Source organism: Arachis ipaensis, chromosome B10 (genome assembly GCF_059453495.1).
Source record: "Arachis ipaensis isolate K30076 ecotype BB chromosome B10, ASM5945349v1, whole genome shotgun sequence".
NCBI classification, from domain to species: Eukaryota; Viridiplantae; Streptophyta; class Magnoliopsida; order Fabales; family Fabaceae; genus Arachis; species Arachis ipaensis.
In genome coordinates this window covers 146776290-146898269 of record NC_142435.1, presented here as the reverse complement: position 1 = coordinate 146898269, position 121980 = coordinate 146776290, and the positions used below count along the sequence as shown (strand labels likewise).

The 121980-nt window shown below is 33.0% G+C and overlaps 16 protein-coding genes, 1 long non-coding RNA gene and 2 pseudogenes across 26 annotated transcripts; 10 read left to right on the top strand and 9 right to left on the bottom strand.

Moving 5' to 3' along the window:
• The first annotated feature begins 4740 nt into the window (after positions 1 to 4740).
• Positions 4741 to 6820, top strand: LOC107621915 (uncharacterized; annotated as a pseudogene). The gene is made up of 2 exons (XR_015899736.1): positions 4741 to 6312; positions 6410 to 6820. The product of XR_015899736.1 is annotated as an uncharacterized LOC107621915 (transcript).
• Positions 6821 to 15766: 8946 nt separating this feature from the next.
• LOC107621884 (uncharacterized) lies at positions 15767 to 17157 on the top strand. Its single transcript, XM_016323865.3, has one exon. It carries the CDS (start codon positions 15844 to 15846, stop codon positions 17050 to 17052), a length of 1209 nt encoding a protein of 402 aa, XP_016179351.1. The 5' UTR covers positions 15767 to 15843; the 3' UTR covers positions 17053 to 17157.
• A 5587-nt stretch (positions 17158 to 22744) lies between these two features.
• On the bottom strand, positions 22745 to 28268 carry LOC107623418 (Aldolase-type TIM barrel family protein). The gene is made up of 9 exons (XM_016325666.3): positions 28118 to 28268; positions 27917 to 28022; positions 27069 to 27207; positions 26505 to 26613; positions 26286 to 26422; positions 25694 to 25830; positions 24780 to 24886; positions 24412 to 24539; positions 22745 to 23254 (listed from the first exon to the last, which is right to left on the bottom strand). The coding sequence occupies exons 1-9, from the start codon at positions 28160 to 28162 to the stop codon at positions 23182 to 23184; spliced, it is 981 nt and encodes a 326-aa protein (XP_016181152.1). The 5' UTR covers positions 28163 to 28268; the 3' UTR covers positions 22745 to 23181.
• A 1582-nt stretch (positions 28269 to 29850) lies between these two features.
• Positions 29851 to 35503, bottom strand: GEX3 (gamete-expressed 3). Of its 2 annotated transcripts, none has more exons than XM_016323296.3 (9): positions 35113 to 35503; positions 33432 to 33761; positions 32872 to 33118; positions 32217 to 32501; positions 32041 to 32127; positions 31640 to 31672; positions 30969 to 31028; positions 30750 to 30892; positions 29851 to 30561 (listed from the first exon to the last, which is right to left on the bottom strand). In XM_016323296.3, exons 1-9 carry the CDS (start codon positions 35350 to 35352, stop codon positions 30115 to 30117), a joined length of 1872 nt encoding a protein of 623 aa, XP_016178782.1. In that variant the 5' UTR covers positions 35353 to 35503; the 3' UTR covers positions 29851 to 30114. The 2 variants fall into 2 exon arrangements, with proteins under 2 accessions (XP_016178782.1, XP_088342103.1); XM_088485977.1 differs by having other exon boundaries at positions 29977 to 30561; positions 33657 to 33761.
• A 2273-nt stretch (positions 35504 to 37776) lies between these two features.
• Positions 37777 to 41668, bottom strand: LOC107624200 (L-2-hydroxyglutarate dehydrogenase, mitochondrial). Its single transcript, XM_016326684.3, has 5 exons — positions 41232 to 41668; positions 40692 to 40973; positions 40140 to 40579; positions 39010 to 39169; positions 37777 to 38097 (listed from the first exon to the last, which is right to left on the bottom strand). Exons 1-5 carry the CDS (start codon positions 41595 to 41597, stop codon positions 37984 to 37986), a joined length of 1362 nt encoding a protein of 453 aa, XP_016182170.1. The 5' UTR covers positions 41598 to 41668; the 3' UTR covers positions 37777 to 37983.
• A 1077-nt stretch (positions 41669 to 42745) lies between these two features.
• LOC107623690 (bifunctional dihydrofolate reductase-thymidylate synthase-like) lies at positions 42746 to 46918 on the bottom strand. The gene is made up of 11 exons (XM_016326037.3): positions 46387 to 46918; positions 45605 to 46140; positions 45115 to 45511; positions 44998 to 45042; positions 44721 to 44786; positions 44317 to 44378; positions 44158 to 44232; positions 43902 to 44067; positions 43682 to 43805; positions 43355 to 43461; positions 42746 to 43252 (listed from the first exon to the last, which is right to left on the bottom strand). The coding sequence occupies exons 2-11, from the start codon at positions 46051 to 46053 to the stop codon at positions 43142 to 43144; spliced, it is 1602 nt and encodes a 533-aa protein (XP_016181523.1). The 5' UTR covers positions 46054 to 46140; positions 46387 to 46918; the 3' UTR covers positions 42746 to 43141.
• Positions 46919 to 48375: 1457 nt separating this feature from the next.
• On the top strand, positions 48376 to 53093 carry LOC148582041 (putative disease resistance RPP13-like protein 1). Of its 2 annotated transcripts, none has more exons than XM_088485975.1 (3): positions 48376 to 52192; positions 52398 to 52486; positions 52653 to 53093. In XM_088485975.1, exon 1 carries the CDS (start codon positions 48501 to 48503, stop codon positions 52173 to 52175), a length of 3675 nt encoding a protein of 1224 aa, XP_088342101.1. In that variant the 5' UTR covers positions 48376 to 48500; the 3' UTR covers positions 52176 to 52192; positions 52398 to 52486; positions 52653 to 53093. The 2 variants fall into 2 exon arrangements, with proteins under 2 accessions (XP_088342101.1, XP_088342098.1); XM_088485972.1 differs by having other exon boundaries at positions 52316 to 52486.
• A 1092-nt stretch (positions 53094 to 54185) lies between these two features.
• LOC107622234 (uncharacterized) lies at positions 54186 to 56016 on the bottom strand. Its single transcript, XM_021114801.2, has 7 exons — positions 55880 to 56016; positions 55747 to 55805; positions 55586 to 55660; positions 55254 to 55329; positions 55066 to 55128; positions 54849 to 54959; positions 54186 to 54525 (listed from the first exon to the last, which is right to left on the bottom strand). Exons 1-7 carry the CDS (start codon positions 55967 to 55969, stop codon positions 54373 to 54375), a joined length of 627 nt encoding a protein of 208 aa, XP_020970460.1. The 5' UTR covers positions 55970 to 56016; the 3' UTR covers positions 54186 to 54372.
• Positions 56017 to 57021: 1005 nt separating this feature from the next.
• LOC148582040 (putative disease resistance RPP13-like protein 1) lies at positions 57022 to 61692 on the top strand (annotated as a pseudogene). Its single transcript, XR_015881430.1, has 2 exons — positions 57022 to 60914; positions 61037 to 61692. The product of XR_015881430.1 is annotated as a putative disease resistance RPP13-like protein 1 (transcript).
• Positions 61693 to 74045: 12353 nt separating this feature from the next.
• LOC107622230 (putative disease resistance RPP13-like protein 1) lies at positions 74046 to 80950 on the top strand. Of its 2 annotated transcripts, XR_001616138.3 has the most exons (5): positions 74046 to 74289; positions 74371 to 74421; positions 76107 to 79890; positions 79986 to 80214; positions 80354 to 80950. XR_001616138.3 is itself a non-coding variant. In XM_088485964.1 (4 exons), the coding sequence occupies exon 3, from the start codon at positions 76211 to 76213 to the stop codon at positions 79871 to 79873; it is 3663 nt and encodes a 1220-aa protein (XP_088342090.1). In that variant the 5' UTR covers positions 74051 to 74289; positions 74371 to 74421; positions 76107 to 76210; the 3' UTR covers positions 79874 to 79890; positions 79986 to 80950. The 2 variants fall into 2 exon arrangements, 1 of the variants encoding a protein (XP_088342090.1); XM_088485964.1 differs by having other exon boundaries at positions 74051 to 74289; positions 79986 to 80950.
• A 1687-nt stretch (positions 80951 to 82637) lies between these two features.
• On the bottom strand, positions 82638 to 83933 carry LOC107622231 (protein WVD2-like 4). Its single transcript, XM_088485959.1, has 6 exons — positions 83885 to 83933; positions 83723 to 83797; positions 83429 to 83504; positions 83234 to 83296; positions 83019 to 83129; positions 82638 to 82738 (listed from the first exon to the last, which is right to left on the bottom strand). The coding sequence occupies exons 1-5, from the start codon at positions 83926 to 83928 to the stop codon at positions 83037 to 83039; spliced, it is 351 nt and encodes a 116-aa protein (XP_088342085.1). The 5' UTR covers positions 83929 to 83933; the 3' UTR covers positions 82638 to 82738; positions 83019 to 83036.
• On the top strand, positions 83461 to 89058 carry LOC107621263 (putative disease resistance RPP13-like protein 1). Of its 2 annotated transcripts, XM_088485954.1 has the most exons (4): positions 84732 to 84861; positions 85049 to 88177; positions 88384 to 88472; positions 88642 to 89058. In XM_088485954.1, exon 2 carries the CDS (start codon positions 85149 to 85151, stop codon positions 88158 to 88160), a length of 3012 nt encoding a protein of 1003 aa, XP_088342080.1. In that variant the 5' UTR covers positions 84732 to 84861; positions 85049 to 85148; the 3' UTR covers positions 88161 to 88177; positions 88384 to 88472; positions 88642 to 89058. The 2 variants fall into 2 exon arrangements, with proteins under 2 accessions (XP_088342073.1, XP_088342080.1); XM_088485947.1 differs by having other exon boundaries at positions 83461 to 88177.
• Positions 89059 to 89941: 883 nt separating this feature from the next.
• Positions 89942 to 91162, top strand: LOC107621264 (uncharacterized). Its single transcript, XM_016323298.3, has 3 exons — positions 89942 to 90191; positions 90600 to 90724; positions 90956 to 91162. The coding sequence occupies exons 1-3, from the start codon at positions 89942 to 89944 to the stop codon at positions 91160 to 91162; spliced, it is 582 nt and encodes a 193-aa protein (XP_016178784.1).
• A 2286-nt stretch (positions 91163 to 93448) lies between these two features.
• On the top strand, positions 93449 to 96053 carry LOC107621265 (uncharacterized). Its single transcript, XM_088495170.1, has 4 exons — positions 93449 to 93716; positions 93945 to 94016; positions 94131 to 95110; positions 95841 to 96053. Exons 1-4 carry the CDS (start codon positions 93449 to 93451, stop codon positions 96051 to 96053), a joined length of 1533 nt encoding a protein of 510 aa, XP_088351296.1.
• A 2237-nt stretch (positions 96054 to 98290) lies between these two features.
• On the bottom strand, positions 98291 to 103112 carry LOC148582039 (putative disease resistance RPP13-like protein 1). Of its 2 annotated transcripts, none has more exons than XM_088485933.1 (3): positions 99182 to 103112; positions 98886 to 99057; positions 98291 to 98715 (listed from the first exon to the last, which is right to left on the bottom strand). In XM_088485933.1, exon 1 carries the CDS (start codon positions 102841 to 102843, stop codon positions 99199 to 99201), a length of 3645 nt encoding a protein of 1214 aa, XP_088342059.1. In that variant the 5' UTR covers positions 102844 to 103112; the 3' UTR covers positions 98291 to 98715; positions 98886 to 99057; positions 99182 to 99198. The 2 variants fall into 2 exon arrangements, with proteins under 2 accessions (XP_088342059.1, XP_088342064.1); XM_088485938.1 differs by having other exon boundaries at positions 98314 to 98715; positions 98886 to 98977.
• Positions 103113 to 103334: 222 nt separating this feature from the next.
• LOC107623136 (putative disease resistance RPP13-like protein 1) lies at positions 103335 to 110871 on the bottom strand. 3 transcript variants are annotated; one of them, XM_088485920.1, is made up of 5 exons: positions 110600 to 110871; positions 110469 to 110519; positions 104279 to 107914; positions 103995 to 104183; positions 103335 to 103847 (listed from the first exon to the last, which is right to left on the bottom strand). In XM_088485920.1, exon 3 carries the CDS (start codon positions 107911 to 107913, stop codon positions 104296 to 104298), a length of 3618 nt encoding a protein of 1205 aa, XP_088342046.1. In that variant the 5' UTR covers position 107914; positions 110469 to 110519; positions 110600 to 110871; the 3' UTR covers positions 103335 to 103847; positions 103995 to 104183; positions 104279 to 104295. The 3 variants fall into 3 exon arrangements, with proteins under 3 accessions (XP_088342046.1, XP_088342037.1, XP_088342035.1); XM_088485911.1 differs by having other exon boundaries at positions 104279 to 108068; positions 110600 to 110866; XM_088485909.1 differs by having other exon boundaries at positions 110469 to 110868.
• LOC148582038 (uncharacterized) lies at positions 109325 to 110380 on the top strand. Its single transcript, XR_015881422.1, has 3 exons — positions 109325 to 109958; positions 110155 to 110227; positions 110314 to 110380. It is a non-coding gene; the product is annotated as an uncharacterized LOC148582038 (long non-coding RNA).
• Positions 110872 to 110985: 114 nt separating the features above from the next.
• LOC107621584 (uncharacterized) lies at positions 110986 to 112310 on the top strand. Its single transcript, XM_016323618.3, has 5 exons — positions 110986 to 111284; positions 111360 to 111410; positions 111550 to 111641; positions 111757 to 111834; positions 111961 to 112310. The coding sequence occupies exons 1-5, from the start codon at positions 111174 to 111176 to the stop codon at positions 112106 to 112108; spliced, it is 480 nt and encodes a 159-aa protein (XP_016179104.1). The 5' UTR covers positions 110986 to 111173; the 3' UTR covers positions 112109 to 112310.
• Positions 112311 to 114752: 2442 nt separating this feature from the next.
• LOC107622656 (proteasome subunit alpha type-3) lies at positions 114753 to 119921 on the bottom strand. Its single transcript, XM_016324636.3, has 10 exons — positions 119691 to 119921; positions 119404 to 119443; positions 119227 to 119310; positions 118498 to 118571; positions 117667 to 117753; positions 117495 to 117579; positions 117317 to 117363; positions 116116 to 116181; positions 115419 to 115509; positions 114753 to 114982 (listed from the first exon to the last, which is right to left on the bottom strand). The coding sequence occupies exons 1-10, from the start codon at positions 119792 to 119794 to the stop codon at positions 114911 to 114913; spliced, it is 750 nt and encodes a 249-aa protein (XP_016180122.1). The 5' UTR covers positions 119795 to 119921; the 3' UTR covers positions 114753 to 114910.
• Between the last annotated feature and the right edge of the window lie 2059 nt (positions 119922 to 121980).

Below are 121980 nucleotides of genomic sequence, written 5' to 3'. Positions count from 1 at the left end.
TAAGGTAATAAAATAGTTAAAAAAATAAAAAAAACAGAAAAAATAATGCATGTAGTTAATAAAAATATACTGTAAGAAAAATTTAGCATAATCAGTTAATATAAAAGATGAAAGACAAAAATTAAGATATATTTTTATTAAAAAAATTCAAGAAAAATATTGTGAAGAAGAACCTATTAATCAAGTTTTATGAAATATTATAAAAAATTTGAAATATTAGTAAACAAAATAGTAACTTCTCTAAGAATTATTAATCAAAATACATAAAAGCACATTCTGATTTCTATATATAAAAAATAATAAGAGAATAATTCAAGTTAAATTCATTTATTTTATTTTTTATTTATTATTTATTAAATAGTTTAATATTTATTTTGGTCAAATCAAATAATATAATTAATTAGTTATAATTAATATTATTTATCCTAGTGGTATAATTGAAACATATTGAAATTCTAAAGGTAAAATTAAAACTAAATGTTAAAGATAAAATAAAAATAAAATAGTATTTGCTATTTTATAATTTTTTTAATAAAAATCACATTTATAAATCTTTAAATTGCATCACTTTAATACAATAATATTGTTATTAAAAATAAAAATTATGGTAAATATCTCATATATTTATTGATAAATTATATAATAACATGAGCAAATAAATTAAAATTGGAACTTAACTATAATAAGCGCTTAAGTTTAAATTTTCATAAATAATTTTTTTTTGTTCAAGTGAATTACGCAATAAAAAAAATTACAAAAGCATTATTGAGGTTCAAATAATAAAAATAAGATCATATTAATTATATTTATACAATAAGACAAAATTATAAAATTAAATATTCATCTCACACACATATTAAAGTAGAAAATAATCTATTTATAAATAAAAAATTCAAAAAATTATTCTTAAAAGTTGAATATATATAAAAATATATAAAAAATTAAAAAACTTAATTTTAAAAGGTGAATATGCAGATAAAACATAAATTATAACTTGCAAAAATAATCTATTTATAAATAAAAAAATAAAAAAATTATTATTAAAAAATGAATACGTGAAAAAAAAATAAATTAAAATTTGTAAAAATTATCTCTAAAATTTATTACAATAAATAATAAAATTGTAAAAGTCATGTCTCTATATAAATTAAATTATTTTAAATTAAAACCTATCTAAATATTTAATCAACTTAATTAATTAGTTGTAACTGATTTAATCTAATAATTTAAAAAAAATTGAATAACATTTTTTAGAAACATGCCAATTCAAATAATATAGATTGAAGATAAGAAAAATATAACTAAATTATATAATACAACATAATATTTCTAGAAGTTTGTTTTATAACAGATCTAATGCAAAGATATTTATCATCATTTATGTTATAATCTAATTTCACAATTATTTAAACATTTTTATGAAAAAAATTGCGTCATTTATTTTGAAAAAAATATTTACTCATTGTTATAATTTAAATAGAATATAAAATTGATATTAAACCAATTTCTTTTAATAATTACTTAGTCACAAATATCCATCAAGAACATAAGATTTAAGAACATACAAAGTAAATATAATACCTACAATTTTTATACTAATATGATAAGATGATCATTATAAGCCTTTTTTATAATATAACTAAATTATATAATACAACATACATAATATTTTTAGAAGTTTGTTTTATAGCAGATCTAATGTCAAGATATTTATCATCATCTATGGTATAATTTAATTTCACAATTATTTAAATGTTGTTTTTATAAAAAAGATTGCGTTATTTATTGTAATCAATTATATTAATGAGTTAAAAGAAATAAATCGCTAAATATTTTCAAAAGGATATCAGTCAATTCCATCATTAAGTACAGAAATCTAATTTTTATATAATAGAACAGATAATAAATAGAATAAATAAGAATATGATATATGACATATTTTAATTATAAAATTAGTAATATATAAAAAAAATTTTATGAATGCTTATTGTTTATCAATTGCTAATTTTTTTACGTAATTACTTAGTAATTTCCACCTATCACATAAATCTTGTTATTATTTATAATTAGGAAAGAGTCATAAATAAATTTATTTTCTTAATAAATGTTAATTTTGTTGTGAAATTCTATATTACCTTTAAAATTTTAGCGTAATTGAGTCTAATTTCTACATTTTAAAATGAATTTACTCGAAAAAATTAATATGTAAATTACATTATTATTATTACAAAATTACTTTATTAACATAATTAGTGGTGCTTATTTGAACTATTAAATTTAGCTTCTAATAATATTAAAGTCAGCTTATTTTATTATTTTGTGCCTTCAAAAAATTCACATGACTGACGTCTAACAATTGAAAAAAATTTATTACAACGGGTATATTTATTTTAACAAATATTTTTCTATCTAATACTATAAAAAAATATACTGGCCAACTTGAATTATACAGGTCAACTTCTATGTAAAATGCCTAAATTGAGATATATTTATCAAATAAACAATCAATGAAACACTCATCCGTACTTTCTCATTTTGAGTACATTTATACATAAAATAAAATTTATACATAAAGAAAAAAAAAGAAGAAAAAAAGAGTTGAAATAGCAAGAGGGATAAAAATCATGATTCTTATAATTTTGTGTGGCCATTTATATATAATAGACCAGCGACTATGATTATCTAACAAAATTAATTTGTATTTATCACATTCAAGTTGAATAAATAAGAAATTATCTTATTCTAGTTTAGTTCTTAATTCACATGATTTGAATTTGGCTCAATATATATATAATTTGATTTGATTTAATTATTAGTTGAAGAAATATCAGTTGCCTATTTTATTCATAAATTTATTATTTTAATGACTAATAAATTAATCAAATTAATTAATTAGTAACATAATAAATTTGGTTTAATAAATTAAAAGAAATAAATTAAAAAATACTAACAAAAAGTAAAAAATAAATAAATTAAGAAATACTATCAAATCAAATTGATATAAATTATAATAAATTATGTGATATTTAAATATCTAATCAAATTAATTAGTTGATATAGTTAATTTGTAGTAATAATTTATATTTAATAAGTTAAAAAAATAAATTAGGAACACTCTCAGAAACATGCTAGGTCAGCTCTATCATTAAGTGTAGAAATCCGATTTTTATATAGATAGAATACATAGATAGATAGATAGAATAGATTATGTAAAAAATAAAGCATAACAACTAAAATTAAATTTGTTAACTAATTGAAGTAAGGTGGACAATGTTTGGCAATTATTTTAGGATTTAATTATTATTGTTGTTGTTGTTGTTGTTGTTGTTGTTGTTATCAATATAAATGGGTTACCATTAACGTAACAACTTGCCACTAATAAAATTATTGCATTGAATGAGAATTAGAATTGTATCAATATAATTAAAATAATTAAAAATATTCATGATTGATAATTAATTTAATAATGTATTAAATATTGATTTTATATAATTATAATAAAGATATTTTTTAAATTAGTATAATCATGCATTATTCATTAAATACTAATTATAATATAATTGTAATATTGTAATATAATTATAATAAAGATATTCTTCTAAAATAAATTTAGAAGAGAGAATAGTACTTTTATTTTGGAGGAAAAATAAATTTATGAAAAATTGATACCTTATTTTCATTAGTTGATAATGAATTAAATATTAATTTCATATAATTATAATAAAGATATCTTTTTAAATTAGTATAATTATGCATTATTCATTAATGTTAATTATAATATAATTGTAATATAATTATAATAAATTTATTTTTTAAAAATAAATTTATTATTTTTTGAAAATAAATTTAAAAGAGAGAATAGCACTTTCATTTAGGAAGAAAAAAGAGTTCATACAAAAATTGACACCTCATTTTTATTAATTGAAAAAAGAATTTAATTTTAATATATTAAATAAAAAATAGATTCAAGATGATATTTTTAGCTATTATTTGAATTTGAAAAGAAATGTTAAAATATAATTAAGATTAAAATTAGTTAACATTAATTATAATTATTTAGCATTTATTGTAAAATATTACGTTTTAATTGTCTTAATTATTCTAGCACAGTAGCTAGGGCTGCACGCGGATCGGATCGGATCGGATATGGCCAAAATTTTGATCCGATCTGCACTAAAATCATCAGATCCAATATCCGCAGTTTTTTAGGTTGGATCCGATCCGATCCGATCCGTACATTTACGGATCGGATCAGATCGGATATCGGATATATCCGCAAAACACAAAAATATTTTTAAAAGCTTATTTTTATTAAAAAATATCAATAAAATTCATTTTTTCTATTCTTCTAAATATGTTTACTCTCAAAATAATATTAAACATACTTTTCTTAAATAATAAATTAAAATAATACAACATATATGATAATTATTAGTTGAAATAAAACATAAAAAGAATATTTATTTATTTATTTCTTTATTTTTGCGGATACGCGGATATGCGGATCGGATATGCGGATACCAACACAAAATCTGCAATTCGATCCGATTAGTGTGCGGATTCAATCCGATCCGATCCGAAAGCTTTGCAGATCTGATCAATATCCGCAATTTTCGGATCAGATTCGGATAAATACCGTAGATATGCGGATCGAATCCGATGCATGAACAACCCTAACAGTAGCACCTACTTATACCCTGCATGTACGTTTTATCACTCTTCACTCACTCAATAATACACCTATATACCCTAGCATTCCTCATACTCTTGCCATGGGCACGGAAACGGTGCTGTCAATCCCACTGAAGAAGACTGATCTGGTGGAGCTGTACCTGCCGTTACGTAAGTTGGTAGCCTCAAAATACTCGGAGAGTGATGCACAAAAAGTTGAAAGCGTTTTGGAAACCTTAAACAAATGCCGCAGGGACATGGTGGAGCGTAGAGGGGACCTCTCCCTTCCGATGCAACGTGACTGCCTCATCCACTACTTCAAATGCCTTTCCATGGTTGAGCCACTCTTCTCCTCTCTCTCCTCCGACGCCGACCCTATCATCTTTGTCTGGTACGACGCCTTGAACCCTGAGCATGAGAATGGGGTCTCCTCACAGCGCAACGGCATCCAGTTGGAGAAGGCCGCTGTTGTCTTCAACCTTGGAGCCATCTGCAGCCAGATTGCTGCCTCTTGCGACCTTACCACCGCCCTTGGCCGTCACCTTGCAATGGAAGCCTTTAAAGTTGCCGCCAATTTCTTCTTCCAACTCTGGAAGGTTTTCGCCAAGTACGTGGTCTCCCCCACCCTCGATTTGACTCTTGTCTTCGTGGAGTTTCTGCACGTCCTCTTCGCCGCTCAGGCTTCCGAACTCGAATTACAGCAACAACTCAGCAACAACGACGCCAGTTACGCTCTCCAACAACACCGATGTGCGCTATCATTTTCATCGGTCAGTCTTCACTTTTATATTTGGAGAAGTCTAGGCCAGCACTTAACCATCAAAAGAAAGAAAAATGAGTAATTTCTCTACGCATCGGTCAAATCTTGTGGTCTTGATCACGATGGAGAATGCGTCACTGAGATATTAGTTAGAGGGATTTGCGGGAATCCCAACCTACAACAGATATACGTTGACCTCATCCTCTCTGAGTGCAATCCTTTCAAGATTGTCAAGGATGGAAAGCTGGTGGCTTACCCATGGGACATGCCTCCTCCTTATCCAATAAATTCGGCAATCCTCTCATCTTCTTTGTTTTCGCGGTTTTCATATATTCTTGCAATCCTTCCTTTGAAGAAGAGTGAGCCCTTGAATCTCTATGAGTCCCTACGCAATTACTTTGTCCTCAAATACTCTGAGAGCGTGGCAAAGAGAGTAGAAGGCTTTCTAGAAATGCTACACAAATTGCGCAATGAGCCTTTATTTCAAATACCTTTGCATGATTGAGCCTTTCTTCCCTATGAATGCCACACCCAACCCACCTATCTTTGTTTGGTACAATGTCATCATCCCGCAACAGGACTCTTCTCAGCATAACATCCATTTGGAGAAGGCCTCTGTTCTCTTCAACCTGGCAGCCCTCTGCACCCACATTGCTCTCTCCTGCGATCTCACCACCATCCAAGGCCATCGCCTTGCCATGGAAGCCTTAAATGATGCTTCAAATTGGTTCTCTCTGCTGAGGTTTGAGTCTAAGAAGGCATCTGGCACGAGTGACTTGTCAGAATCTTACGCCATTATGATGGCAAATCATATTCTCGGCTTCAAAGAGGACTTTCCTCGTCATCCCCAATCTGATGAATCATCAGTACCTGGATATCCTGTATGTATAATCATCTACCTTTTCAGTTGATCTTTTCTTGGTACAATTGATTGATGTCAGTCTTTATTTGTTAAATTGTTTGATTGAGATGATGCAGGCTTCAGCTTATGTTCAATCCTCAACACCTCAATATGTTGAAACAAGTCCGAGTGATGTAAGTCATGTAACTGAACAATTTCTTTTAGGGTATTGCAAGTCTCACGCCCTGCTTCAAGAGGTGTGTCAACCACTATGCTTGGACCTTCTCTCTGAGGCTAGCCCTGTCAAGATTAAGGATGGAAATCTTGTGGCCAATGCAACCTTAGAGGCACTGCATTTGGCATTGGAGAACATGAGCTTGCAGGAGACACCGCAGTAACGTTACCTTAGAGAAAAACTAAACAAGATTTAGGAATGAACTTGTTTTCTTTTTTAAATTTGATGTTGGAACTTTGTTTGTTGATGCTACAATACTTTGTGTGATTTTGTTTGTTGATGTATGAATATATTCCTTCTTATTTATCACCAATTTATAGTGATTTGTATGCCACTTTCTGCATCAATCTTATATTGAAGATGATTTGCGTGGCATTTTCTCCACACAAGGAATATTGAATTGAAAAAATAAGATAATTTGTACTATAACAATTTTGAAAACAATTTTATTTCTGTCACATTACTACTTACTGATTTAACTACATATTCTCTGTTTTTTAAAGCATTTTGGATATTTTGTACACCTATCTTTTGATCAAAGTTGGCAGTTGGAAGCTTATCTAACTCACTTTGATATATAAAGAAGAGCAACACCACCACCTGTGCAGAACATAATATGTGGTTATGTCAGGTCCCTATTAGGATGTGAAACTGAGTATACAATTGCAAGTGCTAATAACTTACCAGGTACTATACGGCAGCCTTGGTTGCATTCAAGGCATCTGTCACTCTATCCTTCTTACCAACATCAGCCTCAGTGAAGAACCTTAACATATTAGCTTCCGTGGATGCACATTTTAAAAAATTGTTACTCTAAATCTTTTTAGTCAATCAGTGAATACAATATAGACAATCTTTAAAAGTAAATTTGTTTTGTTAACTCCTTTCTTAGTAAAACTAAAATATATTGAGTTGAAAAAAATTTCTAGGTACAGTCATCTATATGTATAAACAAATAAAAAAAGGAATTGTCAGATGCAAATACTAATTCTAGTTCCGTTCATGAAATACATTTTATTCAAAATTACCATCACAAATTACAAATCACTAAGAAGGAACAATTTTTGGGTCAAATAACATTGCAGAAGTGAAGAATATGATACCCCATTATTTGAAAAGTTTGGAAAGCGCAAAACGCACAAAGTACCAAAGAGGCCAGTTTTTGAAAAGAAAAAATGAGAGGTGAGAATTAGCTAATACAAAAAATGTGATGGAGATGGAGAGTGAAGATGTACCCGAGGAACTTAACCTTGGTTCTTTCCTTTCACAACCTGCATATTTCAGCATCAATCAATAATAAAAATTTTGGCATATTCAAGGTTTCTACTTTCAAATGCAAAGGGATTTTTCTCTTTAAACATACTTGGGTATGTAAAAAATCACAATCCACATGCCTGAATTTACTTTATTGTTGTAGGAAACAGAAACAAAACATACAAAAGCAAGACTTATGGGGCATTCTATTTCATTATATCCTCCAAATATTAAAATACTGCATGGAACAAACACAAAATACATGCATGAGTTATAATACCATGTCATGATACCATTCATCCCAGAAACTTACGCTGATGGGAAAAGGTAACATTAATGGTTATATCTCTAATACTCCCTAAACCTCCATTGCTCCCTATTTCTAGCAAAATTGATTTTGATATCAACTTGGGATACAAATAATAGCATTAATTTTAAAATGCTAAACCGTTAGCAAAAATGTCATTTAACAAAGACGAGATTGCTTGTCCACTCAAATGTATATTGGTCAATAGAGTATTGTTACATTGGATATGAAAACAATTCATTATATGATTAATTTTTTTCTTTTGGGAAATTTTGTTATAGTCTCTGAGATAGAAGTCTAAGCACACATATTATGGAATGTAATGTTATGACGTCCGAAATTCCAGATAAAAAATAAAATGGAAGCAGATACAAGTAAAACTGTCTATTAGAGTCCTCTTTAGTCATTCTAAAAAATGAGTATTGCATAAATTTGTTAACCTTAATATCAGTTTTAGATTTTAATTCAATTCATATATGTTAAACGTTGGAACTCCATAGTCTCTCTCTCTCTCTCTAGAATTTTTTTTCCTTCTGTTTTAAACTTTTATACCACTGCCTTTTAGTTCCACCATGATGCAATTGATGCATTCTACAAGAAAAATAGATGAACCAATTTCTTATGGACACATTACTTATTTTGGAAGTTTGAAATCATAGTGTGTTTATTAGGCTGGGTTTGTTTACAGTGACGGGACACTAATACAAAATTGTATTTGATAGATGAGACTTGGATAAAGATACTGTGTCTAGAGACACTAAATTAGTGTATTTTGTTTCCATCTTGACAGGGATACAGAGACACTAACAAGGGACACAACTTAATTTTTATTTTTTGTTTCATTATTCTTATTAATTTTTCATAATTATATTTTTTATTATTATATTTTTCTTCTCAAATTCTTTAAATGAAAAAAATGAAAATAAATTAGATTACCTAGGACTGCACATGGATCGAATAATATCTGCATATTCGCTCTAATTATCCGCATCCGATCCGAATTTTACGGATATTATCCGATCCGCACTATGGTAGGATCGGATTGGATCCGATCCGCAAATCCGCAAATCCGTACGTCTCATATAAATAGCATAATTTAAGAAAGTAAACCCTAATGTGATATGAATTTTAGTGTGTTGTTTTATGAATTCTATGATATCTTGTTTTTAATTTTTTATGTTGTACTTTAATTTAGAATAATTAAACTTAGATCTTGTGTTATTATTTTTCTTTTGTTATTTAAGAGAACTTTTATTGATAATATTTTAGGAGTAAATAGACTTAAATAAGTGAAAAAATAGATTTTCTAGAGCCAAGAAGGGCCTTAAAACAAATCTTTTGAATTATGCGAATATACTCGATATCCGATCCGATCCGCAAGTTTGCGGATCGGATCCAACTTTAAAAAATGCGGATATCGTATCCGATCCGATGAGTGCAGTGCGGATCGGATAGAATTATAAGCTATATCCGATCCGATCCAATCCATGTGCAGCTCTAAAATTACCATAATTTGTTCTACTTTACTACCAAACAGAATATAAGGACACTAAATTTTGTGTTTTTGTCCTTCATATTTTGTTCTTAATGTCTTATCTTATCCTATTCTCAAAAACAAACGCAGCCTTAAGGCTGTTGTAATTAGATGTTGGTAGCTTCCATTCTTTCCCCAAATTGTTGCTGAGTGAAGGTGAAATGGACTTTGGTGACTGCTAATAAAGTGTTTCCTATGAATGAAGTACAGAGAGCATAAGAGGCAAATTAATGGTCCTATTTTACGTGTTCAAGGACCAGCAATTTTATTTTTTGTTTTAATTTGTTACTTACATTTTGTATGTATCTCTAGTTTTCTATGTTCGCTGAGAATTTCCAAGAGTCAGACATCACTCAATCAATGAGAATTTCATTTGGAAATAGAATCATAGAATAGTAACCAAGAGTACTAGCAAAAGAAGAATAAATAATCTACAGAGATTTTATGTCAACTTTACATATAAGACAAGTAGTTTAATTTTAACGAGGGTTAACAATATTATTCTGGATAACCTTTTTCTTGTATTAATGCCTTTGAATATAGACAAACCGTAATATTTTTTTTTTCTCTTTAAGTGGTGCAATCCTTTTTCTAAATTTGTTATGCTTTCATCAATATCTCTTCAAAAATAACATAAAAATAACTATTACCATAGTTTTTTCTAAATAGTTAAATAAAATTTTAGTTGACCTAATAATAGCAATAAAATAACATAAAAATATCAACAATATTTAATGTGTGTGTGAGAGTGATCAAACAGTGTAAATTTTATCTTGTAATTTATTATTTGTACATTTAAATTTGAGGATACAAAATGAAATAGATAAAATTAAATGAGAATCATAATTTAATTAATAATGGTAAATAAAAATAAATAAATAAAAATACCAACTCTTGAATTCCAGGACATCATTTATGAATTGTAAAAGGCACTGAATTCCTTTTGTAATAAGTGAGTAGTAGTAACATTAAATATTACATAGGTTAATTACGATTTTAGTCTTTAAAATATTTGCCAAAATTTTTTTTGTTCTTAATTTTTTTTGCATTTAAAATCGTCATTTTTACTTAAATATTAAAATTTTGGACCAAATTAAATATTAAAATTTTGGACCAAATTACCCATAACAAAAAATTTATAAAATAAAAAAAATAAGAGAAACTGCGAAGGAAAAAGGGAAAAAAAAAGAAGCTGTACAGGATTCACCTCTGCCTTCGCTTTCGACGCCATTTTTATACTATTTTGGCCCCTAAAGTAAGGACGATTTTAAAACCAAGTTAAACTTTAGGGACGATTTTGTATAAAAAAAAAGGTTCGGAACAAATAAAATTTTCGACTTATACCTTAAGAACCAAAATCTTACTTAATCCATATTATATAGACCAAGTTGAAATTCTCGAAAACTAACTGCACCTGAGTTTTCACCTTAAATATTACATCGACCAAGCTTAAATTCTCGGAAGTAGACACTAACAAAATAATTTAGTATTCAAAAGTAAAATCAAAGCCCAATGTTTCCTATGATCAAATAGAGAGAAAATGGACAAAATCTTTCTCCAAGTAAGATTGGAAAATTCCATATTCCTTACCACCTTAGCAAGAGCCATACACATGAATTGTCTAAGAAGCATTATTATGCAATGAATGAATGCATGTTCATCAGTAACAATGTTAATGGTGACCCACCATGCTTCTACTTCCCAAATCAATCAACCTCTGATGCAATTGGTTGTTGGGGGTAACCTATGCGACACTTCTTGTGATCAGGAGTTAGGAACCGACCTTTTCAACATCATAAGGAACTAGGATATTTTCTATATTCAATTTGCTTCATTTCATATATAATTTCATATTCCATCATATATTCATATATAGGGCATATGTGAATTATTATTTCTTTATTTATTTATTCATATTTCAACACTTTATTATACATACTGAGTTTAGTAGCCAGGGAAAAACAAAACTCAATACCTTCACAAATTAAAAGGAGTAAATAATTAACTTGATTTCTCAAATTTTATGTGGAAGTCAAATTGATCTTTCAATTTAACTAATATCCATTGTATTAGTGTCTAACTTATTTTTCTTTGTTTTTTAGACCATCTCCAGTAGGGAACTCATTTCAGTTTCTATTTATGACTCATCTGTCATAAAAAGTGATTCCATATTAGATTTTGCATCATAACCAATAAATAGGAACTCAATGAATCTCTCTCTTCTCTATTAGAAGGAACTAACTTTAATTTCTATTGTGGTCCCACCTAATTAATTAATTAAGTAATTAAAATTAATATGATTATTATTTTTTTATAATAATATTATTTAAATTTATAAATTCAAAATAATTCAATATTATAAAATATTAAAATAAATAACTTAAATTTGATTAGTATTTTAAATTTTATAAATAAAAATAAATAATCCAACTAAAAATTATTTTATAATATATAAAAATTAAATTTATTTTTTATGTAAAATAAATTTAATTAATTATGATTTAATATAACAATATAAATAATATTTGATATTAATTTAACATAATTATTTATATTAATTATAATTTAATATAATTAATTATTAAATAATTAATATAAATAATTAATTAAATAGATATATAAGTATTTAATATATATATATATATATATATTTAATATATTTTTTATTTTTTTTATTAACTTACCACATGGCATGATTTTATTGGTTGTTGCAAGTCCCTGCTTAGAGGACTCTCAACCTTGATTCCCGTGAAGAGCTCTCTTTCCCTTTTCACTCCAATGATAATTGAGTCCCCATATGTCAGAAGAGAAGTTCTATTTTTTAGCATTGAAATTACTCTTAGCACCGTTTTTTCATCATTCACCATCAACATCGTAAACAACGTCTTTTTATAGAAAGGAGAACAAATGACAATATAACATCAATGTTTATACATAAACGGTCATTTTCGAAAAACAACAAAAAACTGTCAGAACTTATTTTATTTAGTATTCATTAATTATTGTAATAATTAATAAATATTAAATAAAGTAAATTTTAATTGTTTTTGACTTTTTTTTAACAAATATTTTTAATATACGAAATGGACCCTTCTTTTGCACTTTTATGGTGGAAACTCAAGTGCAGTTAACTTCACATCAAGTTAATAACTGAAAATCGTTAGATGATTTGACTGATTTGATTAAATTTTTATCTAATGACTTTCAACTATCAACTTCGCGTGAAATCGACTGCACCTAAGTTTTTTCCACTTTCATACATTGGATGATTGTAATGTTTGTGTATGAAATGGGACTTCCCCCCCCTTCCTGATTTCTTGAATAAAAAACAAGACAATGCAAGAATTATAAGGCAGCCACGTGAATAGAAAACTCAGTTAAAAAGGATAAAGGGTGAGGAATGGTCAATTCTAGAGTTTGGAAGCCACCCCTTTAAGGGGGGAAATTAAAGTAGCCTACTACTATTTCACACAGTTATGTTATTTGGATATAAGTCTAGAAGATGCCAAAGCACCTTTCGGTTTTCTTTCCTTTACATCAAAAAACTGTTTTGGGTTTTGGCATAATCAAATAATGTTAGAACAATAAGGCTTTGAGCACAGTGATATAGACATATATTTAATTAAAGAGAGCAAACTTGGGTTTAGTAAAAAATATTATCTTAAAACCACTTCACTTAAAAAAAACAATAACCATGCTATTTAGTTGGTTCCCTATCATGGGGATTATTTGTGCTTCCAATTATGGGGAGTTGAAGTCTACACTAAGTAGTTTGTATGTTAGAGATTTGTTAAGGTCTAACTTTTAGATTAAACCTAAAATAGTAGTTAGAGTCCAAAAGCATCTCTCTTTTAGAAATATGTCGATCCATAAAGAATATAATCGTGATCATATCATAAAGATTATTTGTACTCTTAATTTTTTGAAAAAACTGACTAAAAAAGTTTTCAAAAATATATTTGTACACCAAAATCAACCACTAATATATTTGTGTATAATTCATGTATGGTTTAATTTATTTTCAATATGTATTTATATTTTAACATATATTTTATAGATTTTAGTGACTGATTTTGATGTATATATAATATAGTCCAAAAATTTTAATAAAAACCTGCTGACTTATCTATAAATGATGTAGTTATGATTATATTCACGTAAAATCCTACATATATCCAATATGAACTTAGCTATATATATTTTGCGTATATTCCACTTCAAATACTACAAATAAAAATTTAACACACATTCAAAATATGTTACTTACTCTTAATCTTTATATATCTTAGATTAAAACAAACTTACGTCAAAATTGAGATAATATTCAATTTGGTCCTTAAATTTGCATGCGAGTCTCAATTTAGTTTCTAACTTTCAATTATTTTTATTTATTTCCCAAACTTTGCGAACATAACTCATGTTAATCTTTAAAACAATTTTTAACATACAAACGTTAACGGACCATTATCGTGACGACCGGATGTCATATTAAACTTTGTAAAATGATGTCATTTTAGTTTTGGTAAAATTTTACCTAACAAAATAAGGGATATGATGCCGTTTTTTAGCTATTTGAATGCCAAAACTAAAACGGTATCATTTTACAAGTTTCAACGTGACTGTTTATATCAACGTTTTATTAACATTTTTGTACTGAAAATCGTCTTAGGAATTAATGTGAGGCACGTTTATAAAATTTAGAGATTAAATAGAGACAATTGAAATTTTAGGGAATAAATTGAGATTCGCGTATAAGTTCAAGAATCAAATTGAATATTAACTCGTCAAAATTTTTTACAAAGTAGATAAAAATTTAACAAATAATAAAAAAAAAATTTTTACCACCTTTTTAGGCTCTCTATTTGGCTTGGCGTTACTCTGCTCTCTCAACTTACTGCTTTGCTTTGAGCTGAAAATTAAAGACATATTCAAGTTTGTTTCAATAATTGATGAGACAGCTGCCAACAACATGTATATGGCAAAGCTGCAACCAAATTATGAAATACAAGATATATAAGTAAATAAAAAATCCCCACCATCATTATATTTGCATTGATATCGTAAGGTAGATGGGAGAAAATGCTGAGAGGTATGTTCATAGGTTTGGCAAATGTTTCAATAAAGATGAAAATTATTAGTTCAGGAGTGGAAAGTGGCATGATTAGTATTTAGCTTTTAGAGGTACTATTTCAACATTCATTTTGAAGACAAGCCATGAGCCACTTTCTTTCTTTTTTTCTTTTCTATATTTCTTGCCTTCAACTTACCTATGGTCTTTTAGGAATAATATTGGGACAAGTATAAGGAAGTAATAATACTAAACTAATATGAATTTTAGATATGTAGTTTTCAAATTTTGGAAATATAATTTTTTTTAACTTTTGAATAAACAAATTTTTTTTTAGCTAATTTTTATCGGTTTTTAAAGTAAAATTTTGTTAGAAATGATATTTAAATCTATTTGTGGTAAACCAAATTATGAATAGAAAAGAAATACAAGCTTAGTTTTGATGAGAAAAAAAATTTTCTTCTTTCTAAAATGCCTAAATGATATTTTTATTTTTTTTCTATTTATAAAATATATTCTCTTATTTGTGAGATTAAAATAAAATAGAGTACAATATATGTTATTTTAACGGCAGAAAAAATGTACGGTAAAAATTCACATTGATCTTCATATGAAGTTATTAATTAAGAATCAGTGAGTCTGTTTTAGATTAGAGGAAGTATAGGAAGTTAATGGAATATTTGTACAATGTGTACAATGGAGGTTTAGGGGTGTTCGATTCAATATTAGAGACCATCAGCTTAACCTTTTGGGATAGGTAGTTTCATGACATAGTATCAAAGCTGTAGATTCAAAAGGTCAAGAGTTGGATCCTTAGTGAACCCCAAAATCAGCTTAAACTTTTGGGGTGAGTGGTTTCATGACATGAGATGTTCATTATTCCTAGTACATATTAGGCCAAATAAATAGCTCATTGTACACATTGTACAAATATTTCATTTTAAAGTCCTTAGATTATATATATATAGAGTGCTTGTTGTGAATGATATTTTTGTTTTGGGTTTGATTGGTTTGTGATTGATGAGAAGACAAATTAGCAAACAGTGGCAGTGGCACATACAAGCATCTACAAATATGCATCACAAGTTCACAACACCTCCAATCCGATCCTGAGTCTTAATTTGTCAGTTACACTTTCAACATCCCTGAGAAAAGAAAAACAGTGTCTGCAAAATGGAAAGAGGAAAAGTGACCAACACCTCTCATCATCATAACCCAAAGTCACCACCCACCACTACCTTGCCACATAATAACAACAATAATAATTCACCTCATCACCTTAACAAATGCCAACACCACCAAACTATTACACCTCATAATCTTCATTCAAACTCTGCACTCACCATTTTTAATGCTCAAACCTACTTCAAAGAAGTCACCACCACCACCAACACCAGTAGCAATAATATTACAAGAGTTTCTCCTGTTGTTGCTACCATGAATTCCCAACACAAGAATAATAATAATAATGCAGAGCTCTCAAAGACAACCATGAAGACCACGAAGACGACGACGGAGCTTCATAATCGTCCACCGAGAACCGCGGTTTCTGTCTCCGCCTTGAGCAATAACCGTTTTAACAAACCGAAGGCGGCGAAAAACAGAGCTTCGTATTGTCCAAATTCAAAACCCGCATGGCTTTTACGAAAATGCCCCTGCTTCTGTAAAACGTCTGTGCAAGTTAAACAACCCACGCCAAATCCCAAATCCAAGACTCCATTTACCAAAATACCCCCAAAATCTCAATCTCAACCGCAACCGCAACCGCAACAGCAGCAACAGAAATCAGTTACGATTTCCGTAACAGAAAATTCCGAAGAATTGCAACCCGATATGGACACGGTTCTTGGAAAACCAACCACTGAAGGCTTCACTTTTCCTTCACTAGCAGCAGCAACACCAACCGCCACTTCCTGCCATGGCAAAAAGCAGGTTCTGAACGTAGTTCACGAGGAATATCCAATTCCGCCACGTCACTCGATGGAAGTTTTCCAACCAATAATAACCGTCGATAGAGAAAGAGAAAACAATAATAATAATAATAATCGTCGTCGGAACTTGGCGTCGCCGCCGAGTCCATTGTCACGTGACGCCGACGACGCGAGCGATGCGAGTTCTGATCTTTTCGAGATCGAGAGCTTCTCCCTTCAAGCAGTAGCAGCACTCCTCACGTGTCCACAGCCGGTTGTCACCATGGCACCCACAGGTTCAGAGGTCAACAACGACGATAATAATCAAACTTCGGCCTTTGACTTGAGCTTGGTCGCCGGCGCCGGAAAGAGCAGCGGCTCTGAGTTTTTGGGCGCGGCGGCTGCAGAGCAACAGCGACAAGGGGCCGCAGATAATAACAGTACAAAGACTGCTGAGGATACTACAAAATGAAGGCTACAAAATTACAGATTCCTTATTTGTACATAAGAGTTTTTATTGGTGTATTTTTGAATAATTTTTGTATGAAATATTAATGAGTTTAATTTTGAAGTTTAATTTTGATGCATGTTAAAATGCTCTCGCAGATAGTCATACAATCACAATTATTTCTTTGATAGCTATTTATACAGTTAATAAAAAAATAATTATTTTTATTAACATGGCGTTATGTAATTAAATTTACGTATAAAATAATAATGTATTAAATTTAAATTTTTAATTTTGATGTACCTATAAAATAAAACGATGGTGAAGACTCAATTATCACATAAATTTAAAATCGTTAGATGATTATTTAGTCAAATTTATCAAATTATTTAATAATTCTCAAGTATTAATTTCACATAAAGACAATTGTTTTGATTTCCATTATTAAATTGTTAGATTTATGGGTTTAGACTTTAGATAACTCATTTTAATAGGGAATGTTAAAACTAATTTATAAAATATGAATTAAAAATGCATTAGTAGCATAAAAAATTTAATTTTTTGATGCACCAAAGAATAATTTTCTATGTGTATTTAATTAATTATATACAATATGTTTGTAAAGATAATTATTTTTTATATTAATTATAAAATAATTATCTAAAAGAATAAATATAATTTAATGACTGTATAAAATAATTTTATTATTAATGCATTAAAATTAAATTCGTGAATTAGATTAATGAACTCTTATATCTTTTTATTAAACCGGTGCACAAATATTTGAATTTCATTGTAAGAGATTTGACAAATCACTGTTCTAAAAAGTTAAAAAAAAATTAGTGTGTATTTTTAAGTTTAACTTTGATGCATTATGATAAAAAATGAATTTAATTTTAATTTTGAAATCACTTTTGTTATAAAACTAATTTCTTTTAATTAACAATAAGCTAATAAAGTAGTACACTCGTAAATATTAAGAGTTTAAATTGTTATTGTAGGGAGACGAAGAGAAAAGTTAAAGAAAAAAATGTTTAATAATTTTTGGTCCAAAATAAATTGGCTTTTTGCTCATGTAGATGCTATATATACAAAAAAAAAAAAAATAGATGCACATAAAAAATTAGTTATTAAATTAGTTACTTTTATAAAATATATTAAAATATAAAATACATATTATAAAAGAGTTAACCAACATATATATATATACACAAAATCATAATATATATATTAAAATTATTTTTTATTTTATTTCCAAAATTTAAATTAAATATCATATATAAATTAGACATTCATTTCATGCTATATGAATTTGTTTCTTAAAATATTTACTTAAAAATGATTTATTCGCATTTTTATTAATGATGAAGTTATAAAAATATTATCGGGTATCAACTAATAATTTTAGAAATACCATATCCTATGTTCTGACTTTACTCATGGAATGGTAGAGAAAATAAATATTTTTCGTGAGAATAATCATATATATTCTTAGAATACGTATTATATACATTTTTTTTTGAGAATCTAAAAAGTAGTTTGTGTGTGCATATGTCTGAATAATTTAATCATTTCCCTCTATTCATTCATGAGTCCAAGTAATAATTAATACTAGACACTACTCTTTTAGTAAATATATGTAGGCTGCTTTTTGTCTTAATAATCTTTCTCACTTATTATTTGTAGATAAAAAATCATATCCAGCTATATTTATGTGAAGTTAATAATTAAAATTTATTAAATAATAATTTAATTAAATTTATTAAATTATCTAATAATTTTTAATTATTAACTCCACATAAATATAATTACATGTAAATTTTCGTATTATTTTCAACAAATATATAAATATCAACTACATATGTTACTTAAGAAAACTAAGGATCATCTATAGTAGAGTTAAATTCTTTTTTTTTTTTTTTTGCAATGAGGAGTGATAGGGACCAGCACTTTTGTTAAATTTTGGTCAGCACTTAACCATCAAAAGAAAATTAAATGATTTTATACCATTAGATGCAATTTCACACCATTAAAAATATTATTAATGACTAAATAATGGCTAAAAACTACAAAATCTACTGGCTCTAGACTTTCTCTTTCGCAATAGGGAGTTAGAGATAGACCCTACTTGCTTCTTGGAAGGGTGTCTCAGTAGCTTGGCTTGCGTGTCTCTTTTTTTTGCAACATAGGGATAGATTGGTTACTTTATGTTAATTCCAGCTATGCTTAGATTGGATTCATGCATGTCTTCATGTATGCTCTTGCTGGTTGCTTACACGTTTAGTCACTTTAAATTAAATTATAAGGCACCAAAAATCAACGTCAATACAATCCTCATCATGCCTCATCCATTATTGTTCTTTCTTTGTTCAGTTTCTGACGATTTAATATTTTTTTACAATTTTTTTTTTACTTGTTCGTACTTTTGCTGAGGTTACGAGCCTAATTTGATTATGTTAAACATTGAGAGGATAACCTATGCAGAATTGCAGACACTCTAATACCGAAGTCAATAATTTTTTTAGTAACTATAGTGAATTATATCTTACTTCATGAGTTCTTCTTTTTTCTTTATTACACATCTCTGATATAACTTTTAGGTATTTATTGTCTTTAAAATAGAAAAATATAGGTAGACAATGAAAATATTAAATAATGTAAATAATAAATATATCGGATGTTAATTTCACTAAGTGTGCGGATGGTTATTATAATATTAAGATTTAGGTGTGTAATTTGGAGATATAGTGCGTTTTAATTTAATTGGTGGTTGTTCCTGTTGTTCAAAAAAGTTATTGGTTATCTAGCATTATCTTTTGCTAGGTAGATAATGACTTTTATAAACAATGTGAACAATGAGCTTTAGAATTGACCCAATAAAATAAAAAAATACTCTACTCCAAATAACCAAATTACTTCCTAAACCTTAACATTATGATAACTATCTGCACACTTAGTGAATTGAACATCTAACAATTATTAACGGTATATGAGTAAATTAAATAAAAAAAATAACCATCTAATTAAAAATAATGAACATAATCATCTGAATTCCTATTAAATTGAACATCTGATATATCCATTGTTGTTCACCTTGTTTAATATTTTCATTGTCTACCTATACTTTTCCTAATTTTATTCATTTTAATGATTTATCCTTTGGTCACTAATGAGCCAATAACATAATATTCTCACTTAATCGAATTCTCGAAATGCTATTGTCCAGAACATTACTAATAATCAGTTAATAAAAATAATATTTTCTATAACCAGCAACATTGAAAAGAGATTAAAAAATCACAAATTACATTTAAAAATTGTCGAGTAATAACTAAATTTGCTCACCTCGCTTTGATATAAAATTGTTTCTCACTTTTTCTAGGATATAATGTCACATTTCCTTTTTTGGGGGCCAAATTAGGAGATTTAATTTGGAAGATAATCAATTTAGAACTGGATCAACTTTCATGAAAATCAAAGCCTTTCTTCATTATATAATAACTTTCAGTCATTTTAGAATTACCCCATGCATGCATGGACCATAATATATTCTAAAAGTTTAAAATCTAAACCTATTCTATTGAGTTGAACTGGGATATAATAATATTCTTTCAACAAAGATAATTTATTTTTCTATATAGAAACTGAAATTAAACCCAAAATATTTATCACTTTAACCCACCCAAAATATCATACTACTTTATCATATCCTTTTTGAGATGAATATATGGGAACCTCGACCTGATTATTAATTATCCACATTTATTTGACATGATGTGGACATGCATGAGCATAATAAACAAGTCTATATATTATAGATTTATAGGCATAGCTCAACAAAGTGTGAATTGGGGTGTGGAAATGGTGAAATTCTAAATCAGGTACCTATTAATTAAAAGGTGATTGACCTATATGGAACACAATCATGCATCTCAACTATTTCGAAGTACGATACAAAACCATAAAAGCAGACAAAGACCTTGGGTTTAAAGTGAAAAGGACATAATGAGTGACCTCAATCAGGTTTGGCTAAAAAAAAAAATTTTAACCAACAATTAAATAATAAATAATAAAATTAAATAAAAAATTAGTTAATTGTAAATAAAAAATTAATATTCAAATTCTATATAAATATACAATTACAGTCATTTTTTTATCGACTATTATTGTATAAAAATTAACGAAAGATGTAAATTCTTATAAAAATGATATATAATAAAATACAATAATATTGTTTGATTTATGTAATTTACCTAACAAAATAAAGCTTTGTTATTCTGTTGTATAAATGTTTGGCAAAATTATTTTTTTAGTTTACAGGAGAATCTAGATTTTCAAGTGGGAAAAGTAGATATCATGTGAGAAATTAAAGCCAATTTGCTGGCTAAACTTTTCTCTGGCTTTAGACTTCCCTTGATAGATGACTGGATGTACCTTTAATTTGTCTATAAATATTTTCTTTTTAATGGTTTTTATAGAGCATAGATCCTGTTTTGGCCATGTGCTAGCTACTCTACCCTACTTAACCACAGGAATAATTAGGATAATTTCAGTAAATGTTAACTTAAATTAGAGCCTATCATTCTATCTAGTGCTTATAAAGTTTGTAATTTATAATTTATTTTAGTTTTTATAAAAAAAGAAAAAGAAAGTATGCTAGCCCTGGTAAAGAAAAAGGTGAGAGGTAGACCCATTAGTGTGTTTATGTTTGGGGATTGGTAATTGACAGTGGCTTTAAATATAGTGTCAAATCTTTTATAAAGATGAGTTGATTTCTAATATACTAGTTACTTTCTCTTGGATGTATGTAAGGACTTTTAGAAATTAATTGTTTTTTTTTTCTATGGAGTTAATATGTTGTGTTTTTTTTTTAATAAAGAGTGATGAAATTTACTTAAGCCGGAAAAAAAAAAGTAAAACAATTGCAATATAATAAAATTATACATATTATCAAGATACATGTTGATTTGCAAGTTGTCAAAGTTTTGATGGAAAAATGCTTGGGGGGTATCTAATATTGTGATCATACATATTTCATTTTTTGCAAATTATAAATGTAAAGGTCTCATAAATTTCGTTTGAGAGTGTCTTCATTAGTAGTTGAATACTTTGCCTAGCTTCTATTCTTTTAAGTTATTTTGGCCTACCAAGCTTTCATATATAGAACGTAAGAAATAAATCAAATAATAATGTCTAGGGTTTTTTCTTTTCACATATTTACCGGGCAAACCACGTGAATTTAGGGGCAGATCTTTGTTTTGACAATGGCCCCCTCAAATTTTTTAGAAAAGAATTAGTAGTTTTGTTACACTAGTATTAGTTGTTCAATTAGTTGATGTTTTTGGTTTTCTAACTCAAGTATCTTAGAGTATTTAGGTTTAAATTCATCTTAATTATAATAACGGTAATGCTAAAGAGAAAAAAAAGGCCAAAACTTATCTTATTTAACATTCATTAATACTAAATAAAATAAATTTTGACTATTTTTAGCTAATTTATTTTGGTAACCAAACATTTTCATTGTAATAATATACAACATATTAGATTAATTAGCTGAAATAAATTTAGATAATTGGACTTTTTAAATTTTGACTAACTAAAACACTCAATTAAATAAACACAACCACAAAACCCATCCAAACTTTCATAAACCTTTTAAATTCTTAATTTTGTAAACTTTTTCTTGGGGTATAATATGCTGAAGATGCCACCAAAATAAAGTGTATCAGTAAGAACTTTGATACTTAAATATAACAATATACTGAAGTATAATTACCCCACAAGAATTACAAGGATCAACAAGAGAAACAAATCAATTTCTAGTTACCCTAAATACCCCTCCTCTCTTCCTTTTTCTCTCAAAAAAAAGAGAAAAGAAGAAAAAAAGAAGTGTTCATAATTTACTATCAAGAGAAAATCCAATTGTCAACTAGAACTAAAATTACAATGGGATGGGAAAAATATTAAAGTTACATACATGGACGCTATAATATAATTTATCTTTATCCAGGCCAAAATAAATTTCCTTGCCTATAAAACAATGACTTGATCTCGAGCTGTGAAAATCTCCTATCAGTGACTTCTCAAAAAGAATTGGCACTAAACCAGGGCAATCGGACATTCAGCTAAAACATTTGAGAATAAAAAATAACATTATCTATATCCATCAACATCAAATCTGGTTTTACAGACAAACTGATAGTACTCTTCCTGTCCATAAAGTTCCCTGCAATAACAAACAATGCAACATCGTAAGAAAAACCAGAAGAAAGCTGTCATGTACTCTGTGTGTTTGTCTAACCCAAAAACAAAGACAGATTTGTTTCCATGTTTCCAGTTTCCACCCTTTCTCGGAAGCTAGCAGCTAATAGCTAGCAAGGACGATTTTCAGCAATCTTGGTAAGCCCAGAGTTTGCCTAGAACCTTGTTTTATAGGAAAGTTTTCAAGTATACCGGTACACCGGTGTTTCAGTAATTTTTAACCGTTGATCTTAATTATATATATTATATATACTTTTTATAATTAAGATCAACGATTAAAAATTACTGAAACACCGGTATACCAGTACACTTGAAAATTTTCCTGTTTTATAATGTTCAAGGGTTTTGACCTATGAAGCATGATTACTACCAGAGACACTAGACACCACCATACTAATTTCAATTTATTGTGAGAGTCAGGGACACAACATACATATAAAATATAAAGATTTCTTAAATAAATTATAATAATGTCTTGGAATTTTAATAATATAAAGTACAAAACTACAAACTAATTTTTTTTAGGTGGAATCTATCATGTCTAGGCTTCATGGCTATGGTGGCTAAACAGCTTCAGCAATATTTAAAAAGTATTACTAAAATTAAAGTAACACGTTTATACATTTATCACCTTTCATTTTTATTTTTCAAATTAAAAAGCATTGTTAAACAATAAAAAAACACTATTTTAATTTTACCAACACTTTTTAAAGTGTGGCTAAAATTGTGCGGTCGCCATAACTATAAATACCATAACTTGCACCTTTTTTATTTGTTTTAATGTCTTTTTCAATTATATGAAGTATTTTAGATAATTTTTATATTAATAATTAATGATACACATTATTTCAAGAAAATAGGCAGAGAATAAAACATCAACACGCAGTCATATTTGAATGTGTCTAGGGGTGTCCGGAAAAATATTTTTTTAATTAAGATACAATTGGACACGAAAGACACATGTATCATATGAGTGTCGTATCTGAAATGTCTCAGACATATATTTGCAAATGACACTTGTTGAAAAGACACAGAAATCTGATAGAGTCATAAATTGTACAAAAGTATGGTTCAGAAGCCAATCGGCATGAAAACAAGAAATAAAAAGAAAAGTAAACTTACGCTAGATCTGCCATAGACTCTGACTTGTTCACAGCCTTCCCTTCAGGGAACTCTAGGCAAGAATAATGCATTATCATTTCCTTTATTGTTTGCTTGGTACTTTTCAGATCATTATCCCACAAGATGCACTGAAATCAAGAACAACATTTTATAGTTAATAGCATGATACACACAAGCTCAAAACCATCCACCAATATGAGAATTTGTAAAACCATTTCTCTAAAATGAAAACTCCACAAGGCAAATAGAATAACACCACGAAGTCTTAAAACTACATATACATAACACAATCACTCTTCTCAAGGAAAATAATAGAAGGTTCCCAAGTGTGTAATTGTGGATAATATAGAACAAAGAAACAACATTACCTTCCGGAGATACTCTCTTTTCACATCTTCATAAGGAAGTTCTCCTTCAGGCAAAAATACGGAAGCATTCCAGAGAGCACCTCGAGCAACCATCACTGATGCGGCACCTTATGCAAAGTCATACTTAAAAAATTTAATATGAATGAACAAGTAGTGAGTTTATAATGACAGAAATAAATACAAATAAAAATTGTTACATGTTATAAACAAAACGTGGTAAACAATAGGAAAGGAATTTCCCAAGAAAATTAGATTAAAAAAAGTTACTTTCTCAAGGCTTTCTATGAAATACGGGGGACACCCAAACCTTCAAATTCTTTGTACCAAAATTTTAAAATATTTGGTCCTCTCCCAGAACTTTTATGCTTGTAGTGTGAAATACCTAAGCTATTAAGTCTGATGTTCAGCCAAACCATCTACAAAAGGCTTAATTGTCCAATTGCATCCTTTTCTTCTAGGGATAATTACAATTTACCCCCTATAAGCTTTACCCCATTTATATTTTAGCCCCCTGAACTTTGCAAATACGCAAATGAATCCCTGGGCCTTTCATAAATGCGCCACTAAACCTTGTTAACAATATATGGAAAACTGAAAATTGCCAATATGATCAATCTGCATGTATGGGAAAGCTGAGGGAGTTCTTTCTTTGCACATTTTTAAAGTCCACGCACGAAAGAGCACCTAACATAAAGTGCAATCAACCTTTTTTTTAATTAATTCCTATTTTTTCTTTTTTCTTTTTCTTCTTTTTCATGTCATACCAGAGTTTTTTCGTAACTAAGTCAAAGAAAATGCCTTTTCATCCTTTGTAGGAAGTGGCTAGCTCCACCACTATGTGAAATCAAGGATGGGATCTAGTCTAATAAAACAGCTGAAAAATAGTCAACTTTTTATGAATTCATTTCAGCTACCTGTAGCAGATTTGATACGCTGGATATCGTTGTACTCAAATACATCACCATTTGCTATAACTGGAATAGATAATGCTGACACAATATCAGCAATTTCACTCCACTTAGCAGGATCCCTGGGCCTATCTGGGACTTTTCTGTAAATAGATTAAAAGAAAAAATAAGGTATAAGGCATCTTTAGTGCAAACAAAGATAAATTGATTGTCATATTTGTTTCCTCATCAAATTGTGCATTTGTGGTGTGTTTGCTTTTAATTGTTAGCACATATGTCCTATGTCACTTTTGAAATTTTAAAGCATCACAATTTCCATTATAAAATATCCCCACATTGTAAAGCATCACAATTTCCATTATAACAAACTAGATAATTCTGGTTGTCTTGGTTGTTGAGTGATTAAGAATGATAACTTTCTTAGTTCGTGTTTTGGAGGGAAAGGGAGGGAAGAGAAGGGAATTAAGAGTAAAATGGACTCCACTTTACTCTTCAAGCCCTCACTTCGTCTCCTTCCACTACAAAATTCCAAATCACAAACATATCCTCAGACATTATATAGGCAGGTAGAGGTTCCCAAAGGAAACAAATGGTTTACCTTCCATGGACAGCAAGAGCAGAAACACCAGTTTTCTCAATTCGCCTGGCCAGTTCCACCGTGTCATTGGGTGATTTTAGAAGTCGAATCTTACAGGTTACTGGTGTGCTCAAATTCCTCCTTAATGTCGTCAAGATCTGGTTTGTAAAGAGGATGGATTTTTTAAAACAAAAATTTGCAGAATTACAATTAGAACAACTATAGATTACAAAGACTTACATCATGAATAAGATCTGGTTTGGACAACAGGGCAGAACCCATGCCACCATGGACAGAAAATGACTTTGGGCAACCCATGTTAACATCTATTGCAGCAACATCCTTAGCGCTGCATCCCACACCCAAGAAACTTAAGTAAACATAAAAAAGTAAGACGATGAAAAATAATGTTATTTCTTCCTTTTATCATTTGTTGGATGTTAGAAAAGACACATGTTGATCTAGTTTAGCATGTTCCAAATGAAAATATAATCTACTTCAACTTAGAAATTTACGCATTTTCAGATGATATATTAGGAATTGGTAGAGATAAAATATCTTCCTCCTACAAATCATGCAATAATTAAGATTGCAATGCTTTAATATGATATATGATTATATGAACACAATTTCATTTCCATATAAATGTATAATAGGACTAGTAGACAACATAAAGAGCCAATAGCAATAATCAATTATTTCCTTTAAAAAAGATCAAAGAAAAACTTTTCTTTCTTTTGATTTTTTTTATTTTTATCAACTTCAGTACCAAGAATAAGAAATCCACAGGTACCATTAACTTACACTAATTGTGCAGCAGATAAGGCCCTCACAGCATCGGAAGTCCCTATTTGAAAAACAACCCGATTTCTTTCTTGATCACAGGTTCTAAAAACAACACCTTCTGTACCCTTCTCCACAAAATCAGTGGTTCCAATGAGTTCTGATCAAGAAGATAAAGGAAAACCAAACTAAATGAGTGCATGATTGGATATCCACAAATCTTTTGCATAACTTTGTAGCCAAAATAAAAATCAATAAATAAAAGCTCTATGAACATTAATATGGAAATATGGAAAAAAGAAATCAAAATATTCAACGATCAGTTATCATCCAAAAAAATAAAAAACCAGAAATGAAAAGTAACCAAAACCCAACAAAGGGCGAAAGCGCTGGGTTGCCGTTATTGTATTTGCTATCAGTTATAAAATATTGATTCAAATGGAATACATAGGGAAATGGCAGGCCTCAAATCATTCTATTTGTTAGTGACTTAGTACACATATATAGTGATGATAAACTGTGCAAGAACAAAAAACAAAAAGTATTGCCAGTCCCAGATGTATGATATGAACAAAAAACAGTCTTCAAAATTCTAATCGTGATACTCATTTCGTAAAAGCTTTCCCTCAAATCTACATGACTACAAAATGTACTTCATATGCTACAACCTTCCATATTCAACAATCAAATGTTCATGCATTTAAAAGAGAATAAAAAAAATTTACACTTCTGCCGTGTTCTCATTCGTTTAAAACCTTCTACACTATGTTCTAGAAACTTAGATGTACAAAAAATAACCGCAATTTTCAAGTACCAAAATAATTCCAAACTGATGAAATGATGCGAAAGTCAAAGATTAATTGATGTACCATTGACTCGTCGTTCACACTTGAGGATCTTATGATCAATGATTTCCTCACCATAAGTGATATCTGCACCATATTGAGCAGCTAGTAATCTTAATGGAAGAGTGCCCTAACAGTAATTAATTGATTAATCAATTAATTAATTAATTATAATGATAATTAATTTATATTATAGGTAATGAGAGAGAAGGAAGGGAAACTCACGACGCGAACCATGGGAGCAAGAACGAGTTTGTTGTTGTAATCCATCAAAACCTGACCTTTTTTGCGGCTTCCGTGATGCTCGGAGCTCTCAAGTCTTAATCGGATGAAGGGAGGGAGAAATTCAAGACCCCCAACAAACAATGGATTTACCGTTTTCTTTTTATTTTTGGGTCGGGGGCAGAAGATGAGTACAAACTAAAACACAAGGGGAGAGAAAATAATGTTAGGGCCCAGCCCATGTTTCTGTATTCGGGGCGAAAACGGGCCGAGGCGAACCGAACTTTAACTTTGACAAGTCTGGTTTATGTTGTAAATAAATGGTCCAAACTTAAAATCCAAAAAGCTTACGAGCCTATTTTGTGAATTACAATTCAAGACAATAAACTTAAAATATTTTAAATTGACGTTAAATACATTCTAAAATTTATAATAAATAATTCGTAAAGCATAATTCATTTATATATCAATTATTAATCGCATATCATAATTGTACTTACAATTCATAAGTTTTTTTTGAACAAAAAGATTACAATCTTAACTAATCTTAATTCTTGACTAATAATTTTTTTTAGTTTTGTTTTCCGTTTAATATAAGTGAATAATTAAATATCTAAATTAAAAATAATTTATTTTTTTTAAAAAATATTTTGACAATAGACCCAGTGAGTTTTGTAGGCTTTAAAAGCCTACGACCTGGCTTTTTTAACTAATAGGCTTTACAAAAAGTTAAAATTTAATTTGTATAATAAAACGAGCTAAATTACGAGCCCCGTCGAATAACTCAGCCCACTTCCATCCCTAACTACGATGATGGTTGACAGGGTAACTGTGACAGAGGCATTGTACCAGTAGCCAATATATTTGCCTCATAGTAACCACATCCCATGTTCAAATCGCTGGGTTGTGATAGAATCTTTAATGTGTATGTATATGACAGGGTAACTTAACTGCTTGGTAAGGTGTCGTTTATGAGATTAAAATTTCTAATTCTCAACTCTTTCTTAAATTCAACATCAAAATATCTTCCTTTTGAATAGTAGCATAGTGTATACTTTAGAAACTAGTATTTATGGTTCCTTATCTTATAAAATACCTTTTACGTTGGATAATTAGATTTTTATCAAATCTCCTTATCCTACTTTATCTCATCTTATTCTTCATCTCATCTCATCATTTCATTTCATTTCATAATCCAATATATTTCTCCATCTTCATCTCTTATCCTTTAAAACAACTTATTGTTCATGCTTGGGAGGCATTTGAGAAATGACAGGATATCCACTTGCAAGTTGCACCTTCTAAAACGGAATTGCTGTATAAGATTTAATCTAATAATATAATGGCAATATAGTGTATATATTTTAGAAACCAGTATTTGATTTGCCTTATATTTTACTATTGAGAATGCTTATAGTTGTGTCAAGTAAGCACAATTTCATTATCTCTTTATCTTATAAAATATTTTTTACATTAGACAATTTGATTTTTATCAAATCTCCTTTTCCTTCTGTGTCTCATCTGATTCTTCATCTTATCTCATCCTTGTCATTTCATATTAATATATTATACAAACTATTTAATCCTCCTTCATTTTTCATCCTTTCAAACAACTTATTATTCATGCTTGGAAGGCATTTGAGAAAGGACAAAATATACACTTGCAAGTTGCACCTTAAAAAGCTGAATTGCTGTATAAGAAACTGAAAGGTAAGATGTAGTTTATGAGATTAAAATTTCTAATCCTCAACTCTTTCTTAAATTCATTATCAAAATATCATTCTTTAGAAACATTTTTATTTTCACTGTCTTTAGAAACATATACATATGATTTTTTTTTTTAAAACAAATTACTACACAGAAAGTTATCTACAGAATTACATTTCATAGTGAAACAACCAGCATTGGTACTATTGCAAAACAAGCTTTATGTTCCATTCAAACATGTGCTTGCTGCTCTGCTTTCTGCATAAAACTCTTTCCCGTGTTAATTCTAAATTCTAATAGTTTCTCCTAAGGCCTCTCCTTCGAAATTTCTCACTACTTGAACCTGAACTTGAACTATCTTCCATCATCAGTGTCTTTGTTTTTGCCTTAGTTGATGAGTCCTTATTGCCAAGCATGCTGGTCTCACCTTCATAGCTGCTTTCGCTGGAAGATGTGTCACTCATTGTGTGGAACATTGTCATGTTCTTGCGCCGTGTCCCTTGGAACGAGTAGCTTTTTGTTTTTCCTGTTTGTAAAGGAAGAATAGATCTTGCATGTGAATCACTTTTATCCCTCCCTAAACTGTAGCTGGTTGATAGCTTCCTCTGAATGCCTTCCCTTTCTTTTGATATATCAACCAGTTTATCTAAAACCTCTCTGTCTGCTGCTTCCTCTGCGGCTTTTCGCTCAAGCTCGGTAATTGTCCTGTCCAATGCTTTCTTTTTGAGCTGAAGAGAGCACTGAAAGGTGAAGAAAAAGCAAGGGAAGGAGGAGTTGTCTACTACGTCAATATTTAACAAAGCAAATTAACAGCAGAGACCAAAACCAAACTTGTAAATTTTCTACTATTAAAAGAGAAAATAAAATTATTTGAGTAGGAAAGTTCCAAGGATGTAAAGATTATTTAAGCCGAAGATAGAAAGCTTACTCGCTTGGCAAGGAAACTTCCAAGGCCTTGGTCTTGAAGCTTCTTTTTCGCCCAGAATGAACAGCAGAATCTTACTAGTCCAATAAGTATTGCCAAAACAGTTGATTCAAAGAGTAGAAACAATGCTATCACCCTTTCATTTCCTGCAAGAATGATTAAGACCGTATTCAGTTTTCGAATTTTGTACAGTCTTGTTAATTTTGCTTAGTTGAACATCACCTGTGTAGATGCTGACAAGCTTGGTTCTTGCTTGTGAGCAGCTTGATGCAAGCTTCTGACCTGGAAAATGATAAAAAAAAATGTCTAGAGAAACCATTGCATCATTGTTTAACAAGAAAAAATGGTCAAATTAACCGAGGGGACTAAAAAATCATCTTTCAGTGAAATCAGTTAGTTTTAGGACTCTGAAGAATTCAGAATGTGTTTGAATTTCACTCAGAAAAAAGCCTTCTAATGCCGGATATTTAATATATTGTAATGGAGAAATCAATTACAAAAATTTCAAGTTTGGTTAATCTATAGACACAAAATGGTTTAGGTTTCTGAAAGTGCTTTGGTACCATAGAGTTCATATTTCTCGCAACTAAACTGCATGTTAGAATCACCAGTGCATGTATCTATCTGGCAAGATGTACCACATTAGATTCAAAATCAGAACTTGTGTCACTTCAAAGTGGTCTTTTACTCTATGACTACCAAGCCAGGGTTGGTGATTACATTATAATACAGAAATCAAGAAAAAAAATTGGCTGACATGCTTAGCGAGTTGATAACAAGACATTTAAGGATCAAAGATCAACCATAAAAGCAACATTTCAGACAAGTTATTTATACTAATCATAAAATAAACTGCTTATTTATGTAAGAGAAAGTGTACAAAAGATGTTGACCTGTAGTACGGCATTGCAGTAGGTTGCCAGTCTCTGCATTATATATTGGGACCAAGCCATCAGCACATTTACATTCAAATAATTGCACTAGCCACAAGAAGTAAAATTCCAGTTGAGTCCTTAAATGAAAACTTTTGTGAAATCCAACAAGCTCAACCTGAAAGTGTTATTGGGAACCAATATTCTCATATAAAGATATCTTCATCTGAAGATGATAGCTGACAACATTAAATAGTTTCACATGATTGACTAAACTACTTAACACGTATTCACATCTTAGCTATCATCTTCAAGTGAAGATATCTTCATATGAGCAGCCACGATTGTTGAATGTTAAGTGTCAGTGTACCACTCACTCAATGATCTCAAAAGACACAACTATTAAGCTTGGGAACTCTTACTTGAGGCAGCAAGGAAAGCAAGAAGAATCTCCTCATCTACTAAAAACTGACTTAGATCGCTTTTGGATAATGAAGTTGTAAGTTGACCTATTTGAATCAACCACTCAAAATTACAGTCTATGCAAATTTATTTCCAATACCAAGGGTTATGATGAAGGAACAAAGAGGACAGGTACCAGGATTATTTTCAGACCAATAGATTGATCCAGTTGCAGGAACTAACATAGTTAACAATGCAACTTTCGGTCGAATTGCTGAAACAGTGGTGAATTCACCAGCAGTGTGGCTAACTTTTCCTTCCATCTCTATCTGTGAAGTATAGACAGCAAATCCAGAGCAATCAAGAAAAGAACCAACTTGAATCACATAGTTATCTGTATTTCTTCTTGAGAATTTCTTAAGATCCCCAGTTGGTGAAAATGAGTAAAGGAATCCATCCAATGAACCAATAGACACCCATCCTGTTGTGAAAAATGTGCTTGAATGATGTAAGTTTATAAACTGCAGATAATTGGTTGTGTGATATTTCTGATTGTTTGAAAAGTTTAAAGATACTAGGGGCGAGTACAAGGGAAGATGGATACTGCATTATCATGCCGAAAATGTTCTGATGGATACAAGTGAAAATTAAAGGACTATTGTAAAGAGAGTAAGATCTTGGAAAGCATCAGTTCAATTAGAATAATCCTAACTTCTCTTAGTAAAATTTTCATGTATGTTTGCATAACATTGATCCTTTACTAATTGACAGACCCTTATAAACTAACCGTGATTGACAATAAAACAGTATCTTCAATTAGTAAGCCTTATAGGTTAAAAGTTAAAACTTACCATTAGAATCTACTATGGGTACAGAGTCAGCTTTGCTTAATGGGCCAATACTTCTCTGCCACAAGACATTACCTGAAAAGACATCTAGAGCCAATAAAAGAGCCCTCACAGGAACTGTTACATACAAACGACCATTGTTCCCGGCGGTGATGGTGAAATTTCTGTCTAAATAACTAAAATCCTGTATCCATCTAAAGTGACGGCCGCGAATAGACAAGCAATAGAGCTGTCCTTCTGTATTTGAGATCTGCAAATATAAAAAACATACACACTTCAAAGAAGTCACATTAATCCTGGGATATCAATGTAATGAATACAATTGGGTTTGACCCAATTAATAGAAATAAGTTTGAATATTAGATATAGTTAGAGTAGTATATGTAGGAGTATTACATATAGCTTTTTTTGCCACTGTCTATTATATCCAAGATTAAGCAGACATAAAAACTTTATTTATCAACATAGCAATGATTTCAAAAACCATCTGTTAATATGTATATCATACTTGAGCCATGGTTTTCAATAAATGTTGCAATAAATAATAGATGGGTAAGCCTTACGTATATACTACCCTCGCATTGATCAAGCACCGGGACCGATGCAAAGAAACAATCTGTAATGTTTTTCCGGCATCCTTGATGGAAGCCAAATTTATAAAGCACAGGTCCAATACTCCATAGTAAACGTCCATGTGACTTATATGCAAAGAGTCCTCGATTCTTGATGTTTATAAACACTGTTGAGGTTAATGTGCTTACCGAAAGCCCAATAATTTCAGTCTCTACCTGTTGACCAGGTCCTGGACCAAAGAATAATTCTGCTACAGGCTCAGAAGTTCCACTGTTTTCCAGTTTAACCATTAATATTCTGTTATCAGCTATCAAATATATCTGCAAGTGGCAGGAACTAATAAATACTAGCACTATAAAGAAAACTAAAAATTAATAAATAACAAAAAGAGAGAGAAAATAGCCTTTTCTCACAAAGTTGATGTGTCACCGAATGACAATTGCATCCCATCAAAGTCACGTTTCCATATTACATCACGGTCTTTTCCCTTTTTTTTCTTCTTTTTTTTTTTTTTTTTTTTGGGGGGGGGGGGGGGTTGTTAAAATCATCACAGTTAAGTTTGTGTGCCTCTTCCTTTTCTGATTCCAATTTTCTCAGTGGTATATACAAGTTTGAATTGAGGATCCAAACTCTTTGTATTCATATTCCATCAAGCAATGACAACAACAATAGGCAACAACAAATTATAATCTTTCTGGGTATTCCATTAAATTATTATGGATTAATTTTCTTACTTTAGAGGATTCCAAACTCCTTGTATTCATATTCCACCATAAGTCTACATGATTCAAATGTTTAAATGCCTATTTGGAATAAGCTAGCATGTGGGATACCAGTGAGTCAATCTACATGTTTATGGGAATCCCATGCCTTAAAAACAAATTGGCTAATTAGGGAAGCCAAAATACTTAAAATTCAAGGAAATAGGAAATCTAATTCAGAATGATAAACATAGTTTGTTGGACACTTTTCAATTGCTACAATAGACAATAGTTTTACACCAAAATACATGGATCCAAAACTCAGATAAATTCCATGACAATATGTTACTGCAAGTAATTCCAACTCATCATTTATGCAGAAAACATAATTTCAAGAAGATATTCATGAGGAGTGGCAAATCGAACCGGATGGTTAGACTGTGTTAATCAGAGACCAGCCATCAGATCACAACTCGGTTGCTTAGCGGTTAAGCAGCTCAAAATAATAAAACACACAAAAATTTAACTATAAAAAAAGAAATGCAAATCTTGAATAAACCAAATTACTAGAAATAAACAATTGAAGTTTAAACTCTAAAGTAAATCATTTAAGGGATGATTATAATATATTCATATTCTTCATCTGGTTCATTTGCGATAAAATCTCAATCACTAGAACAGATCAACAAACTACAACAATAACAAAAACAATTCAATCATTCAAGAACACCAATCCAATAATTCAATGATTAAACAAAACTATGAAATAAACCAATTTAGTATTTGTAGTTCACAACACTATAACAGTATAACACAATCAGTATATAATATTAAGTAAAATTAAAAAAAATATATATAACAATTTAGAGTCTTGAAAACAAGCAACAGTATATTCATGAATCGGGAAGGCCAATGGCGGCAACAACAACAACAACAACACAACAGCGAGAGGAGAGATCGAGAAACAAACCTTGCCAAAACCTCCATGAACAGGTGCCACAGCAACATTGCATTTATAGTCTATATGCATGGACCATGAGATGCTACCATTGCTTTCAAATGCAAAAAGCTTCTTATTGGAACAAACATAAATTCTTCCATCATCTCCAACAAGAGGTTTCGAAAGCCGATCGTACGCAGAGGAATACGATAATGTAGCAAGTGCAAACACAAAGATAAGTAAATGAATCATCGGCATAGTAACCGCCATGGGAAGGGAACTCAGAACACACAAGAGAAAAAGGAAGAAGTAACCGCCATGGGAGCTATGGGAGTTGCTGCTGGAGTAACGGCCATGTTTATGTTGTTATTATCTAAATTTAATTAGTAGATTAAATAATATAAATAAAATATTTAATTAATGTTTTTTTATTTAACTAATTTGTACACTAAAGACACGTTTTAAAAATATAATAATAAAATTTTGTAATTCTTTTAATATATTTATTATATTGAAAACGTAAAAAAACAAATTTAATTTTTGCAATAATTTTTATAAAATATTTTTTATGGTATATTTAATCTATTAACAAAACTTTTTTTTTATGAAATTTCCTTAATTAATGAGTGGTACGTGAAAGTCTACTATTTTTATATTTTGAGAGTCAACCATTAATTGAATAATTTGAAAAAAAAGGGGGATATTTTCATGTCTATTTTAATAATGTTATTTTTAAAAAATATTATTTATACATCAAACATTTTTAACATTTATATAAGAATATAGTTGTTATTAATTAATTATATATTTAAATTTTTTTAAACAAAATAAAAAAATATGTGTTTGATTATTAAAAAAATATTAGTGCTAAAACTGTGTTTATTATAAAGAGCGTATACGCAGCAAATTTTTTTTATAAGATTATGCAAATGTATAACACAAAAAATTATGTATAAAGTGCAAAAAAAATAAAAAACGTTTTATCATTTTCTTAATTTGATATTTACATATCTTTTTAATTTTAATATTATCTTGCTCGTGGTTGTATTGGTATATACTCTAGATAATTCAATATGTTTTAAGTATTTTATATAAAATAAATGTAAATTTTTATGATGAAATTAAACATAAAATCAAGCTTGTTTGTATTTATTTTAAGATCTTAATTTCAGCCATCGCAATAAAAAAAAGTTTGTCATAGTATTAGCTAATAAATTATTTTCAAACGAAACTATATAGTTGGAAATTTGGAATGCTTCCCACGCACAAAGGTGATATACAAAGCTAAAATTAAATAAGCATGACTAACATCATTGTTCATAACTAGGATATTAAAGTTGTGTTTAAATTCTACTTCTAAAATACAGAGACAGAAATTCATTTAATTATTAAAATACTAAGAACAAAACAATATCAACCAAAAATATGGATATAAATATCTGTTTAATTTTTATCTCTACAATCTCAAATACAGAATTCATTAATTCAAACACATCTAAGTGACTAAACCAAATAGATACAAACTCTTGGCTCCTGTGGAAACTTCTGTTGCATTATTTCCTCCAAATCATTGTCAGTGTTACAAAAACATCTTTGTTTTGCCCATGTTGCATGCAAACTTGATGATGGATCTTCAAAAGTGGAAACTTGAGTTTCATTTTTGGTTCGTACAAAAAAAGAGAGAAGAAGTACAAGAGAAGCCATGGAGAATGAATGAAATCAATGAATTGGTATAAAATTATTAAAGGAAAGACACCTCTAAATATCTTTTGCCAGTGGTTTTGTTTCTGGTTTCCATTATTACTGGAGAAATTTCTTAACATTTTGCCGCACAAAGTGGTTGGAGTTGTTGGTAACCTCTTTCCACAATTAATGAGAAGAAGAAAATCAAGTTAACATTTTGCCTGAGGGTCCTTGACAATTTTAACTTGTTTGGTGAGCTATTAATAACTTTTTAGCTTTATAAAATTTATATTTTTCTAATTCATATTTTTTTGTTTGTGCAATAAAAAAAAATGACAGCTACTAGTTTGGATGATTTTGTTAGTTTGATCTATTAATTACTTATGTGTTAGGTTAAATTCTAAAATAATAAATATTTATGTGAAAAAATCTACCTTGCTTTCTCATGAAACATATTATAGCTTACTATAAATAAATGTTGCGTACTATAATGAACTCAAATACGTAATAAAAATTATCAAAATTTACTATTAGAGCAAAATGTCAATTAAGCTGGCTGCTTTATATATATATATATATATACACACACACAATTAACTCACTCTAACCAACTTGGGTTGGTCGAGTGGTTAGCTCAAATCCCGCCTTATACATGCAGTAACCCGTTAGCCACCAATTAACTCACTCTTTGGAGATGTAAAGATTGGAGAAAATGGGAAGTTGGTGATTAACATTGATGGCAATGTGGCAGAGCTCCGTTGAAATTTATTTTGTTATTTTGTCTTTGGCTCTTTACTGCTTCGCTATGATACTTGGATTTATTTGAACTTTTGTTTGCATATTTTAAATTTAATTGAGCCTCGCGCGGTTCCCTGAGTTAAGTGATATTGAATTGGTTACCAACTTGCATAAAAAATTAGAGAGTATAGACATAGCTTGATGAAATGTGTTTTGGCTGAAAAAATTAATTTGTGAATAATTAAGGTGGATAACAGTCACTTTCATGTTGACTTTTTGGAAATTCTGACTAAATTTTAAAGCTACTGCAATTGTATATATACTGTACAGTCCAAATATTGTATACAAGTCGCTGCTATAAATAGCATCATTTTTTTTTATTCTTAAAATAATCACCTTATATACCATCTTAGCTGATACTTTGTTTTAAGTAGTGTCAAGTATTTTGAAATTTGAACCTTGAAGTTCCAGACAGCATCATCATCCCAAAAATCTAGTAACTATATATTCTGCAATTGCCAAACTTGACGTTAAACCGGGTGACTCGATTCCAAAAAGATTAACAAGACCAGGTATTCCGTGAATATTCTCCCCCTGCATAAAGGAGAGAAATCAATTAAGTTAGAATGCTAAAAATTTTGTTCAAATGTGGAAAATGCCCTCACAACCTCGTGTACTGGTGTACATTACATCACAACAGTGAATAGCTAATTAGTAAGAGTAACAATGCATGCATGCACTAACGCACAAGCAACTCAATCATTGTGTTTAGTTTGTAGAAAAATCAAGAGAAGGAAAAATGGAAGCTGAATTGCTTAAGTTCAATAGCTGAGATTAATCATATATACCCATCAGCACTATAGATTGATCAATGGGAATTACACTATTATTGTCAATGTCATATTCTTATCATTCCTGATACCATCCATAATAACATCCTACAATTACATTATACACGTGCGTCAGTTTGACACTTTCAAATCCTAAACTCTATAAAGATACATACAAATGCTGAATATGACAATAACGTTACTGTCAATGATCTACGTCATTTTATCAGCTTGCCTTCTAGAGATGGTGAGTTTAAAACAATATACATTATCCTATAAATACAAAATATGAGCAAGAAATTTCTTGATGGTAGTGGTATTTAGCAAAATGTTAAAAGGATACTAGCAATACATGAATTAAAGAGGACAGAAATCTTTTATGAAATGGTTTATGCAAATGATAGTTTTTGGACACTTCTACCAATGATAGTCCTTCCCAACAAATTGTGGCATATGAACTTCAGCCAAAAGATATTAACCTTAGAGTTGCATAAGTCAATGGGCTAATATTGGGTTTACAAAATAGCCATAAGTACCACGAGGGAAACTGCATGTATCTAATGGGAGAAATGTAACATTCAACTATAAAATCACACAATACGATATCTCTGTTTGCAAATTTTGAGTCAGATTGGTCAACAGAAAGGTAGGGGCAAAGAAGAGTCTTAGACATAACCTGTATTACAAAATCAACAGGCGGCTGGCCAGGTCCTGAAAGTTTTGGTCGGATCCCTGAATATCCTGGCTCAAGAGACCCATCCTTTAGATTTGGGTAGTACTTTCTTATCTCCGGATAAAACCGCTCAGCGCGATTTGCATGTACTGAATAATCAAACCTACCATAAATGTTTGCTTAAGTAAGCACTGAATCGATTTATTTATTTTTATGCACGCATAAAAAAACATACCTCGAAAGAAAAGACAAAAATGAACTCAGTTTTATGACAAGATGTTTCCTATTTACTAATAAGATTCATTGTTCGGAAAGAAATTAGAGCACAACAATCAATATGAAAACATAATTAATGGAGTGAAGAGAAGCACTAGAGTAAACTAGAGCAACATCGTCTTGAAACAGAAAGGTTGCATCTGGAAATTGTTTCTAGGATATAAATACAGAGACAGTTAGTACACAGGCCTATTTGGTAACTAAGATATGTACAAAAAATAGCAAAGTCTTTCTTTCCTGGCCTCTTGGAGCAGAGAACATTTCTGTAAACTTTGTCCCCCCAAAAGTGGGGATAGTGGAGACAGGACATTAAGACAGAAATTTCACATTTTTGTCTCTATTTCTATCTCCATTTTTGCGGTCTCAACTGTCTCTATACATGTGTCCCAGATACAACTCATAAACACTACCTAAAAACACGAACCCATACTAAATGGTACAATAAATCCAAGATGGACATTAGTTTCATTGATAGGGACAAAAATTGACAGACAAAGCCCATACTAAAAGTTGCTGTAGTGGAGTGTGAAAACCTAAAAAAGAAGAAAGTGCACGATGTACATGGTAATGAATAGAAAACCGTATCAATGATTCACTACAGATACAACCAACATAAGGAACGAAGTACCCCTGAACCATGAGATGTCACTGAAAGCATGCACCAGTAGGACAACATATAAAATATGTGTAGATCAACAATTCAACATTTATAAATAACTAATTGTAAACCATGGAATGGAACCATCTCATACAAAAGAGTAGACAAGCCAAGGATAATAAGAAGCGGGAAATGTATGACATAGACTAGATACCAGAAGTAGTCAAAAGCAAGCAAATGAAAGGGCATTAGGAAGTACTTATTCAGAAAACTTGAGATATCATCAATGCTGTCAATCCATTCAACATCCGGGCCAAACTTGACCTGACCATTCAAGTCGAGAGTAACATGCACGCCAAGGCCACCATCCTCCGGTATAGGATATATTAAATGTTGGAACGGAGTGGTTTTAGTGTTAGATAATGTGAAGTAGCAACCACGTGCATAGTAGGCTGAAGGAATAACTTCACTTGCTAAGCCAGTAAATCTTTTCGCAAGTGCGGGGGCACTAAGGCCAGCAGAGTTCACTACGAGGTTTGGAACTAGCACTAGATCCGGGTTCAGCGCTGTTGATGTCCCATTCCATTCTTTAAGGCTATTGGTTTCTGATACATGAACACAAATCTGATTTCCTTCAAGATGGCCACCAATGACTGCTGAATTATATGTGAAGGTTGTTCTGTGACTTTCGGCTTCCCCCTGGACCAACATGTGTTTTTATTCCTGAGAATGTACAATTTAAACTCAAAATAAAGAAACTGATTAATTACGAAAGATTGAATTCAAAATTTAAGAAGCTACAAATGGGTACCACTAGAGCAAGCATTAAAGAATGGGAGTCAACAATCCCAGAGACAGGTGATAATACTGCTTTCACACATTGCAACTCAGGTTCCATTTTCATGGCCTCAATCCCGTCTATCATCCTCAAACTATCAACTCCATTTTGAATCCCATGGTTTAGAATGTCATTTAGCTTCGGAATCTCCGAAGACCGCGTAGCCACTATAAGTTTACCAATTTGTTTATGAGGAATATCGTGTTTTGTGCAGTAATCATATAACATATCTCTTCCCCTTGAACAAAAAATCGCCTGCAAAAATGGCCAACACAAACAGGTATACAACATTATATTCTACGCATTACACAAAGGCCAATGAGAGCATCAACCAAACATCACACACCGTGAACCTTCACTTAGGGTTAATAGTTTAAGACAAGCAAAGTGTGCACTTCAACTTGATCTTTCCAAATTTCAATTGAAACAAATTAATAGTTAATTTCAATTCACGTGTAAACTTGAGAAACCAAATCGATTAATGATTTTACCTAATAAGGAAGAGTGACTTGCCTTCAAGGAATTGCGAGGGTAATAGATTCCGGCGTGGATAACTTCACTGTTTCGAGAACTGGTGGCAGTGCCAAAAGTTGAATCGGATTCAACAACGAAAACCTCTCTGCCCTTGAGTGCCAGTGCTCTTGCGATCGCTATGCCCACAACGCCAGCACCTATGACCAAGCAATCCACTTTCTCCCTTGGGACAGAGTACGTAGTTGTTGTGGCGGTTTGGGTGCTGCTCATCATGCTTCTCATCACCGTGAAATTGCTCGGTGAATGTAAATGTTTCCATTTGAAACGAGCGTCGCTTCTTCTTGATGATGACGATGCAAATCCTTTCGAGCTTCTTCTGAAGCTTTGAAATGTTCGCTTCAGCATCGTTCTCCCTGCAATTGGGATCGATGCACAGTGAAAGTGGCACTGTGGCAGGGCCAATGCCCAAACTAGAAAAAAAAGTAAATAAGTTAAAAAAATAAAATAAAATAAAATAAAAAATAGTATATCCAAAAAGATTTGGACCTCTAAATTTTGAATTTCATTTTAGAAGATAAAGTATGATCTCTCACTATTATTTCATAGGTAGAGCTAAGAAAAAATATGAAAGAATCAGAGAAAAACTATTCAAAGATGAGAGATCACACTTTACTCTCTAAAATAAAAGTTCAAAATTTAAAAGATCCAAATTTTATCCCAGATAGGTCCCTCAAAAATTTTGTATGAAAAATTTTCATCTCCATACAAATTTTATTACGTTGAAGTCTTATAAAAGTGAGACATATAAATATTTCCCTTGTATCTTAGAGGACTTATATTTGTTCAAATAAAAGCAACTAATTTAATTAAAGTAAGAACTTATATGTCGTAATTTTGTAAAGTTTAAAAATTTTAATATAATAATTTTTTTTGGAACAAAATTGTTGGATGCAAAATTCTTTAAAAATCTATTTGAGTATATACTCAATCAGAAAAAAAAAAAATACCTAAGTACAATTATCTTGTTCTAAGTTGATACTTAGTTAACCAATTTGAGTTAAGTCAAATGGTTCTTAAGTAAATATTAAGTTAAAATCTCGCTTTGTAAATGTAATAATTTATTGGTTAGCAACAAATTTTATAATCAAAATTCTGTGATAAATTAATTTTTAACGTGCCAAGTTCAAAAACACCATAAAAAAAACTAAAATAAAGAAAAGGTTGATAGTTGATGATTAAATTATTAAAAAATGTTAAATAATTTTACATATTTGATTAAATGACTGTATAACAACTTTTAACCAAAATTTAAAAAATCAATATTTTAAAAAATAAAAATCACTTTAAATACTAAATTTTTATTTAATCTTAACTTTTTATTTAATTATAGTTTGACTCCTATAATTATTATACTTATAACCCCCAAATTTTACGTAATATTAATAAGATAAAAGTAAAAAAAGAAATAAATAAAGAAAGAAGAGAATTGAACCCTGTTCATTGTAGAATAAATGAATATAAAATAGATATGTCAATTATTGCTTTACTTATAAAAGAATTTAAAATAAAATATTCTTTATTTAGCATATTAAAAAGTTAGAGACACTCAGAGAATTCTCTAATCATGCATATATTCTTCAATCATAAGAGGACATCAACTTTAGCAACGAAATACATCTTAAAACCTCCCATACTTGGTGCAAACAATATAGCAAACAAAGTAAGGAGATTTAGACTTCAGTATCAAGCTAAAACCCTTCCTAATTTTCCCACAACACTCTTCAATGGAAATTATTTAATTTTCTTTTTCCTTCTCTGTTGATCTCCAAACATAGCAAAGTACAATTAGCCAACTCAGGATTCAGGAGAATGGTTATCTTCAAGTTTCAAATCCTTCAAACATGTAATGGCATACCTAACGAAGGGACAGAAGAATTATGTCCTACATTTTAGATGGCCATCTTCATCTCAATCTTCTGGTGAGGATTATAGTCACTGAGCTTGAAATCAGAAGCCACAAAAGAATCTATATCTTTTTTCTCTGGATTTATCTTCAAAGTCTGCATTGAATCAACAAAGCAGAACACAAATTGAAGAGAACTAAATGGTCAAATTTTGCATCAAATTACATTGTGGCAAAGATTTTCTTCAAAATTACATACCGGAAAAGGCCGTGGCAAGTTCTGGAGCTGCTCCTGCAAAGGCTTCACATGATTTTGGTAAACATGTGCATCTCCAATGACATGGATAAAATCACCTGGAACTAATTCTGACAAGAGGAGTGAAAATAAAACATTACATAGTTTTACAAACAAAATAAAATCAGGTTTTCAAAGATCAGCACATTAACAAGACCGAATAATTCATAGAGAACTAGGGAAAAATAATAATTCATAGAGGACCACCATATTAACTTAAGCCATTCACAACTAAATATGATAGATCTGAATATATAAAGTCCACAAGAGATGCTTCAAAAATTTACATACCACAAACATGAGCAATTATGCAGGTCAGGAGGGCATAAGATGCAATATTAAAAGGCACGCCTAGGCCCATGTCAGCAGATCGTTGATACATTTGACATGATAACTCCCCATTCGCTACATAGAACTGGAGGGGAAAAAAAGAATAAGAAGCAGCAGAAAGAAAAGAAAAGGAGAGAGAAGAGAGAGCTTTGTTTAAAGAAAAACTAAAAAAAGAGCAGACCTGTGCAAACATGTGGCACGGTGGAAGGGCCGCCAATTTAAGATCAGCTGGATTCCATGCAGAGAGAATGATCCGCCGATCATTGGGATTGTGCCTTATCTTGGTAATAACATCTAACAACTGATCAATTCCTTGGCCGGAGTAGTCGGCATGCATATTAGTATACCTAAAGAGTGTAAGATGAGGGATAGAGAGCTAAGCAATCCAAAACACAATAGTCTATGGACCTGCTCAGAAAAAGGTATGATCAACCTACCTGGCACCAAAGTGCCTCCACTGAAACCCATAAACAGGTCCCAAGTCACCCTCCTCCCTATCTGTCAAGCCAAGTCTATAATTTTAAATAGAAGCCACTTAGTAACTGCAAGAAGAAAAATGTACAATTGTAGTTAAGACAACTGACTGTCATGCTTGCCTATCTAGGTATTCTCTCGATGCATTGCCATCCCATATATGGATCCCTTTTTCCTGCAGCAACTGCCAATGTACCATAACTTTCAGAATATAAGTTAATAATGATCATATCTACTATAGTAACAGAAGGATCTTGGAAAGTAACAACCGAAAAGATGAATATCTCTTGAAAATGAAGTACTGTGGTTGAAAGTTAAGTTGAGAACCATTTTTTTTAATAATGTTGAGCATCATTCAAGATACATTTATTCACTTCTGAGTTCTGAGTAGGGCTGCCCCTATTAAAACCCAAGCTCAGATAGTGTTGATCGGAATATTTGGTTAATATCAACTTGTTTGTCACATAACTAGGAAAGGATATGATTCATTTGTGTGAAGAAAACGATTGGATGAATATATCATTACCTTGGCATTTGTAGACCCACTAATAAACCAAAGAAGCTCTTCAACAACCCCTCGCCAAAATACTTTCTAGGATCAATGAAGAAGTTGTGTCAACTTATCTATCTAAACAAAATGAACAAATAAATACTCCTCTTCCCAATAACACCTACCTAATAAGAACATAAAATAAATAAAAAAGAACAATACAAAAAGGAAAATAATCACAAGAATGGCAAGTTATTTTGTGCAGTACATTAAGTACATGTTTTAAACTATAATAAGTATAATGTCTAGGTACCTTTGTAGTAAGAAGAGGGAAGTTTCTGCGCAAATTGAACCTCATCTGTAAAAAAATGGATATAGATGTCAGAGTACAAATTACAGCAACCCTCAAATATAGGCATCAACATGTTACCTGGCAACCAAATTTTGACAAGGTACCAGTCCTTGTCCTATCATCTTTGGCTGTACCCTCAGAAATGATTTCTTCAACCAGCCTAAGATACTTGTATTCTTCATGTCTTTCAAGAATCATTTTAGGAAGAAAAGAAAAATCCTTGAACTCAAACTTTAGAGTATCTGAATTGTTATCAAGACCTGGATCAGTATTCTGAGTTGCATGCTCCACCGAACGCCTTACACGCACATAAGTTGTGAAAGAATAGCGAATGTTGTTTTCCACCTTAGGAAAAGATGAGTACCACAACTGAAATACAGAGGAATCAACTGGAGGCATAAATGTGTCACACTCGATGCTAGTCTGAATTTCAGTGATGTGGATAGCTTCACATCCAGGTGCATTTAAAGTCTCCCTGTAAACGAAAATTATCATCAGTAATAGAGAAAGAGCCTAATACAAATAGGAAGAATAATGCACAGAGAAAGAAAAGGTCAAAAGGATATACCTAAATATTTGTCCACCTCCTATAACAAATATTTTCTCAATTGACAAAATATAGGGAGGTTCAGCTAACAATTCCAAAGCAGAAGCCATACTTCTACATATAACAACATTCTCTGCTCTTGCAATATCAAAGCTATCTGAGCGGGTAAGAACAACATTAAGACGGCCGGGAAGAGGCCTGTATTTAAGAGGGATACTATCCCATGTTTTTCTACCCATTACAACAGCATTCTTCTTCCCTGGATCAGATGTTGTTACAGTAACCTCTTTAAAAAATTTGAGATCAGTAGGTAACTTCCATGGTAATTTCCCATCTTTACCTATCCCCATATCTGGTGTAGCAGCCACTACCACTTGGTAGTTCCTCTGCAGATTTGGCGGTGGGTTGAGTTTTCCAATGCCATTGCCGTTGCCGCTTCCATTGGGGATTACAAAAGAATTACTGGCCATAATGGAACTCAAGAACCGATAGAAACTTAAAGATGGTGTATCAAAACAAGGACTGCACAACCAATTCTTTTGGAAGTGCAGTAGAATCTGAAACCAACAAAGCATTACATTAAAACTTATATAATTAATGCCATTGCTCATACATATCACATTTTAGTTGGAACTTGGAACACTTCAAAAAGAAGAACCAGAGAGGGCAAAGCTTATTATTAACTATCATTATAGTTGTACAAGATTTTTTTCAACTTCATGAACAGCAGATACACCAGATTGTATTTACACTGAAATGCAAGAATTCAACTATTCAAGACAAAATTTGAAGGAGTGACTGACCGGTTTCAGACCGAAGCGCGGAATTTTGGAATTTTATGACCTTAGAAGCTTGCGAGAAATTTCATGAACTGCTTTCAAATCTTCCACAGTATTGAAATCGAAAAAGAAAGTATTATTGTTATTTTATATGATAATTTTAACGAAGCAAAGACAACGAAATATTGGGTGTAAGGAAGAATGTTTGAATATCCCAGTAAGTGAGAATGCAAGAACAATTCCCCAATTGTTTTGGAAGTAGAAATAACAAAAAAATCAATCTTGCAGATAGGACACAGTACCCACTCAGTTTACACAGACACTAACTGAAAAACAGCAAGCAAACCATCAAACATTTGGTGTGCAAATCTTAGTTAACAAAATGAATTCGAAGGAAGGGAGAAAATGGGTTGCAGAGTGGTGAGAAGGATGAGGGGAGGTCAGGGAAGAGAGGGGTCACAGTGAGGAACACAATTGTGAGCACCCAATAACAACGATGGCAGAAGCTTCAGACTCTAGAGGCAGAGGTTCTCTACTCTCTGTTGAAAATGCGCTTATTATTTTTTGTGTGGGGAGAGCCGAGTGCATCTCACAATGATGGGAGAAGAGATGAGTTTTTCATTGCTATGGTGTCACCGATTTGTTTCATTTTTAAAAGGAAAAGTATAGGGTACCAACATATTATCTACCAACAAACTCTTATTTATAATTGTGTTTTATGGAAGTGTGTTCGTGGATGTGTCTAATCATTAATATATTTTAAATACATATATAAAGAGACACATCCAGAAAATATATCTATAAAGACACTTCTATTAAACACAACTATAAAAAAGACATTTTTATTAGACACATCCACGAACACACTTCCATGAAACACAATTATAAATAAAAGTTGGCAGAAGTTGGCAGATATGCTGTTGGTAACGTAGCGGAACCGTTTTTAAAATCAACAATCACAAATCGGATGTTCCGATTTGTGTTTTTAAAAATAAAAAAATTTTTACTGTTGAAATCGGACCGTCCGATTTCTATTTCAAAAAATAAAAAAAATTAAAAATACAAAACGGACCATGCGATTTATAGTTTTTTTTATCAAATAAATCGGACCCTCCGATTTGTACTTTACTTTTTTTTTCAAACAAATCGGACCGTCCGATTTGTACTTTACACCATATAAAAAAAAACACCTAATCTTCCTATAACAATATATTACACATATATTTATACAATATAAAAAAAAATTAACCTTGAAAATGCACCCTTCCAATTTTTTTTATAATTGAACTAGTTAAGAATAATTTTTGAGTAATTTACATATTTAAAACATTTGAAAAAAAACGTTACACAATTTAAATATTTTATATAATTTAAAAAATATTAAAAATAATTAAAAAATTATTTTATATTTTATAATATATATTAGGTCTCGCATTTATGTCATTATCCGTAGTTACGCACTAAAAATTGTTAAAATACATCATGAAAAAATTATACAATTAATATTTTTAATGGGTTATGTTATGAGTATATTAAAATAAGTTACTAAAATTAACTACAAGTATAAAATACATGTTAAAATATAAATACACATTGAAAATAAATTAAACCACACATGTATTTACACACGAATACACTGATAGCTGATTTTAGTGTACAAATGGTATTTTTTACTTTTAATATATACTCAAATTATTCTTCTACAAATTACAAATAAAAGACACTTGAAATTCTAATAAATTTTTATTATTTTAAAAGTCTTTTAAAATTATTTTCATGAGATATTTTGCTTTTTCTAGAACTTATAATAAAATATTTAATATACATATTAGGCAAATAAATTTTATTAAAGAATATTATTTTAAAACAAATTAATCTTTTTTACAAAAAATTAATATGAGTATATGACATGCGAATACATCAAAACTGTACAGGATGTCATGTGAAGAATCTCTCCAAGACCAATAAGAGCATGAAGTCATTTTTTATTACAAAAATAGAAAAGTATAACCTAACACATTTATTTAACTACTCAACACAGTTAAGGCACTACCACAAACTACTACAACCAGTCAACCACCAGTCAACCCCTTGCTTACCATCTGTTCCTTCAGATCTGATCACTTCTCTTCAGAAACATGGCTGCAGAAGCTGTTTTGTCTTCCGTTCTTAGTGTTGTTTTTGACAGGATGTCCTCCCCTGAAGTTGTTAACTGGATCAAAGGGAAGAAGCTTACTCAGAACCTGATTGAAAGGTTGAAGACTAATCTTTGTGCTGTTCGAGCCTTTCTCATCGATGCTGAGCAGAAGCAGATCAAGGAGAGACCTGTCAAGGAATGGCTTGATAGTCTCAAAGATGCCATGTATGTTGCTGATGACTTGCTTGATGAAGTCTTCACCAAAGCTGCCACTCAGAAGGATCCAGGTACCTTCCTCTCTCGTTTCTCTGGTATTCTCAATTTGCAAGATCGGGATGTAGCAAAGAGGATGGAGGAAGTCATTGATAGGATAGAGTCTCTTGTGAATCAAAAAGACACTCTTGGTCTGAGAGAGATTCCTAAGGAGAACATGTCATGGAGGATCACTACATCTCTAGTTGAAACATCTGATGTATGTGGCAGGGAAGAAGACAAGGAGGCCATAGTAAAACTCTTGTTGGATGATGATAGTGATGATGCTACTGGTGGTCTTAGTGATGTATCTGTGATTCCCATTGTTGGCATGGGTGGAATAGGAAAGACTACTTTGGCTCAATTGGTTTACCAGGATGGCAAAGTAAAGGAGAATTTTGATTTTCAAGCTTGGATTTGTGTGTCAGAAGAGTTTGATGTTTTCAAGGTCACCAAGACTATAATCGAGGCAATAACTAAAAGTTTTTGCAGCTTGACAGATTTGAATTTGCTTCAGCATGATTTAAAAGAAAAGTTGTCAAGGAAGAAGTTCTTTGTTGTCTTGGACGATGTATGGAGTGAAAGTCGCGAAGATTGGGATAAACTTCTAAAACCTTTTCGAAAAGGGGTTAAGGGAAGTAAAATTCTCATAACAACTAGAAGTAAAAGAGTGGCTTCTGTGGTGCAAACTGTTTCACCTTATGAACTAAGCTTATTGTCTGAGGAAGATTGTTGGTTAGTGTTTTCAAAATACGCACGTCTCTCAACTTGTTCTATGGAGAATCCAACCTTGAAAAAAGTTGGCAAAGATCTTGTAAAGAAGTGTGATGGATTGCCCTTGGCAGCTCAAGCCCTTGGAGGCTTATTGCGTGGAAATTCGGATATCAAGTATTGGAATCATTTATTGAAGAGTGAGATCTGGGAACTCTCCGATGATAAGATAAAGGTTGTTCCCGCATTAAGAATCAGTTATTACTATCTTCCTTCATATTTAAGGGAGTGCTTTGTTTTTTGTTCTTTGTATCCCAAAGACTATGAGTTTAGCAAAGACGAATTGATATTGCTATGGATGGCAGAGAATTTTTTGCAACCAGCAGGAAAAAAGACTCCAGAAGAAGTTGGTGATGAATATTTTGATGAATTGATTGCGAGATCATTTTTTCAACCTTCTAAGATTCGTGAAAACAAGTTTGTGATGCATGATCTGGTGCATGATTTGGCAATGATATTTGGTGGAGAATTCTATTTCAGAGCTGAAGAGCTTGAGAATGCAGTTGAGGTTGATATTAAAACTCGCCATTTGTCACATAATGCCAAAGGCAATTATCCAATCTCAAAACTTTTGGGAGTTTGTGACCGAGTAAAACACACAAGGACATTTCTTGAAATCAATTTGGAGCGAGAGATTCCATTTAACATGGAAAATGCACCATGTATCTTGTTGTCAAAGTTGAAGTACCTGAGGGCTTTGTCGTTCAAATGCTTTCCTCTTGAGTCATTGCCTGATTCAATAGGCGAGTTGATTCATTTGCGTTACTTGGATTTGTCTAACAGCGACATCATGACATTGCCCGATACACTTTGCAACTTGTACAATTTACAGACATTGAAGCTGTTTGGATGTTGGAAACTAAACGCCCTTCCTGTTGGCATGAAAGATCTTACAAATTTGCGTTACCTTGATATTAGCGGGACTGGTTTGCATGAGATGCCGGAAGGCATGAGCAAATTGACAAGTTTGCAGGTTTTAAGCAAGTATGTTGTTGGGAAGCGTGAAGGGAACAAGATTAATGAATTGGGAGCACTTGCAAATCTGCACCAAACAATTTGGATTGACAAATTGGAGAATGTGGTCAATAGCAGCGAAGCGTTGGGAGCAAAAATGTTTGATAAGGATGGCATTGAATGTTTGGTCTTGGAGTGGTCGCCAGATGAATATGAGAATACAGATGATTCCCAAATTGAAAGAGAGATACTTGAAGAGTTACGACCTCATAGTAATTTGAAACAACTACAAATTTGGGGTTACAGAGGTACAACATTTCCAGATTGGTTGGGACATTGTTCTTACCACAGCATCACCCAAATAATACTGGGCGATTTTTTTTCGGGTTATTTCAAGAATTGTTGTATGCTTCCTTCACTTGGACAGTTGCCCTTTTTGGAGTACCTGGAAATTTCAATGTTTGAAAGGCTTGCTATTGTGGGGGATGAGTTTTACCGAGATGATGAATCTTGTCTGGAGACTCCATTTCCAATGCTTGAAACTCTTACATTTCAGTCAATGCCTTGCTGGGAGGAATGGCGTTCATTGGAGTTCAATGCATTTCCTCGACTTAGGAAGCTTATCATATGGGATTGTCCCATGTTGAGAGGAGATTTGCCAAATCAACTACCATCTTTGGAAGATCTTACTATTCACAATTGCGAGCAGCTCAGCAGTTGTGTTCCAAGAGCTTCTGGGATTACCTGTTTACGCATAGAAGGAAACAAAGAAGTGAGAATTGGGGAGCTACCTCCTTTGCTGGATAAGCTATCAATTACTGGAAAGCATCAAGCGGAGTCGGTGATGGAGGCCATTGCGCACACCCAACTCACTTGCCTCAGATCTTTAATCATCTCAAATTGTTCATCCCACGTATTGTTTGCAGTTAGTAGTATTCCCGCATCACTACAAGAGCTGACGATATCGAATTGCAAAAAATTAGAATTCGAAATGGAAGGCCAACACCACTCATTGCATTATCTAACGATACGTAACAGCTGTGATTCGGTTACATCCTTCTCGCTGGATTCCTTTCCAAATCTCGTGCGTGTTGAAATCAGGGAGTGTGAAAAGATGGAGTCTCTCGTGGTGTCACGCTCTCTTTCATGTCTCCGTTCTTTAGAGATAAATAATTGTGGGAGTTTGAAATCCCTGCAGACGCTATGGATGGCATCACCTCAGCTAGAATATCTCTCATTACGTGGTTGCCCAGAGATTGATTTGTCTGCTATAGGGGATCCACAGCGTAGCTTGAGATCTCTTAGCATCAGCTACTGCGAGAAACAACTCAGCTGTGTAGCATCGCAGTTTGATGGGCTTACTCATCTTTATATTAAAGGTGAAAATGAGAGTGTGAAGTGTCTCCCTAAGGAAGGTTGGTTGCCTGCCACCCTTGAGTCTCTCACACTGGATCGCATTAAAAGTGTGGAGATGTTGGAATGCAAGGGACTTGCCCACCTCATATCCCTCCAACAATTATGTATTTATGAATGTTACAATTTGGAGAACATTGACGGAGAAAAGCTGCCTGCCTCTCTGTTACGACTCAGCATCTCTGAAAGCCCTTTGGGTAAACGGTGTGAGATGAAGGACCCGCAGGTTTGGCCCAAAATTTCCCACATCCCCGCCATTCAAGTTGGTGGAAGATGGATTTGGTAATCCAACAACTTCAACAGGTAATTGTTTCTATCTCACACAACATTACTCTATGTTGCTGAGTCTCTAGTTTTTCATTCTTCATTCTGTTTTACATTATTGTTATTCTTCATTATTATTAATGTCTTGTATCATTCATACAGCTTTTCCAACAAGAGATAACTTCTGCAGTTACGATTTTGCTTATGGTGCATCAATAATATTCAATCATTGTAATACTCACAGGAATTCTGAGAAACAAGACAATGATAATAACTGCAACAGAGGAAGATTCTTGAGGACATAAGTGGTTAGGAAACCTCATGACTAAAGTGGTACGGATGGCTGAACTAACGATTTTTTTTTTTTTTTGGGAAAAAAAAAATCATTTCATGAAAATTTGTATATTACCTGAGAAGGAATATCTACTTTATAATGGTGGAATAACTTTGATTACCTCAATATGAAAATTTGTATGTGGTGGTTGAAACTTTCTTGCAGAAAGCAACTAAGCAATCAGGGACAATCATGGACACAATCCAAGAGATTCAAAAGTGGCATGACACAGTGATTGATATAGAGAGCAGCCTCAATGAGCTTCATCAAGTGTTATTGGACATGACTGTTTTGGTCCAATCACAAGGTAAGCAACTCAATGACATAGAGAGCCACGAGTCAAAAGCCAATTCGTACGTCTGCCGCGGGTCCGGCAGTTTCAGTTTGCAAGGAAGCACCAGAAGAATACCGGAAGTCCATCTTCATTGCCATCATAATATTGATTTATTATATTGATTATAGTCCTTATTGATCATTATCATATTTACCTTTTGAATTTCGGTTCATGTGTATGTTGCACTCTAAAATTCTTCCAAACCATCTGATAATAAATTTCATGCGCATGAACTAAAGTTTAGCAGTTAAATATAGTTTTGCTTTAGTTAATGGGATATTGATTGGTGGCTATGAACTAATTGGAGTAATTCAAAACCTTATCAAGAGAAATCAGGTCAACATATTCTGTCACTGTGTCACATAACCATTGCATTGTGAAATAATACCTTGTTTGTTTTTCTGAACCTACCTTCTTCAAGATTGAGACTCTCATGTTCTTGGTCTGGAAAGTTATATTTGTAGTGAAATAAGAGTGGCAAAAATTCACAAATGAAACTGTACCACCAATGAAATGAAAAGTATAGGCAATTCAGAATATTTAAATGGTTAAACGATGAAAAGGGAATGAATTAAGATGATGATGAAGACAATCTTGAAGAATGCCATCATCTGTCCACTTGCATTCACTAACCTTCTCCATTAGTTGACACCAGCTCCTTATTATTGGGGTTTAATTCATTAATAGCCACTCTAATCTCTTTTGCATGCATGTATTTTGTTTTTGGGGATTTTAAAAATTTTCTCTACATGTGTCACATGCTATAAATATTGTTGAATTACCTTGCTTGGAGTTTATATATTGGAGGAATGAGATTAGTTGTTTTGCACCCTTAAACGGTTAAACCTATAGTCTAAGATTTTTTTTTCTCTATTTACTTGTGCATTGTTGATTAAGAATTGCATGTTTTGTTAGAAAAATAACAAAAATTAGTCAATAATGCAGCAACAACTATGTTTATCCCACTTTATGATAAGTGAACAGTTGAATAATAACACTAAAATCTTTGAGGATCAAGAAAAGCTGAAAGTTTCCACCTCAAATCATCAAAGAAGAGAAGCAATTAAAAATAGGAATATATTACCAATGCATCAACCAACTGTTTAAACGTATTATTTACTCATTGTAAACACTATTTGCATCTCTTTTTATATAATTCCAATTAAGGAATCCATCCTTTAGAATGCAATATAATTCCGAATTATGAATTCAGTCTAACTGTATTTTTATTGATAAAGGGCCAAAAAGTATCTCCTTATAAAATTACTTAATTAGCTAGTGTGCATGAATGTTCTAATGTATACAGTGTGATTCATTAGATATTTTACTTTATTATTCTTTCCAAATTATAAAGAAAACGAAAAGAAGATTGTAAGAATAGCTCAATTGAATATATTGAGGGTACAAAAAACAAAAGGAAGAACAACAGTGAGAGTTGGTTACTAATGTTGTGTTATATACCAAGAATACAACAGAGAACAAATGGTGCCTAATGTGGTGCATTTCCTTCAAGCTACATTTACAACAGAGAACAAACATCATGGAGCATGATCATTGTTTGTGATTCCTATTCTTGAGGTTTCCATGCTGAATATTTCGTGATGTATTCTCAAGAGTAGTACTCAGATGATGAGCAAAGGTGCGGCGCTGAGTCTTTTCCTGGAAATTCTTATTGGTGCCACTGCCATTGTAAGGTCTCTGACTCTGAGGAGTAGCCTTTCTTGATTCAGATTGTATTTGTAGATCCCGAAAGTATAAATTACAATTTGAAAAATTAAGGGTGTGTTTGGTTTGCATTTTTATTTTCTATTTTCATTTTCAGTTTCTCTTTTCAGGATCTTGTGAAAAAGAAAGAGAAAACAGGACAGAAAACAGAGTTTTATTGTTCTAAGAAACCAAATCAAATTTTATAAGGACTCAATTATCCGGAACCGCATGGAGATTAAGAACAATATTGTTAACCAAACAAAGCTTGAGGAGAAAATGGGAAAGAAGATTATATTATTATTGCAAACAGTTTAAGATACCTTCTGTGTTTCCTTGTTTGATTCTTTCCTTTCCTTGTAAAGATCAGGTAGTGGCCTTGCTTTGAAGCAAAAGCTTTGGCGAAGTTTTCTGATCTCTGTCTCTGCTTTTTCCTTCAAAATGAGGGAATTGAATGATTTGGTGACTAAACTGAACTGAGGAACTAGATATTGTTCATAGTAACAGACACTTGGTATTAAATTTTATTTGTCAACCAACCTTGAGTTTTGTATGAAGTTGCACTTTTTGTGCCTCATTGGCATTGAACTTTTCTTCAAGTTTCTGAAATTGATTTAGATCAATAGAGAAAGGAAAGGCAAGTAATACTCAGTTAATTAATTCTCATTTTTATTTGTAGTAAGGTTAATTAAAGCTCATAAACAACTAAATTTGATTGATGGCAGAACCTTCTTTCTTCTTGCAGCCCTTTCTTGTGTCCTCAAGCTGAAAGGTGACGATATCATTGGGGATCTCATGTTATTTCTGCATTCAAGTAGAAACATTGTAAATACTAATGTAAAGAAGAGTTTTCACAAAAGCCATAAAACTTCTTTAAGCCAGAGATAGATTATGTAAACTTAGCTTGTGGTCCTTGAAACTAAAGATAGCATGTTTCAACTAATTTACAAACTCTAAATTATGTCTGGCATGGATAACATTTGAACATGGAAACAATCCAAATCCATATAGCACAATGAAAAATCTTATAACACCTTAAATCAGAGTGGAAATGACTTACTCTGTTGAGAGCAAGCGCCATTTAGAGCTGGCTGTATTTTTGCCTGTGCTTGATAAATCAAGAGGAGTTTTGTTCCTATGGTTTAACAAAACTCAAATGCACCGAATCAGGATATAAAAACAGTTTTACATCATAATTAACAGCTTACTAGAATTAGGTACCTTTTCTTTTCTGTTAATGGGGTCAATGCAGAATGCATCTGCATCTCCTTCTTATAAGCCTGCATTTAAAAAACAACACTTTAACATCATAGAAATATAGATTGTGAAAGACATGGCAAAGAATCTGACAAACCATAGTTGGTGTTCTTAGGGGAGTTAATGATGCATCCTTTGAAGCCTTTGAGGAACCAGCACTAGCTCTTGCACTTTCAAATTTCTTCATGCTGATGCAGTCAATCTATTAAGTTCTCTAATCGGCGTAAAATTGACCGACTTGTAAGGAGTAGATCTTCTTTTATCAGCAGAGCTTAGTAATGAAGCATGCTTGTTGCTGCTGCTTGTTGGGGTAGCAGCAATATTACTGTTATCTCTCTTTGAAGAAACAGTAGCTGCTGTTGGTTTGATTGGTGTAGAAGCAACTTTGGAGGTTGCATTGCTCTTTAGCAATTTGAAGGAAGAAAGTGGTGGTTTCTTCTTGCTAACTGAAGGCAAAATTTCTTCATCATAGCCTGAACCCTGCTGAAATAATCAATATTAAATCAATGCTATGATCTTGATTCTTAAACAATCAAACCAAAGAATAAAACACTAAGATTAAATTTTCTAAAAAGACAAACATTAGAACCAAGAGAGTAATATCAATAACCACCTTCAGTAATGGTGTCATAATAGGAGTTGTTTCAAGGATCTTTTCAGCATCTTCATTTTGGCTTTGCAGTTCAATCTTCATTGAATTCCCAACCAAAGGTTCTTCTTCCCTCTTTGACACAGCTTCTTCTCCCAACAATATATGCCTTACTTAAATGGAGTGGTTTAAAGGACAATGGATTGGAACAAAATCTTTAGTAAAATTGTAGCCCAAGATCCTCAGGTTTTCTGTGCTGAACATCGTCTGCATCAATGACCACCATGAGTGTCTTATTATACATTTCAAATTAAATGATAAACATGAATTGAACTACTTGATTTTCGTTAGACATTGAACATTAGTACTATGGCATGGAGGTGTCGTAGATGTATTTTAAAAATTATTTTTATAAATTACTTTTAAAAATAAAAGTTTTACCAAATCAAACTTTAGTTTGTAATTTCATTCTATTGTTTAAAGTTTAAATTTTATTAAATAAATAATTTTATTTAATTATTTAACAACATGATTATTTAGATAAATTTGAATTATAGATACGCAAATTTTAGTATAATATAATATGGCATGTGAATACATCAAAACTATACTGGATGCCATGTGAATAATCTGTCGAAGACCAATAAGAGCAAGAAGTCATTTTATTTTATTACAAAAATATTCAACACCTAACACATTTAACTACTCGACACAAATCACAGTTAAGACACTACCACAAACTACTGCAACCAGTCAACCAGCAGTCAAACACTTGCTTACCATTTGTTCCTTCAGATCTGATCACTTCTCTTCAGAAACATGGCTGCCGAAGCTGTTTTGTCTTCCGTTCTTAGTGTTGTTTTTGACAGGATGTCCTCCCCTGAAGTTGTTAACTGGATCAAAGGGAAGAAGCTTACTCAGAACCTGATTGAAAGGTTGAAGACTAATCTTTATGTTGTTCGAGCCTTTCTCATCGATGCTGAGCAGAAGCAGATCAAGGAGACACCTGTCAAGGACTGGCTTCATAGTCTCAAACATGCCATGTATGTTGCTGATGACTTGCTCGATGAAGTCTTCACCAAAGCTGCCACTCAGAAGGATCCAGGTACCTTCCTCTCTCGTTTCTCTGGTATTCTCAATTTGCAAGATCGGGATGTAGCAAACAGGATGGAGGAAGTCATTGATAGGATTGAGTCTCTTGTGAATCAAAAAGACACTCTTGGTCTGAGAGAGATTCCTAAGGAGAACATGTCATGGAGGATCACTACATCTCTAGTTGAAACATCTGATGTATGTGGCAGGGAAGAAGACAAGGAGGCGATAGTAAAACTGTTGTTGGATGATGATGGTGATGATACTGGTGGTCATAGTGATGTATCTGTGATTCCCATTGTGGGCATGGGTGGGATAGGAAAGACTACTTTGGCCCAATTGGTTTACCAGGATGGCAAAGTGAAGGAGAATTTTGATTTTCAAGCTTGGATTTGTGTGTCAGAAGAGTTTGATGTTTTCAAGGTCACCAAGACTATAATCGAGGCAATAACTAAAAGTTTTTGCAGCTTGACAGATTTGAATTTGCTTCAGCATGATTTAAAAGAAAAGTTGTCAAGGAAGAAGTTCTTTGTTGTCTTGGACGATGTATGGAGTGAAAGTTACGAAGATTGGGATAAACTTCTAAAACCTTTTCGAAAAGGGGTTAAGGGAAGTAAAATTCTCATAACAACTAGAAGTAAAAGAGTGGCTTCTGTGGTGCAAACTGTTTCACCTTATGAACTGAGCTTATTGTCTGAGGAAGATTGTTGGTTGGTGTTTTCAAAACATGCACGACTCTCAACTGGTTCTATGGAGAATTCAACCTTGAAAAAAGTTGGCAGAGATCTTGTAAAGAAGTGTGATGGATTGCCCTTGGCAGCTCAAGCCCTTGGAGGTTTATTGCGTGGAAATTCTGATTTCAAGGATTGGAATCATTTATTGAAGAGTGAGATCTGGGAACTCTCCGATGATAAGATAAAGGTTGTTCCTGCGTTAAGAATCAGTTATTACTATCTTCCTTCATATTTAAAGGAGTGCTTTGTTTATTGTTCTTTGTATCCCAAAGACTATGAGTTTAGCAAAGATGAATTGATATTGCTATGGATGGCAGAGAATTTTTTGCAATCAGCAGGAAAAAAAAATCCAGAAGAAGTTGGTGATGAATATTTTAAGGAATTAGTTGCGAGATCATTTTTCCAACCTCATAAGATTCATAAAAACAAGTTTGTGATGCATGATCTGGTGCATGATTTGGCAATGATGTTTGCTGGAGAATTCTATTTCAGAGCTGAAGAGCTTGAGAATGCAGTTGAGGTTGATATTAAAACTCGCCATTTGTCACATAATGCCAAAGGCAATTATCCAATCTCAAAACTTTTGGGAGTTTGTGACCGAGTAAAACACACAAGGACATTTCTTGGACTCAATTTGAAGCGAGAGATTCCATTTAACATGGGAAATGCACCGTGTATCTTGTTGTCAAAGTTGAAGTACCTGAGGGCTTTGTCGTTCAATTGCTTTCCTCTCAAGTCATTGCCTGATTCAATAGGCGAGTTGATTCATTTGCGTTACTTGGATTTGTCTCGGACCGACATCATGACATTGCCCGATACACTTTGCAACTTGTACAATTTACAGACATTGAAGCTGGTTCTATGTAAGAAACTAAAAGCCCTTCCTGTTGGCATGATAGATCTTACAAACTTAAGTTACCTTGATATTCGCGGGACTCCTTTGCATGAGATGCCGGAAGGCATGAGCAAATTGACAAGTTTGCAGGTTTTAAGCAACTATGTTGTCGGGAAGCGTGAAGGGAACAAGATTAATGAATTGGGAGCACTTGCAAATCTACACCAAACAATTTGGATTGACAAATTGGAGAATGTGGTCAATAGCAGCGAAGCATTGGAGGCAAGAATGTTTGAGAAGGATGGCATTGAATGTTTGCTCTTGGAGTGGTCGCCAGATGAATATGAGAATACAGTTGATTCACAAATTGAAAGAGATATACTTGAAAAGTTACAACCTCATAGTAATTTGAAACAACTAGAAATTTGGGGTTACAGGGGTACAACATTTCCAGATTGGTTGGGACATTGTTCTTACCGCAACATCACCCAAATAACACTGGGCGGTTTTTTTTCGGATTATTTCAAGAATTGTTGTATGCTTCCTTCACTTGGACAGTTGCCCTCTTTGAAGCACCTGGACATTGCAAAGTTTGAAAGGCTTGCTATTGTGGGGGCTGAGTTTTACCGAAATGATGAATCTTGTCTGGAGACTCCATTTCCAATGCTTGTAACTCTTACATTTGAGTCAATGCCTTGCTGGGAGGAATGGCGTTCGTCGGAGTTCAATGCATTTCCTCGACTTAGGAAGCTTATCATAAGGATTGTCCCATGTTGAGAGGAGATTTGCCAAATCAACTTCCATCTTTGAAAAGTCTTACTATTCAGAATTGCGAGCAGCTCAGTTGTTGTGTTCCAAGAGCTCCCGCGATTACCTCTTTACGCATGGAAGGAAGCAATGAAATGAGAATTGGGGAGCTACCTCCTTTGCTGGATAAGGTATCAATTAATGGAAAGCATCAAGTGGAGTCGGTGATGGAGGCCATTACGCAAACCAAACTCACTTGCCTCAGATATTTATCCATCTCAGATTGTTCATCGCACGTATTGTTTCCAGTGAGTAGTATTCCCGCATCACTACAAGAGCTGACGATATTGGATTGCAACAAATTAGAATTTGAAATGGAAGGCCAACACCACTCATTGCATAAACTAAGGATACAGAACAGCTGTGATTCGGCTACATCCTTCTCGCTGGATTGCTTTCCAAATCTCGTGCGTGTTCAAATCAGCGAGTGTGAAAAGATGCAGTCTGTCGTGGTGTCACGCTCTCTTTCATGTCTCCGTTCTTTAGTGATAAATTCTTGTGGGAGTTTGAAATCCCTGCAGACGCTATGGATGGCATCACCTCAGCTAGAAGATCTCTCATTACGTGGTTGCCCAGAGATTGATTTGTGTGCTACAGGGGATCCACAGCGTAGCTTGAGAGATCTTACCATCAGCTACTGCGAGAAACAACTCAGCTGTGTAGCATCGCAGTTTCATGGGCTTACTCATCTTTCTATTAAAGGTGAATATATTTTTTTTTGGTGTCTTATTGAAGGTGAATATGAGAATGTGAAGTGTCTCCCTAAGGAAGGTTGGTTGCCTGCCACCCTTGAGTCTCTCAGACTGGATGGCATTAAAAGTGTGGAGATGTTGGAATGCAAGGGACTTGCCCACCTCACCTCCCTCCAACAATTATCTATTTATGATTGTTCCAATTTGGAGAACATTGACGGAGAAAAGCTGCCTGCCTCTCTGTTACAACTCATCATCAAGGGAAGCCCTTTGTTGGGTAAACTGTGTGAGATGAAGGACCCGCAGGTTTGGCCCAAAATTTGCCACATCCCCGCCATTCAAGTTGATGACAGATGGATTTGGTAATCCAACAACTTCAACAGGTAATTCTTTCTATCTCACACAACAATATTCTGTGTTGCTGAGTCAATAGTTTTCGTTCTTCATTCTGTTTCACAATATTGTTATTCTTCATTTTTATTAATGTCTTGTATCATTCATACAGCTTTTCCATGGAATCCAACAAGAGATAACTTGTGCAGTTACAATTTTGCTTTTGATGCATCAATAGTATTCAATCATTGTGATACTCAGAAGAATTCTGAGAAACAAGACAATGATAATAACTGCAACAGAGGAAGGTTCTTGAGGAGATAAGTGGTTAGGAAACCTCATGACTAAAGTGGTATGGATGGCTGAATTTTAAATCATTTCGTTAAATTTGTATATCACCTGAGAAAGAATATCTACTTTATAATGTTAGAATAACTTTGATTACTCAAAATATGAAAATTTGTATGTGGTGGTTGAAACTTTCTTGCACAAAGCAACTGAGCAACCAGGGCCAATCATGGACACAATCCAAGAGATTCAAGAGTCGCATGGCACACTGATTGATATAGAGCGGAGCCCCAATGAACTTCATCAACTGTTCTTGGACATGGCTGTTTTGGTCCAATCACATGGTAAGCAACTCAATGACATAGAGAGCCACGTGGCAAGAGCCAATTCGTATGTCTGTGGTGGGTCGAGCCGTTCCAGTTTGCAAGGAAGAATACCGGAAGTCCACCTTCATTGCCATCATAATATTGATCATTTTCATATTGATTATTGTCCAGTCACCAAAATAAAAATATTGATTATTGTCCTTCTTATTGATCATTACCATATTTACCTTTTAAATTTCGGTTCATGTGTATGTTACACTCTAAAATTCTTCCAAACCATCTGATAATAAATTTCAGGCACATGAACTAAAGTTTAGCAGATAAATTTAGTTTTGCTTTAGTTAATGGGATATTGATTGGTGGCTATGAACAAATTGGACTAATTCAAAACCTTATCAAGAGAAATCAAGTCAACATATTCTGTCACTGTGTCACATAACCATTCCATTGAAAAATAATACCTTGTTTGTTTTTCTGGAACCTACCCTTTTGAAGATTTAGACTTTCATGTTCATGGTCTGGAAGGTTATATTTGTAGTGAAATAAGAGTGCCAAAAATTCACAAATGAAAAGTATAGGGAATTCAGAATATTAAAATGGTTAAAGAATGAAAAGGGAATGAATTAAGATGATGATGAAGACAATCTTGAAGAATGCCATAGTCTGTCCACTTGCATTCACTAACCTTCTCCATTAGTTGACAGCAGATCCTTATTATTGGGGTTTAATTCATCAATACCCACTCTAATCTCTGCCATTATTTTTCCTTCTTGGAAGATTTATGTTGGCACATTCTTTTGCATGCATGTATTTTGTTTTGGGATTTTAAAAAATTTCTTTACATGTATAACGTGCTATAAATATTGTTGAATTACCTTGCTTGGAGTTATATATTGGAGGAATGAGATTAATTGTTTTGCGCCCTTAAAAAGTGACCCAACAGTGGGAGGATGATGTCAGCGATGATTTCTCTCTTCAGCTGAGGAGAGAGCTGAAAAGCAATACCGAAAGAATTAAACATTCTGCTTGCTACGATTCGGTTGATAAAAGTGTCATGAGTTAGGTACTTGACTTTGTTGGTGTTTCCTTTTGTGGAAAAGAAACGAAAGCTATATGCCTTTTCTTTTAGTAGATGTAAGACAGTGAGGCAGAACATAAGGACTTAAGTTGTTATTTCTGAAGAACATCTAGATACAAGTATTGTTTGTACTTTAATTGTATTTTATTTCATAAGTTTTAAACTGGGTCACAATCCCTTGGGCTGCGTTTGTTTTCTGAGAACAGGATAGGACAAGACTCTGAGAATAGGATAGGACAACACAAGATTTTGTGTTTTTATATTCTATTTGGTGATAAACTATAACAAATTATGAAAATCCAATTTATTCTCATTTTTTTTCAATCAAAAATTTGAGATGAAAAATATAATAATAAAAATTATAATTATAAAAAATTAACAAGAATAATAAAAGAAAAAATGAAAAATAAGTTGTGTCTTTTGTTAGCGTCTCCGTGTCTTTTCTATCAGGATAGACACAAAATACTAATTTAGTATCTCTAGACACATTGTCTCTGTCCATATATGTCAAACACGATTTTATGTCTCTGTGTCCCTCACTGTCCTGTGTTTGTAAACAAACGCAGATTGCCATTAATAACTGGTGAATGTGGAGTTGCATTTCACTTTCTTGTTATCACTGTTCAGTCTGCAGAAACTAGCTTGTGGGTATCTGAATTCAACAACCCAAGGAATTTGAATGCCAATGTCCCAAGTTAGTTTTACTAAAAAGTCAAAAAGTGACTACCTACTCGTATGCTTTGGAAGAACTTTCTACATCGGAAACACTTGAGTTATGGGCTTATAGACCATGATAATTTTGAGTTCTTCACCATTAAAGAGAAAGAGAAAAAAAAATTAAGATAGAAAAATTCTTCTATAGTTTTGAGTTCTTGTTATCACTATTCTTACAACACAATTATATTACCATAGAGAATAGCATTTATATAATCAATCTAGTATTAGTCTCATAATTTTACATACTAAATTATCTAATTTAAAAAATATATATAGTATAAAAATATTAATTCATATCAATGATCTAAATTCTAATATTACATATTTTATTTGAAAAATAAATTTTATATTACAAAAATTAATTTATCTATCAATCTATAAAAAAAGAACCATTCTATCTCAAAAAAATTTTAAATAATAACAATTCTTAATGATCAAAATGTTCAATTTAAAGTTTTTTAGGAATCAATTTAAATGTTTATTTTTTTAAATAACTAACCATCATAAACAAATTGTGAAATAATTCATTTCTATTTTTTCACAACGATTTTGTATAATTAAAATTCTTCAGAAAAATTGAATTATTTTTTTTAAGAAAAAACAAAGATAAAGAAAGTAGAAAACCTCTTTATTTATGTGAGAGAAAAAAATAATAGAGAAAGTCTATTAATGGGGTGAAATAAAATGTTAAAGTTATAACTAAAGTTTTAACTTTTAACACCAAAGAGTAAAATTCAAAGCGATTATTCATATTTAACACATATATTAAAATAATTTTTGAAATTTTAATAACACCAATAATATTAAAACAAGAATACATCAGTTAATCTCTAATTCTAAACACATAATTATTATAATTTAAATCTCGTATTTTAATATATATGGTCAATCTCAATGATTACTCTGAGATTTACTCAAAACTAAAATTAGAAAATTACACAAACATATATACATACACTAATTTATAAAAAGAAGTAAATTTAGTAATCCATAATTGAGTTATAAGAAAGTGAATATGATTTAATGATGTACATTTCTAAACAAATAAAATAGCATTACAAAGAGAGCATCTATGCTTCAGTTCCTCCAAAGACCACTCTCTCTTCCATTTGTTCTCACCATATTCCTCTTCTTCACGTGGATCTCCCTCCATTTTCACACTGCTTCCAAAGCTTCTTCCTCTTCCCTGCATTGGACTGCCATACATCATATTAACCTCAACTTGCTCAGATTTCGATCTGGAATTCCTTCCAAGATTTTGAAAGATGAATGTGGTTGGCTCCTTGATCCATTGTCTCTTGCCTATGCTTCTAGAATTTCAGGTCTTTAATTTTTTCTAATTTTTTTAAATTATTTTATACTTACAATACATTAAAAAATTAATATTTTTTTTATCTATTATTATTTGAAAGTAATATATGTAAACTAAAAATTAATTACTAAATTAATCATTATATATTTATATCTTCATATAAATTAATTCACTTATTTTTTAAACTAAATAATCAAGTACTACAACAATCAACCTAAAATATTAGAATAATTAAACATACTCTTAAAATAGGATCATAATTTTTCGAGTAATATTAGGTAACCGTTTTTCTTTTAGTTTATATCAATTAATTTCTTTAAAATTATTTTTTTATCTTAAAAGTTAAAATTTATACTCTAAATTATAAATTGAGAAAATTTAGAAGCAGCACTTTTATTAAAATTTAGTCATCACTTAACCATCAAAAGAAAAATGAGTAATCCTACATTATTAGATGTCATCTCACACTACTAAAAATATTGATGATGGCTATACATAACAAATTCCGCTGTTCCCCTAGCACTTCTCATATAAATTATAACTTTTAAATTATAAACTTAAATATTAACATTCATTGATATTAACTAACTAAAAGTTATTTTTCTCTATTTTCTCTAATTTTTTAGGTGGAGCTATCACTTGTGTTATGCAGGAGAAATCCGACCAAAAAAGTTAAGAGGAAATCATAGACACTATATTATTATAACGAAATACTTGTTATTTGGGGTGCTATGACTAGATATATAGGGTAAGTTACTCCATTAATTTTTAGAGTACTATATACATTTGTTCTGCCATACATCATAAATATGTATGGGAAATTAAGTTTATATATATTACACCTGTGTTCTATTACTCCTCATTTCTTATCCATGCATGATAATAGTTCACATATCATACATCATCTAACATCATTTAGTTTTTTTTTTTTTTACTAAAAACAGGAAGACTCGAATCCTCAATCTCTTAAGTGAGTATGAAAAGATTATGTCATTTAAGATATAATTAATTGGCATATATAATCTAATTTGTTAACTATGTATAAATTCAATTGCATCTATATAAATGAAATGTTTTAAAAATATTATATTAATTAAATTGTATTTTACATTTTATACGTGTAATCCTTTGAATTAAAAAAATAAGGGTCTTGTGGTTTCAACTTTCAATCACCAAAGAAATGTTATATTATTTTATTTCAAACCGTATGAAATATAACTAAAACATGAGATGGAGTTCACTAAAAATAGTAATACTAGTAAAAACTCATTTCTTCTAAGGTATAAACATTTCAGCTAATATTTTACAAATAATAATATATTTAAGCAATGTTTTAAAATTGAATTTAGCCGTAAGTCAAACTAATTTAACTTTTATCACTTGGTGATTAATAAAAGAGGATTATTCAAAAAATTATATATGAGATGATCAAATAAAATTTATGTAAATAATTTATTATAAACATAATAAAATACAATAATTTTGTTTGATTCATATGTAACTAACTTTAAATTTATTGTTGTTATCATTGTTGTTGGTTTTTTTTTGTTTTGTTGGAATATACATATAGAATTATATTACGTGTGCATAAATACACATTAAAAATAAATTAAAATACACATATATTTATATATAAATATATTAATAATTAATTTTAATAATTAATTTTAATGTACAAATAATATTTTTCATACATTATTTCTTTTTATGACTTGACTGACTTATAAGTTGTAATGTTTTTATAGCAAGGTTTCTCATAAAGGTTATGGTGAAGTGACCATTGGGTCCGATGACATTATTGTTGCAGCTAGTCCTAGTGGGACAACCCACGTAATAAAAAACGTAGATCAGATTCGGTGTACATTTTTTCTAGGATGTCAAGATAATGTTAATGTCTCAAGTACCCCTTTAATGTTTGGAAAGATTTTTAATTTTTTTATCTTATAATAAATTAAGTTATTCAATTAGGTTCTTTTTGCTAATTAACCGATTTGAACCTTAATGTCCAATTGATGTCATTATTATAGCTCGATTACACATTATAACTCGATTATAACCACTATAGATCGGTTGTTAAACAACCAAATACTAAAATATATCATCACGTTCTAAAACATTATTATTCCTCGTTTAAGTAAAATGTTCAAAAAACATATCCCAAAAATAAAAGGAAGATAAGAAACTGTTTGAAGATATATTGAAATAAATAAAACTTATTATTCATTCACTAACGTGAACATTTGAGTGCCTTTTGCAGGTGGTGCGGAATTTATAACCACAAACTAACCGACAAGTGTATCGAGTCGTACCAAGTAGTACCTCAAGTGAATGAGGGTCAATCCCACGAGAATTGATGGATTAAGTAACAATGGTTGATTAATTTACTTAGTTAGACAAGCAGAAAATTGTGTTTTGAGAGTTCAAACACATTAACAGTAAATTCAGAATATCAAAAAGCAAGCAGTAAACAAGTTGTGAATAATATATGGAGAAACAGTTAAGGCTTCAGAGTTATCTATTTTTCGGATTGACTTTTCTTACTAACTATTTTAATCATGCAATATTTAATTCATGGCAAACTATACGTGACTACACCCTAATTCATTAGACCTTTTTAGTCTCCTCTAACTCTCATCAACCGCCAATTCTTTGGTCACTTAATTCCAATTAGAGGGTGAAGTTCAATTCTAGTTGTATGCCACAGAAACACTAATTACCCAAATATAAGAGGATTATATGTCATGTATCCCGTTAAGTCCAGATAATTAGAAATTTAAGAGAATATGTTTTCAAGCTGTTGTTCAAGTAAAGAGCTTTTTCAAGTTATACAAGAACTCAATTAGAATAAGGGTCATACTTCCATTCCACCCATATTCATAAAATAAGAATGAAAACAATTCTTGAATTATAAATCAATACATGAATTAAAATAGAAAAGTAATAGTATCAATCCATACAATAGACAGAGCTCCTAACCTTAAGAGTGGAGGTTTAGTTGCTCATCGTTCAGAGAGAAAACTAAGATTCTGAAAAACTGTAAATTGCAGAATGAGGTAGGAGAGAATAGATTCGAAGAGCCCGAAGGACTGATTTTTTTCCCTTTTATATCTAATCATAATTAATGTAAAATATATTTCCTAAAAACTAAATAATATATTTTCCTAATTATAAAAGAAATAAATTTTAATCAAAATTTATTAGTTGATTCGTGCAGTCTTTGGACGCGAATGGGGACCACTTGGGTTAGAAGGGTTGGTGCCGAACTTGGAGGGAGTCAAGTTCGGCGTGGACTAGGTAGAGAATTCCTTGGGCTTTCCGTGACTTGTGGTGCCAAACTTGATAGCCACCAAGTTTGGCGTGGAGGTTGGCGAGTTTCTTCTTTGGAGTCCTTATGTTGGCGCTGAAAACTCAAGTTCGGCGTGGAGAAGGCAGCACAATTCCCTTGGAGGAGCTGATACTGGCGCCGAACTTGAAGAACTTCAAGTTCGGCATGGAGGAGGCAGCGTAGCCTTTCTTTGGAGTCCTTGTGTTGACGCCGAACTTGAGTAAACTCAAGTTCGGCGTGGAGATGGCAGCGTGCATTCTTCATTGGAAACTTGAGTGTGGCGCCAAACTTGAGTAATCTCAAGTTTGGCACCATGAAGGCCGAACAAAATGGAAGAAAAGGGTATACTATTATACAATGTTGGAAAGCTCTGGAAGTTAGCTTTCCAATGGCACTAGAATCACGTCAATTGGACCTTTGTAGCTCAAGATATTCCTATTTGAGTGCAAGAAGGTCAGGGTTGACAGCATCATTCGCTTTCTATCTTTTCTGCTACAAAACTCCGTCAAATCCATCCGAATGCTACCTGAAATAAACAGAAATTGCAAACAACTCAAAGTATCATTCATAGTGGCTAAAGATAATTAAATATTGATTAAACTCAACAATTTAAATGCAAATTCACTAAAAAAAGATAGAAAAGATGCTCACGCATCACAACACTAAACTTGAATTGTTGCTTGTCTTCGAGCAACCAAAACTAATACATGACTAAGATGTGAATTTGCATGAGAAGTGAGAGTTCAATGAGGCTCGTGTCTCTTCTTGAAGTGAGGTTTATCTATTGCAATACTGAATAGTTTTGGCATCTCACTCTCCTTTGAATCAGAAGAATGTCACTGTCATTCGGAATTAGAATCCGGATACCATTATGAATTCTCTAATCTTTTATACTTCAGTTTAATCTTTGAACACAGTAAATTTCCTTTAATTCTCTTTTCTTTGGTGCTTTGCACCTTGAGCCTAGCCGTGACTTTAAATGTTTTGTTTCAAGTTTCATTTGACACAAAAACACCACAAGCACTTAACTGGGGAACTCTCTTTAGGTTCTGATTTTTCTTTTAGTTACTCCTAGATAGTGGTGCTCAAAACTTTTGGCATACTCTGTTAAATACACTTGATCTCGACTCTTAGTACTATGTTTCAAGGATTACTTGACACAATTACACCACAAGCATATGACTAGAGAAACAACTCTTTGAGCTTTTAATCATGTCTGATCTTCCTAGTCATTGATGCTCAGAGCCTTGGATTTTGTTTTTATTTTTCTTTTGCTATTTCTTTTGCTTCAAGGATTAAGCTTTCACTAATTTCAGAAAATTCATAATAGTTCTCTAAATTATTGTTCCTTATATATCAACATCCTTTGATTCAAATTCAAATATGCACTGTTCATATCATGCATTCAAAATCACAGATAATACCACCACATTTAAGTAAATAAGACCACTCTTTGATATAAACTCTATTTCTCATGTAATACATCTTTTTTTTTCTTTTCTTTTTAGATTCAAGCTCAGTGAGCGATACATGAGACACCCTTCAGAATTAAAATCAAATATCAAAATAAAAAGCAGCAAATTAAACTAGACCTAGGAATTGAAATAACAAATGATCATGCAATAACTAAAATAAAACAGCAGAAAACCGAAACATAACATAGTAAGAACGAGAAGGAATATAGAATGAAAGGAACTCAAGCACCTCAGTTATCCTAGTGGCCGTTTCATTCTTCAAGCTGTGCTCCTCCGTGCAGATGATTCGCCTCCCTTTGGTGCCATCAAAATAAACAGAAAAGCCACAAGCGAAGCGACAACACCAAACTTAAAAGTTTGCTTGTCCTCAAGCAAAGAAAAAATGTTCCTGTTTTACACACTCTGCATTATCAAAGCACACTTAAAAAGAAGGAAAACAATAAGAAATTAAAATAAACTAAATAAATTAAAAATAAACAGAAAATCTAAAGACACGGAATATTGGATTGCCTCCCAACAAGTGCTTATTTAATGTCACTAGCTTGACACTTGATTGTCGAATTTTTCTTCCTCTTCTTCCAGTTGGTTAAAAGAAATGACTCCAAGGGAGGAGAGGCGAAAATTAGTACCCTTTGACTTGAATTTCTCCTAACAAGCTTTCTTTTATTGTTATTAGCTTGATTCGCCTTGCTTGTTGGGGTAGAGGTTGGATTGCTTTTCGTTGACCTTCTATTTTTCATGGATAATGTCTTTTGTTTCTTGGTCATAATCCCCTTTTTTGTGCTTTCCTTGATTGCCTTCACTTCTTTAATTTCAAAATTTGGGTGTTGTGTGATGGTTGGAGTGTACCATTCATCAAGAACTTCTTGAATTGGTAGTTCAATAAACTCACCCTCTATGCCACTCTCTGCTTCATTGGAGTGTAGATTCCCATAATTGTTTTCATCCCTTACAACCTCCTTTGTTTGTGCATCTTCCTTCTTTGTTTGTGCATCTTCCTCTTCTTCCATGTGTGAGGGTGAAAAGTTCTCTAATTCACTGGAGTATGAACTCCTTTGATTAATTTCCTCACTTTCTTTCATAGGATCTTGCATTATATCTCTTGGGAAGGAATTTGCTTGTTCCTCCTTTTGGGGCTTGATAATCAACTCCACATATTTCTCTACATTTTTGACACTCGTCCTTATATCATATATGAATTCTTTCATGAGAAGCTCAAGAGCTGATAGTTCTTGATGTGAATAAGGAGATGGTGGCTCTTGATATGAATAAGAAGGAGATGATGGTTCTTGATAAGAGTAAAAAGAGGATGGTTCTTGGTATGAATAGGGAGATGGTGGCTCTTGATATGAGTAGAAAGATGATGGTTCTTGATATGGATAGAGAGGTGGTGGTTTTTGGTATGAATATGGAGATGGTGGTTCTTGATAGTTGGAACATGGAGCACTGAAGTTTCTTTGGTTTTGACTTTACCAACCAAAATCCGGGTAGTTCCTCCATCCACAATAATAAGAATCACTCCTTGGGTGTGAATAATAACCCACGTGATCTCTCCATTATTTTTCCTTAGCACAAAGCACCAAACAGAATTAAACGCACCATGTGGTAAACAGGCAAGTAAAGAAGAAAGAACATAAAGGAAAATAAAATAAAATATAAAAGAAAATAAAAAAATAAAATAAAATAAAGAAAATAAACTGAATAATTAAGAAAATAAAATAACTAATAAGCAAAAAAGAGTATAAAATTCAAACTTAATAAATAAAATAACTAGGAAGAATAAAACAACTAAGGGACAACAAACTTAATTTCAGAAATTAAGAAAAAAAATAAATCTAAATATATATTTTTTTTAAATTTAAAAAAACAAGTTAAACGAAATTAAAGCAAAAACGCTTAATCTAAGAAATCAAACAACCAGTAGTTGTCAATCACAGTCAATCCCCGGCAACGGCACAAAAAACTTGGTGCGAAATTTATAAACACAAACTAACTGGGAAGTGCATCGGGTCGTATCAAGTAGTACCTCAAGTGAATGAGGGTCGATCCCACGAGGATTGATGGATTAAGCAACAATGGTTGATTAATTTACTTAGTTAGACAAGTAGAAAATGGTGTTTTGAGAGTTCAAACGCATTAACAGTAAATTCAGAATATCAGAAAGCAAGCAGTAAACAAGTTGTGAATAATATATGGAGAAACAATTAAGGCTTCAGAGTTATCTATTTTTCGAATTGACTTTTCTTATTAACTATTTTAATCATGCAAGATTTAATTCATGGCAAACTATATGTGACTAAATCTTAATTTCTTAGACCTTTTTAGTCTCCTCTAACTCTCATCAACCGCCAATTCATTGGTCACTTAATTCCAATTAGAGGGTGAAGTTCAATTCTAGTTGTATGCCACAGAAACCTTAATTACCCAAATATAAGAGGATTATATATCACGTATCCCGTTAAGTCCGGATAATTAGAAATTTAGGAGAATATATTTTCAAGCTGTTGTTCAAGTAAAGAGCTTTTCTAAGTTATACAAGAACTCAATTAGAACAAGGGTCATGCTTCCGTTCCACCCAGATTTATAAAATAAGAACAAAAATAATTCTTGAATTATAAATTAGTACATGAATTAAAATAGAAAAGTAATAGTATCAATCTATACAATAGACAGAGCTCCTAACCTTAACAGTGGAGGTTTAGTTGCTCATAGTTCAGAGAGAAAACTAGGATTCTGAAAAACTGTAAATTACGGATTGAGGTAGAAGAGAAGAGATTCGAAGAGTCCGAAGGACTGATTCTTTTCCCTTTTATATCTAAACCTAATTAATATAAAATATATTTCCTAAAAACTAAATAATATATTTTCCTAATTATAAAAGAAATAAAGTTTAATCAAAATTTATTAGTTTATTCGTGCAGCCTTTGGACGCAAATGGGGACCACTTAGGTTAGAAGAGTTGGTGCCGAACTTGGAGGGAGTCAAGTTCGGCGTGGACTAGGCAGAGAATTCCTTGGGCTTTCCTTGACTTGTGGTGCCAAACTTGATAGCCACCAAGTTTGGCGTGGAGGTTGTGCGAGTTTCTTCTTTCGAGTCCTTGAAGGCAGCACGATTCCCTTGGAGGAGTTGATACTGACACCGAACTTGAAGAACTTCAAGTTCGACGTGGAGGAGGCAGCGTAGCCTTTCTTTGGAGTCCTTGTGTTGGCGCCGAACTTGAGTGGAGATGGCAGCGTGCATTCTTCATTGGAAACTTGAGTGTGGCGCCAAACTTGAGTAACCTCAAGTTTGGCGCCATGAAGGCCGAATGAAATGGAAAAAAAGGGTATACTATTATATATCCTTGAAAAGCTCTAGAAGTAAGCTTTTCAATGCCGCTAGAATCACGTCAATTGGACCTCTGTAGTTCAAGATATTCCTGTTTGAGTGCAAGAAGGTCGGGGTTGACAACATCATTCGCTTTCTTCCTTTTCTGCTACAAAACTCTGTCAAATCCATCCGAATGCTACCTGAAATAAACAGAAATTGCAAACAACTCAAAGTATCATTCATAGTGGCTAAAGGTAATTAAATCTTGATTAAACTCAACAATTTGAATGCAAATTTACTAGGTAAAGATAGAAAAGATGCTCACGCATCAGCAGGTGCCCACCCGAAGTATAATTCATCTCGACGGAAAGCTCCTAGTTATTCACTGACAGCGGCCAACTTTCACAAGAATAATTGGCGCCCACCGTGAAGCCTAGAAACAAAAACTTTTTTCTTTAGGTCCCAAAATTACCAGATCTACCTATGGCTATCCAACATTTTCTCACACCATCCGAGAGCTCCTTTGGATGGTAACAAAGTTATAACAAACTAATTAGTGCATGACAGAAGAAAATCAAAGAATGACAAATTAGATAACTGAGTTAACCAATACTCAGATTGCTAATAATGATGATTACAATGAACAAATAGATGACGAGGAAGGAAATTCTGATCTAACGCATGTCTCTGAAACTTAATAACCAGTGAAAGATCAACAAACCAATGAAGATGATGAATTGGCAGTTGGACCATTTACAATAGATATCATGAATTTTAAACTATCTAAAAACTTTGCGTTATAAATAACTCTGACTTTCTATGATAACATGAATAATCTAAAAATACATGCCAAAAAATTCCCCTTCATAATAATAATAAACGGTGCTTTCAATTCTATCGATTCTATCTTAGAGTAGCTATTATATTTTTTTTAGTGTTCTAATTTCGCTAACAGCTAAATTACATTGAAAATTTTTTTTACTTCAATTTTGTTAGTAGTAAATATGAAATTAAAGTAGAAAAAAATAATTTTTTTTAATTTCAGTTATACTGACGGTAAAAATAAAAAAAATGCAAAATATTAAATTGTTACAATTTTATTTAAAATAGTACATATATAATTTTTTTTTAAAGAAAACTCTTAACTAGGGTCATCATCCTTATTATTATTTAAAAAGTTTGGTTAATATATGTGTCTCACATACTAAGATTTTATTAAAAAATTTAAATATTTTATTTAGTAAATATATAACAAATATATTAAAAAATTCTTATTATAAAAGAATTTTACTAACATGTGAGCTAAACCCTGAACCTGATTTCAAAAGTGAAAGCTCCAATCTCCGACTGAGTCCTACGCCGAAATCAGAGAGTAGAAGTAACATTGAAATTGAATTGAAGGCGAAATCGAGACCAGAAGCGTGCCCCTCTGTGTTTTACTCCGTGATTCCCAATCTGAGAGTAGAAGTAACGGTGGTGCGAATATGACTAAGTTCCGGAAACTAGGTCGACCCACCGGTCACCCAATGTCCATGCTCAGAACCATGGTCTCCCAGCTCATCAAGCACCACCGCATCCAAACCACTCTTGCCAAGGTCCCTCTTTCTTCCCATTTCAATTTCAATTTCAATTTCAATTTCATTTTCGTATCAACACTCTCTTCTCTCTGTTTCCAGGCTAAAGAGGTTCGCAGAGTCGCTGACAACATGGTTCAGCTTGGCAAGCAGGTTTCTCCTTCACTCTTTCTTTCTTTTTCTTTCATGCATCTGTTTATTATTATTGTTTGAGTACCACAACTGAAATACAGAGGAATCAACTGGAGGCATAAATGTGTCACACTCGAGGTGCATTTAGAGTGAAAATTATCATCGGGTAATAGAGAAAGAGCCTAATACAAATAGGAACAATAACGCACAGAGAAAGAAAAGGATATACCTAAATAGAAACTTAAAGATGGTGTATCAAAACAAGGACTGCACAACCAATTCTTTTGGAAGTGCAGTTGAATCTGAAACCAACAAACCATTACATTAAAACTTATATAATTAATGCCATTGCTCATACATATCACATTTTAGTTGGAACTTGGAACACTTCAAAAACAAGAACCATAGAGAGGGCCAAGCTTATTATTAACTATCACTATAGTTGTACAAGATTTTTTCAACTCCATGAACAGCAGATACACCAGATTGTATTTACACTCAAATGCAAGAATTCAAGACAAAATTTGAAGAAGTAACTGACCAGTTTCAGACTGAAGTGCGGAATTTTATGACCTTAAAAGCTTGCGAGAAATTTCATGAACTGCTTTCAAATCTTCCACAGTATTGAAATCCAAAAAAAAAAGTAGTATTATTATTTTATATGATAATTTTAACGAAGTAAAGACACAACGAAATATATCGGGTGTAAGGAAGAATGTTTGAATATCCCAATAAATGAGAATGCAAGAACAATTTTCCAATTGTTTCGGAAGTAGAAATAACAATAAAAAACAATCTTGCAGATAGGACACACTACCCACTCACTTGGTTTACACGGACACTAAGTGAAAATAGGAAGCAAACCATCAAACATTTGGTGTGCAAATCTTAGTTAACAAAATGAATTCGAAGGGAGAAAATGGGTTGCAGAGTGGTGAGAAGGATGAGGGGGGTTTGTGAGATGGGTCAGGGAAGTGAGGGGGCACAGTGAGGAACACAACTGTGAAAGCGCGCAATAACAACGATGGCAGCAGCTTCAGACTCTAGAGGCAGCGGTTCTCTACTTTCTCTTGAAAATGCATCGTTTCAATTTTTTTTTTTTAATAATTGAACTAGTTAAGAATAATTTTTTATGATTAATTTTAAAAATGAAATTAAAAATATTTTAAATATTTTTAAAATTAAAAAATTATTTATATTTTAATATTAATAAAATATTAAAATATTATTATAATTTATTTAAAAAATATTTTATATTTTATAATATATATATTATGTCTCGTATTTATGTCATTATCCGGATATACATACTAAAAATTGTTAAAATACATCATGAAAAAATTATACAATTAATATTTTTAATATATACTCAAATTATTCTTCTACAAAATACAAATAAAAAGACACTTGAAATTCTAATAAATTTTTATTATTTTAGAAATCTTTTAAAATTATTTTTGTGAAATATTTTGTTTTTTCTAATATTTATAATAAAGTATTTAATATACATAAGACAAATAAATTTTATTAGAGAATATTTTTTTAAAACAAATTAATCTTGTTTACAAAAGATTATGACATGTGAATACATCAAAACTATACAAGATGCCATGTGAACAATCTGTCAACGACCAATAAGAGCATGAAATCATTTTATTTTATTACAAAATTATTCAACACCTAACACATTTAACTACTCAACACAGATCACAGTTAAGGCAATACTACAAACTACTACAACCAGTCAACCAGCAGTCAACCACTTGCTTACCATTTGTTGCTTCAGATCTGATCACTTCTCTTCAGAAACATGGCTGCAGAAGCTGTTTTGTCTTCCGTTCTTAGTGTTGTTTTCGACAGGATGTCCTCCCCTGAAGTTGTTAACTGGATCAAAGGGAAGAAGCTTACTCACAAGTTGATTGAAAGGTTGAAGACTAATCTTTATGCTGTTCGAGCCTTTCTCATCGATGCTGAGCAGAAGCAGATCAAGGAGACACCTGTCAAGGACTGGCTTCATAGTCTCAAACATGCCATATATGTTGCTGATGACTTGCTCGATGAAGTCTTCACCAAAGCTGCCACTCAGAAGGATCCAGGTACCTTCCTCTCTCGTTTTCTCAATTTGCAAGATCGGGATGTAGCAAACAGGATGGAGGAAGTCATTGATAGGATAGAGTCTCTTGTGATTCAAAAAGACACTCTTGGTCTCAGAGAGATTCCTAAGGAGAACATGTCATGGAGGATCACTACATCTCTAGTTGAAACATCTGATGTATGTGGCAGGGAAAAAGACAAGGAGGGCATAGTAAAACTCTTGTTGGATGATGATGGTGATGATACTGGTGGTCATAGTGATGTATCTGTGATTCCCATTGTGGGCATGGGTGGGATAGGAAAGACTACTTTGGCCCAATTGGTTTACCAGGATGGCAAAGTAAAGGAGAATTTTGATTTTCAAGCTTGGATTTGTGTGTCAGAAGAGTTTGATATTTTCAAGGTCACCAAGACTATAATCGAGGCAATAACTAAAAGTTTTTGCAGCTTGACAGATTTGAATTTGCTTCAGCATGATTTAAAAGAAAAGTTGTCAAGGAAAAAGTTCTTTGTTGTCTTGGACGATGTATGGAGTGAAAGTTACGAAGATTGGGATAAACTTCTAAAACCTTTTCGAAAAGGGGTTAAGGGAAGTAAAATTCTCATAACAACTAGAAGTAAAAGAGTGGCTTCTGTGGTGCAAACTGTTTCCCCTTATGAACTGAGCTTATTGTCTGAGGAAGATTGTTGGTTAGTGTTTTCAAAACATGCACGTCTCCCAACTGGTTCTATGGAGAATCCAACCTTGAAAAAAGTCGGCAAAGATCTTGTAAAGAAGTGTGATGGATTGCCCTTGGCAGCTCAAGCCCTTGGAGGCTTATTGCGTGGAAATTTTGATATCAAGTATTGGAATCATTTATTGAAGAGTGAGATCTGGGAACTCTCCGATGATAAGATAAAGGTTGTTCCTGCGTTAAGAATCAGTTATTACTATCTTCCTTCGTATTTAAAGGAGTGCTTTGTTTATTGTTCTTTGTATCCCAAAGACTATGAATTTAGCAAAGATGAATTGATATTGCTATGGATGGCAGAGAATTTTTTGCAACCAGCAGGAAAAAAGACTCCAGAAGAAGTTGGTGATGAATATTTTGATGAATTGATTGCGAGATCATTTTTCCAACCTCATAAGATTTATGAAAAGAACTTTGTGATGCATGATATGGTGCATGATTTGGCAATGATGTTTGCTGGAGAATTCTATTTCAGAGCTGAAGAGCTTGAGAATGCAGTTGAGGTTGATATTAAAACTCGTCATTTGTCACATAATGCCAAAGGCAATTATCCAATCTCAAAACTTTTGGGAGTTTGTGACCGAGTAAAACACACAAGGACATTTCTTGGACTCAATTTGAATTCACAGATTCCATTTAACATGGAAAACGCACCTTGTATCTTGTTGTCAAAGTTGAAGTACCTGAGGGCTTTGTCGTTCAGTTGCTTTCCTCTTGAGTCATTGCCTGATTCAATAGGCGAGTTGATTCATTTGCGTTACTTGGATTTGTCTTGGACAGACATCATGACATTGCCCGATACACTTTGCAACTTGTACAATTTACAGACATTGAAGCTGTTTGGATGTGAGAAACTAAAAGCCCTTCCTGCTGGCATGAAAGATCTTACAAATTTGCGTTACCTTGATATTAGCTTCACTGGTTTGCATGAGATGCCGGAAGGCATGAGCAAATTGACAAGTTTGCAGGTTTTAAGCAACTATGTTGTTGGGAAGCGTGAAGGGAACAAGATTAATGAATTGGGAGCACTTGCAAATCTACACCAAACAATTTTGATTGACAAATTGGAGAATGTGGTCGATAGCAGCGAAGCGTTGGAAGCAAGAATGTTTGATAAGGATGGCATTGAATCTTTGTTCTTGAACTGGTCGCCAGATGAATATGAGAATACCATTGATTCCCAAATTGAAAGAGATATACTTGAAAAGTTACGACCTCATAGTAATTTGAAACATCTACAAATTAGGGGTTACAGGGGTACAACATTTCCAGATTGGTTGGGACATTGTTCTTACCACAACATCACCCAAATAACACTGGGCGGTCTTCTTTCGGGTTATTTCAAGAATTGTTGTATGCTTCCTTCACTTGGACGGTTGCCATCTTTGAAGCGCCTGGAAATTTCAAAGTTTGAAAGGCTTGCTATTGTGGGTGCTGAGTTTTACCGAAACGATGAATCTTGTCTGGAGACTCCATTTCCAATGCTTGAAACTCTTCAATTTGCGTCAATGCCTTGCTGGGAGGAATGGCCTTCATTGGAGTTCAATGCATTTCCTCGACTTAGGGAGCTTAGCCTAAGGGATTGTCCCATGTTGAGAGGAGATTTGCCAAATCAATTACCATCTTTGCAATCACTTCATATTATGCATTGCAAGCAGCTCAGTTGTTGTGTTCCAAGAGCTCCTGTGATTACCTCTTTAGGCATAGAAGGAAGAAATGAAGTGAGAATTGGGGAGCTACCTCCTTTGCTGGATATTCTATCAATTACTGGAAAGCATCAAGTGGAGTCGGTGATGGAGGCCATTGCACACACCCAACTCACTTGCCTCACATCTTTATGCATCTCAGGTTGTTCATCCCGCGTATTGTTTCCAGTTAGTAGTATTCCCGCTTCGCTACAAGAGCTGAGGATATTGGATTGCAAAAAATTAGAATTCCAAATGGAAGGCCAACACCACTCATTGCATAATCTAAGGATGCATAACAGCTGTGATTCGGTTACATCCTTCTCGCTGGATTCCTTTCCAAATCTCGTGCGTGTTTATATAAGCGAGTTTGAAAAGATGGAGTCTCTGTTGGTGTCACGCTCTCTTTCATGTCTCCGTTCTTTATATATAAAGAATTGTGGGAGTTTGAAATCCCTGCAGACGCTATGGATGGCATCACCTCAGCTAGAACATCTCACATTACTTGGTTGCCCAGAGATTGAATTGTGTGCTACGGGGGATCCACAGCGTAGCTTGAGATCTCTTACCATCAGCTACTGCGAGAAACAACTCAGCTGTGTAGCATCGCAATTTCATGGGCTTACTCATCTTTGGATTGAAGGTAAATGTGAGAGTGTGAAGTGTCTCCCCAAGGAAGGTTGGTTGCCTGCCACCCTTGAGTCTCTCTCTCTGATGAGCATTGAAAGTGTGGAGATGTTGGAATGCAAGGGACTTGCCCACCTCACCTCCCTCCAACAATTGTCTATTTATAAATGTTACAATTTGGAGAACATTGACGGAGAGAAGCTGCCTGCCTCTCTTTTACGACTCAGCATCTCTAAAAGCCCTTTGGGTAAACGGTGTGAGATGAAGGACCCGCAGGTTTGGCCGAAAATTTCCCACATCCCCGCCATTCAAGTTGATGACAGATGGATTTGGTAATCCAACAACTTCAACAGGTAATTCTTTCTATCTCACACAACATTATTCTGTGTTGCCTAGTCACTAGTTTTTCATTCTTCATTGTTATTAATGTCTTGTATTATTCATACAGCTTTTCCTCAGAATCCAACAAGAGATAACTTCGGCAGTTACGGTTTTGCTTTTGATGCATCAATAATATTCAATCATTGTAATACTCAGAGGAATTCTGAGAAACTAAGACAATGATAATAACTGCAACATAGGAAGGTTCTTGACGAGATAAGGGTAGAAAACAGAGAATGGAATTCTTACCATGATTGCCTTCATATAAGTGGTTAAGAAACCTAATGAAAAAAGTGGTATGGATGGCTGAACTTCAAATCATTTCGTTAAAATTTGTATATCACCTGAGAAGGAATATCTACTTTATAATCTTAGAATAACTTTGATTACTCAAAATATGAAAATTTGTATGTGGTGGTTGCAACTTTCTTTCAGAAAGCAACTGAGCAACGAGGGCCAATCATGGACACAGTGATTGATATTGAGAGCAGCCTCAATGAGCTTCATCAAGTGTTATTGGACATGGCTGTTTTGGTCCAATCACAAGGTAAGCAACTCAATGACATAGAGAGCCACGTGGCAAGAGCCAATTCGTACATCTGCCTTGGGTCCGGCAGTTTCAGTTTGCAAGGATGCACCAGAAGAATACCGGAAGTCCACCTTCATTGCCATCATAATATTGATTAGAGTCCTTCTTATTGATCATCATCATATTGGGGTTAAACAATTCAGAATATTTAATGGTTAACAATGAGAAGGGAATGAATTAAGATGATGATGAAGACAATCTTGAAGAATGCCATTGTCTGTCCACTTGCATTCACTAACCTTCTCCATTAATTGACAGCAGATCCTTATTATTGGGGTTTAATTCATCAATAGCCACTCTAATCTCTTTTGAATGCATGTATTTTATTTTTTGGGATTTTAAAAATTTTCTTTACATGTATCACATGCTATAAATATTGTTGAATTACCTTGCTTGGAGTTTATATATTGGAGGAATGAGATTAATTGTTTTGCGCCCTTAAACCTATGGTCTACAATTTTATCCTTTTTTTTTTCCTGTATTTTCTTGTACATTGTCGATTAAGAATTGCATGTTTTGTTAGAAAAATAACAAAAAATAGTCGATAATGCAGCAACAACTATGTTTATCCCACTTTCTGATAAGTGAACAGTTGAATAGTAACACTAAAATCTTTGAGGATCAATAAAAGCTGAAAGTTTTCACCCCAAACCATCAAAGAAGAGAAGCAATTAAAAATAGGAATATATTACCAATGCATCAACCAATTGTATAAACGTATTATTTACTCAATGTAAACACTATTTGCATGTCTTTGTACAGACTAAAGTGACAATTAGATCCTCGAAAATGTTGACCTTGGACTAATTAGTCTTTAAAAAAAAAGAGTATCAATTAGGTCATCCAAGATAGTAAACGGTGGACATGTATGTCCTTCTTTCAATAAAATAGTGTAAAACGAAACCGAACTGTCCATGTATTCTGTTATTTATAGTGGTGCATGTCTCGTTATTGTCGCATGAGCAAGAAAACGATGTAATTTTGGACAGTGAAGTATTTATTATCTTTTGAGTTTTCATATATTCTTTATCAGATGCTCTCTATTTATCACAAATCCTATCAAACAAATGAAGTTTCGTTCCAAAAATTGTTATCTACATGACTATTTTTCATAGATAGACATGTCAGAGTAATTAACAGTACATATAAGTATCACCGTTAAGTTTTAGTTGATGAATTGATAGAAAGACATCATGTGTCCAGTATTTGCTATCCTAAAGGATCAAATTGGTACTTTTTTTTCTTTAAGGACTAATTAGTCCGAAGTCGAAATCTTTAAGGACCTAATTGTTACTTTACTCCTTTATATATATTATAATAGATAGATAGATATTTCAAAATATAACATGTACAATACAAAGTAGTGGAAATTTTTTTTTGGCATGATGTTCAAAATCACTAAGCTACGGTTTTATGTTTTAAAAAATTCCATAAATATTATATCATATAGAAAACTATTTTTGATACTTTTATTTAATTTGTAATATTGATTAAAACTAATAACCCATAAATTAGAATGTTGCATTAGCTATTAGTTACATAAATTTAGGATAGGATCGGATGGAGAGTATTTTCACGGAGAAAGCTCGAGTATTTGAGCAATTACATTGTCAAAAACTCTATTAGCCGAAAGAAAGTGCAGTTTTTTAAATGACGCAATGTAATTCCGAATTATGAATTCCGTCTAACTGTATTTTTATTGATAAAGGGTCAAAAAGTATTTCCTTATAAAATTACTTAATTGCCTAGTGTGCATAAATAAGTTCTAAAGTATACCGTGTGATTCATTAGAGACGTTACTTTATTATTCTTTCCAAATTATAAAGAAAACGAAAAAAAAGATTGTAAGAATAGCTCAATTGAATATATTGAGGGTACAAAAAACAAAAGGAAGAACAACAGTCAGAGTTGGTTACTAATGTTGTGTTATATACCAAGAATACAACAGAACAAACGGTGCCTAATGTGGTGCATGTCCTTGAAGCTACATTTACAATTTTAAACTGATCTTTCATCTGCTACATCATGGAGCATAATCATTGTTTGTGATTCCTATTCTTGAGGTTTCCATTCTGAATATTTGGTGATGTATTCTCAAGAGTAGTACTCAGATGATGAGCAAAGGTGCGGCGCTGAGTCTTTTCCTAGAAATTCTTATTGGTGCCACTGCCATTGTAAGGTCTCTGACTCTGAGGAGTAGCCTTTCTTGATTCAGATTGTGTTTCTAGATCCTGAAAGTATAAATTCCAATTTGAAAAATTAAGGGTGTGTTTGGTTTGCGTTTTTATTTTCTATTTTCATTTTTAGTTTCTCTTTTCAGGATCTTGTAAAAAGGAAAGAGAAAATAAGACAGAAAACAGAATTTTATTGTTCTAAGAACCAAATCAGATTTTATAAGGACTCAATTATCCGGAACTACATAGAGATTAAGAACAATATTGTTAACCAAACAAAGCTTGAGGAGAAAATGGGAAAGAAGATTATATTATTATTGCAAACAGTTTAAGATACCTTCTGTGTTTCCTTGTTTTATTCTTTCCTTTCCTTGTAAAAATCAGGTAGTGGCCTTGCTTTGAAGCAAAAGCTTTGGCGAAGTTTTCTGATCTCTGTCTCTGCTTTTTCCTGCAAAATGAGGGAATTGAATGATTTGGTGACTAAACTGAACTGAGGAACTATATTGTTCATAGTAACAGACACTAGGTATTAAATTTTACTTGTCAACCAACCTTGAGTTTTGTATGGAGTTGCACTTTTTGTGCCTCATTGGCATTGAACTTTTCTTCAAGTTTCTGAAATTGATTTAGATCAATAGAGAAAGGAAAGGCAAGCAATTTAGTAACCCAGTTAATTAATTTTCAGTTTTATTTGTAGTAAGGTTTAATTAAAGCTCATAAACAACTAAATTTGATTGATGACAGAACCTTCTTTCGTCTTGCAGCCCTTTCTTCTGTCCTCAAGCTGAAAGGTGAGGATATCATTGGGGATCTCATTTTATTTCTGAATTCAAGTAGAAACATTGTAAATACTAATGTAAAGATGAGTATTCACAAAAAGCCATAAAACTTTTTTAAGCCAGAGATAGATTATGTAAATTTGTGGTCCTTGAAAATAAAGATAGCATGTTTCAACTATTGACAAACTCTACATTACGTCTGGCATGGATAACATTTGAACATAGAAACAATCCAAATCCATTCAGAGTGGAAATGACTTACTCTGTTGAGAGCAAGCGCCATTTAGAGCTGGCTGTATTTTTGCCTGTGCTTGATAAATCAAGAGGAGTTTTGTTCCTATGGTTTAACAAAACTCAAATGCACCCAATCAGGATATAAAAAACAGTTTTACATCATAATTAACAACTTACTAGAATTAGGTACCTTTTCTTTTCTGTTAATGGGGTCAATGCAGAATGCATCTGCATTTCCTTCTTATATAAGCCTGCATTTTAAAAAACAACACTTTAACATCATAGAAATATAGATTGTGAAAGACATGGCAAAGAATCTGACAAACCATAGTTGGTGTTCTTAGAGGAGTTAATGATGCATCCTTTGAAGCCTTTGAGGAACCAGCACTAGCTCTTGCACTTTCAAATTTCTTCATGCTGATGCAGTCAATCTATTAAGTTCTCTAATTGGCGTAAAATTGACCGACTTGTAAGGAGTAGATCTTCTTTTATCAGCAGAGCTTAGTAATGAAGCATGCTTGTTGCTGCTGCTTGTTGGGGTAGCAGCAATATTACTGTTATCTCTCTTTGAAGAAAGAGTAGCTGCTGTTGATTTGATTGGTGTAGAAGCAACTTTGGAGGTTGCATTGCTTAGTATAATATAATATAATATGGCATGTGAATACATCAAAACTATACTGGATGCCATGTGAATAATCTGTCGAAGACCAATAAGAGCAAGAAGTCATTTTATTTTATTACAAAAATATTCAACACTTAACACATTTAACTACTCAACACAAATCACAGTTAACACCACAAACTACTGCAACCAGTCAACCAGCAGTCAAACACTTGCTTACCATTTGTTCCTTCAGATCTGATCACTTCTCTTCAGAAACATGGCTGCCGAAGCTGTTTTGTCTTCCGTTCTTAGTGTTGTTTTTGACAGGATGTCCTCTCCTGAAGTTGTTAACTGGATCAAAGGGAAGAAACTTACTCAGAAGCTGATTGAAAGGTTGAAGACTAATCTTTATGCTGTTCAAGCCTTTCTCATCGATGCTGAGCAGAAGCAGATCAAGGAGAGACCTGTCAAGGACTGGCTTGATAGTCTCAAACATGCCATGTATCTTGCTGATGACTTGCTTGATGAAGTCTTCACCAAAGCTGCCACTCAGAAGGATCCAGGTACCTTCCTCTCTCGTTTTCTCAATTTGAAAGATAGGGATGTAGCAAACAGGATGGAGGAAGTCATTGATAGGATAGAGTCTCTTGTGATTCAAAAAGACACTCTTGGTCTCAGAGAGATTCCTAAGGAGAACATGTCATGGAGGATCACTACATCTCTAGTTGAAACATCTGATGTATGTGGCAGGGAAGAAGACAAGGAGGCCATAGTAAAACTGTTGTTGGATGATGATGGTGATGATGATACTGGTGGTCATAGTGATGTATCTGTGATTCCCATTGTGGGCATGGGTGGGATAGGAAAGACTACTTTGGCCCAATTGGTTTACCAGGATGGCAAAGTGAAGGAGAATTTTGATTTTCAAGCTTGGATTTGTGTGTCAGAAGAGTTTGATGTTTTCAAGGTCACCAAGACTATAATCGAGGCAATAACTAAAAGTTTTTGCAGCTTGACAGATTTGAATTTGCTTCAGCATGATTTAAAAGAAAAGTTGTCAAGGAAGAAGTTCTTTGTTGTCTTGGACGATGTATGGAGTGAAAGTTACGAAGATTGGGATAAACTTCTAAAACCTTTTCGCAAAGGGGTTAAGGGAAGTAAAATTCTCATAACTACTAGAAGTAAAAGAGTGGCTTCGGTGGTGCAAACTGTTTCACCTTATGAACTGAGCTTATTGTCTGAGGAAGATTGTTGGTTAGTGTTTTCAAAACATGCACGTCTCTCAACTGGTTCTATGGAGAATCCAACCTTGAGAAAAGTTGGCAGAGATCTCGTAAAGAAGTGTGATGGATTGCCCTTGGCAGCTCAAGCCCTTGGAGGCTTATTGCGCGGAAATTCTGATGTCAAGTATTGGAATCATTTATTGAAGAGTGAGATCTGGGAACTCTCCCATGTTAAGATAAAGGTTGTTCCTGCATTAAAAATCAGTTATTACTATCTTCCTTCTTATTTAAAGGAGTGCTTTGTTTATTGTTCTTTGTATCCCAAAGACTATGAATTTAGCAAAGAGGAATTGATATTGCTTTGGATGGCAGAGAATTTTTTGCAATCAGCAGGAAAAAAGACTCCAGAAGAAGTTGGTGAGGAATATTTTGACGAATTAGTTGCGAGATCATTTTTCCAACCTCATAGTACTCTTGAAAACATATTTGTGATGCATGATCTGGTGCATGATTTGGCAATGATATTTGCTGGAGAATTCTATTTCAGGGCTGAAGAGTTTGAGAATGCAGTTGAGGTTGATATTAAAACTCGCTATTTGTCACATAATGCCAAAGGCAATTATCCAATCTCAAAACTTTTGGGAGTTTGTGACCGAGTAAAACATACAAGGACATTTCTTGAAATCAATTTGGAGCGAGAGGTTCCATTTAACATGGAAAATGCACCTTATATCTTGTTGTCAAAGTTGAAGTACCTGAGGGCTTTGTCATTCAAATTCTATCCGCTCGAGTCATTGCCTGATTCAATAGGCAAGTTGATTCATTTGCGTTACTTGGATTTGTCTTGGACCTGCATCATGACATTGCCGGATACACTTCGCAACTTGTATAATTTACAGACATTGAAGCTGGTTGGATGTAGGAAACTAAAAGCCCTTCCTGTTGGCATGAAAGATCTTACAAATTTGCGTTACCTTGATATTAGATGGACTGGTTTGCAGGAGATGCCAGAAGGCATGAGCAAATTGACAAGTTTGCAGGTTTTAAGCAACTATATTGTTGGGGAGCGTGAAGGAAACAAGATTAATGAATTGGGAGCACTTGCAAATCTACACCAAACAATTTCGATTGACAAATTGGAGAATGTGGTCAATAGCAGCGAAGCTTTGGAGGCAAGAATGTTTGATAAGGATGGCATTGAATCTTTGATCTTGAAGTGGTCGCCAGATAAATACGAGAATATAGTTGATTCTCAAATTGAAAGAGATATACTTGAAGAGTTACGACCTCATAGTAATTTGAAACAACTACAAATTTGTGGTTACAGGGGTACAACATTTCCAGATTGGTTGGGACATTGTTCTTACCACAACATCACCCAAATAACACTCGGCGGTTTTTTTTCGGGTTATTTCAAGAATTGTTGTATGCTTCCTTCACTTGGACAGCTGCCCTCTTTGAAGCTTCTGGAAATTTCAAAGTTTGAAAGGCTTGCTATTGTGGGGGCTGAGTTTTACCGAAATGATGCATCTTGTATGGAGACTCCATTTCCAATGCTTGAAACTCTTATATTTGAGTCAATGCCTTGCTGGAAGGAATGGCGTTCGTTGGAGTTCAATGCATTTCCTCGACTTAGGAAGCTTATCATATGGGATTGTCCCATGTTGAGCGGAGATTTGCCAAATCAACTACCATCTTTGCAATCACTTGATATTGAGAATTGCAAGCTGCTCAGTTGTTGTGTTCCAAGAGCTGCCGCGATTACCTCTTTACGCATAGAAGGAAGCAAAAAAGTGAGAATTGGGGAGCTACCTCCTTTGCTGGATAATCTATCAATTAATGGAAAGCATCAAGTGGAGTCGGTGAAGGAGGCCATTGCGCACACCCAACTCACTTGCCTCACATCTTTATCCATCTCAGGTTGTTCATCCCGCGTATTGTTTCCAGTGAGTAGTATTCCCGCATCACTACAAGAGCTGACGATATGGAATTGCAAAAAATTAGAATTCGAAATGGAAGGCCAACACCACTCGTTGCTTGATCTAACTATACATAACAGCTGTGATTCGGTTACATCCTTCTCGCTGGATTCCTTTCCAAATCTCGTGGGTGTTGAAATCAGCCAGTGTGAAAAGATGGAGTCTCTCGTGGTGTCACCTCAGCTAGAAAATCTCAGATTACTTGGTTGCCCAGAGATAGATTTGTGTGCTACAGGGGATCCACACAGTAGCTTGAGATATCTTATCATCAGCTACTGCGAGAAACAACTCAGCTGTGTAGCATCGCTGTTTCATGGGCTTACTCATCTTCATATTGAAGGTGAATGTGAGAGTGTGAAGTATCTCCCTAAGGAAGGTTGGTTGCCTGCCACCCTTGAGTCTCTCACATTGGATGGCATTAAAAGTGTGGAGATGTTGGAATGCAAGGGACTTGCCCACCTCACCTCCCTCCAACAATTATCTATTCATCATTGTTCCAATATGGAGAACATTGACGGAGAAAAGCTGCCTTCCTCTCTGTTGCGACTCAGCATCTATGGAAGCCCTTTGGGGAAACGGTGTGAGAAGAAGGACCCGCAGGTTTGGCCCAAAATTTCCCACATCCCCGCCATTCAAGTTGATGCCAGATGGATTTCGTAATCCAACAACTTTAACAGGTAATTGTTTCTATCTCACACAACATTACTCTGTGTTGCCTAGTCACTAGTTTTTCATTCTTCATTCTCTTTTTACAATATTTTTATTCTTCATTTTTATTATTGTCTTGTATCATTCATACAGCTTTTCCAACAAGAGATAACTTGTGCAGTTACGATTTTGCTTTTCATGCATCAATAATATTCAATCATTGTAATACTCACAGGAATTCTCAGAAACAAGACAATGATAATAACTGCAACAGAGGAAGGTTCTTGAGGACATAAGTGATTTGGAAACCTCATGACTAAAGTGGTATGGATGGCTGAACTAACCATTTTTCTTCTTCTTTTTTTTTTTTAAAAAAAAATCATTTCATGAAAATTTGTATATTACCTGAGAAGGAATTTCTACTTTATAATGTTGGATTAACTTTGATTACTCCTATGAAAATTTATATTTGGTGGTTGAAACTTTCTTGCAGAAAGCAACTGAGCAAGCAGGGACAATCATGGACACAGTCCAAGAGATTCAAGAGCGGCATGACACGCTGATTGATATAGAGAGGAGCCCCAATGAACTTCATCAACTGTTCTTGGACATGACTGTTTTGGTCCAATCACAAGGTAAGCAACTCAATGACATACAGAGCCAATTCGTATGTCTGCGGTGGGTCCATCCGTTCCAGTTTGCAAGGAAGCACCAGATGAATACCGCAAGTCCACCTTCATTGCCTTCATAATATTGATCATTTTCATACTGATTAATTTAGTTTTGATGGGATATTGATTCGTGGCTATGAACAAATTGGACTAATTCAAAACAACATATGCTCTCAGTGTGTCACATAACCATTGCATTGTAAAATGATACCTTGTTTGTTTTTCTGGAACCTACCCTTTTGAAGATCGAGACTTTCATGTTCATGGTCTGGAAGGTTATATTTGTAGTGAAATAAGAGTGCCAAAAACACCAATGAAATGAAAAGTATAGGCAACTCAGAATATTTAAATGGTTAAACAATGAAAAGGGAATGATTAAGATGATGATGAAGACAATATTGAAGAATGCCATAGTCTGTCCACTTGCATTCACTAACCTTCTCCATTAGTTGACAGCAGCTCCTTATTATTGGGGTTTAATTCATCGATTTAAAGTTTTTTAAGAATCAATTTAAATGTTTATTTTTTTAAATAACTATTCATCATAAACGAATTGTGAAATAATTCATTTCTATTTTTTCACAACATTTTTGTATAATTAAAATTCTTCATAAAAATTGAATTATATTTTTTTCGTTTGAGAAAAAACAAAGATAAAGAAAGTAGAAAACCTCTTTATTTATGTGAGAGAAAAAAATAATAGAGAAAGTTTATTAATGGGGTGAAATAAAAAGTTAAAGTTATAACTAAAGTTTTAACACTAAAGAGTAAAACTCAAAGCGATTACTCATATTTAACATATGTACTAAAATAATTTTTGAAATTTCAATTACACCAATAATATTTTAGAAATTAACAAAAATACATCGGTTAATCTCTAAAGACATAATTGTTATAATTTAGATCTCTTATTTTAATATATATATATATATGGTCAATCTCAATGATTACTCTGAGTTTAACTCAAAACTAAAATTACAAAATTACACAAACATATGTATATACACTAATTTATAAAAAGAACTAAACTTAGTAATCCATAATTGAGTTATAAGAAAGTGAATCTGATTTAATGATGTACATTTCAAAACAAATAAAATAGCATTATCACACGTTGCATCTATGCTTCAGTTCCTCCAAAGACCTCTCTCTCTTCCATTTGTTCTCACCATATTCCTCTTCTTCACGTGGATCTCCCTCCATTTCCACACTGCTTTCAAAGCTTCTTCCTCTTCCCTGCATTGGACTACCATACATGATATTAACGCCAACTTGCTCAGATTTCGATCTGGAATTCCTTCCAATATTCTGAAAGATGAGTGTGGTTGGCTACTGGATCCATTGTCTCTTGCCTCTGCTTCTGGTATTTCAGGTCTTTAATTTTTCATAAATCTTTTTATCTATTGTTATTTGAAAGTAATATATGTAAAAAAGTTAATTATTAAATTAGTCATCATATATTTATGTATATTTGTATTTTTATATAGATTAATTTATATATTTTTTCAACTAAATAATCAAATACTAGAACAATCAAATATATCGTATTAGAATAATCAAATATACACTTAAAATAGAAATATAATTTTTCGAGTAATATTAAGTAATTATCGGTTTTTAGTTTATATTAGCTAATTTTTTAAAATTATTTTTATCCTAAAATTTAGACCATAAATTATAAATTGTTAACACTAAATTCTAAATTATAAACTTAAAAATTAGAATGGACTGATATTAACTCACTAAAACTTATTTCTCTATACTTTCTCTAACTTTTTAGGTGGAGCTATCACTTGTGCTTCAATTCATGCAGGAGAAATCCGACCAGGAAAGTTAAGAGGAAATCATAGACACCATGATTGTAACGAGACACTTGTTATTTGGGGTGCTATGACAAGATATAGGGTAAGTTTCTCCATTAATTTTGAGTACTATATATATTTGTTCGGCCATACATCATAAATATGTATGTGAAATTAAGTTTATATATATTGCACCCATGTTCTATTACTCCTCATTTCTTATCCATGATAATAGTTCACATATCATACATCATCTAGTTTGTTAACTATGTATAAATTCAATTGCATCTATACAAATGACTTGACTGACTTGTAAGTTGTAATGCTTTTGTAGTTGGAGAATAACAAGGTTCCTCATAAACGTTATGGTGAAGTGACCATTGGGTCTGATGACATTATTGTAGCTGCTAGCCCTAGTGGGACAGCCCACGCAATAAAGAACATAGATCATATTCGGAGTACATTTTTCTTAGGATGTCAAGACAATGTTATAAGTTATAATGTCTCAAGTACCGACTTTAATGTTTGGAAAGATCTTTAATTTTTTTATCTTATAATAATTTAAGTTATTCAATTAGGTTTTTCTTGCTAACTCAACGACTGAACCCTAATGTCTAATTGATGTGACCGTTATAACTCGATTATACATAATAATTTGGTTATAAACATTATAAGTTAGTTATTAAACAACCAAATATCAAAACGTATCATAACATCCTAAAACACTATTATTTTTCATTTAAGTAAAATGTTCAAAAAATATAATTGTATATACTTCATTCCAAATATAAAAATTTGAAGATATATTGAAATAAATAAAATTTATTATACACTCACTAACTTGAGCATTGGAGTGTCTCTTATAGTTGTCCACCTCTTTATTCTCCTGCTACCGAAGTATAACTCATCACGATAGAAAACTCCCAGTTATTCACCGACGGACAAGCTATACAGCAGTCAACCTTCACAAGAACAATTGACGCCTACCGTAGGACCTAGAAACAAAAACCCTTTTTTCTTTAAGTCCCAAAATTATCATATCTATCTATGGCTCACCAAATTTCTCCCACATCATCCGAGCTCATTCGGATGTGGTAACAAAGTTACAACAGGCTAATTAGTGCATGACAGAAGAAAATCAAAGAATGGTAAATCAGATAACCGAGTTAACCAATACTCAGATTGCTAATAATGGTGATCACAATGAACAAATAGATGACGAGAAAAAAAATTATGATCCAACGCATGTCTCTGAAACTCAACAACCAGAGGGAGATCAACAAACCAATGAAGATGATGAATTGGACAACACAATTGGACCATTCGCGGCAAATGTCATGAATTTCAAATTGTCTAGGAACTTTACGTTACCAATAACTCTAATTCCCTATGTTGGCATGGGTGATCCGAAAAAATACGTTAAAAAATTTCGCTCCATAATGATAGTAAACGGTACTTCCGATCTTACCTTATGTCGTTGTTTTCCTACTTTTTTTAGACGGTCCTGCATTTGATTGGTTTTATATTTGCTTGCAGATTCTATTTCACGTTTCCAGGAGCTTGCAAAGTTATTTGAAGATCAGTTCGCTGTAACTTCCATATATCTACACGACTCCGATTATCTGAACACTATCAAATAAGGACAACATGAAAGTCTAAGGGGGTATGTTACTCGCTTCACCAAAGTAGCAATGAGCATCCCAATTTCCAAACCTCCACCCACAAGCAGGGACAGATGTATGGAGGGGGCAAGTGGAGGCCTGGGCCCGGTTTTTTAAAAAAAAAAAAGTAGTCAAAAGCTTAACCTAATCCAAATAAAACATAATAGTTTTTAAATTTTTTTAAATTCCTAAAACTAATTCTCTTTCTTCACGTTTTCTATTCTATTTCCTAATTCTCCCGTTTCCTCACGATTCACGCGGCGCTCACTAAGTCACTATCACAGATTCACAGTGTTACTGCCATTCCCAGGGTAAGTAGCTAGTGTTATTTTCAATCATATATAATATATTCATATCAATTAGAACAAGGACGCAATGTATTCATTTTATTTTTGAGATTTATTTTTTTATTTTTTATTTTATTTTTTAATGAAATTGATAGTAATTTAGTAAAAAAATTATTATTATTGATATTTAATTAATAAAAAATACTTAAATTTTTTTATTCATGTAAGTATATAATTATTTGAGTTTTTTTTTTCAGGTAAAAAGAAATTAGAACATTTTATGATGAAAAAGCAAAGTAAAATTGATGCAATTTTTAAAAGAAAAGCTACTGATAATGTTGGAGTTCAAACAAGTCAACCCTATAATCTTATTTCACAAGAAGTTCAAGTAAGTGAACTCTCTAATTTACTCAAAATACACATCAACATAAAACCAAAGTACCAAGATTAGAAAGAGATGTTGATATCTCTTTACTAGAAAGGGATCCAGGAAAGTGACGTCCAATTTGGCAGTATAATGTCCATGAACATGATAAGATTCGTAGAGTATACATAATAGCTGGGCCATACCAACCAACAAATATTAGCTATCCAGTTTTTGGTAATAGCAATCATCATCGATATTTTCAATCTTCTTGGTTTAAGAAATTTTCAAGTTGGTTAGAATATTCACCAGAAAAATATGCTGCTTATTGTTTGCCTTGCTACTTGTTTGGTAAACATTATGGTACTCGCAATGATAGAAAAAATGTATTTTTAGAGTTAGAGTTTAGTAATTGGAAGAAAATAAACAATGGGGTAAATTGTGCATTTATATGTCACGAGAGTTCTATTCCTAATTCTCCCCATAATTTATGTGTGAAATCTTGTGATGATTTAATGGCTCAATCTAAGCATATAGACAAAGTTCTTGATAGGCATAGTGATGAAACTATTACAAATAACCGTTTAAGGTTGAAGACATCTATTAATGCTATTCGATGGCTTGTATTTCAAGCATGTGCATTTAAAGGCGATGATGAAAGTCCTGGATCTTTGAATAGGGAAAATTTTATTGAGTTAATTAAGGTTTTAGCTTCCTGTAATCAGAATGTTAATAATGTTGTCCTTGAAAGTGCTCCTGAAAATGCTCAATATATATCTCTCGGTGTTCAAAAAGATATATTGTGTATCTTTACTAGAAAAGTGCGTGCAACAATTCGAGAAGAAATTGGTGATTTTAAATTTTGTATAATTATTGATGAAGTAAGAAATGAGTCAAAGCAAAAACAAATGTCTGTGGTTTTGAGATTTGTAGACAAGCATGGTTGTGTTCAAGAAAGATTTTTTTATCTTATACATGTTTCTGATACATGTTCTTTGACATTGAAAACAGAAATTTCATTAGTTCTTTCTCGTCATAATCTTGATGTCCAAAATCTTAGGGGACAAGGGTACGATGGAGCTAGTAATATGCGTGGTGAATGAAATGGATTGCAAGCTCTTTTTTTTAAAGATTGTCCTTTTGCTTATTACATTCATTATCTTGCTCATCGATTACAATTAGCACTTGTTTCTGCAGCCAAAGAAGTTTGTTATGTTCATCAATTCTTTTCAAAACTTACACTAATTATGAATGTTGTGACTGTTTCTGCTAAATGTCGTGATCAGTTAAGGGTTGCTCAAGCAAATAATGTTGCAAACTTAATTGCCAATGATCAAATTGTGACAGGTAGTGAACTTAATCAAATTGGTACTTTGCAAAGAGCTGGAGATACTAGATGGGGGTCTCATTTGAATTCTGTACGTAGCTTGTTATGCATGTTTGATGCTACTTGTGAAGTTCTTGAAAAAAGTACCGAAGAAGGTAATTTCTCCACTCGTGGTGATGCTAGTGCTGCTTATGATGCTATCACATCCTTTGAATTTGTCTTTGTTTTGCATTTGATGAGAAATATTTTGGAAGTTAGTCATGATCTTTGTCAAGCTTTGCAACGAAAAAATCAAGACATATTGAATGCTTTAACTCTGGTTTCTACTACCAAGACTTTAATCCAAATAATGAGAGAATCAAGTTGGGAGGCTTTCATAAAAGAAGTTATATTATTTTGTGAGAAACATGAAGTTGAAGTTCCTGATATGAATGCATTACATATTCCTAGAAGAGGCCGAACTCGCAAAATTGTTGATCAAATTTCAGTGGAGTATCATTACCGTGTTAATTTATTTCTGGCTGTAATTGATACACAATTGCCAGAGCTTAATGGAAGATTCAATAATAATATGGTGGAATTGCTTACTTTAAGTTCAACTTTAGATCCCAGAGATAATTATAAGTTCTTCAGTGTCAACAAAGTATGTGAATTAGTAGAACGATTTTATCCAGGTGACTTCAGTGACCAAGAGAAATTTCACATTAGAATGCAAGCTCAACATTATGAACTTGATGTTCCTAATCATGTTGAATTAACTAACTTGTGCACAATTTCGGAGTTATGTCAAGGATTAACGAAGTTAGGAAAGTCTTTAACATATCCTTTGATTGATCGTTTGATTCGCTTGGTATTAACTCTCCTTGTTTCAACTGCTACAACTGAGAGATCTTTTTCAGCTATGAATATTGTGAAGAATAGACTCAGAAACAAAATGGAAGATGAATTGCTTGCTAATTGTCTTTTGATTTACATTGAGAAGAAGATTGCTGAAAAATTTGACACAGATTCTCTTATCGATGAATTTTATGATATGAAGAATCGACTAGTACCACTTCGTTAATAAAAAGTACACATTTTTTTATACTTTAAATATATATTCTCTATCTGTATATTTTTATAATACATCTTACATTATAATTTATTTGCATATATTTTTTTATATTATATATATTATTAGCCCCATGATAACATTTCTGGATCCGTCCCTACCCACAAGTGCACCTATATGTTATAAAGAGTGAATTTCGTCCAGAAAAATTCAAAGAGACCATTACAGTAGCCAAACCCAGAACCTTGGCCAAATTTTAAGAGAAAGCCAAGGGTCAAATGAAAATTTTAAACAAACGACATAAGATATATAACATATTACTCATAATTATCAAGCATATGCAATTAAGATAGATAACATATAACTCATAATAATAAATTTCTATCCAAAAGTTTCCTATGCCTCCCTTCTTAGCTCCGACCAATACTAACCAAATGGAATCCCAGAACTTAAATAAAATAGAAGTTATATGACATATAACTCATAATTATCAAGCATCTTTAATTAAAGCTCAGTTTCATACTTGAAGATATTGGTCCATGGCAATATCCCCGACCACATCAATCAGAGAAACGTCGGAAGACGCCTGCAATACCTCGTTAGCAACAAGTTAATAACCATAAAAGGAAACTTCTTATCCCACATCGAAGAGTCGTCTCCATCCTCGGCAAAACCATGCAGCCTTTTTTGCTTGCTCACGAAAGCAGTAAACTCTTCTAAGGGAATCTCCCTCTCCTTCTAAACTAGATCATCACATAAATTTATGACATCGGCCTTCCTCTTTTTGAAAATAATACCCTTCTTTTCAGCATTATTGGTCTTCAAACGAGCTCTTAAGCTCATTGTCGAAATACCTGGATACTTCCCATCTACAAAACATATAAAAACAGTCTCAGAAATATTCACTCATTTTATCTTCAAACACATTTTAATATTTCATACATTCTTATTGAAATAATTCACCACAGATATTCTATCTTCTTCCCATGAAAGCAGATAAAAAACAAATATTAAATTTTTCCTATCAACAACCTCTATCAGATACCCTATTATACACTCATTTCTAGAACTTATCTCTTCTGGACCCAACATGTGTTGTGGTTATAAATACCAAAACAAAGAAAACTTTTCACTGAGATGTTCGTCCAAATCAAAAGGAAAATTCTCATCTATCGATTTCAATTTAAGAAACATTTCTTTAAAGTCTTTAAAGGATGACTTATAGAGTTTAAAAATAGCAAAGCTCGGAGCACTATTAAGGTTAATCCAAACCCCTTTTCAAACCCCCTTTAGCTTGAAACAAAGAAAAAAAACAACTCCACTGAAAGTTTTATTGCCAAAAATTCCATTAAAATTTCAAAACACCTAAAAAATACCCAATCATTTAGATAAAGTTGTGAAGTAATACACTTTAATTGTTTCAAAACATCACACTCAAAACTAGTAAATGGCAATTTCACACGAAGTTCTTCAAGTACACAATTATGCATGTAAAAATATTCAAAATAAATTTTTCTATAAATAATCCTGTTAGGTGAACAATAAAAGATGCGAACAATGGGTAACCATTCAAAATAAGGATTATATCTAATTAATTCAAAATTTAAATTTTAAAATTAAAATTAACTTTTTTTTAAACTATTGTTTACCTTGTTAAAAAAAAGTATTGTTTTCCTGTACTTTCTTTTTTAATAATGCCTAAAATTAGATGTCCAATTTATCTAACAAAAAAAATTTAATGAACATTAAAAAACTCATTAATCGTGCCGTTTAAAATTTATGTTTGTAAAATCACAAATTTTTTTAAATTTGAACTAAAATACACAATTTAAATTTCTATCTTATTAGTTTTAATTTTTTAATATATTATTTAAATCTAAATGAGAATATTTTTTTCTGACATTTATAGTTTAAAGTTAATGACTTAAAAATAAAAAATTAAAAATAATAAAAATTGTTTAGAGTAGCAATTATATTTTTTTTATTGTCCAAATTTTGCTCGCAACTAAACTACATTGAAAATTGTTCTACTTCAATTTTGTTAGCAGTGGATATGAAATTAAAGTTAAAAAAATATGCTTTTCTAATTTCAATTATACTGACGCAAAAATAAAAAATTAGACGTAAAATATTCAATAGTTACATTTTTATTTAAAATAGTATATATGTAATTTTTTATTTATTTTAAAGAAAGTCTTAACTAGTGTCAACATTCTTATTAGAGAAAGTATAGAAGAACAACGTTTTTTTTTTTAAATGTAAACAATAGTTTAAAAAAAAGTTAATTTTAATTTAAAATTCAAATTTTAAATTAATTAGATATAATCTTTGTTTTGAATGGTTAGTGAACCTGAAATGGGACCCGTTGTTCACGTCACTCATTATTCACCTAGAGGAAAACTCCAAGCAAGGTAATTCAACAATATTTATAGCATGTGATACATGAAAATTTTTTAAAATACCAAAAAACAAAATACATGAATGCAAAAGAATGTACCAACATAAATCTTCCAAGAAGGAAAAATAATGGCAAAGAGATTAGAGTGGCTATTGATGAATTAAACCCCAATAATAAGGAGCTGCTGTCAACTAATGGAGAAGGTTAGTGAATGCAAGTGGACAGACTATGGCATTCTTCAATATTGTCTTCATCATCATCTTAATTCATTCCCTTTTCATTGTTTAACCATTTAAATATTCTGAATTCCCTATACTTTTCAATTGTGAATTTTTGGCACTCTTATTTCACTACAAATATAACCTTCCAGACCATGAACATGAAATTCTAAATCTTCAAAAGGGTAGGTTCCAGAAAAACAAACAAGGTATTATTTTACAATTTACAATGCAATGGTTATGTGAATGTGACACACTGACAGAATATGTTGACTTGATTTCTCTTGATAAGGTTTTGAATTAGTCCAATTTGTTCATAGCCACCAATTAATATCCCATTAACTAAAGCAAAACTAAATTTATCTGTTAAACTTTAGTTCATTCGCATGAAATTTATTATCAGATGGTTTGGAAGAATTTTAGAGTGTAACATACACATGAATCGAAATTCAAAAGGTAAATATGATAATGATCAATAAGAAGGACAATAATCAATATTTTTTTGGTGACTGACAATAATCAATATTATGAAGGTGGACTTCCGGTATTCTTCTGGTGCTTCCTTGCAAACTGGAATGGCTGGACCCACCGCAGACATACAAATTTGCTCTTTCCACGTGGCTCTCTATGTCATTAAGTTGCTTACCTTGAGATTGGACTAAAACAGCCATGTCCAAGAACAGTTGATGAAGTTCATTGGGGCTCCTCTCTATATCAATCAGCGTGTCATGCCGCTCTTGAATCTCTTGGATTGTGTCCATGATTGTCCCTGCTTGCTCAGTTGCTTTCTGCAAGAAAGTTTCAACCACCACATACAAATTTTCATAGGAGTAATCAAAGTTAATCCAACATTATAAAGTAGAAATTCCTTCTCAGGTAATATACAAATTTTCATGAAATGATTTTTTTTTTTACAAAAAAAAAAAAGAAGAAAAATGGTTAGTTCAGCCATCCATACCACTTTAGTCATGAGGTGGTTTCCTAACCACCCGTCCTCAAGAACCTTCCTCTGTTGCAGTTATTATGATTGTCTTGTTTATCAGAATTCCTCTGAGTATTACAATGATTGAATATTATTGATACATCAAAAGCAAAATCGTAACTGCACAAGTTATCTCTTGTTGGAAAAGCTGTAGGAATGATACAAGACAATAATAAGAATGAAGAATAACAATATTGTAAAAAGAGAATGAAGAATGAAAAACTAGTGACTAGGCAACACAGAATAATGTTGTGTGAGATAGAAACAATTACCTGTTGAAGTTGTTGGATTACCAAATCCATCTGTCATCAACTTGAATGGCGGGGATGTGGCAAATTTTGGGCCAAACCTGCGGGTCCTTCATCTCACACCGTTCACCCAAAGGGCTTCCATTGATGATGAGTCGTAACAGAGAGGCAGGCAGCTTTTCTCCATCAATGTTCTCCAAATTGGAACAATCAATAGATAATTGTTGGAGTGAGGTGAGGTGGGCAAGTCCCTTGCATTCCAACATCTCCATACTTTTAATGCTTTCCAGTCTGAGAGACTCAAGGGTGGCAGGCAACCAACCTTCCTTTGGGAGACACTTCACACTCTCATATTCACCTTCAATACAAAGATGAGTAAGCCCATGAAACTGCGATGCTACACAGCTGAGTTGTTTCTCGCAGTAGCGGATGGTAAGAGATCTCAAGCTACGGTGTGGATCTCCTGTAGCAGACAAATCAATCTCTGGGCAACCAAGTAATGTGAGATCTTCTAGCTGAGGTGATGCCATCCATAGCGTCTGCAGGGATTTCAAACTCCCACAATTCTTTATCTCTAAATAACGGAGACATGAAAGAGAGCGTGACACCACGACAGACTCCATCTTTTCACACTCGCTGATTGCAACACGCACGAGATTTGGAAAGGAATCCAGCGAGAAGGATGTAACCGAATCACAGCTGTTCTCTATCATTAGTTGATGCAATGAGTGGTGTTGGCCTTCCATTTCGAATTCTAATTTTTTGCAATTCAATATCGTCAGATCTTGTAGTGCTGCGGGAATACTACTCACTGGAAACAATACGCGGGATGAACAACCTGAGATGGATAAATATGTGAGGCAACTGAGTTTAGTTTGCTTAATGGCCTCCATCACCGACTCCGCTTGCTGCTTTCCATTAATTGATAGCTTATCCAGCAAAGGAGGTAGCTCCCCAATTCTCACTTCTTCGCTTCCTTCCATGCGTAAAGAGGTAATCGCAGGATCTCTTGGAACACAACAACTGAGCTGCTCGCAATACTCAATAGTAAGTGACCGCAAAGATGGTAGTTGATTGGGCAAATCTCCTCTCAACATGGGACAATCCCATATTGAAAGCTCCCTAAGTCGAGGAAATGCATTGAACTCCAATGAACGCCATTCCTCCCAGCAAGGCATTGAGTAAAATCTAAGAGTTTCAAGCATTGGAAATGGAGTCTCCAGACAAGATTCATCATTTCGGTAAAACTCAGACCCTACAATAGCAAGCCTTTCAAACATTGAAATTTCCAGGTGCTTCAAAGAGGGCAACTGTCCAAGTGAAGGAAGCATACAACAATTCTTCAAATAACCCGAAAAAATACCGCCCAGTGTTATTTGGGTGATGTTGTGGTAGGAAGAATGTCCCAACCAATCTGGAAATGCTGTACCCCTGTAACCCCAAATATGTAGTCGTTTCAAATTACTATGAGGTCGTAACTCTTCAAGTATATCTCTTTCAATTTGGGAATCAACCACATTCTCGTATTTAGCTGGCGACCACTTCAACATCAAAGATTCAATGCCATCCTTACGAAACATTCCTGCCTCCAAAGCTTCGCTGCTATTGACCACATTCTCCAATTTGTCAATCGAAATTGTTTGGTGTAGATTTGCAAGTTTTCCCAATTCATTAATCTTGTTCCCTTCACGCTTCCCAACAACATAGCTGCTTAAAACCTGCAAACTTGTCAATTTGCTCATGCCTTCCGGCATCTCATACAAACCAGTCCCCCTAATATCAAGGTAACGCAAATTTGTAAGATCTTTCATGCCAACAGGAAGGGCTTCTAGTGCGCAACATCCAAACAGCTTCAATGTCTGTAAATTGTATAAGTTACAAAGTGTATCGGGCAATGTCATGATGTCGGTGTAAGACAAATCCAAGTAACGCAAATGAATTAACTCGCCTATTGAATCAGGCAATGACTTGAGAGGAAAGAATTTGAACGACAAGGCCCTCAAGTACTTCAACTTTGACAACAAGATACAAGGTGCATTTTCCATGTTAAATGGAATATCTGAACTCAAATTGAGTCCAAGAAATGTCCTTGTGTGTTTTACTCGGTCACAAACTCCCAAAAGTTTTGAGATTGGATAATTGCCTTTGCCATTATGTGACAAACGGCGAGTTTTAATATCAACCTCAACTGCATTCTCAAGCTCTTCAGCTCTGAAATAGAATTCTCCAGCAAACATCATTGCCAAATCATGCACTAGATCATGCATCACAAATATGTTTTCAAAAGTACGTTGGAAAAATGATCTCGCAACTAATTCGTCAAAATATTTATCACCAATTTCCTCTGGAGTCTTTTTCCCTCCTGGTTGCAAAAAATTCTCTGCCATCCATAGCAATATCAATTCATCTTTGCTAAATTCATAGTCTTTGGGATACAAAGAACAATAAACAAAGCACTCCTTTAAATACGAAGGAAGATAGTAATAACTGATTCTTAATGCGGGAACAACCTTTATCTTATCATCGGAGAGTTCCCAGATCTCACTCTTCAATAAATGATTCCAATACTTGATATCAGAATTTCCACGCAATAAGCCCCCAAGGGCTTGAGCTGCCAAGGGCAATCCATCACACTTCTTTACAAGATCTTTGCCGAATTTATTCAAGGTTGGATTCTCCATAGAACCAGTTGAGAGACGTGCGTGTTTCGAAAACACTAACCAACAATCTTCCTCAGACAATAAGCTTAGTTCATATGGTGAAACAGTTTGCACCACAGAAGCCACTCTTTTACTTCTAGTAGTTATGAGAATTTTACTTCCCTTAACCCCTTTTCGAAAAGGTTTTAGAAGTTTATTCCAATCTTCGTAACTTTCACTCCATACATCGTCCAAGACAACAAAGAATTTTTTTCTTGACAACTTTTCTTTTAAATCATGCTGAAGCAAATTCAAATCTGTCAAGTTGCAAAAACTTGAAGTTATTGCCTCGATTATAGTCTTGGTAACCTTGAAAACATCAAACTCTTCTGACACACAAATCCAAGCTCGAAAATCAAAATTCTCCTTCACTTTGCCATCTTGGTAAACCAATTGGGCCAAAGTAGTCTTTCCTATCCCACCCATGCCTACAATGGGAATAACAGATACATCACTATGACCACCAGTATCATCATCCAACAACAGTTTTACTATGGCCTCCTTGTCTTCTTCCCTGCCACATATATCAGATGTTTCAACTAGAGATGTAGTGATCCTCCATGACATGTTCTCCTTAGGAATCTCTCTGAGACCAAGAGTGTCTTTTTGAATCACAAGAGACTCTATCCTATCAATGACATCCTCCATCTTGTTTGCTACATCTCTATCTTGCAAATTGAGAAAACGAGAGAGGAAGGTACCTGGATCCTTCTGAGTGGCAGCTTTGGTGAAGACTTCATCGAGCAAGTCATCAGCAACATACATGGCATGTTTGAGACTATCAAGCCAGTCCTTGACAGGTCTGTCCTTGATCTGCTTCTGCTCAGCATCAATGAGAAAGGCTTGAACAGCAAAAAGATTAGTCTTCAACCTTTCAATCAGGTTCTGAGTAAGCTTCTTCCCTTTGATCCAGTTAACAACTTCAGGAGAGGACATCCTGTCAAAAACAACACTAAGAACGGAAGACAAAACAGCTTCTGCAGCCATGTTTCTGAAGAGAAGTGATCAGATCTGAAAGAACAAATGGTAAGCAAGTGGTTGACTGATTGTAGTAGTTTGTGGTAGTGCCTTAACTGTGATATGTGTTGAGTAGTTAAATGTGTTAGGTGTTGAATATTTTTGTAATAAAATAAAATGACTTCATGCTCTTATTGGTCTTCGACATATTGTTCACATGGCATCCTGTATAGTTTTGATGTATTCACATGTCATATTATATTATATTATATTATACTAAAATTTGCGTATCTATAATTCAAATTTATCTAAATAATCATGTTAACAACTGTTGATCTTAATTTTAAAAAATATTGTCATTCTTCAATATTGTCTTCAATAAGGAGCTGGTGTCAACTAATGGAGAAGGTTAGTGAATGCAAGTGGACAGACTATGGCATTCTTCAATATTGTCTTCATCATCATCTTAATTCATTCCCTTTTCATTGTTTAACCATTTAAATATTCTGAATTCCCTATACTTTTCAATTGTGAATTTTTGGCACTCTTATTTCACTACAAATATAACCTTCCAGACCATGAACATGAAATTCTAAATCTTCAAAAGGGTAGGTTCCAGAAAAACAAACAAGGTATTATTTTACAATTTACAATGCAATGGTTATGTGAATGTGACACACTGACAGAATATGTTGACTTGATTTCTCTTGATTTCTCGACAGAAGGACTATAATCAATATGATGATGATCAATATTATGATGCCAAATTGCCAATGAATGTGGACTTCCGGAATTCTTCTGGTGCTTCCTTGCAAACTGCAACTGCTGGACCCACCGCAGACATACGAATTCACTCTTGCCACGTGGCACTCTATGTCATGGAGTTGCTTACCTTGTGATTGGACCAAAACAGCCATGTCCAAGAACACTTGATGAAGTTCATTGGGGCTCCTCTCTATATCAATCAATGTGTCATGCCGCTCTTGAATCTCTTGGATTGTGTCCATGATTATCCCTGGTTGCTCAGTTGCTTTCTGAAAGAAAGTTTCAACCACCACATACAAATTTTCATATTTTGAGTAATCAAAGTTATTCCAACCTATAAAGTATATATTCCTTCCCAGGGAATATGTAAAATTTCATGAAAAAAAAAAGGAAATCGTTAGTTCAGCCATCCATACCACTTTTGTCATCAGATTTTTTAACCACTTGTATGAAAGCAATCATGGTGAGAATTTCATTCTGTGTTGCAGTTATTATCATTGTCTTGTTTCTCAGAATTCCTCTCCGTTACAATGATTGAATGTCTTATGTCAGTGATGCATCAAAAGCAAAACCGTAACTGCAGAAGTTATCTCTTGTTGGAAAAGCTGTATGAATGATACAAGACATTAATAACAATGAAGAATGAAAAACCAGTGACTGGGCAACACAGAATAATGTTGAGCGAGACAAAAACAATTACCTGTTGAAGTTGTTGGATTACCAAATCCATCTTCCACCAACTTGAATGGCGGGGATGTGGGAAATTTTGGGCCAAACCTGCGGGTCCTTCATCTCACACCGTTTACCCAACAAAGGGCTTCCATCGATGATGAGTCGTACTAGAGAGGCAGGCAGCTTTTCTCCGTCAATGTTCTCCAAATTGAAACAACAATAAATAGATAATTGTTGGAGAGAGGTGAGGTGGGCAAGTCCCTTGCATTCCAACATCTTCACACTTGTGATGCCGATCAGTTTGAGAGACTCAAGGGTGGCAGGCAACCAACCTTCCTTTGGAAGAGACTTCACACTCTCATTTTCACCTTCAATACAAAGATGAGTAACCCCATGAAATTGCGATGCTGCACCGCTGAGTAGTTTCTCGCAGTAGCTGATGGTAAGAGATCTCAAGCTACGGTGTGGATCCTCTGTAGCAGACAAATCAATCTCTGGGCAACCAAGTAATCCTAGATCTTCTAGCTGAGGTGATGCCATCCATTGCGTCTTGAGGGATTTCAAACTCCCACAATTCTCTATCTCTAAATAAGGGAGACATGAAAGAGAGCGTGACACCACAAGAGACTCCATCTTTTCACACTTGCTGATTTCAACACGCCCGAGATTTGGAAAAGAATCCAGGGAGAAGGATGGAACCGAATCACAGCTGTTATGTATCATTAGTTTATGCAATGAGTGGTGTTGGCCTTCCATTTGGAATTCTAATTTTTTGCAATCCAATATCGTCAGCTCTTGTAGGGATGCGGGAATACTACCAACTGGAAACAATACGTGGGATGAACAACCTGAGATGGATAAAGATCTGAGGCAAGTGAGTTTGGTTTGCGTAATGGCCTCCATCACCGACTCCACTTGATGTTTTCCCGTAATTGATAGAATATCCAGCAAAGGAGCTAGTTCCCCAATTCTCACTTCATTGCTTCCTTCTATGCGTAAAGAGGTAATCGCAGGAGCTCTTGGAACACAACAACTGAGCTGCTCGCAATTCTGAATAGTAAGTGACCGCAAAGATGGTAGTTGATTTGGCAAATCTCCTCTCAACATGGGACAATCCCATATGATAAGCTCCCTAAGTCGAGGAAATGCATTGAACTCCAATGAACGCCATTCCTCCCAGCAAGACATTGAGTAAAATCTAAGAGTTTCAAGCATTGGAAATGGAGTCTCCAGACAAGATTCATAATTTCGGTAAAACTCATCCCCCACAATAGCAAGCCGTTCAAACTTTGAAATTTCCAGGTGCTTCAAAGAGGGCAACTGTCCAAGTGAAGGAAGCATACAACAATTCTTGAAATAACCCGGAAAAAAACCGCCCAGTGTTATTTGGGTAATGTTGTGGTAAGAACAATGTCCCAACCAATCTGGAAATGTTGTACCCCTGTAACCCCAAATTTGAAGTTGTTTCAAATTACTATGAGGTTGTAACTTTTCAAGTATATCTCTTTCAATTTGTGAATCAACTGTATTCTCATATTCATCTGGCGACCACTCCAAGAACAAACATTCAATGCCATCCTTATCAAACATTCTTGCCTCCAATGCTTCGCTGCTATTGACCACATTTTCCAATTTGTCAATGAAAATTGTTTGGTGTAGATTTGCAAGTGCTCCCAATTCATTAATCTTGTTCCCTTCACGCTTCCCGACAACATACTTGCTTAAAACCTGCAAACTTGTCAATTTGCTCATGCCTTCCGGCATCTCATGCAAACCAGTCCCGCTAATATCAAGGTAACGCAAGTTTGTAAGATCTTTCATGCTAACAGGAAGGGTTTTTAGTTTCCGACATCCAACCAGCTTCAATGTTTGTAAATTGTACAAGTTGCAAAGCGTATCGGGCAATGTCATGATGTAGGTCCAAGACAAATCCAAGTAACGCAAATGAATCAACTCGCCTATTGAATCAGGCAATGACTCAAGAGGAAAGCAATTGAACGACAAAGCCCTCAGGTACTTCAACTTTGACAACAAGATACAAGGTGCATTTTCCATGTTAAATGGAATCTGTGAATTCAAATTGAGTCCAAGAAATGTCCTTGTGTGTTTTATTCGGTCACAAACTCCCAAAAGTTTTGAGATTGGATAATTGCCTTTGGCATTATGTGACAAACGACGAGTTTTAATATCAAGCTCAACTGCATTCTCAAGCTCTTCAGCTCTGAAATAGAATTCTCCAGCAAATATCATTGCCAAATCATGCACGAGATCATGCATCACAAACTTGTTTTCATGAATCTTATGAGGTTGGAAAAATGATCTTGCAATCAATTCATCAAAATATTCATCACCAACTTCTTCTGGAGTCTTTTTTCCTGCTGGTTGCAAGAAATTCTCTGCCATCCATAACAATATCAATTCATCTTTGCTAAATTCATAGTCTTTGGGATATAAAGAACAATAAACAAAGCACTCCTTTAAATTCGAAGGAAGATAGTAATAACTGATTCTTAACGCAGGAACAACCTTTATCTTATCATCGGAGAGTTCCCAGATCTCACTCTTCAATAAATGATTCCAATACTTGATATCAGAATTTCCACGCAATAAGCCTCCAAGGGATTGAGCTGCCAAGGGCAATCCATCACACTTCTTTACAAGATCTCTGCCAACTTTTTTCAAGGTTGGATTCTCCATAGAACCAGTTGAGAGACGTGCATGTTTTGAAAACACCAACCAACAATCTTCCTCAGACAATAAGCTCAGTTCATAAGGTGAAACAGTTTGCACCACAGAAGCCACTCTTTTACTTCTAGTTGTTATGAGAATTTTACTTCCCTTGACCCCATTTCGAAAAGGTTTTAGAAGTTTATCCCAATCTTCGTAACTTTCACTCCATACATCGTCCAAGACCACAAAGAACTTTTTCCTTGACAACTTTTCTTTTAAATCATGCTGAAGCAAATTCAAATCCGTCAAGCTGCAAAAACTTGAAGTTATTGCCTCGATTATAGTCTTCGTAACCTTGAAAACATCAAACTCTTCTGACACACAAATCCAAGCTTGAAAATCAAAATTCTCCTTCACTTTGTCATCCTGATAAACCAATTGGGCCAAAGTAGTCTTTCCTATCCCACCCATGCCCACAATGGGAATCACAGATACATCACTATGACCACCAGTATCATCATCACCATTATCATCCAACAAGAGTTTTACTATGGCCTCCTTGTCTTCTTCCCTGCCACATACATCAGATGTTTCAACTAGAGATGTAGTGATCCTCCATGACATGTTCTCCTTAGGAATCTCTCTGAGACCAAGAGTGTCTTTTTGAATCACAAGAGACTCTATCCTATCAATGACTTCCTCCATCCTGTTTGCTACATCCCTATCTTGCAAATTGAGAAAACGAGAGAGGAAGGTACCTGGATCCTTCTGAGTGGCAGCTTTGGTGAAGACTTCATCAAGCAAGTCATCAGCAAGATACATGGCATGTTTGAGACTATCAAGCCAGTCCTTGACAGGTCTCTCCTTGATCTGCTTCTGCTCAGCATCGATGAGAAAGGCTTGAACAGCATAAAGATTAGTCTTCAACCTTTCAATCAGCTTCTGAGTAAGTTTCTTCCCTTTGATCCAGTTAACAACTTCAGGAGAGGACATCCTGTCAAAAACAACACTAAGAACGGAAGACAAAACAGCTTCTGCAGCCATGTTTCTGAAGAGAAGTGATCAGATCTGAAGGAACAAATGGTAAGAAGGGGGTTGACTTCTGGTTGACTGGTTGTAGTAGTTTGTGGTAGTGCCTTAACTGTGATCTGTGTTGAGTAGCTAAATGTGTTAGGTGTTGAATATTTTTGTAATAAAATAAAATGATTTCATGCTCTTATTGGTCTTTGAGAGATTGTTCAAATGGCATCCTATATAGTTTTGATGTATTCACTTGTCATATTAATCTTTTGTAAACAAGATTAATTTTTTTTAAAATAATATTTTTTAATAAAATTTATTTGTCTAATATGTATATCAAATATTTTATTATAAGTATTAGAAAAAACAAAATATCTCACGAAAATAATTTTAAAAGACTTCTATAATAATAAAAATTTATTAGAATTTCAAGTGTCTTATTTGTAATTTGTAGAGGAACAATTTGAGTATATATTAAAAAAATTAATTGTATAATTTTCTCATCACGTATTTAACAATTTTTAGTATGTATCTAAGATATACAGATACTAACATAGATATGGAACACAACATATATATAAAATATAAAATATTTTTTAAATAAATTATAATGATATTTCAATATTTGATAATATTAAAATATAAATTTTTAATTATTTTTAATACTTTCTTTTAATTATATAAAATATTTAAAATATTTTTTTTAATAAATAATAATATATATTATTTCTAAACTCATTTCAAGAATACATGTTAAAAATAAAATTGGACACACTGATATACATGATGGTATTTAGGTGTGTCCAAGTATGTTCCAAGTATTTCCAAAGAAGAATTTCAGAGAAATGCTAAGGACATCGAAATTTATTGTTTTTGGCTATCAGCTTAATGTTTAAAAGTATGAGATCAAATATATTGTATAATTTTTTCATCACATATTTTAACAATTTTTAGTACATATCTATAATGTACTAAAAATTATACAATGATATTAAGTATTTTTAAAATATAAAATATTTTTAAATAAATTACAATGATATTTTGATATTTTATTGATATTAAAATATAAAATATTTTTTTAACTATTCTTAATGCCTTCTTTTAATTATATAAAGTATTTAAAATATTTTTTTAATAAATAATAATATATATTATTTCCAAACTCATTTTAAGAATACATGTTAAGAATAAAATTGGATACACTGATACACGTGATGTATTTAGGTGTATCCAAGTGTGTTCCAAATATTTCCGGAGAAGAATTTCAGAGAAATGCTAGGGGCATCGAATTTATTGTCTTTTGTCATCAACTCAATATTTAAAAGTATGAGATAAAATATGTTATTGTATTGAAGAATTAGATACAGTTGGACATCGAACAAGTATTAAAATGTATCCAATACGCGGACACGACAACTAAGCAAAGTAGAGAAAGTAGAGAAAGTAGAGAGAGGAGAGAAAGTAGAGAACCGCTGCCTCTGGAGTCTGAAGCTGCTGCCATCGTTGTTATTGCGTTGTGTTCCTCACTGTTCACCCTCACTTTCCTGACCCCCTCATCCTTCTCACCACTCTGCAACCCATTTTCTCCCTTCCTTCGAATTCATTTTGTTAACTAAGCTTTGCACACCAAATGTTTGATGGTTTTCTTGCTATTTTATCAGTTAGTGTCTGTGTAAACTAAGTGAGTGGGTAGTGGTGTCCTATCTGCAAGATTGATTTTTTTGTTATTTTTACTTCCAAAACAATTGGGAAATTGTTCTTGCATTCTCACTTACTGGGATATTCAAACATTCTTCCTTACACCCGATATATTTCGTTGTGTCTTTACTTCCTTAAAATTATCATATTAAAATAACAATAATACTTTCTTTTTGGATTTCAATACTGTGGAAGATTTGAAAGCAGTTCATGAAATTTCTTGAAAGCTTTTAAGGTCATAAAATTCCAAAATTCCACGCTTCGGTTTGAAACCGGTCAGTTACTTCTTCAAATTTTGTCTTGAAGTCTTGCATTTCAGGGTAAATACAATCTGGTGTATCTGCTGTTCATGGAGTTGAAAAAATCTTGTACAACTATAGTGATAGTTAATAATAATAGCTTTACCCTCTCTATGGTTCTTCTTTTTGAAGTGTTCCAAGTTCCAACTAAAATGTGATATGTATGAGCAATGACATTAATTATACAAGTTTTAATGTAATGGTTTGTTGGTTTCAGATTCAACTGCACTTCCAAAAGAATTGGTTGTGCAGTCCGTGTTTTGATACACCATCTTTAAGTTTCTATTTAGGTATATTCTTTTCTTTCTCTGTGCGTTATTCTTCCTATTTGTATTAGGCTCTTTCTCTATTACCCGATGATAATTTTCATTTACAGGGAGACTCTAAATGCACCTGGATGTGAAGCCATCCACATCACTGATTCCTCTGTATTTCAGTTGTGGTACTCATCTTTTCTAAGGTGGAAAACAATAATAATAAATAAATGCATGAAACAAAAAGAAAGAAAGAAAGAAAGAGTGAAGGCGAAACCTGCTTGCCAAGCTGAACCATGTTATCAGCGAGTCTGCAAACCTCTTTAGCCTGGAAACAGAGAGAAGAGAGTGTCTATACGAAAATGAAATGAAATTGAAATTGAAATTGAAATGGGAAGAAAGAGGGACCTTGGGAACAGTGGTTTCGATGCGGTCGTGCTTGATGAGCTGGGAGACCATGGTTCTGAGCATGGACATTCGGTGACCGGTGGGTCGACCTAGTCTCCGGAACTTAGTCATATTAGTCATATTCGCACCACCGTTACTTCTATTCTCAGATTGGGAATCACGGAGCAAAAGACAGAGGGGCACGGTTCTGATCTCGATTTGGGCTTCAATTCAATGTTACTTCTACTCTGTGAGTCTGAGATTGGAGCTTTCACTTTTGAAATCACGGTTCAGGTTTAGTTCACATGTTAGTAAAATTGTTAATTTTTTAAATATATTTGTTATATATTTGTGTTTCACATGCTAAGTTAAAAAATTTAAATATTTTATTTAGTAAATATATAACAAATATATTAAAAAATTCTTAGTAAGTGAGCTAAACCCTGAACCCTGATTTCAAAAGTAAAGCTCTAATCTCTGACTCTTAGGCCCAAATCGAGATCAGAACCGCGCTCCTCTGTCTTTTACTCCGTCATTCCCAATCTGTGGGCAGAAGTAACGGTGGTGCTCTTCGTTTCCGTTTCCGTTTGCGAATATGACTAAGTTCCGGAAACTAGGTCGACCCACGGGTCATCGAATGTCCATGCTCAGAACCATGGTCTCCCAGCTCATCAAGCACGAGCGCATCGAAACCACTGTTGCCAAGGTCCTTCTTTCTTCCCATTTCAATTTCAATTTCAATTTCATTTTCGTATAAGCACTCTCTTCTCTCTGTTTCCAGGCTAAAGAGGTTCGCAGACTCGCTGATAACATGGTTCAGCTTGGCAAGGAGGTTTAGCCTTCACCATTTCTTTCTTTCTTTTTGTTTCATGCATTTATTTATTATTATTGTTTTATTTAGTTAGATTAGTAGCAGAATGTTCTAGAGTCGTTTTGTTTGAGGAATTTATCGTCTTAGATTGTGTTTCTAGGGTTCTCTGTGTGCTGCAAGGCGCGCTGGTGCTTTTGTGAGAGGAGATGATGTCCTTCACAAACTCTTTACTGAACTCTCTTATCGTTACAAGTTTGTATTCACATTCATTCAAAACCCTAAAAAAGTTTGTGTTGTTTCAGTTGGTCGTAATTGTAGGTTGTGTAACACTGAAAACTGAATGGACACTATTTCTTTTGTGATGCAGGGATAGAGAAGGTGGATACACCAGAGTTCTAAGGACTCGAATTCGAGTTGGTGATGCTGCGCCGCTGGCCTATATCGAGTATGATCAAACATAATTTGCTTGTTTGAACTCAAATTCTGTCTTGTATGCTGATTTTTTCTATTTTGGTTCGAATAAACTGAAATAAACATAGTTGTTCTGATTATTTTGTCTTGTCTGTAACAGGTTTGTTGACCGGGAAAATGAGCTTAGACAGTCGAAGCCGCCAACACCACAACCACCACAGAGAGCCGCAATTGACCCCTGGACCAGATCTCGTCTCACTAGGCAGTTTGCACCTCCTAAAGAGGAAAAACCAGACTCTGGATTATGATCCTATTCAAATGAATGTAATACAAGTACTTCTATTTTTATTTTGTGATATCTGAATTTTTGTTGCTCTTGTTTTGCCTGCTCCCCACAACGATTTCCAAATCAGGCTCTTCCCGTGTCCATTAAGCTAGAAATTTTTCCTCAATGTGTAATAATGGGATTGAAATTGTAGCCGAGGTAATGAAAATATCATTATTTTATAACTTCTATCTCATTGCAACATTTGTGTCCTATGTTTGCCTTATTTATTTAGGTGTTTTTTCGTCTTGAGTTCATGCAAGCTCTTGTTAAACCTGAGAGATGTAATTCGTGTTACATAACCCTAGTTCACCAGTAAAGAAGGGCTGGCGGTCTTAACATAAATGAATGAAATAGACCATTGGAGTAGTATAATTAATAGCGGATAGTGGTTCATAGTGGTGAATAAAAAATTGGCTCTGGAGATATAGTGTAATTCACTACGGCATATAGCAGAATGCATAGCAGCCCATTATATAAGCTGATTTTTATATGAATGATATTTAAGTATATATTGTATTATATAGAAAGGAAAAAGAAGGAAGAACAAAGGAATGAGAAGTATAATATACACAGAAATAGTAGAAAGGCTAATGCACTGTGTAACTGCTTGTTTCAGGAAAACATCAGCATTGTTGCTGAAATATTGTAGTTAAGCTGCTGTCTAATTTTGATAGAGATATTCTGGTTGCTGTTTTTGTTTAATTTGTTGATGGCTGCTTTTCTTTCCATATTTATATAATTGGCTTCCAAATGCATGATTTGGTGGTTGCCATTGTCTCTTCTTAGCTACTATATTGGTCGGAGTAATAGTTCTATGGATAGATGAGGTGGTTTGAGAATTTGTATGGTTTTAGTGTGTGGGTTATATATATAGCCTATTCTTCAAGTTGAGGTGGTGTTATAAATTTAGTTGAGACGGTCACACGCCCGTGCACACACACAGTGTGCATATTTTGCTGAAACCTGATATTCATTGAAGCAGTTATTTCATAGGTCTCTGCTGACGAAGTTCCTTATTCGTATAATCACAATGTAATGAAATTTAGATAGTGGGAAAAACAAAAACCCTTTAGCCAAGAAATTTAGCAATTTAGCTTGGAGGTGACATATTCTGATCATATGTAAGTATTTCACCTAATATGTGCCAGTTGCTTATGATTAGATGCAGGGTATGCCTTGCAATGTAAGGTGATTTAACTTTAGCATTCTTGACTCTTGCAACTTTAGTCAGAATCGGGGTGTATTTGTTTCTGATATGCAACTAACTATGTCCTATGTATTTTGTTGATAAAGGAAAAAAAAAAGGGACCACCCATGGTTTGTTTCCCGATGCTTGCTACCGTGTTTTAATTGTATTTTTATACGTTAAGTATGACCATAAATCAATAAAAAAAATGCAAGTAAACTGTTAATTTTATAAATTGATCAAACTTATTCAAATGTTAATTAAAATATTACTTTCTGATTGTGTTATTCAAACTTTCTCATGTTAATTAAATTGGTAAGTAGTAGAGTGTTATTTTGGATATCATTGCTATATTTTTAGCAAAAACATCTTGCTCTACCAACAAGGAGGGACCTTAACAATCAAACAACACATCACTTGGAATAGAAAAAATTATATAAACCGTAAAGTTTGACCTTATTCTCACACATGAAATTCAGTAAGTTTTAACCTTAAGTTTCAAATGTAATTTCAACAACACTACACCGTTTTCTTTTCCCCTTTTTCTGCGACAAACATTACATGGCACTTGGTCTGGCCATCAAAGACAGGACTAATTACATCAGCAAATGTATTTGTTAATCTCACCTATCTGTAATATTATGATCCACGAGTAAATTAGTTAGATAACTAATCGCTTAGAAGTGAGTTGCTGATATAAGCAATAGTTATTTTCAGTTTCCAGTTATTTGCCAACCTTGCTTCCTTTCTACTCCAGGCAGCATATATATGCATCCACTATGAGTTGTGATTAATCAACGAAGTCATTTTTCACTTGCAAATTCCACTCTCAATATGGTATCAGACGACATTTTCGATTATGCTCTAGCTCCCTGCATTCTATCACGAATGACATTTCCTAGGAAAAATTCAACCTCGTTTTTCTTTTCTACAACTCTTTCGATCCCTCTTCGATTCAACCTTCATCCTTTGAATCGTTTCTTTCTCATATACCTTTTTCTTTTCCCTTTCTCATCATTTCTTGAATCATTGCTCCTGAGGAATCATGTCCACCGCTTCAGACAATACAGATTCTTCGGAACCTTCACCTACTCAAATGCCATCTGACACACTCACCGATTCCTTATAAGCATCCAGGGTTGGTGCTCATCTCACAGCTGCACTAAGAAGACAACTACGCTTCATGGTGCCGTTCAATGTGTCTTGCGCGTAGTGGAATGCGCGAACTTGGATTCAATCCACCCTAAGCAGACCAGTGTGTTGCAATGGAAAACACGTTCTCAATCCCACCCTAGAACTGTGTCAAGAAGAGAAATGCATTCCAACATATATAAAAGAGAAACCTGATGGTAAGTTGAGTAAACATGGGCGAGGAAGACACAATACAAACAACAAATCAACAACCGAAGACCACAATCTAAAGCACTTCTTCAGAAGATTTATCTCTAGGAACTGGTCGTTTAATAATCATAATCAAGGCATCAAGCATACAAAATCCAACGGTTGAAGGCATTACATTTCCTTTAAAAGTTCCAACTGCTCAAATAGTAAGTTACCGAAATACATCTGTCGAACTAAATAAATATTTTAATCGGACTAATCAGCATCCATTTCTTCAAGAGCAGCTTTGGCTGCTGCCTTAGCTTCTTCTAGAAGCCCATCGGGGACCTGCACATGATCAATTCAGAGGCATGTAAGCTAACAATAAACAAAAGGAAAATGCTCTGGTAGAGAACAGCCAATCACTAATCAGTTGAAAAATAATAATTAAAGCACCCAGCCGGGTAAAAGCAACCCCGTTGGTAGATAAGTGTATCCACCTATAAATCTTTCAACAGGTTTACATAAGAGCATATCATTCCTTAGATCACGGTAAAGATGGATGGTGATGCAAGTGTTTGAAAGAAAGACATCAAATTCAACCCCTCAACAACAGAAAAAAAGAAAATGGACAAAAGTACACACGGAAAGAGTATGGAGGGGACAAAAAGTACACCCCAAGGATTAGAACTTTGAGAAGAAAATGGCAGACAGGAGATCAAAATAATCAAACCCAAAAATTACAGCAAGTTACAAAGTATGCATACATACTGCTGAACCTTACCTTTTGATGTTGGCGATTTGATTCATCACACACCCAACTCATTTCAAGTTCAAAGTCTTTATCCTTTGCCTCATCATGAACTCCATAAATACTGTTTGGCGAAGAGAAATAACAAAGATGGTTGTAAATAACAATCCATATCAAGACATTGACTTGGAGAAAGAATAGTATGTCTAGAATACACATCCTTCCCTCATTATGGAGTAGAATACTGACAACTAAAACAATTCGTAGCAAAAAGGGAACTTTTACCGTATGCAATCTCTATAGCCCAATACATGTAAAAGATAAATTTCCCCATAGTAGCAGTTTGGAAAATATTCAATTTTACTCCTTCCAACTGAGGGTTGAAAAATTCTTCATGATTCTAAAAGATGCAAGGGGTTTTCCAAACTTTTAAAAAATGACTTTTAGAGTTGAAGCTTTTGTTCATTAAAAAAAAACAGCAATTACATGATAAATCACTGATTTGATCAGATTTCTTTATTGGGAAAATGCAATTTATCCATACTAAGTTTGGTTCTATTGCACTTTGGTTCCAACACAATGAAGAATGAAAATTATTGTCAATGCTTGACAAAAGCTGAAGTACTAAAATGCTCACATCAATGAACACATCAGAGACAGAAGGCAATTCATCTAAATAAAAAACTAAGCACAAATTATACATACTATATCTAATAATCACGGTACTTACATCTTGGCTACTTCAATAACCCCTTGACGGCAAGTCATATCAGTAAGCTTTAGCTTCTCAATCTCTCTGCCAATAATTAACAAGATAATTTAATATCTTACAGAATATGAGTTGGCTATCTCATGAACAATTTGAATCAGATCAAGAAAGAAAACAAGGTGAGATCTTTGAAGGTTATAACATGAACCAAATATAGCCAAGGCTGAAAAAACCAATTACAACCCATCATAAAAAATAAAAGAAATATTGCAAGAATAGCAAAATTCAAGTGCTCTATTCAATATCTAAACTTCCCTATTTACTTAAGATATAATATATTTTACACCTTGTATACACAGAGAAACAGAGATTACATTGCAGCATGTACACAAAATAATCGTCGACCACATATACACACAAACCAAATTCAAACATCTCCATTTTATACCCTCCCCAGACAGCAAGACTGCACAATGACAGAATCCTCATAGACTGAGCAAGCCTTCCTGGCTGATAACAAAAAAGATAAGAAACACCCACCATATTCCAAAAGGCTGATTCAAGTTAAGCCCAAAGGCCAAATTGAATTTAAACTGCAAAGGCAAAAAACACAGATGCTGTTCATACTTTCATTGCCACTTGAACACGCTGTAATGAATCTTTTTAATACAACTTAATTAAAATTTAAATTTGATCACAAATCTTCTATTTTCAGTATTCGGGATTTGGGATGAAGATGCCAGAAGGGAATCCTTCAAACAACAGTTGAAGAGATTTTGCATGGGGAACAATATTCAAAACCATAAGGGAGTAAAATTCTAATTCACATTAGTATTTTCTTGCATTTATGTTTATTCAACTCAAACAGTACACACCAAAGTACAAAAAGAGGACGGAAAAAATTGCAGCATATGACAAATTTTACACTTACAATAAAAATAAAAGGGACGGTTTACCCTCCCACTTGATTACCTTCAGCAAATTACTTCAAACTTCACAAAGCAAGATTCTATATAATAGCAACTCAACGTAGTAGTTATTAAACAGCACAAATGTTTTTCTATATCATTTACCCTTCAACCAAACATATTAAAAGCCAAGGGAAAGCCAACAATGGAAATTGAAAGGAGGATAACCTCCCTACCAAAAACAATTAAAAGGAAAATTTAATTTTACATTTATTATTGAATATAATAATTATGATTAACGTTAATTCCCTTACGTTTTTGCAGCCTGCCTGCCTTTCCCAATTGCAGCACCAAAATATCTCTAGAACATAGCAACAAGAACAAATTAGTAGAAAAGTTGTATGTGGAACTGCAAAGAAAAGGAACCTCAATAGTTCAGGTATTGCTAAATATAATTTCAGAAGTTGTCAACAAAACAAAAGGTTCACTAACATAGGAAACACCAGAAGGTTCAACCATGTACAATTGTGGTCCATCTCTGTCATAACCTCCTAGTATGACGCCACATCCAAAAGGTCTGTGAAATCGCCAACAATATGTTATTGATGTAAAAAATACGAAAAAGTACAGCTTAAAATGGTAATGCGAATCAGTTTCACTAAACCTGAGCCACCAGTACAGTGTGCAAAGGTGCACATAACTAGCCACGCGTTCAGCAAGTTCCTTAACAGGAATAGGTTCTCCATACACACTGCAAAGAAAAATAAGCTAGAAATTAATATTATGTAACGGAAAGATATTGATCTTTAACTGGGCACTATACACATAAGGAAATGGGTAAAAACACAATATTAGCATGCACATCAGACCTAGTCCATTCAACACTGCTACACTAATTCTCTTATCCCATAGTGATTCAATCATGACATTCAATCTAAAGCATGAAAATGCATGAGTACTGAAAACCCAAGCATGATATGGTTCATTTCAATCCAGAGCCACCAACAGCAATGTGTTAGATCATAGATGTTTGAAATGGCGAATGTTTTAAGGTATAAACCAATAATTTTAATGGTCCACTAAAAGTTTCTTTCTGAATGAGGATTTTAGCTTTTGATTATATTCTATCACGATAAGCCTGAGAAATAAGAACAATAAAGTAAACTAAATTATCACTGTGTTATTTGGACAGCAGTTTAAATACCTACCAATCAGTTTCAGGGAATCCTACATTGTCACATTGACAACAAGTCAAGCAAAATATAGCAGAATAAAAAGATTAATGATAATTGGTTGAAATCAAAATCAAAACAAGGCTTAGTCACTTTCCGGTGATTTAAATTTCCAATTAGTTCATTTGTGTTCAATAGCAATAACACATCCAATCCAATCTTAGTCAATATAGACAATACACTTAAACGAATGCATCAGAAAAAATGAAGAATAAAAGGGCAGGGTGGACTTTGTTGCGAAATTTCAGGATAATGTAATAAACCTGTCATAGTTAGTTGCTTCAGACTTGGTCCTCGCAACAATTTGCCTACCGTCAGCTGCTAACCCTGCCACAGCCTAAAATTGGAAGAAGATTCATGCATACATAAGAAAAGGTTCAAAAACATCAACGTAACAATAATGAAGCAGCTGATATTATCCCCATAAAACAGTAATAATGAAAACAAAACACATGAAGGTATCCCTATCAACACAACAATATTATCCCCATAAAACAATAATAAAAACAATAATAATAAAAATAAATCACATGAAGATGTCCCTATCAACACAACATGATAACTTAGTTCTATGATCTCCACAACTTTCTAATACTTCCAATTAATTGAACATAAAAGGCATCCTTATATGGCCAAAACAAAAAGGCATCCCTATATGGTCGTTTCAAACATTTTTCATATAGATATCTCATCATTAATTTAGCATTTTTCATACAGACATTACTCATACTTCTTTCATTCTTCACACTCAATTCACATGTTCTCCTTCAATAACTTCTTAAATCCTATATGCTCCACTGCACTAATCACAACACTACAATACGAGCTACCCAGCAAGTCAGCAATTTCTACCTTTTGTAAACCATTTATTGTCATTAGATTTCTTTTATTGAAAAAAAATGAGGGGCGGGGGGAGTAGCAACAAAACAATAGTAACATACTAGCAAGCTGTGCAAAATAGTATAAAATTGGAATTATAAATAACTTAGTACCATGCCAGAGTGGCGATGAACTGAGTGTATTCTCCGATTAGAACCCGGTAACATCATTTTCGAAGCAATAAGTTTCTCCACGCCCTAAACCAAAACCAAGTTTTTTTTTACTATGTTATATTTGTTAGGGAAGACAAAAACAAAAAGGAGTACAGATATTAAATCAGAATAACCTACCAACACAATGCCATCCTTGCATTTGATCCCTATAACAGTCCTGCAACAACAATGTTGCAATTGAAAGCTCGCATTACACACAAAAAGTTATTCAAAACCAAAAGTAGAAGTAAAAAATCTACCATCATTCAATTACTCCAGGAAAAAAAAAAAGAAGCTAAAACCCACTCCTAATCAGAGTAAGAAAAGCAAGCTAACCAACTAACAATTGTTTACTAATCCCCTTTCCCCAAAACCCTGACCTAAAATCGATGATTTCAGTGACCCATTATTCGAGAAGGGTTTACCCGCTATTGTCGACGGCCTTGGCGGCGTACTCGATCTGGAAAACGCGGCCATCAGGTGAGAAAGTAGTGACCGATAGATCGTAACCTGTTCCGATGCTGCTCATCGCTTACTTGATTTTGATCTTCTTCTTCTTCGAAATTCGCTTTTTCAGATGTTTTCTTTGCTTCTCGGGCTTGTCTTGCGCGCAAAGCAAAATTTGTGTTTTAGACTTGAATATTTCACAGAAAATTAGTAAAAAACTAAAAATAATGTTGCATATTCAAGTTTTTTTTACTAATTAAATTCAATTAAGTTAATTTAAAATAATAACAATTAATTATAATTAGTATTATTTTAAATTGTACACATTATACGCTTAGGTTATTGGCTTCTTATACTTTCTCATTTTTTTTATATGAAATAGTAACATTGCTTTTAAAATAGTATTTACGAGGTGATTTATTTACTCAAATTCAATTTCTAAAATTGTTTATCGTTTTTCAGAGTTCGAATTTTATCTTTATATTATTTAAACTGTTTAATACTGTACACATTAGAATAAAAAATAAATAATAATTAATAAATTATTGTATATATATTTGTACATTCTGTGTTATTTTATATATTTTTTGTATATATTTTGAATTTTAATATATATTCTATTTGATAATTAATTTAATAGACTTTTTTTGTAAATTATATTATTGTAATTTATTTAATTGTATTTTAAAGAGAGACAGAGTTAAAATCCTTATTTATACGTGCACTTTGAAATCTTCTAAAATTTATAAGTTCTTGAGATAAACTCTAAAATTGTTTTGCCATCTTTAATTACATTGTTTTTTGGCTGTGTTTAACCAGTGCATTACTGATTGGGTAATTCTATATGAGAAAGTATAAGGAGCCAATGATCTAAGCGTATAATGTGAACAATGAAGGTTTAGAAAGTATTAGAGATATTATTATTAGTGTTACATTATCCTATCAAGTTACGTTTTTGGGATGAGTGGTTTCAAGATATGGTATAAGAATTCTAGATCCGAAAGGTTCAAGGGTTTGAACCTTGGTGAACTCAAAATTAACTTTTTATAACATGAGATGTTTATTATCCCTGGTATCCGGATGGTTATTCTGTATAGTATAAGCACATTTAAATCTTAGTATAATTTGTATTCATTAGATAATACTTTTAAACTATTTTAAAATCATGATAAATTTTTTAATCAATTATATTAAGTTTTTTAATTTCTCCAATGTCATATGTAAACTTATAATTTTTATACTTCACTAATTTTTTATGTAAATTTTTTAAAGTAGTGAGACATCGAATTTGAGTCACATTTAAATCTTAAAAGGCTTAGAAGAAAAAAAATATTTAAAATTTTTAATTTAATAAAGTATATAACATGAGTTACATAAAAAAAATTTAAAAATAATATTTAAAGTTACTAGAATGATGAAATATCAAATATAAAAATCATCTACAAATTTTAAAAATTTTTAAAAAATCATCAAAAATTCGTAGAATGTACAGTTTGAGTTATATCTTAAATATGAAAAGATTTAAAAAATAACATCTAAAATATTTAGGTTAAATAGGATTAAACCTGTTGATTATAAAAAAAAGTTTTTAAATTGGACTAAAGTTTAATATTGTCAAAACTTTAGTCAGAGAAGATTAAATACAAATAGTATCTATTTGTACATTTATTTTATTTTTTTCTTAAAAACTAGATGTATGCATAATGCATTCGGAGCAACACCAATATATATCGCGAGTACACGTTCTCAAATCCCAATCTTTATTTTTAATATTTCTTATCATGTGGTCGGATAAAATTGGGCTCGTTTTGATTCGGACTTAATTTTAAACAATAATCAAATCTATTTTAAAGACATTCATTTAATTTTAAATTCAATAAAATTACCTTACTTTTAAGTCATATTAAAATTGGGCTTAAATTGATAAATATGTCTTGATAAACTTTATGTTAAAAAGATTATGATGCATTTATTTATAAAGGAGAAAAAGACATATTTATTATTGGGGCAATTTACGTAAATAAAATGATTGAAGAAAACGTTTACGCAAATACAACATTGGCAATTTCCAGACGCAAATACAACAAACGTAACTATATATAATCCGCTACACTCTGCAGCGGAACTTAATTGCACGTAATCCGCTACAGGGTATCGCGGATTACGTTGAGGGCGGGGTTACTCATAAACCGCTACACCCTGTAGCGGTTTGTGACCAAATGGCGTTTATGCATAATTCGCTACACCCTGTAGCGGATTATGAGTATA

Excerpts from the sequence above, each read along its gene's own strand:
- LOC107621884 (XM_016323865.3), top strand. The coding sequence starts at position 15,844 with ATGGAAAGAGGAAAAGTGACCAACACCTCTCATCATCATAACCCAAAG.
- LOC107623418 (XM_016325666.3), bottom strand. The coding sequence starts at position 28,162 with ATGGATTACAACAACAAACTCGTTCTTGCTCCCATGGTTCGCGTC. Across the intron at positions 24,887-25,693 it reads GCGTATCAAATCTGCTACAG|GTGCCGCATCAGTGATGGTT; the intron begins GTAGCTGAAATG and ends ACTTTGCATAAG. Across the intron at positions 23,255-24,411 it reads GAGTCTATGGCAGATCTAGC|GGAACTTTATGGACAGGAAG; the intron begins GTAAGTTTACTT and ends TTGTTATTGCAG.
- GEX3 (XM_016323296.3), bottom strand. The coding sequence starts at position 35,352 with ATGGCGGTTACTATGCCGATGATTCATTTACTTATCTTTGTGTTTGCA. Across the intron at positions 32,128-32,216 it reads TTGGTCTGAAAATAATCCTG|GTCAACTTACAACTTCATTA; the intron begins GTACCTGTCCTC and ends TGATTCAAATAG. Across the intron at positions 31,029-31,639 it reads ACTGCAATGCCGTACTACAG|GTCAGAAGCTTGCATCAAGC; the intron begins GTCAACATCTTT and ends ATCATTTTCCAG.
- LOC107624200 (XM_016326684.3), bottom strand. The coding sequence starts at position 41,597 with ATGCTGAAGCGAACATTTCAAAGCTTCAGAAGAAGCTCGAAAGGATTT. Across the intron at positions 40,580-40,691 it reads CTTTAATGCTTGCTCTAGTG|GGGGAAGCCGAAAGTCACAG; the intron begins GTACCCATTTGT and ends ATGTTGGTCCAG. Across the intron at positions 38,098-39,009 it reads CTGTTGATTTTGTAATACAG|GGGGAGAATATTCACGGAAT; the intron begins GTTATGTCTAAG and ends TCCTTTATGCAG.
- LOC107623690 (XM_016326037.3), bottom strand. The coding sequence starts at position 46,053 with ATGGCCAGTAATTCTTTTGTAATCCCCAATGGAAGCGGCAACGGCAAT. Across the intron at positions 44,379-44,720 it reads GTGGGTCTACAAATGCCAAG|TTGCTGCAGGAAAAAGGGAT; the intron begins GTAATGATATAT and ends GTACATTGGCAG. Across the intron at positions 44,068-44,157 it reads TGGAGGCACTTTGGTGCCAG|GTATACTAATATGCATGCCG; the intron begins GTAGGTTGATCA and ends TACACTCTTTAG.
- LOC148582041 (XM_088485975.1), top strand. The coding sequence starts at position 48,501 with ATGGCTGCAGAAGCTGTTTTGTCTTCCGTTCTTAGTGTTGTTTTTGAC.
- LOC107622234 (XM_021114801.2), bottom strand. The coding sequence starts at position 55,969 with ATGAAGAAATTTGAAAGTGCAAGAGCTAGTGCTGGTTCCTCAAAGGCT. Across the intron at positions 55,661-55,746 it reads CCATTAACAGAAAAGAAAAG|GAACAAAACTCCTCTTGATT; the intron begins GTACCTAATTCT and ends GTTAAACCATAG. Across the intron at positions 54,960-55,065 it reads AACTTCATACAAAACTCAAG|GAAAAAGCAGAGACAGAGAT; the intron begins GTTGGTTGACAA and ends CTCATTTTGAAG.
- LOC107622230 (XM_088485964.1), top strand. The coding sequence starts at position 76,211 with ATGGCTGCAGAAGCTGTTTTGTCTTCCGTTCTTAGTGTTGTTTTCGAC.
- LOC107622231 (XM_088485959.1), bottom strand. The coding sequence starts at position 83,928 with ATGCAGATGCATTCTGCATTGACCCCATTAACAGAAAAGAAAAG. Across the intron at positions 83,798-83,884 it reads CCATTAACAGAAAAGAAAAG|GAACAAAACTCCTCTTGATT; the intron begins GTACCTAATTCT and ends GTTAAACCATAG. Across the intron at positions 83,130-83,233 it reads AACTCCATACAAAACTCAAG|GAAAAAGCAGAGACAGAGAT; the intron begins GTTGGTTGACAA and ends CTCATTTTGCAG.
- LOC107621263 (XM_088485947.1), top strand. The coding sequence starts at position 84,576 with ATGGCTGCCGAAGCTGTTTTGTCTTCCGTTCTTAGTGTTGTTTTTGAC.
- LOC107621264 (XM_016323298.3), top strand. The coding sequence starts at position 89,942 with ATGCTTCAGTTCCTCCAAAGACCTCTCTCTCTTCCATTTGTTCTCACC. Across the intron at positions 90,192-90,599 it reads CTCTGCTTCTGGTATTTCAG|GTGGAGCTATCACTTGTGCT; the intron begins GTCTTTAATTTT and ends CTAACTTTTTAG. Across the intron at positions 90,725-90,955 it reads GTGCTATGACAAGATATAGG|TTGGAGAATAACAAGGTTCC; the intron begins GTAAGTTTCTCC and ends ATGCTTTTGTAG.
- LOC107621265 (XM_088495170.1), top strand. The coding sequence starts at position 93,449 with ATGGCTCAATCTAAGCATATAGACAAAGTTCTTGATAGGCATAGTGAT. Across the intron at positions 94,017-94,130 it reads ACAAGGGTACGATGGAGCTA|CCAAAGAAGTTTGTTATGTT; the intron begins GTAATATGCGTG and ends TTGTTTCTGCAG. Across the intron at positions 95,111-95,840 it reads TTGATCGTTTGATTCGCTTG|ATATTGGTCCATGGCAATAT; the intron begins GTATTAACTCTC and ends TCATACTTGAAG.
- LOC148582039 (XM_088485933.1), bottom strand. The coding sequence starts at position 102,843 with ATGGCTGCAGAAGCTGTTTTGTCTTCCGTTCTTAGTGTTGTTTTTGAC.
- LOC107623136 (XM_088485909.1), bottom strand. The coding sequence starts at position 110,719 with ATGACTAATATGACTAAGTTCCGGAGACTAGGTCGACCCACCGGTCAC. Across the intron at positions 107,915-110,468 it reads TGGTTCAGCTTGGCAAGCAG|GATGTCCTCTCCTGAAGTTG; the intron begins GTTTCGCCTTCA and ends TGTTTTTGACAG.
- LOC107621584 (XM_016323618.3), top strand. The coding sequence starts at position 111,174 with ATGACTAAGTTCCGGAAACTAGGTCGACCCACGGGTCATCGAATGTCC. Across the intron at positions 111,285-111,359 it reads TCGAAACCACTGTTGCCAAG|GCTAAAGAGGTTCGCAGACT; the intron begins GTCCTTCTTTCT and ends CTCTGTTTCCAG. Across the intron at positions 111,835-111,960 it reads GCGCCGCTGGCCTATATCGA|GTTTGTTGACCGGGAAAATG; the intron begins GTATGATCAAAC and ends TGTCTGTAACAG.
- LOC107622656 (XM_016324636.3), bottom strand. The coding sequence starts at position 119,794 with ATGAGCAGCATCGGAACAGGTTACGATCTATCGGTCACTACTTTCTCA. Across the intron at positions 117,580-117,666 it reads ACACTGTACTGGTGGCTCAG|ACCTTTTGGATGTGGCGTCA; the intron begins GTTTAGTGAAAC and ends GCGATTTCACAG. Across the intron at positions 117,364-117,494 it reads AACCTTCTGGTGTTTCCTAT|AGATATTTTGGTGCTGCAAT; the intron begins GTTAGTGAACCT and ends GCTATGTTCTAG.